This window comes from Lithobates pipiens, unplaced genomic scaffold (assembly GCF_037356315.1).
Source record: "Lithobates pipiens isolate NorthernLeopardFrog02 unplaced genomic scaffold, aLitPip1_a1.2 Scaffold_19, whole genome shotgun sequence".
In the NCBI taxonomy this organism is placed as follows: Eukaryota; Metazoa; Chordata; class Amphibia; order Anura; family Ranidae; genus Lithobates; species Lithobates pipiens.
Window position 1 is genome coordinate 189,028,434 of NW_027507764.1, and position 144,179 is coordinate 189,172,612.

General features: G+C 41.5%; 2 protein-coding genes and 1 pseudogene across 10 annotated transcripts in view; 2 read left to right on the plus strand and 1 right to left on the minus strand.

Moving 5' to 3' along the window:
• The first annotated feature begins 316 nt into the window (after positions 1-316).
• Positions 317-81,971, plus strand: EZH2 (enhancer of zeste 2 polycomb repressive complex 2 subunit). 7 transcript variants are annotated; one of them, XM_077491594.1, is made up of 20 exons: positions 317-536; positions 36,313-36,436; positions 40,383-40,511; positions 44,421-44,537; positions 47,434-47,554; positions 56,236-56,382; positions 56,466-56,568; positions 61,360-61,547; positions 61,798-61,889; positions 64,404-64,644; positions 64,750-64,916; positions 66,874-66,968; positions 68,489-68,529; positions 69,363-69,488; positions 69,649-69,827; positions 71,959-72,054; positions 75,789-75,870; positions 78,282-78,362; positions 79,614-79,698; positions 81,653-81,971. In XM_077491594.1, the coding sequence occupies exons 2-20, from the start codon at positions 36,320-36,322 to the stop codon at positions 81,711-81,713; spliced, it is 2,268 nt and encodes a 755-aa protein (XP_077347720.1). In that variant the 5' UTR covers positions 317-536; positions 36,313-36,319; the 3' UTR covers positions 81,714-81,971. The 7 variants fall into 7 exon arrangements, with proteins under 7 accessions (XP_077347720.1, XP_077347717.1, XP_077347721.1 ...); XM_077491591.1 differs by lacking the exon at positions 317-536 and adding an exon at positions 787-952; XM_077491595.1 differs by lacking the exon at positions 317-536 and adding an exon at positions 787-952 and having other exon boundaries at positions 61,384-61,547.
• On the plus strand, positions 18,640-19,365 carry LOC143996505 (ADP-ribosylation factor 1 pseudogene; annotated as a pseudogene).
• A 12,041-nt stretch (positions 81,972-94,012) lies between the features above and the next one.
• CUL1 (cullin 1) overlaps positions 94,013-144,179 on the minus strand; it is a 123,963-nt gene continuing 73,796 nt past the window's right edge. For all 3 annotated transcript variants that reach the window (XM_077491600.1, XM_077491598.1, XM_077491599.1), the window contains exons 6-22: positions 142,350-142,440; positions 136,915-137,078; positions 131,584-131,746; positions 128,663-128,793; positions 124,844-124,951; positions 124,649-124,755; positions 124,470-124,518; positions 123,991-124,122; positions 122,392-122,509; positions 111,657-111,733; positions 110,270-110,401; positions 109,436-109,528; positions 108,046-108,093; positions 106,555-106,637; positions 99,180-99,285; positions 98,322-98,435; positions 94,013-94,598 (exon numbers count right to left, since the gene is read on the minus strand). In XM_077491600.1, the coding sequence (XP_077347726.1) occupies positions 94,518-94,598; positions 98,322-98,435; positions 99,180-99,285; positions 106,555-106,637; positions 108,046-108,093; positions 109,436-109,528; positions 110,270-110,401; positions 111,657-111,733; positions 122,392-122,509; positions 123,991-124,122; positions 124,470-124,518; positions 124,649-124,755; positions 124,844-124,951; positions 128,663-128,793; positions 131,584-131,746; positions 136,915-137,078; positions 142,350-142,440 (1,797 nt within the window). In that variant the 3' untranslated portion in view covers positions 94,013-94,517. The remainder of the gene's footprint in view (positions 94,599-98,321; positions 98,436-99,179; positions 99,286-106,554; positions 106,638-108,045; positions 108,094-109,435; positions 109,529-110,269; positions 110,402-111,656; positions 111,734-122,391; positions 122,510-123,990; positions 124,123-124,469; positions 124,519-124,648; positions 124,756-124,843; positions 124,952-128,662; positions 128,794-131,583; positions 131,747-136,914; positions 137,079-142,349; positions 142,441-144,179) is intronic.

The window sequence follows — 144,179 nt, forward strand, 5'->3', positions numbered from 1 at the left end:
TTCGGTAAAGGTGAACTTGCCCTTTAAGTTTTCATACCTGACTAGATATTTTTTTTTTTTTCAATTAGTTTAGTATGACTGTAGCTTTCGCATTGTGTATAGAGGTCGCCGTTATGTGTCAGTGTATGGACGGCTCAGGACTTCACCTGGTAGAGCGGACTTGTGAATGAAGCGGAGCTCTCCACACACACAGGAAATCTATATTAACTCTCCCGCCTTCTCTATTGGCCGGCAGCGGCGGCGGGGACACGTCACGAACGCGTGCACGTCATGTGACCGCCAACAAGCCCGCCCACTCTACTACACATACCGACCGTTAACGCGGCCAACGTCCAGCGACAACTAAATTCAAATGAAAACCGCCCATTCCCTTCTCCCGCCTTTCCGGGAGACCGCGCGAAACGGCGTTTTACTGAGCGGACACGAGCTGTCCGTGAGCCTCCATAAGTGAGCCCCCCTCCGCCGGTGTCTCACTCATTGTATAGCGCTCAGTTCCGTGTCACGGTACTTCGCGGGCTTGTGAGGTTTATTGTGAGGTGAGCGGAGAGGGACGAGTAAAGTTTGAGGGAAAAAGCCGGGCGGACGGGAGGCGGTGCGCGCCCCCGACGTACCCGAGACAGGAAAAGCAGAACAAAGAAGCCGGAGAGTGCACGACTACATGAGGGGGGATCGCTGGCGCCGGCTTCATTTCCCTCTCTGCTCTGCCATTGGGCGCCGAGTCTTCGGGCACCGCCGGAGCCACCAATGAGACGCCAGAGCCGAGGCGCCGGTGTGGGCGTGGCTGTAGCCGGGGGGGAAAGGGGTGGGCGGGGAGAAGGAGGATCAGGGAGGTTAGTTTGGCGCCCGGGACCCGGCGCTGCTGAGTGAGCTCGGCCGGCATAGACATTCACTGGGGGAAAGGTGGAGAGCCCGGGGAACAGAAGCACCGGAGGAGGCGGGAACCGTACGTACGGTAATTGACGACTGACCCCCTTATCTGCTTGTTGTACTTGCTGTTGTATGGGCCCTGTGTGAGTGCAGGCGAGGACAAAGGGGCCGCCCCCAGCCAGGGAGGAGGAGGGGCTCCGGACACCAGAGGAGGGAGGGGGGCTCCGGGGATAGGGTCAGTCTGGGGACAGGTGAGTCCCACAGCACCCAACTTTCCGGGCTCCGGAGGGACACCTGGCCGGGACACATGGGTTCAGGGGGACAACTTCATTCATCCCTGGGACAGCTGTGCCGGGGACACGAGGGACATCCCCCAACCAGCCCCACTGACTGACCGGGTAACAGAGCTCCCCCTACCGGCCAACACCGGGAAGAGGCGCTTCTCTCTACAGGGAAAACTTTGTTTTTACTTTCTTTAGTTTTGGATAGAATGGAGAGGGGTTAGAACCACTGTCAGGGTTGTGTTGACTGTGTCCCCATTAGAGAGATTCACCCACCTTTTTCCTTTCCTCCTCACTGTGGTGGCATTTCCTCTTCCGGTTTTGACTGTAGGACAGGAAGTGAAGGGAAATCTCATGTGGGGGTGGGGGGCTGGTCATGACCTTAAAGCAGAATTCCACCCAATTTTGAGAGGTGGTCTTAAACAACGGAGTGCCTCTCCACCTCTCGTTTTTGGATATTAAAAAAAATATATATATAATTTACTTTCTAACTTAACTTTTTTGGAAGTCTTTCCGATCCAACCAGGCCACGGCCGAGGATGTCACATCCTCTTCTGCGGTGATGCCCCCCCCCCCCCATTGTCTTCTGGGACGTGTGTGTCCCAGAAGACAAGCTGACCATTCACAAAAGCACTGCAAATGCGGAAATCGGCAGTGAAGCCGCAAGGCTCCACTGCTGGGTTCCCTTAGTTGGAATGGCGTCGCCTGCGCCCGATCTGATGGATTTGGGGGGGGGGGGGGCATACAGTGTTTGCAGCTGCTGACTTAAAAAAAAAAATTATTTTGGCTGGAACACCACTTTAAAGAGGAAGTTAATACCTGATGGGTTTACTTCCTCTTTGTTTCCCTGCAATGGTAAAGTATCACATAGTAGCCCATTATGTGTCACTTACCTCACACAGGCGGCTGCGATGTCACCGCTGTCCCCTCTTCTAGGGAGCGTCTATCTTCTTTCTGGGTAGCGTGGCTCAGACACTGTGATTGGCCGGAGGTGTGATTAAGTCATTCCTGTGCATGTGAACCACCACTAACGGCATATTGCAGTTAGCAGCAGCATGCTCAGTGCACCTGCGCGTCGCTGCACAGTAGACCGCGTTGCCCGTCTCTTTGCAAATATCTCTTAAACTGTAGGTTTAGGAGATTTCCTGGACCTACAGGTAAGCCTTAATCTAGGTTTATATGTAGGTCAAAGTGGTCTGTAAGGGTTTACAACCACTTGAAGCTGGATACACACTATACAATTTTCTTTTAGACTATCGTTTTTTTTTTGTTTTGTTTTCCCTTTTTAGATTTACCAAAACCATGTGAGGCCAAACCTTCAGTTTGTATGCAATCAGGCAGGCCTTGCACTACGTGGTTTTGGTAAATCTAAAGGAAATCGGACAACAAAAGTTGTATAGTGTGTATCCAGCTTTACTCTAATGGTGGGGGAAAAAAACATGTTTTAACTTCTTTAGTTCTTCTTTAAAGTTTAAAACAGAAAATCATAACACAGGACTAAAACCCATAGATTTGGGCTCCATGTACTGGTAGTAGTGTTTTAAGAGCGTTACTGTTTTTATTGGCATTTTTGCAGTAAAAGATTTAAAAAAAAAAAGCTCCAACGCTATTAGGAGATTCTACAAAAACTTTTTTTTCTGTTTCTCTATGGTGACGCTCAAAAAATGCTAATAGCTTGAAGTATGTATGGATCCCTAGGATAACACTAGCTTCTAGAAGCTTAAAAAAACACCAATAACAGCTTTTAGAAGCTTAAATAAACAAAAAAAAACAAAAAACACGCAAGTGTGCTTGGCACTTTAGGTTTCAAAAAAAGTTAATTTGACTTGAAAGACATCTGTGTGGGTTCACGCACAGATGTCTGTCAAAATCGTCCCCCAAAAGTAGTGCAGAAACTACTTTTGGAAATTGGTGCTGCTGCTATAGGGGCGCTCATATTGGCAGCAGTAGGCTCCGGTTTGACCTGTCATATTGCGTGTAAAATCGCGCCGGTTTGCACAGGGGCTTAAGCACGGTTGCCAGTCAAATCTATTTAACTGCCTCCTGGCTCTTTAGGAGGCTCTAAATACCAACAAGCATTCTGATCATGTGATTGGCTGTCACAGCGGCCACTTGACCAGAAACCTCCAGATTGCAAGTATGCATCTGGAGCTTTTTGGTGCCTGTCAGTAACTGCTGGCAGTGCGTAGGGTGCATACTTTTGGCAAAGAGAGATTTTTACATAGGGCCGCATATGTGGCCTATTCTCTGCATTAAAGCCCACCTGCTGAGAGGCTGCATACATATGGCTGGCTGGTGGGAAGAGGCTAATGGTTCAAGTTACCTGTATTGGTTTAATGCACTTTTTATCAACCTTTTTAACAGAGGAACTTACTGAAAAAGTTTTACGCTCTTACTAAGGGTGAACTCGCTTAATAGTGCTGTGACATGTTTTATTGGTAAAACACCTGTCAACGCAAGGACACAGAAAACAATTGTCTTCTGTGTCTCATTCACACTGCAAGGCAGCATAAAGCTGCGCTAAAATGCAGACATGTTGCTTTTTATCGCATGGCACAGTGCATGCTCTGAGCTGTGATCTATTATATTATTTTTGTTGCTGATTAAAGTTGACGTGACCGCATATCCCTGTGTCTGAAAGCATGGGACGCAGACTTGTCTTACCAATCCAGAAGGCTAGTAAATGTAAAGATGATGGGTCGCCGCTATGCCAACCAGCCCAGGTGAGCAAACGATAAGGAGTAATTTCTCCCCACCCACCAGGGCTTGGTTATAGGCTAGGTTATGACAAAGGGGCACCCCCCCCCCCCCAGGGTGGGGCAAAATGCATCAGGTTGTGTGGTTTGCTGAAGACATGCAGACTGATGCCCCTCTATTGATTTTTTTTTTACCTGGGCTGCTCAGGAGTAGCAGCGAGTTTGCAGTGTTCTGAGCTATTTGTAGTTTATCTGATCGGATATTTTGTATACAGAATTAAATCCTTTTACCTGCAACCCTGTTTGACTTGCTTTGTGATTGTCTACAGATGCATTTTAATAAAGCTCTACTAAGTGGGCACATTCAGCATATTAATAGGACGTTTTTAAAGTTGCCCCTCAGGGAAATTTGATCTTACTTTGTACGGGCTTGATTCTTTAATCAGAAGATTTTCTTAAAGCGTAGTTCTGCCCGTCCCTTTAAAAATTAAGTCAACTGTAACTACTGACTTTTAATATTAGGATACTTGCCTGTCCTGGAGTCCGTTGATGTTTACATTGGGTGCTGCCGCAGCCATTGTGGGTAAAGGAACTTGGCAGTGTAGCCTATTCGGCTTCATGGTTGGGTCCCTACTGTGCATGTACGAAGTGTGCAGCTCTCACTGGCCCGGCAGAAGAATAGGAGGGGGGGTCGAGCTGCTGATGTAAGCTCCTGTGGGCCCGGTCTCCCGCAAGTGGACAGGGTACCTGTAAAAAAAAAAATAGGTAAGCGCTAACCCTCCCGAAGGTCCCAAATGTGGCCCCTGAGGGAGGAGGCATCGGCTAAGTGGAAGTTCCACTTTCAAGAAATTACTATAATTTTTTTTTTTGAGGGCTGTTTAAAAGCCGGCTATGGATGGATTAAACTTTAGCCAGTTCAACAGAAATGTAATTCGTCTATTTGCAGGCTTGATTTACTGAAGTCAATCTATTGAGCAGCTTGCTTTTTTTTTTTTTCTTTTTTTTTTTTTTGTACGATCACAGTCTCTGGCTATAGCCTGCAGCAGTGATCATTGTGTTCTGATGGCGGGGAGACCTGATGCTGTCGGAATACAATAGCTCAGTGGGAGGCATTTCCCCATCAACAGATCAGTGTTGATGGGGGAATTGAGTGAATTTCTTTCCTTCAACCTGTGGAAGAAGGAAAGAAAATGGTATGAGTTAGTTTACACAAGGCAGCAACTGATCATGCAGCTTTATGTGAAAGCGCTCCATATTTCAACACAGGTTACATTTTATTGACATTTGTTATGCAGATGGGAAAAGTGGCTTTATACTTTTAGATGTCAGGCTGATGAGAGATTCTTGTCCTTCAGCACTGAACAGGAAGTAAGTTGTATGTGGGAAATATTGCTCTGAAATATAACATGTGAATGTTATTAATAGTTCTGTATACTCCAATTTTTATGAATATTTTTGGTTTTCTGTCCCAAAAGTTGTCTGTGACCCTGTAAGTAGCCTTTCGTTTAAGTGGCAGTTTTCACTGAACATTTGTTATTCCAAAGGTAAACTCCATTTTGCACCCACATTTAGGCTGGGTTCACACTGCTGTGATGCGGAAACGCTGCAAATCTACTGCATCGCATGCCTCCTGGCGGCAGTTCACACTGCCCTATGCGAACTGCTGGGAGTGTCAGTGAAGAGTTAATGACGCCTCCAAATCAGTTCGCATATCGCAGTGGGATCTGCAAACTCGGACAGGAATCGGATCGCATGGTGTGAACACCCATGCGATCTGATTCTGCTGCGGACCAAAAAAGGGTCCTGTATGAGTTTGGGCCGGATGCAATGCAAATTCAGCCATACTATCTGTATGGCTGAAATTGCATCACACAGAGATTGCATGTGATTTGCAGTACGGTGCAAATCACATCCGATCTCGTACACCGCCGCAGTGTGAACCCAGCCTTGGGGTGTAATGTTTTACGAAGCACCTCACACCTGAGCCTGCCTCCCACCCACACCAGTGACTGTGTAAAGGTTCCTCTCCCTCCCCACAGCCACTGTCATTTTTTTAAATCGATGCAGTTCCCCAGCTGTGCCATTCATTCAGAGAGATGTCCAGCAGACAGACTTGTTATCAACTGAGTGCAGGTAATTGGGGCACTTGTAGTCCATTGATACTTCTCCCATCTCTCAAACTAAGATACATGCACAGTGTTGGTTTACACTTGTGCGATGCAGGAACCCTGCAAATACACTGCGGATTCCCACATCGCACCTGACTCACAAGGCAGTTCACACTGCCATATAGGGAAGGTCAATACACTGCAAACTGACAGTTCAGACATAAATTTGATTGCATGGATGTAAACACCCATGTGATCCAATTCCAGTGCGGACCAAAAAGTCCTGTGTGAGTTTGGTGCGAATTCAGCCAAACAATCTCTATGGCTGAAATTGCATTGCATGGGCATCGCATGTGTTATGCGGTGCAAATCGCATGCATTCTCGCACCATGCACTAGTGGGAACCGGTGTTCTGCCCAATTGAGTCCGACCATCGATATGTGTCCGTTCCGTACTGCGCATGCGCAGTACGGAGCAGACGAAGCTTCGGAAAATCTCCGAAGCTGAACGGCGCCTGCGCCGTGAGTGGAGGAGGTAGCCCCACTATCCAAGCGGACATAGGGTTTAGAATTTTAGAGGGCCCCTCGCGGGCGAGCTTCGCTCGCCACGCTTCGGGCTCGGCCTCGCTGCGCTCGGCTCTTTTTTATTCTAACTCTATGTCCACTTGGATAGTGGGGATAGAACCTGGACTCACGGCGCAGGCGCCGTTCGTCCTCGGCAATTTTCGGAATCTGTGCTCCTGTGTACTGCGCATGCGCAGTACGCAGAGGACAGCATCTGATGGAGGACCCTATTTTACAAGACACCGGCACAGAGAACTGTAGGAAGTTTGCTGGAACCTGAAATTGCACTCATGATCCACTGATTGTGCATGAAAAATAAATGCACGTTTCTTTTACCTGCAAAAATGTGTGTATTTTTTTTATTAAGGGTGAACTTGGCCTTAAACATAAACTGGTGTGTTTTTAGTGAGTAAATATTTTGAGTTGTTGCAGCGTTTTTTCCCCAAATTATTTCTGGATTTCTCCAAAGCATTTACCTGAAAGCCACTTATGATTTTTCCTCCTTGGCCAACTTTGTGTACCACAATATCATCGTTATATTATGTATGCACATTCTACCTCTTCTACCTTTTCCTTTGTTTAACACTTGCTTAGTTAAAAAAAAAAAACACTCACTTTCAGTAAATCTGAGCTGATTCATAGATTAGCACTGAGAGAGGAACAGTAAAGCACAGTCAATAGACAGGAAAGCACCCACTGTCATATGTAATGAGCAGGTATGATTAAACCATGCTGCTCATAGATATTCATTTTTTTTATTTGCAAAGACAGTATATTGATGGTATATGTTTCAATTGTGCTAATGTAATGGACAGTTCTCTCTGCGTTTCTCATAAATAAATTCAAATTCTTCAGGAGTATTTGGGGTTACTTCTACAACAAACATGAGAAGAAAACGAAGTTACTGCAAGGCTTTACATATACATGTTTCCCTGTTATTCTTCTGTGGCTATAAACTGTACTGGAGTATGGATAGTGAAAAATATACCCCGCATGGGGTTTGTAGAGGCACCAGCAGAAAGAGAAGTCGACAATTGGTTTTCCACAGATGCCAATGGGTTCTGGTCAAGGTGGATGCGATTTAAATCACTAGTAAAAAAGGCTTGCTTTAAATCATAATTTTTTTTATTTTTTTTGCAAATCTTTTTATTAAAGTTTATGCAGTAAACAACAGCAAGCAAACAAACAGAAAAGAACACATACATTGGTCACGACTACAGTTACCGGCGTGATGTATACAGATTTGTAATACAAGACAGTTAGGTACATACAGAATATGACGGAGAGTCTAAGGCACCTCAATGGCCACAGATAGCTGACTTCATGTGCAGCAGGACAACTTGGAGTTACAACACGCTACTCAGACATATGACATTTCCACTGGTGCAGTTACCTGTGTACTAGCAAAGGGTAACTTGTTAAGTAGGCTGCGGGTCAGAGGCTGTGGAGGCGTCAGCCAGCCAGCTGGACCAGACCTTGTCATATTTTTGCGGGCAACCCCTATCAGCATAGCAGTCTTTGTAAAGAGGCAGGCTGCCGTTGACCAATTTTTTCCACAGGGAGAGAGGAGGGGGAGTTGGCTTACGCCAGCTGAGGGCTATGGCCTTGCGGGCGTAAAAAAGGAGAAGCCCAACCAGGGTGCGTCGCGCCACAGTGGGAATAATATGATCTATCAGGCCCAGTATGCAAATGTCTATGGAGGGCTGGAGCGATATGGAGGTGACCTGTGTAATGACCCTCAGTATCTCCTTCCAATAGTCGACAATGGCCGAGCAGGACCAAAAAATATGAGTGAAGTCCCCCGGTATTGTCCCACAACGCCAACACCCCGGGGGGGAGGCGGGGTTCATTTTGTGCAATCTATATGGGGTGAAATATGCTCGGTGGACCATTTTAAACTGTATTAGCCGGTCTCTCAGGGAGACCAGGGATCTGAAAGGGAAGTCCCACATGTCATCCCAATCTTCATTATCGAAGGTGGGAATGTCGCGCACCCATTTGTCCCTGAGCTTTCCCAAGGTAGGGAGGGAGGTCGTTCTCAAATGGGAGTAAAGTTTCGAGGTGGGCTTATTTTCACATCTGGACGTGAGAAGGTCCTCCAGTGCGGACTGGACGACCTTGGGGGGAGACCCGGAGAACTGGCATCTGAAGGCATAGGAGAGTTGTAGATATCTAAAAAAATAGCTCTGCGGGATGTTGAAGTCAGAAATCAACTTGGGGAATGGGGCCAGCGATTGATCGGAGATTATTTGGTCCGCTGTTTTAACGTTAAACTTAGTCCAAGCATGGGGTTCGGGTAGTTTGTAAAACTGCTCCAGGGAGGGGTTCAACCACAAGGGGGCAGCTGGAGAAAGGGCATTGGCAGGGTATTTTTCAAGTTTAAGTCCTGCCCCCCATGCCCGCAACGTGGTTCGCATGGAGGGGGTAAATCATAATTTTTAAAGAGAAACTGTCATCTCTGTCCCAGCAGTGGCTCCTCCTCTAAGCTTAAATTCATTGAATGAGTTTACCAAAAATGTAAATATTGCAGAATAACCGCCTCATGCTGCATAACTAAGTTCCATTTCATGCTTAATAAACAATCATTAATGTATCTTAAATGGAAAACCATATTTAGATAGATTTTTACTCCAAAAGCATTTTATTAACCACTAGGGAGCCGTGCTATAGCCGAATGACTGCTACAGACGTCCCGTGCACGAGCGGCCTGCGCGCCCCCTGTGATCAGCGAGTCTCAGACTTGCTGGATCACAGATTGGAGTAAGGGGCCGATCCTGACCCCTTACCCTGTAATCGGCTGTCATCCAATGACAGCTGATCAGGCAATGTCAACACAGCCGGTAATCAGCATTTTTTTCTCCTCGTGCTGTCAAAAAAAATAAAAAAACATAAGCCGATCACCGGCGGCAGTGAGCGGGACATCAGTCCCAATCACTGCGATGTGCCACCTTATCTGTGCCGATCAGTGCCGCCTCATCAGCGCATATCAATGAAGCAGAAAAATTACCTGTTTGCAAAATTTTATAACAAACTATTAAACGTGATATATATATATATATATATTTTTTTTTTTCAAAATTTTTTTTTTTTTTTGTTTAGCAAAAAATAAAAAACCCCAGCTGTGATTAAATACCACCAAAAGAAAGCTCTATTTGTGGGGGAAAAAAGGATAAAAATTTCATTTGGGTACGGTGTTGTATGGCTGTGCAATTGTCATTCAAAGTGGGTCAGCGCCGAAAGCTGAAAATTGTGGGCAGGAGGGGGGTTTAAGTGCCCAGTAAGCTAGTTTAAATTAAAATAAATCTATATTTCATTGATTTTTATCCATCCTGGTTTTGGTTCAATAATTAATTGTGCAATCAATGTACGTTATATTAAATCTCACCTGGTTCTCATGGTTTCCTACATGCATATTCTGACCTCCAGTCACTGTAGCTGGAGACACCTGATCATTTAGGTAGTCAGTCCATTCATTCCCCCCCAAGGTTTGCCATTAAACGTGGTTCAGTTAACTACCCAGTGACTGCGGTATGCAACTAACAAAAAAGTTTAAAGAAAATACGTAAACTACATAATTGGTGTTTGTATCTCCTATAATACATCCTTAAATACAATGTAACGAATAATGTTATGGTAGTCTCTGTCCCACCTTCAGGTGAATAAATTATCTGAAAGGTGCCCTCCAGTCTTCATGTAAACTTGAAAGACCAAGTTATGTCAAATGCTTTTATAAGAATTAAAACTTAGTCATAGTCATTCTATAAATAGGCCCATATCAATTGAGAAAATACATAAGTTCCATAAAAGCTTCCATATTCTTTACGGTATAAAGTTCCACATTCTTTACAGCAAGGGATTACTTAACATCAGATTTTTCTTTGAAAGTAATCAAGTCTCACTGATTACCCCAATACATGACCCGCCTGTAATGTACTTATAACATGCCAGTCTCCCATATGGTGCCTAATATACTATTGCTGTAATTTGAATCATCTCCATTCAATTACCAGTAATACCAAAAGTGATATTTACATCTCATACAATTAGTGTGTTTTATATATTACCTTCTAGGGAAAGTGTAATATTGTTAATTAAACCCATGGACAAACAACCACCAGAGGATATAGGCCAAGCCTAAGTGTCTGCTTGGCATAATGTCATAAAAGGCACGAGGGAAAGTGGCCAGGGCATTACTCCAGGTTTCTTAGATTTTATACTAGATATTCACTTATATAGTACCAAGGTTGTAGCCAGTATCCCCATATTATCATGTATACCTTGAAGTAGAATGGAAGGTAAAAGTGTTTTTTTTTTTTTATTATTATTTTATTTTTTTGTATAGAGTATTGTAGGGTTATAACTCCTGTCCAGTTTATTTTTTACCATCTGTGTTCCATTTGTAGATTTTCCTTCACTTTCTGTCCCATAGCCAAACAGGAAGTAAGGAAATTGCTCTAAAGTGAGGGAATCCCTGGTTTTCACCAGAACAAGTGTCCCCATTAGAAGATATCTGCACTATTTCTGTTCTGAAGACAACTGAAAATGTGGGATTTTCTTTTTCTTACAGTGATGAGGGTAAACCAGAGGAGTAGAAAAGGTGAATCTCTCTAACATATACACTGAAGGCAATAAAAAAAAAAAAAAAAGCTTTTGCCTTTATCATAGTGGAACATTGAAAAATCAGCCTACTTACCTACACTATGATTATCAGCAGGGCTGTCCTCTGTCTCTAGACGATAAGGTGAATATAGAGAAGGGGGAGTGCAGGTTAACCCCCTTCCACACCTTGCGAGTCTGTCCCTGCATTCAGTCCCCCTCCTTTTATGTGCCACATCATGAGCACCACTCATTGTGGTGTGTGATGTACAGGTCCAATGGACCACATACTCCACAAGTCCTGTGAACTACCCCCCCCCCCCCACCTACAGCCCAATAGGGAGGGCCAGTACATTGTGTGATTTACCCAGCACACACAGCTTCTTACAGAGACTAGCTCTCAAACCGAAGAAAGGTAGGAGACACAAACTTCCAGGCAAACCATTATTTACATAACATGTTTATTTATATTGTTGCCATTTCATTTTAATTTTCATGGTACAAGCAGGCAAGTCGATTTTGTGTTGAATAAGTCACCACATTTAACATCATACTGGTTCTGAAGTTCATAAGACTATACTATGAATGCTGTGAGCCCGTCAATAGTGCCACATGTTGGAAGCGGTCCACTTTTTCCTTTTTAATACGGGAGCTCCACAGAGCTTACATCAGTGGACATTTTTACTCTGTTCACATCCAATGCATGCTATGAGTCCTGCATCAGTCTTGATGACTACAGGTGCATCTGACTGCTGGAAAAGAGGCTGCAAGGATTGATCTAGCAGTGCAGAAGATCTGGCAATTAGGGGTCCTTTCACATGGGTGGGTGTTCTGCCTGGAGCCATCTTTTTCACACTACAGTGTAAAAATGTAAATGGGAGCTTACGTCCAAGTATGTTCAAAGTGGGTGTAAACCAGATTCGTGAAATATGAGCTGGGAACATATCTACAGTGTTTGCTCCTCTCTCTTCAAAGCCCTACAGCTCTTGGCTTTCTCATTCTTCTGTTATCAGCATGTTAACTTTTGACAAGTTCTCCGTCAACTGTGATAATACCAGCCTGAATTTTGTGTCAGGGTGGCTGCTAAAAATAGATTGCCAGAGAGTTGGTTTATTCACAGCACAGCTCTGCAAGTTTCTGCCTATGGTGGGGGGGGGGGGGCGCGGTGCTTTCCAGGGGGCACTTGCTGAAGTGGAGGAGCCTGAAGGGCCAGCAGGGGACCCCAGAAGTAGAGGATTGGGCCTGTTCTGTGCAAAACCATTGCGCAGAACAGGTAAGTACAACGTAATTTTTTTTTTTTTCAATCAAAATAACAAACAAGGTTTAATGTCGTTTAAAACGGAGCTCCACCCTAAAGTGGAGCTTCCGCTCATTGGAACCCCACAGGTATCTGCACCCACTTCCGGCATAGATATCTGCAGAATCTACGCCCCTTTCCGCAGAATCTACGCCCCTTTCCGCAGGTCCCCCGCTGTCTGCTGGAAAACACGGATCCCAGAGACAGCGGGGACCATCCTTATTGCACAGCACGACTCACGCATGCGCAGTAGGGAACCGGGAAATGAAGCCGCAAGGCTCCACTTCCTGATTCCCATACCCAAGATGGTAGCGGCAGCACCCGAGAGACGATCGAGAGATCGGCTTCGGGTGCCGTCATCGCGGGCGCGCTGGGGGGGGGGGGGTAAGTGTCCTTATTTTAAAAGTCAGCAGCTGCAGTATTTGTAGCTGCTGGCTTTAAAAAAAAAAAAAACGGTGGAACTCCCGCTTTAAGTCTGCAGGGAAAAAAAATGGAAAAGGTTTGTGTCATTTCCTAGTTTTGCACATATAAACAAATGTGGTCTGTTTACAGGCATTATGTTTTTACATTTGTTTTTGAGGCCAGAAAGATTTTTTTGTTAGGGATGCACCGATTATATTGGCCCCTGAAAATAGGGTTACCGGTGCTTTGCTTTTCATGATATTGATTAAAATGTTGAATATAATACAATTTGTATATGAAATTATTTATATATGTTTGGTTTCGGGCAAGTGCATCCTGAATTTTTTGGTTTGAGTCCATAATTTTTATTTCGGTACACCACTAGTTTTTGTTTACACTTTTACACAGTATACAACATCACAACCTGTTGCACTTCTCCCTTCCATGTCTAAACCAGTGGCTGCAGTAGAGCAGGGTTTAAATCTTATTTTTAGATACTCAAGATGTTTCCTAGACCAACTCTCATCTGATTTTGTAGGTGTTAATATATAATTATATATTGCTTCTGGAACCCTGCATTTTTTTTTTGGTGCTGTCCGCTCACGCGAGCTGTGGAGCAGGATTAGGGCCTATATTGATGGGCCTTTGTTCACATTTGTATAGCATGTTATATGTTTTTTTCAGCATGCTCCCCTGTAGCGCAGTGCTGGGCCCAGAAGATGAAGTATGTTCCTGGCAGGATTGCTAGGTGGAAATAAAAGGAGGAAAAAGTCAAAAAAGGAATGTTGCTGGTAAACTATATAGTACAATACCTTTTTGTACTTGGGTTTAGATACAGCTGGACACACATGGAGAGTGGAATAGTGATTTTATACATAAGGTGGACCATTTTTGTTTTTCATGTAGTTGGTGCTGCACTAATAAAAAATACATGTAATGCTTTATTAAGGTAACAAAGAAGGTGTATAGTTTTCCACCAGACAAGTACTGGAGTTCCTCCAGCTTAATTAACTTAAAATAGGTGTGAACAGTAGTTTGTAAAGGTCACATTACAATGTCGGAAGCCAAGCGTGGCATATGAATGTAGCGATCCCTGCAGCAGTGGATGTATTCAGCAACAATCTTCAGCCCGGGAATTGGAAAGGACCATTCTGGACAGGATGTCGGACTAACTGGCCAATTGTCTCACTCTGTAAACAGCAACAGAAAAATCATGTGACCCTTATCGGAGCCCAGCGTTATATTGTGCTTACATTTGAATTTTCAGTGCATAATACATGATGGTGTTTGTTTATCCTGTAATGCTCTTTGTTCTAGTATTATGAAGTTAAAGCTTGCATGCTGAAAGAAAGACAAGAGCTTAATTCTTTAGATAAGTATGCTTAAATGATAAGTGCAGTAATCATCTATCAGCCATTCAGTTCACAGTCACTATTTGCTTAGGCACTGTTAATGCAAAGAGGCTTAAAGTATATTTAAATACAGAAACCAAAGAGATTCGTTGTTGTGTCTGCATTCATTTTCTTTAGGCCCCATTCACACGAGCGTTCCGATCTGATCTGCCTGTCCGTTTTTCAGGCGAACCCGATCTGACCCCACGTTCTTTTCTATGGCGCGGCGGATGTAAATGGACTTGTGTCTGTTTATACCTGCCTACCGTCAATCCGGCAAATACAAACAGAAGGGGATTCGTTCCTCTCCGTCTGGCTCTATCTGATTGGAGGGCGGTCAGGTGTAAATGGAGAGCTGGACCATTTACATCAGACTGCCCGTAGAGCATAGTGGGCCATGTCGACTCTGCATAAGCGGACAGATCCCCTGCTGAGAAAACCCGGTCCACCCCATGTGAAATGGTCTTTAGACTTTTTTTTCTGTTCTTTTTACCCAATACACCTGGGAAACATGACACTTTGCACTCTCCAATTTCAGTAAATCAACCTTTCTGTCTCTGGATAGTACTACACGGTCCTCCAGTATTTCTATGGAAGAGCTATGATAACCCCCCCCCCCCCCCATGTTTATTTACGTTTATTACAGGTACTTGTATAGCACCATCAATTTATGCAGTGCGTGAGATGTATATTGTACATTCGCATGGGTCCCTGCCCTCAAGGAGCTTACAATTTTGAAATGCTTTAAACTCATCTTAGTTTATCTGTTACATGGGGGAGGTGGGATTAGTAGCTACACAAGACAAGATTGCTTTTGCAAGATGAGCAGGAATTTTCTGTGCTTGCTAAAATGTTCTTGGCCTACAAGATGGAAATGAATGCAGCTGCCACCTCTAGGGACTGGCAAGCTGCACTATATTACATTCTTGTTCCTGGGTATAGTTTTTCTTTAAATTTACTTTGTTTCGGCAATATTTGGCCTGTCCTTTTACTTTTTTTTTATTTATTTTTTGTAATCCTGTGTGTTCCCCCTCGCCAAATGTTTGCTAACTGTAAACAATTTTTTAAGTAGAATTCCAGGTGAAACTTGACTAGTTTAAAAATAAATAAATAATAATGCTCATTCCCCACTCCTAAAGTCTATGCTGACTGACTTGAAGGAAAGCTGTATATACTTTTACCAGCCCGCTACAGCCATGTGTTCTCCCCTGTGTCAGTCAATAGTGGCTGTAGGGGAGAGGAGGGAGCACCAACAATGGATGGCCCATGTGAGCTTATGGGTGACATCACTGCACCCAGGCTTTCCCAGCTGTTGCTGAGCACTCTTCCCTCCCCTGCAGCTGCTGATGGCTAACAAGGGGAGATCATGTGACTGGAGTGGCCTAAAAAATACCTACTGTGTGTATATGTGTGTGCATATATATTATAATATATTTCTTTCACTGGTTGGTTAGTCAACATAGGGGTTAGGAGGGAGAATGGAACAGTTTTAAGACTAGTTAGGTTTCACCTCAAGTTCTACTTGAGGCTCCATGCGCACTGGGCTTAAAAGTCTGTTCTCTCGGGAGCAAAAAATGCTCGTAATAAAGCATTTTTTGTATAAAGTTTAGCAGAGCTTTTTTTTTTTTTTTTTTTTTTTTGGGCCTCCAAGCTCCAATCAGAAATGCAAACCAAAATATATATTTTTTTTTTCTGCCTCTAAATGTTTAACTCAAAATATGCCTCTTAACGTCCTAATGTGCACAGACACATAGGATAACATTGAGGTGCTTCTAGAGGCAGAACACAAAACTCCTGTAGAAGCAACATTTTTTTTAAGCCAGTGAGCATGAAGCCTTAATGTTTTACAGAGCCTTTTGTTTTAAGTTGAACCAGACCAGGTCCATAGACCTAGAATAAGAGGGGAGCAATAACATGGTCATAATGCAGTAGCACTAAGGAGGAAGTGGTACCTATTCAAATAATACATATGCCAATTCCCATGCACATAAAATTACAGGCTATACATAGAAACAAGGTGTATAACAACATTCATTGGTAAGATTATTTACTTTAATATGTAACTTCAGCAAAAACATTTTCTTTTCATACATCAGGGGACACTGAGCCATAGTAGTTACTATGTGGTGCAAAAACATTACTATGGCTCTGTGTCCCCTGATGTACATCAAAGAAAAGGATTTTACAGGTAAGCTGTTTTAAAAATCCGGTTTTTCTGGTTTTGATGAGAGTCTGGTTAAAGTCTCGTTTGTTAAAAATAACAAACGTGTCATACTTGCCTGCTCTGGGTAATGGGTTGCGCAGAGCACCCCGGATCCTCCTCAAGTCCCTCTTCGGCGCTCCTGGCCCCTCCCTCCTGTTGAGTGCCCTCACAGCAAGCAGCTTAATATGGGGGCATTCAAGACAAGCTGCAGCTCTGTCTGTCTATTCAGACATGGAGCCGTGGCCCGGCCCTCCCCCTCTCTCTCCTCATTAGCTCACTGACTTTGGCAGCAGCGGGAGCCAATGGCACTTTGCTGTCTCAGCCAATGAGGAGGGAGAGTCCTGGGCAGCCGAGTCTCTTGTGCAACATTGCTGGATCAAGATGGGGATCAGGTACGTATTAGGGGGGCTGCTGCAAACAGAATACTTTTTATCCTAATGCATAGAAAACTTCTGCCTTTACAACCACTTTAAGACCTCTGAGAGGTTTTTGATACTGTCTGTTTACCCTCTGGGAATAGTTACCCTTGCCTGTAGATATTTACCAGTATAATCATTTCAGTTGGAAGGATTTCACTCTACTCATGTGTTGGTGAAACTCCTGAATTTTAGATTGCTTCCCCCTGTCTGATCCAGTGACAGAGGCTACCAGGATAGAATTGAGAGTGAATCTCCGTGAAGTGACCCCGTATAAAAGGAAACCCTGTCACTTTGCTTCTCCTAGGATGCACCGAATATTTGATCCTTTGGGTGGGTTCAATACCCCCCTGGTTCCTCCCAATGACTTTCACATTCTGTAGTGACCTACAAGTTAGCGGGAGGAACTACAGCATGTGGCAGGGGAGCAGATATTCTACACACCCAGAATTGTAGAATATCTGCTGCAGTCTGAGGAAAAGTAAATTAGCCGTACTTCAACACATGGCCTACTGAAAAGGGAAGTGTATTGCCTGTACAAAAACACTAAAAACACCTGTAAATAGCAGCTCCTAGATTTGAACAAAGCCTTACTAAAGGAGCCACGCATGGTGAATGAATGTAAAAATCTAGGGCTTCATACTTCATACGCAGGCTGCACCCTATCTTTAATCCCCTAATAGTTTCTGTTTCCTTCTTGGGACAGTCCCATCACCATTTTCTGGAAACCAAGGTTTAATTTTTTTTATTTATTTTTTTCCTTCAGCACACCATGCAGTGCAAACTGCAAAAGCATGAAGTATAGTACTGAAGTGTTTACCACAACCTTTGCACTTCTTTAACATTCATTTAAATTGCTTCTGTCTGCATTGCATATTTCTCAAGCATAAATGTGCTGTTGCTAGGCAGTAGTACTATTGTGTTCAGTTGTTACAGATTCTGTAAATGAATTCTATTTTACTTTACCTAGTCCTGTTTTGTTTGAGGGGGAAAAAATAAATATATTATAGTCTGTGTGTCTCTCCTATCTATGAATATATATATATATATATATATATATAATCTCTATCTGTGTGTGTATAACTTTTATATTTCTAAAGAATGCATTTCCATGCAACCTACAAGTTACGACACATTTTCTTTTTTTTTGCTATTTAAAAAAATAAAAAATGTATGTAAAAATAATGTATTTGCCACTAAAATTCGCACCCAGCTATAATTTTCTAAACCTGCCAAAAGAATTTCAAATTTCAATCAGGTAGCACTTTTTTTAGTTTGTAGATAGAATTTCTGAGAACCACAGAAGTCCATACAGAGCATACAATTTCAGGTAGACCTTTGTATCCCTCTGTATTTCTATAAAAAGCGGAAGTAAACCCATCGATTTTTAAAGCGGGGTTCCACCCTAAAGTGGAACTTCTGCTGATCGGAACCCTCCCCCCCTCCAGTGTCACAATTGGCACCTTTCAGGGGGGAGGGGGGTGCAGATACCCGTCAAAGACAGGTATTTACACCCACTTCCGGGCATAGACTCCCGTGGGAGTCTGTCATTTCCTGTCCTGCCGCGCTGTCTGCGGGGACACATACTGGTCCCAGAGACAACGCGGAAAATTCCTATTGCGCTGCGCAACTCGCGTATGCACAGTAGGGAAACGGGAGGTGAAGCCGATTCGCTTCACTTCCTGATTCCCTCACCTAGAATGGTGACGGCAGCAGCCGAGAGCCGAGCGATCGATTGGCCTCGGCTGCCGGCATCGCTGGAACCCGGGACAGGTGAGTGTCCATTTATTAAAAGTCAGCAGCTGGAGTTTACGCAGTGCACTCTCTGTGCCAGTGATGTGGCCGCCGGGATCCGCCATCTTGTGCCGGACCAACCAACGCCTCAGAGGAGAACCGCTCCAGAGGGAACCGGCCGGGATACAGCGAGACAGGGGATTTTTTTTTTTTCCTTGCCATTCCTGACACTATCACATTTCCAACATGGGGAATATGTTTGCAAACCTCTTCAAGGGCCTTTTCGGCAAGAAAGAGATGCGTATTCTGATGGTGGGGTTGGATGCGGCCGGTAAAACCACTATTTTATACAAGCTGAAGCTAGGAGAAATCGTCACAACCATCCCCACAATAGGTTTTAACATGGAGACAGTGGAATATAAGAACATCAGTTTTACAGTGTGGGATGTGGGTGGTCAAGACAAGATTCGGCCTCTGTGGCGTCACTACTTCCAGAACACACAAGGTTTAATCTTCGTGGTGGACAGCAACGATCAGGAACGAGTGAACGAAGCACGAGAAGAGTTGATGAGGATGTTGGCGGAAGACGAGCTCAGAGACGCAGTATTGTTGGTGTTCGCTAACAAACAGGATCTGCCGAACGCTATGAACGCCGCGGAAATAACAGACAAGCTAGGACTGCACTCCCTTCGCCATAGAAACTGGTACATCCAGGCAACTTGTGCAACTAGCGGAGATGGTCTCTATGAAGGACTGGATTGGCTGTCCAATCAGCTCCGGAACCAGAAATAAAAACCACCAATCATAAAAAAAAAAAAAAAAAAAGTCAGCAGCTGTAGTATTTATAGCTGCTGGCTTTTAATATTTTTTTTGTAGGTGGAATCCCTCTTTAATAGTTTAAAAAAACAGTTACATTCCCGGCATGCCGGAAATGCTAACTGTCACATTGGTTGTGCTCTCAACCAAACTATCAAACCATCCAATGGCTGGCGTCATAACTGATCACATGTGCAGCATCATGACAGTTGAAGATTAAACAAAGGCCAAGATGGCAGCTTCCTTGGCTGAAAGCGATAGGAGGGTTTACTTCCACTTGAAGTCTAGAGTTTGTTTTTTGTTTTTTATAAATGACATACTTTGTGCAGCAGTTTGCTTACAAATGTAACCCCTTACTCAGGGTTGATTTGATTTCAATCACGATTTAAATCTCTAGTAAAAAGGCTTGATGTGAGTCATTTTTAAAGATGTTATGCTATGTTACATGCTGCTACATTGGAAGGGAAAATGCCTTTACTGTATTAGTCAAGTGAAAAGAACATTAACCTTTTCAGTATATTCGGTGAGCATACCATTCACCCCGCACCCATGGTATTCAAATATCAGGGACAAACTTAACTTTTTTAAATGGCCTTTTATGTATCCACCATTGTATGTATCATCTTGTGACTGTGTTGGTAGCTGTGCTGTAAAGTAGGAGTCTTGAGTTAGTGATGTGTTTGCTGCTATTGTGCTCATCCGTACCGGACCTTCCTGGTCCAGCACCCCATATCCTGAATTTGTGGTTGTGGAATTGCTTTTACATCGTTGCATATTTTATTAAATGTCTTCTACAGGAAAGTGGCAAAGCTTTATATCATGGTATTATCGTGCTCATCTCAATTACCATTGTTACTTAGGATACAAATTGCTGACAAAAGCAAGTTCTCATGGAGTGTTTTGTCTGCGCCCTTGGTGTATTGAGAGAGATGTGTGCATTGATGTCATCAATGAAGGTTATATTTTTGACAGATTATCAATTTTAGGCAGTGTAATACCTCATGGGTAATACGTGCGAGAGGCTGTTATGGTTGCTCCATTTCCAGAGACAATGTATTCACAACTGCTTGTAATGAATGTGTCTTTTGTGTATTTTTTATTTGTTTTATCTTTCTTAGGAAAACTGGTTTAAAATACAGCATTTAAAGCACAAAATTATTTTTTTTGCGGATTTATCATGTAGATTCCATTTTTTTTTTAAATGGGGAATGGTAACGCACCAACAAAAAAAATGCACTATCTAGAATAGCATCTAGTGCACTTTATAACATTATCAGGGCAGGATAAACAATTGGGCAAAATTTACATGTGCCTATGAGTAGCTTTTCCCTGTAGAATTGTTGACTATACTTTTATTTATCAGTAGGAGCATTTTTTTTAAGCCATGTTTGTGCTGGGAAAACAAGGAAACTGTTCTGTGTATAAAAAGTAAGCTGTGTTATTTGGATGGGATGCCTTCGGGCTCCAGCAATGGAGATTCAGCCCTGAACATTGTACAGATTTCACATTGTGAAACTTGTACAAAGCAAATAAACCTGAAATTCTACAACACACATCAGCTACATACTCCAAACTTCCACTGGAGCTCTGATTATTTAGGGGGGGGGGGGGGGGGACTGTTGTGTGTGGGGCATTCTCCTAATACATTGCTCTGTATCAAAGAGGCTGGTTTCCCAAGATTTGCCTAGTTTTGGGAGCTTGTGGCAGATTGGCAGGTGGGACCGAGAAGGTCAGAGTAAGCATTGTATGCCTATATTGCCTTTATCAAGAAAATGTGTTAGGGGAGTAACATGGTTGCTATGCATTAAGGTTTGCAAACCTATCTCAGTTGACATCGCAGACCATTTTTTTTGTTTTTCGAATTTTAGGTAGGCTCGAGGGATTAGAACAGCTTTCAGGTTTTTCCTTGCACACGGGGTGGGCTCTGTTGGAGTCTGCCTGCACAGCGGGGAATTTGTCCATTAATACCTGCTAAGCAGGCAAATGGATGGTCTGTGTCCACTCCGCTTATGCACAGTGGACACAGACACAGCCGTTCTCTTTGGGCGGTTGGATATAAATGAACTGTCTGTCCGTTTTATCTAATCTGCCAGACGGATGGGGAACGGATCCCCAGCCATCTGTTTTTGGACCAAAAGTATCGGTACTCCTGCAAATGCACCAATACCTGAAACCGATACTTTCAGGCTCCGTTCTTTGAGCTGTCAGTGGGTCTGCCCTGTTCACAGCTGAAGTGTTAAACAAGTCCGGTAATTGGAGCTGTCAAAAAAAAAAAAAAAAAAAGCAGCCCACAATGTTTATTAAAAACATTGCTCAGCTGCTGAAACACTAAAATAAAAAGAAACATTGTTTCTTTTTGAATCTTTCTGTTTCTTCATCTGCAGATCAAAGGGGTGGACAAATGTTCCTCTGTTTAACCCCTTATTAACCCTTAATTTACTCTAATCAGCCTTAATTAGCTCCCTAGTCTCTTCCATTTAATTTATTTTCCTTTTTTTTTTTTCCACGTCTTTTTATAAACAATAAAAACTTTTTTGTTCACTTTGTTAGTGAATATTTTACACACACACACACAAACACACTTCACATTGAAAGTGCAAAAAAAAAAAAAATCTATTTCATTTGTAAATAACTTTCCAATGCTTTGTACCATTGCTGACAGCTGAAGTGAAAACAAAAAAGTTGCAGTTGGTATCGGCAAGTACTAAAAAATAACTAAAAATTATCAGTATGTGTAATTGTAAAAAAATTGTAAAAAAAAAAAAAATTGTATTGGTGCATCCCTGGTGTCAACGAACACAATGCCCATTGACACCCACCACTCCAGACTAAAGGGTCCGGTCGGGTCTGCCTGAAAAATGCTGTACATCTAAAGGGGGACAATCAAAAAGAAAAATCATTTTTGCTTGTACATGATTGGATGATAAAATCAGCAGAGCGTCCCCTCATTTGAGATCTACCCCTCAGAACTACATTGACTGCACTTGTAGTGCAAAGTGGATTTGCCTTTACACCCCTTTCACACCAGGGCGTTTTGCAGGCGCTGTAGCGTTAGAAATAGCGCCTGCAATCCGCCCTAAAGAAGCTGCACCATTGTGTGTGGTGTGAAAGCTACAGCGGTGCGCTGGCAGGACGTCAGAAAAAAGTCCTGCCAGCAGCTTCTTTGGAGTGGTGAAGGAGCGGTGTGTTTACTGCTCCTCCACCGCTGCTCCCCATTGAAATCAATGGGGCAGCGCTGTAACACCGCCGGCAAAACGCCGCTATTGCGGCGTATTGCCGGCGGTTTTAACCCTTTCGCGGCCGCTAGCGGGGGTAAAAGCGCCCCGCTAGCGGCCGAAATGCGCCGCAAATCTGGAGGTAAAACGCTGCTAAAAATAGCAGCATTTTACCACCGACGCAATGGGCGGTGTGGTGTGAAAGGGGTCTTAGTAAATCGACCCCATTGTGTTCTTTTAGCTTTAGAGTTGTTGTCGGAGTAGGCAGTGAGGGAAAATTTCCCACGATTTCTCACTGTTCTGTTGACGGGGGTTAGATATGGGCCCCTTTCACATGGGCTGTGTCCGCTCTGCTATAAAAAAAAACGACAGGGAAGCAGTACCGCTCTCCTCCTATGGGGCAATCGGATGGAAATGGACCGTCTGTCCATTTCTATCTGGTCCATCGGGTGGATATGGAATAGGACCACTGTCCGTCTGTTTTTGGCACACAGGATCGAATCAGATGGCGGTGGGTGTCAGTGGACATGCGCCTGCTGATCCCCGCTGTTCCATAGAAGAGACTGGAGGGTCCGATCAGGTCCGCCTGAAAAACTGGCAGGCAGACCCGCTTGGACAGCCTGTGTGAAAGGGGCCATAAGCTGGCCATACACTGTGAGTGAATTTCAAGTGGTTACTAAGAAAATTGTTGGCTGAACAGCAACTGCGTTCCAGATACTGTTCAAGTATTCTGACAGCGGGCAGCACTGGCTGTCAGAATACAATAGGTAAAGAGCGAGATTCATCCATCTGTGCTGTTAGCATAAATGGAGTAATCTGTTAGAAAGCTACGGTTGTATGGCCAGCTTTATAATATATAAATGAAATGTGTTTTTAGGTAATTATAGCGGCTTCTGTTGTCTGACTCACTGAGCTGGAACACGTATGCAGATCACAAAATTCGAGGTCCTTTCTGCATGATTGTAGAATTAGATGGTTAGGAAGTCTGACAGTGGCGGCGTCCCTACTTCTCTGACACATTTTGTAATGTAAAATGTGGGGAAGGGTTAGATCATGTAAGGGTTTTTATTTTTTTTCACCACTGCTGTCTATTCCTAATTTGGTGGATTCCCCAGCATGCTTTGCAATACTTACAGTATTCCTGCCAGAGGGAACACTTCTCAGTATTATCATGGTACCATTTGACACGTAAGGCTCCATTCACACTAGCGTGGCTCCAAAGTCGCACAATTTCCAGTGCGACTTTAATTACGATGTTAAACTTGATAGTCCCATTAAAGGGTTGCAGCAAAATAGGGCAGACACTTTTTTTTCAAAATCGCCGGGACTTTAAGTTGCACCAATCTGAATGGGTGCCATTGAAAAGGATTGCTGCGACTTGTCATGTTCAAAGTTGCATGACAAATCGCACAAGTGTAAAAGGGAGCCTAAAATGCAGTGCAGAACCAGATCATTTTATGAGTATTTAAATATAATGCAGGTAGGGATGCAGAATGGATTGACAATTCTGTGGGGACCCCTGAATGAGAGGCAGGTGTTGGTTGTATTGAGGGGCCTAAAAATAGAGCCTGCATGGATACAATTACATGTAATTGGTCTCCTGTTAGTTAGACCCTCTAGAGCACTACAAAATAGATAATAAAATCGTTCTATACTGGAAGGTGTTTCTTTTACTGTGATATAACATTTTATTATATCCAAAAAGGAACATGCAATGAATATATTTTGTGCATTTTTTGCAGTTATACTGTGGAGTTTATAAAACTGGAGAGAGCAAAATCTGGTGCAGCTCTGTATAGAAATAATCAGCTGATTGGTTTCTGTGCAGGGCTGTACCAGATTTTGCGCACTCCAGTTTAAGTAAATCAACCTGTGTGTGTGTGTGTGTGTGTGTGTGTGTAAAGTTGTAAACTTTGTTCCAGGACGGCATACATGAGAGATGGCTCAGTCCGTCAGGAAACCGCTCCCAAAACACTTGGAACAGCTTCCTTTCCTAGGACAGCTGTAAAGCTGGTCCTTGCTCCCTGGTGGGGTTTGGGAGCGTGACTTCTGGCAGCTTCCACTCTTAAACTGGCTAGTGTAATGTGACTGGCCTCAGGTGATAAATGATGAACCAAATCCTCCCACATATGCTGTACCGGTTTATCTGCAACCCTCTTTCTCATACAGTATAGCATTGCAAAGTACAAAGATTAGATGATATTTGTTAGTGTTTAGGGCGGTGGATCTGACCCCACACACATTGCACAGCCCAGAGCAGAGAGTTGAGTGTAATCTGACACCTGAGTGGAGGGAATGGACACAGCCTCAGGTGTGCAGGTTTCCTTATGAGGCTGTGTAGATGGGGGTGTCAATCACCTGCTGTGTTCTAGAGGAGGGGGACAGGCCATGGATTGTCTGATGCCTGGGAAAACACTAGGTGTTACATAGTGAGGCAGTTACACGATACCTGAGGATATATTTTGTTCATTTTTAATTTTAGAGGTTTACAACCACTTTTAAAGTAGAATTCCAGGCTAAACCTAATTTTAAAAATGCCCCCCCCCCTCCCTCTTACCGCCTATGCTGACCAACCTGTGTAAGATATGAATAATTTACTTATTTTTAGGTAGGTCTGGTCTCATGATCTCCTGTGTTAGGCAGCGCGGCTGGCTAAGAGAGGAGAAAGTGCTCGGCAACGGCTGGGAGTGGTGACGTCACCCATAGATGGCTATGGCTCATTTGTTGTTGGCGCTCCCTCCTCTCCACTGCAGCTGCCATTGGCTGACGCAGGGAATCTGGATCACGTGATCAGACTGGAGTGGGATAAAAATAGGTAAGGCATTATCTTTGTTGCAAATGTTAGCATTTTCAAGAAAGATAAATGGGAGGGAGCATTCTCAAGATTAGTTGGCATATCCTTGAATTCTGCATTTAATCATCGTACATTGTTTGGTGTGCAGCCTATACTTCTCCTCACTACAGTTAGTAGATCATTCTGTTTGGATGCAGTTGCCTGGGGTCATAGAGTTGTTACAATTTACAGGCTCTCCAATTTATTTACATTCAAGTGCTATCATTTCTTTTTTTTTTTTTTTTTTTTTACATGCATTAGCCATGTGAAGCAATATTGGATATTTACTAGCAGAATTCTTTGCTTTTCCACAAATGATTGTATAGAATATATTGCATATATATCTGCAAACCTTTCGTATACAACTGCCGCACCTCACAATGCTTTCATCTTTTTAATGAAGGCTATACTGTGAGTTCATTTGCCTGGGGCAATTTAGATTGCATTGCAGAGTTCTATGAATTTACAGATGTACTTAGTACACGGAACAAAATATTGGTTGATGGGGAGGGAATAATGCAGCGATTGTGTCGTTCGGTATTCTAGGTTCTTCTACTAGATATTTTATTACGATCTGCAAAATTAGCACAGCAGAATGTGGCACAATATATGCTTGGCATTGGCACTTTTTTTTAGCTAAAATTGAATTCTTTTAGGCCTCATGCACACTGGACTCTTCTGAACGCATTTTCTCTTGGCACGAGAAAATCGCCCATGTGTGTATGGACACATTGGAAAACATGGGGGTGGTGGAATTTAGAGCTAGAAGGGGGAAAAAAAGTGAATTATTGTTATTATTATTATTATTAATAATATATATAAATTTGAGCTGCAGGGAGCATGAACCCCTAATAGTGAAAGTACAATTTGTATAATGCATAATCTCAAAGTGGTCACATTTCCTAGTCCTGAAATAAAACGATTACAAACCTGGACAATTGAAACCGAGCATATTAAAAAATAAATAAATAAGCAGAAGCTACCTTCAGTAAAAACTGCATGTTAACGTGATCAGCTTCAGATGTAGGCATCAGTTACATGCAAATATTCTAAAAATGATGTAAAAGTCAGCTGTTTATTTGCCTTCTGTTGGGCCACCAGCCCTAGCATATACGTGATAAGGTGTGCTTAAAGTAGCATTAAACCTTCATTATTTTTTTTTAATTCAAAAATTTTAACAAAATGGTGTACTTACCTGCTCTGTGCAATGGTTTTACACAGAGCAGCCACGATCCTCCTTTTCTGGGATCTCCAGCTGGCCCCTCCTCTTTGACAAGTGCCCCCATGGAAAGCGGCATTTCAAAGGGAGCACCCGTGCAGGCTCGCTCCTGAGCTGCCCTGTCTGCGTCTGTTGACACAAACCGGGCAACTTGATTGCAGCAACTGACAGCAATTTGACAGCAGCGGGAGTCATAGCTATCAAGCTGCCCAATGAGGAGGGAGACAGTGGCATGAGCCACTGCTCTCGTGCACATCCCTGGATCGGATCGGGTTCAGATAAGTATTGGGGGGGATCCTGCTGCAGAGAAGGTCTTTTTAATGCATAAAGGTAAAAAAAACCTTGATGCTTAAGAACCACTTTAAGCAGTTAGTCCTGACAGAAATTGCAAATGTTTCCAAAAGAGACCAGCGTGCATGTGGAGTAAATCGCATATCTATTTACATAATATGGTATTAATATTAATAAAAAGGTATAGGTTTTTCTACTACAAAAAATGCATAGGCATCACATATCTTTTAAAGGACATTGAAGAATAAAACTCACACAAACGTTTTATTGTGGAATTTCAAGGCTGGGAAAGGAGAAACGACATGGTTTTTGTGAGCGTTACCTTGATTTTATCTGAAAAGCTCATGGGAGTCTTATAATACATGCAAATAAAAGTTTTTACCCCTTAGTATCTGTATTAGTTTGGATTTTCTTGTTGCTGAACTGTGCTCTGAGCCATTTGGGTGTTTTTATTGGTTTCTGGGAAATATAGATTTATTGAGCTTTGATATGGGTAAATGCTTTATTTAGTCTGGGTTTCCCTCATCGCATAGATGTGAAAGCAGCGAATCCTGTGTGTTTACAGCACCACATCACAATTGCACTCTGTTCATGTGAACCGCTGCAGGTGTCATTGTTAAGACAACGGCAACCCGCAAAACACAGTACTGGATCCATGTCCAGTGCGGCAAAATAAAGGTGCATGTACCTTTTTAGTGCAGGTGCAGTGCGATTTGAGCCATACAAAATGAATAGGCTTAAATCACACTGCAAAAAATTGCATTTGATATGAACAGGAGAGCGGTGCGATTCATGCCCAAATTGCATGCGGTTCCCCGCACCACACTAGTGTGAACCTAGGCTGGAATTGGCTGTGCAGTGATGGTGTCATTTGAAAATTAAATGGTTAATTTGACTTGGAATTTACTTAAAATACCCCTTTCTTTTTGTTTAAATGCTGCTCCCTGCCTTCCAGTGCCTTATGCTTGAATAGTTGAGCAACAGCCATGCTGTTCATCACAAGACTGCAGTCAACAATTTCTTTATTTTTTCTTTTAAATTTGCACTTAGTTACATTTTCAAGACGGGCTTACAGTACTGTTCTAAGCGGTACTAATACACAAAGGTTTACCAAGATTTTAGAAGCAAAACTGCAAAGACAACAATCTCTAGGATTCCTCCAGATTGTTGTCTTTGCAGACTCTTTCTTAACGTTTTGCTAAGCCTTTGTGTATTGGATTTGCTTTGACTGAGAAAAATGGAACACCCAGAAAGCTTGTCCTGAAAATGTAACCGTTGGTGGAAATCTGAAAAAAGGATCACAGACTGTACTTAAACTGTGCCGTTTCAAGTGTACTAATATCTCTACAATCTCTGGATTGGGTTCCTTATTGGGTCCGGTTGGTTATAGGACAATGAGGTCAAAGTGCCTATTAAACCGAGCATTCATTTTTTGACACCCTACACCAGTGGTCCCCACACTGCAGCCCGAGGACCAAATTTGGCCCTTTGCTTGCTTTTTTTCCGACCCTTGAGGCGCTATTTCTTCTATTGACACCAGTGATGGAGCACTATTTCTTCCACTGACACCAACAATAGGCAATCATTCCTCCCACTGACCCCAATGATGGTGCACTGTTCTTGCCACTAATATCAATGATGGGGCACTATTCTTACTGACCACGCTTTTTAAATTCCACTGACCACCAAACCTGAGACATTGTAAAATCCCATTGATGCTGGGGCATTTTCTATTCTCACTGGCCACAGTCTGGTCAACCTAAAGTCTGAAAAGCAGTAAATTTGGCCCTTTGTTTAGGAAGTTTGGAGACCCCTGCCCTACAAAATCGCTGTAGTAGTATAGTGGATATATATATATATATATATATATATATATATATATATATATATATATATATATATATATATATATATATATATATATATATAAATAGCTATTAGCTACTGGCTATGAACTTCACTACGTCATCACGTTCGAATCTGCCAGACTTTTGGAGGGATTGTGTGTGGCTGAGGCCCCTTTCACACATGCTGATGGTATGTCCGTATTTCATCCATCCGTTTGCGGATGAAATACGGACATCCATTCATCCCTATGGGATAGCGGGTGTCTGCGGATGCTCATCCGCAGACACCCGATTTCGTCCGCCTCCGCAACAGTCCGATTCTGCAGACGGAGGAAAATCCTATTTTTCTATCCGTCTGCAGAGCGGATCGGACGAACACGGACACACAGTCCGTGCTCGTCCGATCCCCATAGAGGAGAGCGGAGAGCTGACAGGGCGGTCCCTGCACAGTGTGCGGAGACCGCCTTGTCCGCAGCCAGCTCAGCGGGGACAACGGAGCGATCCCCGCTGAGCGAGCGGATCTTCACGGGGCGGATCATTACTGATCCGCCCCGTGTGAAAGAGGCCTAAGTCCGTTCGCTTGAAACAGCTGAAAAGTCCCTTGGATAGTCCGATTTTTGTGGTGTGTGTGCATGCGGCATTAGGGCCGGTTTACACTGCGGGCGATGCGAGGCGACACGACTCGCCTCGCCGCAGTGTGACAAGTCGCCCCCGTTCTGTACAATGGAACCGTTCTGAGAGGAGCGACTCGAGTCGCTCCGACTCAGAAAAAAGGTTCCTGTACTACTTCTGGGCGACCTCGGGGCGACTTGCATTGACTTCTATACAGAAGTCATCTGCAAGTTGCCGCTGAGGTCGCGGCAGGTCGCGGCGAGGCAAGTCGGTGTCGCCTCGCCTCGCCTGCAGTGTGAACCGAGCCTTACTCTTCCTTCTTAGATCAAAGGGATAGAACTTCTGTGTAAACAAATAATCCAGGCAATCTGCCAAGTTTTCAACAACCTGTAAATGCAGGAAGTTTAACCACTTAAAGTCTAAATCTCTTTCTGACACTCCTTTCTTAAGTTAAAATCAATATTTTTTGCTAGAAAATTACTTGGAACCCCCAAACATTATATATATTAGCAGAGACCCTAGGGAATAAAATGGCAATTGCTGCAATATTTTATGTCACACTTTATTTCAAATGCAATGTTTTGTGAAAAAATACACTTCAATAAATAAAAATAAAAAACTAAACAGTAAAGTTAGCACTTTTTTTCTGTTTTAATGTGAAAGATGATGTTCCGCCACGAGAATCGTGAGAGAATCATGATCTATCCTCTAAGCAAAAAAAATTGTGATTCTCATTTTAGCTAGAATCGTGCAGCTCTAATGTGAACTGTGAAAGCTAATGTGAATACGCTCAAGGCAAATAACTAGTCCCCATTATTGCCTATAGGCTCCCAGCACCTGATCTTTTATGCACTACTGACTTGCCATGCTGTGTTCTGCATCTCTGAGTGGAGGTGGCCAGCTTGATTGAGGAGGGCTTGTGCTTGCCAATATACAATAAGTGCCCCCTTAAGGACAGGTGATCTTCTCTGATTGGTAGGGAATATGAAGAAAGCAGCAGGGGTGCAAAGGATCAAAAAACTCATGGATCGGATCGTTCTTCGGATGAGAGTCACGGATTGGATAATTTTTTGGATCAGCAAATAATAATTGAATTTGCAAAAACCTGTGAAAATTCCACCACCATATAGCCCCCACTGTGATATCCACAATCTCCCCTACAGTAATATCCATGTCATCTCCCCCACTGTAATATCCACATCATCTCCCCCACTGTAATGGCTGGGTATTGCAGAGTATTGGCAGGGTATTGCAGAGTATGGAGGGATGGCTGAGCATGGATGGATGTGACTGCAATTGTCACAGAGCAGCGCTATAGGCCATACAGATTCAGCCCACATTGCTGCTTCCATCTGATCTCTCCGCTCCACTGTACAGATCAGTACACAGAGGGGAGAGAGGAACTGGCGTCATGACATGACACTGGTTTGTTTACAAGCTCCATTATTTGATGGAGCGATCGCATTGTAAAAGCCCGCCAGGTGTTTCTAAGGCCAAGGCAGCGGATCGCGGGGTGTGCCAATCCGAACAGGTTGACCCGTTCGGATCATGGATCGGTGACGATCCGTTGCACCCCTAGAAAGCAGTAGTAGAGGTAGAGAAAGCATGGATGAAGCAGGGAGATTTTATACTGCAGGCCCTAAGGTACAGCTTCCTCTCCAGCAAGGAAACTGAGTAGCACAGTAGATATTTTCCCTAAGAGAGCACAAAACTTTTATTTTATTTATTTTTTTATTTCTGGTTCACTTTAAAGGTAAATGTTTATCTAAAATGATTTTATAATATTTTTGGTTTAAGGTAATGCTTTTAAAATGGGACACTGAGAACCAAAAATTATAGTAATGCCAAGGAATGTGTGCTGGAACATACGGTAGTTCCAAAAATAACCAGGACACACACTACTTGAGTGGGAAACAGAATAGCTATTTACATTTTTTTCTGTGAATCAAATAAGATGTACAAAAGATTAGAAGCTTTACATGATCCTTTTTTTTTTTTTTTTTTTTTTTTCTCTTGTGATTTCATGGCCTTTTAATTGGAGCTTAAAATTCTGAAAGCAATAATGTTGATTGGACCTTGCCATTTTGTATGGAAGAGATAGAACCATGTTTTGAGTTGAAGCTGTACATTGCTTTTCTCTAACTGAAGGATATTGCAGCACATTTGAGTGGGGTCTTTCGGCACCTGTAATCTTTCAAGCCCCAGAAACAAACCCTCCCCAGCACCTATTCTCGTTGTAGAATCTAAAGTCCAACCATTACAAAAATAAACACCCTAATTTAAATTGAAAAAAGTACATTTTATTATAATTTTTTTTTCACATTGGAGCCTAGAAAGCATTGCAACCACGATCAGCTCTGACTCCTGCAGACTTATTTTTGCAGCTGTTGGTCCTTACAAAAGTACATATCTTCAGTCAAAGGATGGGCAAAAAGTGTCAACGGACTGAAGTAGGTTGATGTCACTGTATTTAGATCCTCCTGAGTCTTTACCACAGTGGAAGATGGGACTTGCACTGGGTCTGCTGGGTTTTATTGCTATGGGTGATCCCACTGGAAGTAGAGTAGAGGAAACTCCACTTAAAAAAAGCACATTGATAGAGGCACTGACTGTATAGGGCACACGTCCCCAGCCTGGGAACTTTGATAAATGGCATCATTTTGGTAGCGGGATATTGTCCTCAATGTTATATTTTGAAAAGAAAAAGGTACAAAGCACGTGGCTTTGCTAGTACCAGCACGTGATTTGGCTGAGCAGGTTGGAAAGCAGGTGTGTCATTTTTGCTATACTTGCAAAGGTATCCATGAAAGAAATGTTTGAAACCCGTGTGTGTGTGTGTGTGTGTGTGTGTGTGTGTGTATGTGTGTGTGTGGTGTTTTTTTTTTTTTTTTAAATGATGGATAACATTTAATTATGAAATGGCTGTGAAATCCGTGCACTTTACTGTTGCTTGACAACAGCAAATTTTCCTGGTAACATGATAAAAAGTGCTCATTGTCGGAAACATAATTTTTAACTGTCGCATTTACTGTGTAAAAAAAAAAAAAAAAAATGTGTAATGAGAAGTGTTTTTGCTGAAGGTCATATGCACATAAGTGCCTTGGCTCTTCTCTCTACATTGTTTCATAATATAAAATAAGAACAACTTGTAAACAAAAAAAAAAAGAAGCTACTTTTTTACTGGATAAATGCCTATTTACTTTGTATCTTATTTTGGAAGGTCAGTTCACCGTAAACGACAATGTGGTGTTTTCAGGTGCTGAGAGCCTGGAGCAGGTAGCTTTTGATGCAGTGCTACTATTACAAAAGGGGACATCTCTCCCGAAGGCCCTCTTTGCATTAACTCTTCAACCCTCATGCTAACTGAATGTTCAGTTTCAATGAATGATCGATTAAAGTGGTTGTAAACCCTTACAAACCACTTTGGCCTACAGGTAAGCCTAGATTAAGGCTTACCTGTAGGTCCAAGAAATGTCTCCTAAACCTACACGGTTTAGGAGATATTTACCTGAAGACAGCCACCGCTGTCTACGGCGCATGCGCCGTAGACAGCGGCGCACTGGGTAAACCGCAGACCGCGGCAACATGCCGCGAGTGTCGGCTCCCGTGCACATGCGCGGGAGTGACGTCATCGCTGGTCCGGTGAATCACAGCGCCTCAGCAGCGAGACCCACCAAGAAGATGGACGCTCGGAACTACAGGGGACAGCGGTGACTTCGCTGGCTCCTGTGTCAGGTAAGGGACACATAATGGACTACTATGCGATGCATAGTAGTCCATTATGCTTTACCTTTGCAGGGAATCAAAGAGGAAGTAAACCCATCAGGGTTTACTTCCTCTTTAAACAAATTCTCGTCCATTGAGGTACACAGGAAGTCTTAAAGCGTATTTCCATTTTTGCAGTCACATTTGAGAAAACCCCACTATATGTTTGTGTTTTTATTTACACAGCATGCCTTCCCCCCCCCCCCCCCCCTCTCTTTTTAAATATATAACTTTTAGATGTTTCTTAGGTGGAGGTGACATGGCTGACTGCAAGTTTTTTTTTTTTTTTTTTTAACAATATTAAGATTGGCCATAGTCGTTGTGATTTTGCTTCCTGCCACAACGGGTTGATGTTGATTGGGGGGTTTCCTTTCCGGTGAGCTATTGTGTTCTCCCAGGGGGAAGCTGCTGGCAGTAATCTCATGAAAATCTAACAGGCTGAGTTGTACCCAAGTTGATTGCTCGATCATCTTGGGTACAATCAGCCTGCCCATATGTGGTTCGAATCACGATCAGTCCCTGTTGAACCGGCCAAGATTTGAACCATCTATTGCCGGCTTTAGAGTCTGTTCCAGGTCTGTCCCAATTAACCTACAACACAAAAAGCCCAGCCCCTAAACCCTAACCCTTTGTTAGGACAGACGGTTTAAATCTAGTTAAAATTTATAATGAATATCTGCCAGGGAATTACAGACAGGGTTATTTATGCCAATGCATGCTCGATGGGCACTTGCAGTTTGTCAGGATTTTGGATTTTAAGGACCAATTTCCATCCTGGTTCATAGTTGTGGGGTTTTGAAGCCCAGGTTTTGAGAAACGGGCATTTCTGAGTATGTGATTTCTATAATGCTAAAAACTAGTAACTTAAGGCTACTTCTCACTAGGCCTATTATCAGGTGTGGAAGGAATGCATAATTTGAGACAGCCATACTTGGTTCGAAATTTGCTCGATTTCAACAGGGACCAGCCAAATTTTGATACATATACGGGCAGTCTGGTTTTACAAAAATTGGTCAGGTTTTTCCCGATCAGTCAGTTCCGTGGGCTATAGCCCTGCAGCACTGATCAGTGTATTTTGATGGCAGGGAAGACTCTCCACTGTCCAAATAAAATGACTCAATGGGAAGAATTCCCCCATCCAGAGGTTTGGTTGCTGCAGAGTGGGCTTTCAGTCCAAATTCTCTTAAACGGCAAGAACTTGTATGACCACAGATCCTTACTCTGTTCAGCACGGAACTGGCAAGCAATAGCAGCTGCAGTGTTGAACTGATTACCCATTGAGCCTCTCGGCATTATCATGTCCTCTATTGCATTTGTCTTTTGTGGACGACCAGCCTTCTTGGCGGACTTGAATGAGTTTAATGTTTGTAAAGATGCAATATTCCAGAAATCATAGATTTGGAACGGCAAACTTCTCTTGCTATGGCTGAAAGGGTCATCCCTTTGGCCTTCGCCTGGACAAGCTGCTGCCAGTCATTTTAGAACGGCTCACCATCTTGCAAAGTCAGTGAAAACTGGAAAGTTAGGCTGCCAGTTAAATAGAGTTTGTGAGATAATTAAAGGAATTGGCACAAGGCGCCAGATGAACACCAATTTTTGAAAGTGTTCTCTAATTTTGATCAATGTTCTTTTTCAAATCTCATTGAAGTTTTTTATTCTGTGCTTCAAAATATAACTCGTGAAATATGCTTAACAAAGCTGTTCTTTTACTCCTGTTTAGATCATTTCAAATAGGACTTAACAGTGATCTTTCAAAAAAATTGTAGGTTCTCTAATCTTGAACAGTAGTGTGTGTGTGTGTGTGTGTGTGTGTGTGTGTGTGTGTGTGTGTGTGTGTATGTGTATAATTGAATTGGAAAGGTGATAGGGGTCTCTGAAAGAACTGAAGCTGTGCCGAATTGTGTATTGCTACCATTGTGTAGCTTGCAATGAGCAAATATGATTCAAAAGTTATAAATCAAAATTAACAAGATTTGAAGATGAACAATCCCTTCTGTACATTTATCTTGAAAATAAATTGTTATACATTTTGTTTTAAAGTTGGGATTAAATACAGGGAAGAGCTGGTTGATAACCACAGTATCTTGAGGCTTGTGTTATTACTGTTCCATTATAAAAGTAGAACTTTAGACAGAACCCCCCCCCCCCATTTTGGATACAGCAGTTTATCTGTCCCGTAGCCAAAACGGGGAGTAAGAGGGAATCCCTTGGGGACCCCCAGGTCACCAGAACTAGTGTCCTCTTTGGATGAATTCCCTTCTATTACTCATACAAATTGTCCCACGATTTAGGACTGGAAAGTAGCATGACAAGTCATTCCTCATGATTTCCAATGACAACCATTCATATTAGAACGACTTCAAGTCGATCCGACTTCAAAGTAGTCCCTGCACTACTTTGGTCTGACTTTGATGCCAGTTACACAGGCATTCTCTGAAATCGCAGCCGTGAATCACGTCAAAATCTTGCGACTTTGAAGTCACAGTAGTGTGAAAGGGGCCTTACTTGTACTTTAAGGTAACCCATTCATTTGAGTTGTCATATCACCAGAGAGGATCGAAAACGTACCTGTATTTTTTTCTTAATGTGGCAGATCACTGCGCACAATAGTGCGTTCCCATGTATTGGGGGGCAATTCAAAATGAATTGCAACACAGTGCAAGTGCACCAACACCCGTTTAGTGTATTACCGAAAAACACAGTAATGAAAAGAGACCCTAAAGGTAGAACAAATGAATGGGTCAGTCAGCAAAATGGCATATGCTAAATTGCTACCAATCCATAAGCCATTGGTTTGTGACTTCTGCAATGTGAATTTGGATTGGGTGCTGTGCAAAGTTGCATTTATAATTTGGAATTGAGAACATGATCAAAGTTAAACAAGGCTGTAGATGTAACTCCCAAATGATTAGGTCTGCATTACAATCTATTGCCAATCTGAATAAATATGTTTTGAGAACCCAGCCATCTACATGTGGCTTTGAGATGTGCTAAATGATATGGGCATCTGATATTGCGTCTAATGTTGTCATGGTTAGCATGTGTCCTTACTTAGTATAAAAATTGTTGTATAACTTTGGAAATCTGATGTCCTAAATATATAGTGTTTATCCTGCTTGAGTGTATGTATGTCATGAATGTTTTTTTTTTATCTCTGTAGGATAATCATGGGCCAGACGGGTAAGAAATCTGAGAAGGGACCAGTATGCTGGAGGAAGCGGGTGAAGTCGGAGTACATGCGCTTGCGGCAGCTCAAGCGGTTTAGACGAGCAGATGAAGTAAAGGTACATACATAAAAGTGGAATAGATACAGTGCTGGGAGATGTATAAAATTACATTACGACATTAGTGTTTATTGACCTCGTTATTGTAACCCACGTCAGAGGCAGTTTTTCTAAGCTCCTACGAATGCATTTAAACTGCAACTGTGATTAGATAAGAATTTGAGCCGTTTTTATAGTTTCGAGTTCCAGTGGGTTCATTTTCTGCCTGGCTTCGACTGTGCATTAAATTCACACCAATATTATTATTAATATTATTTTTACAGTGCCTTGAAGTATTCATACCTCATAAAATTTTCCTCATTTTGTCATGTTACAACCAAAAACATAAATGTATTTTATTGGGATTTTATGTGATAGACCAACACAAAGTGGCACATCATTTTGAAGTGGAAGAAAAATGATAAATGTTTTTCTTTTTTGTTTTTTTGTTTTTGTTTTTTATATATAAATCTGAAAAATGTGGTGTGCATTTGTATTCAGCCCCTCGAGTCAATACTTTGTAGAACCACCTTTTGCTGCAATTACAGCTACAAGTCTTTTTGAGTATGCCTCTACCAGCTTTGCACATCTAGCAGTAACATTTTTGCCCATTCTTATTTGCAAAATAGCTCAGGCTCTGTCAGATTGGATGGAAGAGTGTCTGTAAACAGCTATTTATAAGTCTTGTTACAATTTCTCGTTTGGATTTAGGTGTGGACTTTGACTGAGCCATTCTAACATATGAATATGCTTTGATTTAAACCATTCCATTGGAGCTCTGGCTGTATGTTTAGGGTCATTATCCTGCTACAAGGTGACCCCATGATGCTGCCACCACCATGATTCACGGTGGGAATGGTGTGTTCAATTTTCCACCACACATAGCATTTTGCTTTTAGACCAAAAAAGTAAAATTTTGGTCTCATCTGACCAGAGCACCTTCTTCCACGTGTTTGCTGTGTCCCCCCACATTGCTTCTTGGAAACTGCAAAAGGGCCTTTTTATGGCTTTCTTTTAACAATTGCTTTCTTCTTGCCACTCTTCCGTGAAGGCCAGATTTTTGCAGTGTAGGACTAATAGTTGTCCTGTGGACAGATTCTCCCACCTGAGCTGTAGATCTCTGCAGCTCCCCCCAGAATTACCATGGGCCTCTTGGCAGCTTCTCTGATTAATTCTCTCCTTGCTCGGCCTGTCAGTTTAGGTGGACAGCCGTGTCTTGGTAGGTTTGCAGTTGTGCCATACTCTTTCCATTTTTAGGATGATGGATTGAACAGTGCTCTGTGAGATGTTCAAAGCTTGGGATATCTTTTTTTTTTTTTTTTTTTTTTTTTTATAACCTAACCCTGCTTTAAACTTCTCCACAACTTTATCCCTAACCTGTCTGGTGTGTTCCTTGGCATGGTCATGGTGCTGTTTGTTCAAAGGTTCTCTAACAAACCTCCGAAGGCTTCACAGAACAGCTGTATTTATACGAAGATTAAATCACACATAGGTGGACTCTATTTACTAATTAGGTGATTTCTAAAGGCAATTGATTCCACTAGATTTTAGTTAGGGGTATCAGAGAAAAGGGGGCTGAATACAAATGCACACCACACTTTTCATATATTTATTTGTAAGAAAATCTGAAAAAAATGTATCGTTTTTCTTCCATTTCACAATTATGTGGCACTTTGTGTTGGTCTATCACATAAAATCCCAATAAAATACATTTACGTTTTTGGTTGCAACGTGACAAAATATGGAAAATTTCAAGGGGTATAAATACTTTTTCAAGGCACTGCATATAGCAATATGTTTGTAACCTTTTTGCTTTTACAAAATACAGATGTCTCTGATGAATGGGTCTTCACGGAGCTTCACTAGACTTTTGGACTGGCTTCACATCAGCTCCACCAAACCGTGGACCTAAATAGAGAATGACCTTACAATCCCTGTTCTCACAGCTTCCCCCTGTACACCTCCTTGCTTGGAGTATGTGGTTCTAGTATGGGACAGGTCTCATGCCAGAACTTTCCTTCCAGCCAAAAGGTTTCAGGTTCAAACTCTTCAGTTCAGAAGTTGTCTTACGCTTTGCTTCAACATTCTGACATTGTGGGACAAGAAAGTCATGTCTCTCTGGACAGCTCAAATAGCTTGACACCAAAGACCCTTGCTATTTCTGGCTTGGTGGCTCAGAATCTGGCTTTTTGACTTGGGAATTGCTTTCTTCCTATCATTTGGAATATTTTAGCACTATAGGCCAACCTGACAGGCTGAGGAGGAACCTTGTCAGTGCAGGAGGCTTAGTTATTGGAGTTACCTGGTTTCCTGATGAGCATCCCGAAACTTGGGTTAATTGGTTTACCTTGAGCATTGCACCAACTTGTTGGAGGGTCATCAAAATTATATCCGTTGCACAACACCACAGCGGTGGCATATATCAACCATTAGGGAGGAATCAGAAGTGTCACTGTGGCCAAAGAGGTAAACGGAACCCTGTCCCAGGCCGAAATTCATGTTCCAGCCTTGTCAGCTATGTACATTCCAGACCAGTTGGTAGGCATATTTCTTCAGCCAGCAGTGCCTTTATTTTGAGTGAGTGGTCCTTACACTTGAAGGTGTTCCAGGACCTGTGTTGCAGATGGGGAACCTTTATTGCTCCTGACCTGGCCCAGGTGAATGTTGTATGCTGACCTGGTAGAATTATTACAGATGCTTCTTGGGCACTGACAGATCTTCAGAATGTTCTGTCCCAAGGGCCAATTTACCATCCTGCATCTTGGTCGCTGACGTTACAAGCTTGGCTGTTGAAGCCCAGGTTTTAAGGCGCAGGGGCATTTGAGTTTGTGATTCCTATGATGCTTAATTTTGGCTCAAATTGTTTGGGGGGGGGGGCAAACAAACTGAAAAATTCAGGAAAAAAACCCCCTTATATTGCAGCCTCACTGTGCCCATCGAACAATGCCACTGGGCTCCCGCCTGCCTCTATGTCCTTGATGTCTTCTCCCATCCTCTCCTATGATTGGACGACTGATAGGCATCCAATCACAGCGCCTGTCATTTCAGCCAATCAGGTGACGGATAACAGACACGAGTACCTGATTGACAGAGAGGTTCATTGTTAGGAAAGCAAATATTTCTTCGCTTTTTCTAACACAGCTGGGTGAACTGCGAGTGCCAAGCATGGCGCTAGCTGTTTACCTTATTTGACGCCTATTGGAGCCTATGGCTCTAATCGGGTGCTTCAAAAACACCCCCCCCCCCCCCCCCCCCCCCTCAGCTGAATAGGAGGTGGCAGTGGCAACCATAAATTCATGCAATGCATGAATCTATCTGTTGGTGATAGAGGGGGTGGCTCCCGTGCGCCCTTACGGACGCACCGCCACTGTTTCAGAGCATTTTGGGTGTTCTATGATACCAGTGTCCTGGTATCATAGTTAAATAAAATTTCACTACCTGTTTACGTTACAGGCTTACCAGAACCTGTAAAATAATTTGATGTTTTGTAAACCTCTTGCATAAGTTAAGGGATGGTGGTGCTGTAGCTTATTACTGTCAATACACTGAGGTTTGGGTGATTATTGAACTCTTCAGGTTAGTAGTTCTAGCAAGGCTTGCATAATTTTCTTTGGAATAGAAAAAGTAGGAATCTGCAGTTTGTTTGCTTAAATTCTTTTTTCCTGATTTCACCCATTAGGTCTATTTAAAAGTTTTGGCAAAGTTGATGGGTTCTGTTTTTATTTAATTTTTTGTAGGTGTATGAAATGTGCATGTCTTATTAAATAAGGAAAGAGTCTAAACTCTTAGCAACCATTCAGAATTTCTTTCAGACTTCTAACAAACTGGCGGTTTGGTACTACACTTGCCCATCATCTTAGCTTTATGCATTTTCTTATAAAATAAGAGTTGTTCTGTAATGCTTAAAAAATCAAATGTTATTGCTATTTGGTGCTGCTTATTCATTTTCAACCACTCTGTTTTGCAGAGTATGTTTAATTCAAATCGGCAAAAAATTCTGGAGCGAACTGAAATTTTAAACCAGGAATGGAAGCAAAGAAGAATTCAGCCTGTGCACATTATGACCTCAGTCAGCTCTCTTCGAGGAACACGAGAGGTTTGTGTTTAGACTTTAATATTACTTACCCCCTATTGTGATACTTCTCACAATTGTAATTTTTTATGTTTTTAATCATTTTGGTCTTTGCCGCAATAGAGGTGGTTGTGCTGAATTAATTTACTGTTCAAATAGAATCTTGGGTTGTACTATGCAGTTATCAGAATTGCAACATAATAGATGCAAAACATCCTTTTCTGCAGTATGAGAATAGTCCATTTATTCACGCTCTTTTTTTCTTTTAAATAATAAGACTGTTATACTTACAAGCTCTGTGCAAGGGTTTTGCCCAGAGCAGCCCCCGATCCTTGTCTTCTAGGGTCCCCTGCCTGGCTTCTCCTCTTCTCAGTGTGCCACAAAGCCACTTCCTATGGTGAACACAAATTATGTAAACGTTGCATTGGAAAGAATTAGAGAAAAAAAATATTATTTTTTTTAAATTTAGTTTTAAAGCGGTAGTAAAGTCCACTTTACTTGATTTTTATATAAATATCTCCTACACGGGCACCTTTTTGGAGATATTCACATTCAATGCAGCCGGTGACATCACTGGCGCATGTGCTCCGAAGCCTCGGCATACTGTGCCAGATCTTCAGAGCACTGCATTGGAACCAAGGGCACATGTGCAGGAGTGACGTCATTGTGGCTCCGGCCACTCACACAGCAGAGTCTGAACCCGGAAGGAAGACTGGGGAAGTAGTGACAATGTGCCACGTACTAGTACATTATGCAATTGTTCTACAGGGGAAAGTTGTGTGTTTTTATTGTTGTTTTTTTTTTTTTTTAATGGTGCAGCGGTTTACAACTGTGAAATTCTGTGAAGAAAGGATGAATTTCGTGTTCGAGATCATTTTTATTACTGTTATTTGAATCCTCAAAATTTGACCTGTTTTTGCCTAAGTCATCTCTGATCTAACAGCATTGGATGTTTTAATGTCGTACATATCCTTTTTATTCTGCATACTTATTGATTATTGGTTTGTGATGGGTCACTCTGCAGTTGCTGTAAAAAATATACTATATGTCTCTGCTACCTAGCAGCTTTCCATGTTGATTGGCCAAGTTAGCTCCTGGTTTCTTAAAGTGGTTGTAAACCCTTTACAGCCACTTTTATACTACAGGCAAGCCTATAATTGGGCTTACCTGTAGCTACACTGGATGTCTCCTAAACCTACAGGGTTTAGGAGATATCCCTGTATTTGTATGTGCCGATGTCATCGGCACATGCACACTTAAGCAAACTGAAGCAATGGCACGTACGTGCCGTTGGTTCAGTTGTACTGTGCTGTCACCGGTGGCTCCCATGTGCAGGAGTGACATCATCGCGGCTCCGGCCAGTCATAGCCGGAAGTAATCCCCTGGGGAGATGTCGGCCGCCGGAGTGATGAACGAGGACCAGCTTTGATCTCAGGTAAGTAATTCATAATGAGCTAGTATGCTATGCAATCTTCCATATTCATATTGTAGCGTTACCAGTTTGGAATTTTTATAAGTTAGATGTGTTTGTGCCCTTAATGTGACAATGCCCTGTAAGTGCCAGGGATGACTACAGCTTTGACATAAATAAAGCCATGACTTCAATGTTAAATGGCAGTTTGACTGCACTTACTGCACAATTTTACCCAGTTTCACATTCGTTCTAAGGGAAAGTCTTGCCCAGATTATAGTTAGGGGGGCTGGTGTAATATCCACGAAGTAAATAATTTTTGTATGGCTGTGGATGTTGTAATAAAGAGAACTTCCTCATACACATGCTATTCATACATATTTTAGTGAGCAGAGATCATGTCATTAATTACTTATGCTCTTTTCTATATAGTATAAAAAAAGATATGTCACCTGCTATCCTTTTTTAGTGAGGTAGAATTTTCTTTAAAATGTTGAAATGTATGTATGTATTTACAGTGGATATAAAAAGTCTACATGCCCCTGTTAAATTGTGGGGTTTCTGTGATGTAAAAAAAAAAAATAAGACAAAGATTAATTTCAGAACTTTTTCCACCTTTTTAATGTGACTTCTAAACTAAAACTCTGTTTGAACAACAAACTGAAATCTTTTAGGTGGTGGGAAGTAAAACTAAAAAAACTAAAATAATATAGTTGCATAAGTGTGAACACCCTTAAACCAATACTTTGTTGAAGCGCCTTTTGATTTTATTACATCACTTTTTGGGTATGAATCCATCAGCATGGCACATCTTGACTTGGCAATATTTGCCCACTCTTCTTTGCAAAAACACTCCAAGTCTGTCAGATTGTGAGGGTATATCCTGTGCACAGTCCTCTTCAGATCACCCCACAGATTTTCAATTAGATTCAGGTCTGTTCATAATTCCCTCTACTTTGCCCAAGGCCCTATTTTGACTGAAGAAAAACAGCCCCAAAGCATGATGCTGCCACCACTATGCATCATTGTGGGTATGGTGTTCTTTTGGTGATGTGTAGTAGTGTTTGTGTGCCAAACATAGCTTGAAATTATGGCCAAAAAGTTCAACCTTGGTTTCAAAATCACATTTTCCCACATGCTTTTGTAAGACTTCAGATGTGTTTTTGCTAAATTTAGCCGGGCTTGGATATTGTTCTTTGTAAGAAAAGGCTTCCATCTTGCCCCTCTACCCCATAGCCCAGACATATGAAGAATATGGGAGATTGTTGTCACCTGTACCACACGGCCAGTACTTGCCAGATATTCCTGCAGCTCCTATAATGTTGTTATAGGCCTCTTCGCAGCCTCCCTGACCAGTTTTCTTCTCGTCTTTCATCAATTTTGGAGGGATGTCTAGTTCTTAGTAATGCAATTGTTGTGCCATATTTTCTCCACTTGATGATGACCGTCTTCACTGTGTTCCATGGTATATCTAATGCCTTGGAAATTCTTTTGTCCGATTCTCCTGACTGACACCTTTTAACAATGAGATCCCTCTGATGCTTTAGAAGCTCTCTACGGACCATGGCTTTTGCTTTAGGATGCGACTAAGAAAATGTCAGAAAAGACCTACTAGCACAGCTGAACTTTATTTGTGGTTAGTCAGAGGCAATTTAAGACCCCTTTCACACTGTGCCGCATTTTGCCGGCAGTATGACAGCGCTGCCCCATTGATTTCAATGGTAAGGAGTGGTGAGTTCACCGCTTCAAAGAAGCTGCTGGCAGGACTTTTTCTGGCGCCCCGCCAGCTCAACGCTCCAGTGTGAAAGCCCTCAGGCTTTCACACTGGAGTGGATGGAGCAGCTTAGGGCGGTTTGCTGGTGCTATTTTTAACGTTATAGCGCCTGCAAAACGCCCTAGTGTCAAAGGGGTCTAAATGATAGCAGGTGGGTACTGACTCCTATTTAACATGAGTTTGAATGTGTTTGCTTAATTCTGAGCACCGCTACAAATCAACACCAATTTTTATTTTTTTTCGACTCGTCTATGGCTTGCTTTACCGAACTGCAGCCCCATGTGTCTCTACCCCTTCCCTTCACCCTGCCAAACAGGGGTGGGTGGTTTGGCAGGGCTATGGAAATCTCAGAGCTGGATGGAGAAAAATTCTAATATTTTTTGGAAAATAAACGCTTCCACATATATTTCATCTGTATATTTGGCTGTTTGCAGTTTAGATTTCATTTATTGTCTCTTAACAGAGATCAGACCTTTTATCACAGCGGATATGAATATCTTTACTGATCATATCCTTCTAATGTGATGTGTGCTAATGTGGTCTTAGTGGGGGCTAATCCTTACCATTTTCTAATTACCTTAAAAGCTCAGCTCTGGCAATTTTTAATGATAGATGGAAAAAAGGCCAGAACTTGTCATGTTTTTGTTGCAGCATACTTGAAAAGATGTTTTTATTGATTCTCAGTTGGATAGACTTCCCCTCCCATAGATGCAGAATTTTTATCTATTTTCTTTTTTTCTTCTTTTAGTGCTCTGTGACTTGTGATTTTGACTTCCCTAAACAAGTTATCCCACTGAAAACCCTCAATGCTGTAGCCTCTGTGCCTATTATGTACTCCTGGTCTCCCCTTCAACAGAATTTTATGGTAAGTAATTCTGGATTGTGACTATATTGACAGTTCTTTAAAGTATAACTAAAGGCAAAACCTTTATTTTCGTTTTGAATAGAGTGGAAAGGGATTAAAACACCTGCCTGGGTTTTATTGTTGTCTGTGCCCCCCTTAAAAGAAGTTTGGCGGATCTAGACTTTGTCACAATGATGCAGTGCCTGGACAAAAATCTGTGATGTCAGCAGAGAGCGGATTTTAGCCAGCTCTCTGCTAAAAACGGGTCACAGGAGTGCAAAAGGAACCGCACTTCTGTGACCCATAGGAGACACCCAGCCAAACAAGCATTTACAGACCGGACCATTTTGCTGGTCAAAGACCAGACCACTTTTTGCGATTCGGCACTGCGTCGCTTTAACTGACAATTGCGCGGTCGTGCGACGTGGCTCCCAAACAAAATTGACGTCCTTTTTTCCCACAAATAGAGCTTTCTTTTCTGGTGGTATTTGATCACCCCTGCGGTTTTTATTTTTTGCGCTATAAACAAAAATAGAGCGTCAATTTTGAAAAAAACGCATTATTTTTTACTTTTTGTTATAATAAATATCCCCCAAAAATATATGAAAAAAAAACATTTTTTCCCTCAGTTTAGGCCGATACGTATTCTTCTACATATTTTTGGTAAAAAAAATCGCAATAAGCGATTATTGATTGGTTTGCGCAAAAGTTATAGCGTTTACAAAATAGGGATAGTTTTATGGCATTTTTATTATTTTTTTTTTACTATTAATGGCGGCGATCAGCGATTTTTATTGTGACTGCGACATTGTGGCAGACACATCGGACATTTTTGACACATTTTTGGGACCATTGTCATTTCTGCAGTAATCACTGCTATATAAATGCAGTGATTCCTGTGTAAATGACACTGGCAGTGAAGGGGTTAACCAGTGGGTGGCAGTGTAGGGGTTAAGTGTTCCTAGGGGTGTGTTACTAACTGTGGGGGGGTTGGGCTTTCATTTAGTGAACACTGATCTCTGCTCCAATCACATAGAGCAGAGATCAGCGTCACTAGTTGCTAGGCAGAATGGAGAAATGCTGTTTACACGGCATTTCCTCCATTCAGCCGTCCCGTGAGACGATCGCGGGTATGCCCGCGGCGATCGAGTCTGCGTGACCCGCGACCGGACTCACGGGGGTCCCGACCGGCACACGAGAGCGCCGCCGGCGGCGCGCTCGTGATGGCAGGGCGGCATTAAAGATTGGACGTACCTGTACGCCAATATGCCTGCCCGTGCCATTCTGCCGACGTACATCGGCGTGCGCTGGTCGGGAACCGGTTAAGGTTCACCCTCTCTATTGGTCTTGTTTACCATTATCATTGAAAGTATTTGATAATCACAAATTTTGGGTTGTCCCCAGAAAAGTAATAGAGGGGAAATCTTCCAAGTTCTGGTGGCATAGGAGTTCCCATGAATTCCCGTAATTTTCAGGAATTTCCCCTCAATTCCTGTTTTGCTATGGGATAGGAAGCGAAGGGAAATCTCCGTAATGGAACACAATTGGCAAAAAAAAAAAAATCTGACAGGTATACTATCACTATTTTTGATCAGCCGGCTTCTGTCGGACTGACTGCAGTACACGCAGGCCAAACGTAGGCTGGTCTCTATTGAACTGGCTGCTGCTGCCTGACATTCAGTCCGTGTGTCCGTGTGTACGGGCCTTAAAGAAGAGCAGTGTCCATCGGTAAACTTGTAAAGGGATTTTATGGTGAGTAACAAAAAATCTCATTATTGATTATTCTTATCTGTAAGTGAACAATTTTATTTTAATCTTGGTTGCAGTATACGTGCATTTAATGGCCTTTTCTTAATATTATGTTAATACTGTTGAAAATCTGAAATGAAAAAAGAACGGCCTGTTTGTTGAATAGATTTATACTGCAAGCCCAACACATTTCCTTACACTTGTATGCTAGGCACAAGGAAAATATAGTTTTAGATTGAGTTCACTTAAGCTTTTGAATACCTTTGTATGCAGCATGCTGTTTTTACCTTTTAAAACCAAGAATATCAAACCTGTGGCCTGTGGTAGCTGGAATGCGGCCCAGTACAAATTCTTAAACTTAAATATTTTTTTTATTTTTTTTTATAGAATTTTTTGTAAAAAGGCATTTACACTTAGTGAACACATGCAGCTGAAGAAAAATAGAATTGTGTCTCCTCTTTATTGTACTTTTCATAAGTTTTATCTTCCCAAAGAAAAATCTCCCACTCTGCACAATCGCGCCTTATTTATGTCATCAGTTTTTGGCAGCACCTATATTTGTGAGCAACTATTCTCAAGGATGAAGCACACGACAGCGAAATTAGAACCTAAATATCTGATGAGCACTTAGAGAATTCTTTGAGAATTGCTACTACATCCACCCAACCAGATACTGATGTGTTGGCTTATAAAAAAAAAAAGTGTCATATCACACTAGTTTTATGTTGCCCTCTTAATAGAAATTATTACAAAAAATGAAGTTTTATTCTTAGATATGTATATTATCTAGATCAGTGGTCCTTAACATGTGATCTGCCCGACCTTTTCTGCTTATCAGCTATCCTTATTGTTGGTGTATTTTATGTGTGGCCCAAGATAATTCAATTATCTTGGCTCAGGAAGGTCATAGGGTCGGACGCCCCGATTTAAACATATTGTTATGTAAGGTACATTATTGCAAGATTAGTGCCCTCTGACATACACAATGTCAGACCTGTTCATGATTGACTGATGTTGGTAGTTGAGACCTTCTAATAACTTCCTTCAAAGTTCAAGTTGGTAGATAACTGCTGTGTTCCAAGTACTTGCACTGTATTTAAATAGCAGATTTAAAACCAGCTTTATGTTTTTTCAGTTGTATGTTTGTGTTTTTTTTTTTCTATTCTAGGTAGAAGATGAAACTGTCCTACATAACATTCCTTACATGGGAGATGAGGTGCTGGACCAAGATGGGACATTTATAGAAGAATTGATCAAAAACTATGATGGAAAGGTCCATGGTGACAGGGGTATGATGAGAAGCTCCATTAACTTTAATCTTTGTGTTGCTACTCATTTCTATTCAGGGATGCATTGCTGGTATCCAGTGTTAGTTTGGACATCAAATTTCAATTTAGTTTTAGTCTGTTTTTTGACTAAAATGTCGTTTTAGTTGACTAAAATCTCTAGTACGTTATAGTTGACTAAGATCTTATGGGTTTAGATTTCTCTAGAACTTCTCATTTTCTCAAACTCATTATATACTAGTGGAGTCAGGGCTGGATTTCCCATTAGGCACTGTAGGGATGTGCCTACAGGAAGGAAAATAAATAAATAAAAGCGTGTAGAATGTAGAAAAAAAAAAACCTAGCTCAAGGTTTGACTTTAGGGTAAGTGATTGGGTCAGGGTCAGGATTTTTTTGACAGGATTTTTTTTTTTAAACTAGTATTGGTGTTCGTGTCGTTGTGTTTTTTAGGTAGGATTAAAAAAAAAGAAAAAAAAGTACAAATGTGCACTATTGTTTCTGGGCTGTACTACGCATACATACAACAACTAACATTCACATGTTGCATCACTGCGATCGTAAGGAGCAGGAGAATTTATTTTGGGTTGTCCTTTGGTAGGTTATGGTAGTAGCAGGAAATAATAATAAAAACTTTTTTTTTTTTAACTACTTTGGGCCAGTTTTTACTTTTTATAAAAAAAAAAAAACCCAGGAGATATCCATTACCATTTATCACCAAATGATAGCCCAATTTGTCCTGAAAAAAACAAGGTATAAATCCACCTGGATGAATAAAGTAGTTGTGATATGTATTTTTTTTACTAACACATGTCAAAGTTGGGCATGGGGTAATCTTCCCCTCTCCCTCATGGGGCGCATTAACCTTCTAAAAATGAAAGTCCTCCCCAAACTAATGTACATATTTAGGAATTCCCCACAATGGCTAAATAAAACTTTCTTTAATTCACTTAAACAACTCTTCCTTTCATTTATTTGGGGATCTGGAACGCCTAGATTCAAGTATACCACTCTGACCAGGCCGGTGGACGATGGGGGCTTGGCTCTCCCGGACTGCCACAAATACTTCTTGGCTACTCAGCTTGTGACTGTCCACTGGTGGTTGCTGCCAGATCTGACCAACTCTGCTACGGTGTTGGAGGCAGCTATAGTGGGGTCTCTGGAGGCCTTGAAAGGGTTGGTATTCAGGGGACCCAAAACACCTCATTGCCTCACCCCTTCCATGCGCACCACTATGAGGGCATGGAGGGTGGGGGAGGCGCTGAGAGAGTCCCCGCCGAACACCTGGTCTCCTCACACCCCCCTGTGGCTGAATCCCAACCTACCACAGTTCACCACTATCCCGGATCCTCAGGCCTGGGCCAGATACAAAATACTGACTCTGGAGCATGTTATCACCAATGGGGAGCTTGCTCCCTTTCATGTGTTGTGTACGAAGTTTAACGTGCCTGCACGGGCTCATTTCAGGTATCTCCAGATCGCCCATGCTCATAGATGTCAGTTCTTAGGTCAAGTGAAGGATTTGGGTGAAGGATTTGGAGAAACCCACTTCTCAGATTTATAGGTCCCTGTTGGTTGCTGCCATCCCCGAACTGTCCTCCCTACGCAGGAAGTGGGTGGGGGACATACCGGAACTGGACGATGATGATTGGGGGGAAATCTGGGTGTTCCCGTTCTCTCCACTGGTCTCGGCCAGGGACAAACTTGTTCAGTATAAAATTATACACAGAGCGCACTACACACCCCATAGACTGCACCAGATGTCGCCGACACATTCCCCGGCGTGCTGGAGATGCTCGTATCAGCCAGGGGAGTTTTTTCACATTTTCTGGGCTTGTCCAGCAATTGGGCATTACTGGAAGGAAGTTCTCCAGGTGATAGCTAACATTACTAAGATTAGTATTCCTTTTGATCCTAAATGTTGTCTGCTGGGGCTGGTGGAGCAGTTGATAATCCACAGAGCTAGGAAACTACTCATATCCTTACTACTATACTATGCACGTAAGGCCATCACGATGAATTGGAAGAAATCATCTCCCCCCTCTGTCACGTTCTGGAAGGGTCTAGTGAATGCTAGTTTGCCCCTTTATAGAGCCACCTACGAGGGTAGGGGATGCCCAAAAAAATTTGAAAAGGTGTGGACTTGTTGGTTAGCTGATAGCACTACGGCGACTGATGCAGTAACTAACCCTTAGACCACCATTAAGGTCCTGATATGGTAATAGACTGACCCAGGTATTACTTGTACGTCTATGCTTTGACATCGTGTACTTTTGCTTTTGAGCACGGATTCTCCTGCTGCTAACCCTCCCCTCCATGGGGGCTTAGATACGTTTAGTTTTGTTTTTTTATCGGTCTGCCTGGTTGAGGCCTGTTGTTGCCTCAGAGGCAGACCGATCATGTTGTGTTACCTGTTATGCCCTGCTGCGGTTGTAGCCGTAGTGGAGAGTTTGCCCCTGCGTGGGTACTGTTGGCCCAGGTGTGGGCAATTTTCTATGCTATTGAAAAACTCAATAAAAAAAGATTTTACAAAAAAAAAAAAAAACACATGTCAAAGTTGGGCTTAGGCATTTAATATTTGTTTTACCATTAGTCACAAAGGGTTTAAGCAAAAAGAAAAGAGAATTTGTTTTTAATTTTTTATTTTTTTTTGCAAAAAATAAAGTCACTTTTTACTGACATTTTGCATTCCCTAGACCTCTGCAGTAGTTTTATCAAGAAAAAATAAAGTGGGTCTTACTGGGTTTATTTTTTTTGGGGGGGGGGGGGGGGTCTGCGCTTCAGAATTCTCTGCCTATAGACTCCTGAGATGTAAATCTGGCCCTGCGTGGAGTAAAAATCTATTAACATGTTCTTATTCATGGTTTTCAGCTTTGAACATGCACTACAAACAGATTCATCTGTTGTGATAAATATATAGTGCAACTTTTAAAATATAAAAAAAAAAGTATACTCTATTGGTTGTAATACCTTTTGCACATGTTACCTGCATATATTACGAGCATTAAATATTAAGAAAAGAGAAGCCATTTTTCTTTTTCTTTCAGGGCTTAGTAGATAGATGCCCCCTACTTATTCTTATGTGGTAGTGCAGTGTTCATTTTGATGTCAAATTTAAATTTAGCTTTAGTCATAGTCTTTTGACCATTTTAGTTTTAGTCGTATTTCTGTCATCTGAATTGACTTAGTCGTATTATAGTTATAGTATGGAAACTGTCCGATGGAGCCTACGCATGGTCGGAATTTGCGACAACAAGCTCCGATCGCACATTTGCCGTTGGAAAGTCCGACCGTGTTTACGGGGCATAAGCGTTTAAATTTGTGCTCCCAATCTTGGTTTTATATTCCATCAGGTCTGAGCTAGAAGAAATGTCTTCCATTAGAGTATAGGGCAATGATGGTGAACCGTGGCACCCCAGATGTTTTGGAACTATATTTCCCATGATTCTCATGCAGTGTAGATGAGCATCATGGGAAATGTAGTTCCAAAACATCTGGGGTGCCATGGTTTGCCATCACTGGTATAGGGGCTTTCCCTGGTCTTTTCCTGCCTAAGCTGAGCTGTTCATTAGCTTGATTCAATCCGAGTACATGCATTCATAGTTGCTAGAACTTCTCTGCTTCTGTGATATTAGGTTAACTTATCGATTGGATTTTCTTAGTCATTTCAACACTGTTTGAAAACCATATCCTGCTTTCTAAAAAGTACCAAAGTTCTTAATTACTAGAAACTATTTCTCAGAGATATGTAAGCCGACCTCCTAAAAATGCAGGTTGTAACTGTCATTCTAATCTTCTGACTTCCTTTCTGATTTACTCACCCACTGTGAGAGAAGCCAGATCTCCCAAACTGCCTACTTGTTCTGGGTCAAAACCATCCCTTGCTGGCACTGACATCTTCTGTGTGTCTTTGGCCTTCTTCATTGGGTGGGCATGGGATAGCGGCACTGCTTTTGGCGATGCACGCTGAGCTGCGCATACGCATCTCATTTTACATGCTGGTGTGTTTTGTTGCAGAAGAGACAGGGAGATTGATTTATTAAAACTGGAGAGTGCAAAACCTGGTGCAGCTCTGCATAGAAACCAATCGGCTTCCAGTTTTTTTTTTTTGTCAAAGCTCAGTTGAACAAGCTGAAGTTAGAAACTGATTTCCTTAAAGCATGTTATACAGCACAGTGCATGTGTTGTTTAATTTGGCCCCTTCTATCGTCTAAAAAACCTGGCTCATCCTGCCTTCTTATACCCTCCCCTGTAAACTGACCACGGTTTATCATGGCTGCTGAGCCCGAACACCGTGGTCAGTTTACCTGCAATCATCCACAGCCCTGCTCTGTCCTCCTCTCCTTCCCTGCCTGTCTGCTCTGTGTCATTGTCTGCCCCCTCTCCACCAGCTGCTATCCTTACTAAAATAAAATTCTCCCATCCCTTCTGTAACATAACGACATGTGTCCCTGTGCTTGTATTATATAAAAAAAATCTGACCTGTACCTATATCAGGACGTCTCCTGGCGCTCAGGTGACTCCTCCACTGTCACTCCCCCCTTAGCTGACGTCAGCGGCAGTGCTTGGCACCGCCCACTATAGCTGTCAGCTGGGGAGAGAGTGGAGTCATGTCAGGGCTAGGAGACGCTCTGATATAGGTACAGATCAGCAGATTTTTTTATAGCACTGGGGCACATAACTAAGGCCAAAACAATCGATTTTGAAAATAGTTGTGAACTATTTTCATAATCGATTAATTGCCAGCCGATTAGTTGGCCTGCATACAGAATGTATTTGTTCACATATCAGGAAATACAGTGAAGCACACATACAGCTCAGTACACCATCCATACATGTTAGTAAGTGCCTGAGAACTTGTATATGTGTGAGGAGCAATGCTTCATGGGCCATGTAGTCCTGGGCAGAAAGTAAGTGGTTCTAAAGGCAGATTTTTTTTTACCTTTGCTATGGGGCATTCTCTACTATACTTTTTCAGCTTGCTATTGGGGCACTCTGAAGGCAGGAGGAGCCAGGCCTGTCGGTGAGGTGGGTTTGACCAAGCCAGAATCATCGGTTTGACTAAGAAGTTTTCTATTCTGCTCCTTCAAGTTTTCCTTTGCCTGTGGTCAAAAACAAACATTGATTTTGAAGGAAGACATTGTTTTTGTATGGCCAGCATAAACGACAGCAAGCAACGGTCGCATTTGTCAAGCCACCTGCCTATCACAAGGGAGTCTGTCATGCATAATATATTACAGTTCTGTCTTAAAATCCACAAAACAGTCTTTTTATTTAACCGCTTCCTGACAAGCGCAAGCCTGTACATGTCGGCAGAATGATGCTGGTGGGCAAAAGGGCGTACAGGTATGTCCCGTTTAAGAAGCTGTGACCGTGGACTCTATGTCCGCTGGGTGCCCGCGATCGTGTCATGGAGAGGTAGAATGGGGAGATGCTTTTGTAAACAAAGCATTACCCCATTCTGCCTAGTGACAGGACAGACATCACTGCTCTTTCATGTGTGTTGTAGCCCCCCCCCCCCCCCCCCCCCACAGTTAGAATCTAGGACACACTTAACCCCCCTTCGTCGCCCCTAGTGGTTAACCCCTTCACTGCCAGTGTCCTTTACACAGTAATCCATGCATTTTTCTAGCACTGATTGCTGTATAAATGACAGTGGTCCCAAAATGGTGTAAAAAATGTCCAATGTGTTCGCCATAATGTCGCAGTCCTGCTAAAAATCGCAGATCGCCTCCATTACTAATAAAAAAAAAAAAAAAATACCATAAAACTATCCCCTATTTTGTAGATGCTATAACTTGCGTGCAAACCAATCAATGTATGCTTATTGCGATTTTACCAAAAATATGTAGAAGAATACATATCTGCCTAAACTGAGGGGAAAAAATATTTTTTTATATATTTTTGGGGGATATTTATTATAGCAAAAAAGTCAAAAATTAATGCTTTTTTTTTATTTTATTGTTGCTCTATTTTCATAGCACAAAAAATAACCGCAGAGGTGATCAAATATCACCAAAAGAATACTCTATTTGTGGGGAAAAAAAAGGATGTCAATTTTGTTTGGGTATAAAGTTGCACGACCGCGCAATTGTCAGTTAAAGCAACGCAGCGTTGAATCGCAGTCAGGAAGGGGGTAAATCCTTCCGGGGCTGAAGTGGTTAAAGAAAAAAAAAATGAAAAAGTTGATCTGAGTCCGATACTGTTTACCAGATTCAACCTCTAAAGCCCCATACACACCAAATTTTCTGCTGATTTTTTTTTTTCCTTCAGATTTACCAAAACCATGTAGTGCAAGGGCCTGCCTGATTGCATACAAATTGAAACTCCTAAGGTTGGGCCTCATATTATATGGTTTTGGTAAATCTGAAGGAATAAAATCAGCAGAACATCTGATCGTGTGTATGGGGCTTAATAGTATATCTCTTCTGTCTGTTATTCTCAGAGTGGATTCGAGATTTTGCTCCTGAACCATATAGTTGGTTATTTACATTTACCACTGCAAATCGATATTTAAGAATGATTTGCCTTTTATTTTAAACTTTACATATTACCTTAAAAAAAGTGTGGTGTATAATTTTAGTTATGATCCGATTAATCAAAACAATAATCGGCCAACTAATCGCTCATGAAAATAATCGTTAGTTGCTAGCCTACAATGATATGTTATGAGGGGATGGGAGGTTTTTATGGTACGGAGGTAACAACCACTTTAAATCCTGACAATAAGAAGGAAACCCCGTACAAAAGCACGACATTTTCTTTTTATCTACATGGCATAATTTGCTATTAACACAGAAATCATGAAATAAGTTGGTATTATTGCTCAATAATTCTCCGGTCATTCAGCCATCTGGCCGATAAAACTACATACATACACTACAAAAGACTTTAGTTGGTAAAATGATTTAAAGTGCTGAACATGGCCCTATCTCACCAAACTACTGGTCAATTTATATGCGTCCTTGGTTAGGAAAGGGTAAATAGTTGTGCCTTTTTATCATGTTTGTGTCCTTGGTGGAAGCCTTTTGTCTAGCTGGCTGATAATTGCAGCTGTTAGCGGTCATGTTTTCTTCCAGCCAAATCTCTTGGCAGCTATGCAAAGCTCTTGTTCTATAGCGATCATGGGTCAGGCTGAGCTGGTGGGAACATTAGCAATGTAAAATGCTGAAATGCTTCTATTTTTGTGTTTTGTGAAATGCACACATGTGCAAGTCACAATTGTAGACAATCCTGGGAACGGGAACGATTCCAACTTGTATATCTGCCTGTTTTGCCACTATTTTGACGGATTCTTTAAACGTGAACTTGTATCCAGTTAAACTATGGTTTGATTTCAGGAAGCTTTCAGAAATATAGTTGGTTAAATGTAAACCTAGCTCTGATTTTGTTTTAGTACTGCAGAGCAAAATTTCACGTTGTCAGTTTTTCCTGTGTTTATTGCTGTACTTGGCCTAATAAATCATTGGTTATATATTCGTACCGTGTAGTGTAGACAAGGAGCTCTCATTAGGCTTTATTCACTAAAACCTTCTTTACACAGACAAGCCTGGTAAAGGGTGGGTGGTGGCTGCAAAAATACAGGCATACCCCACTTTTAAGTACAAAATGGGATTTATTTGCTAAAGCTGGAAAGTGTAAAATGAGGCTCACTTCTGCATAGAAACCAATGAGCTTCCAGGTTTTATTACAAAAGCTTAATTGAATAAGCTGGGGTTAGAAGCTCATTGGTTTCTATGCAGAAGTGAGCCTGATTTTTCACTTTTTAGCTTTAGTAAATAAACCCCATTGTGTACTTAAAAGTGGGGTATGCCTGTAGACTTGGTGATGGTTGCAGTGCACTCTTTAAAAGAAAATCCCCCTTTTTGATATAAAAAGCCGTTCAGGAAGCGGCAGTATCACCCCACCCTCTAAAAAGCGATCCACCAGGGATCAATCTTCAATAGGGGTGGTGTTAGGGCCGGTTCACACAGCGAGGCGATGCGAGGCGACACGACTCGCCTCGCCTCGCTCCCGCAAGTCGCCCCCGTTCTGTACAATGGAACCGTTCTGAGAGGAGCGACTCGAGTCGCTCCGACTCAGAAAAAAGGTTCCTGTACTACTTCTGGGCGACTTCGGGGGCGACTTGCATTGACTTCTATACAGAAGTCCTCTGCAAGTCGCCGCTGAGGTCCCCGCAGGTCGCGGCGAGGCAAGTCGGAGACGCCTCGCCGCGCCTCGCTGTGTGAACCGGCCCTTAATGTAAATAAGTCCTAAGATGGATGACTTATTTTGATTCTGTGTTTGTTTTTGTTTGTTTTTTTTTTTTTATTCCAGTCGTAAAAAGGGGATTTAAACATAGAGGTTCAGTGCTTATTGAGGCTCATAGTTATTCCAGTATGCTGGAAAGTGTCTTTGATCATAATAGATCTTTTCACCTAAAGCAAAAGGCGTGATCATGTAAATGTCTATTCAGTTATTTTCATTAGAAATTTTGGCGGCGTATTGTGTGGCACAAATAAATTTTTGCTGCATTCAAAGTAAACTTTGAAGCCATTGGCACTTGTATTGTCTAGGTAGTATCGTTTTTGTTGATTTGACACTGTGAAGTCCTGCCCAGTTATACCAAATTGATGTTTCTATTTGTATTGATGTTCCTGCAGTTTATTGGAGTAATTGATCTGTAGCGTTTTTTTTGTTTTTTGCAGAGTGCGGTTTTATTAATGATGAGATATTTGTGGAGTTGGTTAATGCCCTAAGCCAATACAGTGATTATGAAGATGATGAGGATGGTGATGACAATCAGGACGATGATAGAGAAGACAAAGAAAAGGATCAGGAGGACAGCATGGATGGTGAGTGGTCATCACTGTGTTTTCTTTTACCCTTGTTATCCCTGAATGTGTGCAATTAAACCTCACTTTACTTTCCCTACCAGACAAGGAGACCCAGCTGCCTCGGAAGTTTCCTTCTGATAAAATCTTCGAGGCAATATCTTCCATGTTTCCTGACAAGGGAACAACAGAAGAGCTTAAAGAGAAGTAAGACATGTTATGACCTTGTGTATATTGCTTCATAATTGTATCTCCATAGTCTGTCTACATAGAATGAATAGAAATCCTGAGGTTTATTATATATGCTTTTTTTTTGTGTTCTAAAACCTTGGCTTTTAGTTTATAAAAACCAGTGCAGAGGTGGAAAAAAGTTGCTGTAATAGTACCGAACAAATGCATGTTGAATTTAGGTAACTGCAAAGGAACTAGCAGTTACCTTTGAGGGACAATAAAACATGCTTCAATTGTATAACAACAACAACAAAAAATTAGTAGCATTGTTGCCACATTGGATCTCTGGCTCCTATATTTTTTTTTTTCAGCCAATCTATATATAGAAAGCAATCAAATTTGAAATCATGTGGTTTTCTTTTTTGGCTTTGAAAGTTATGTTCTTGACGGCCGCATAACGCACATATCTGGTGGTAAAAAATTTGGACTTAACATCCAGCTGCCTTTTACATATGCGTTCACGGCAGCAGGGAGTTGTGTGCTCAGAGCATGCTCACTGAGTCTCTGGCAGCTGTTGGTCTAGGCTTCTGATCTGGAGCCAGCGGGATTGTCCCCCGATCATGTGACTGTTGAGAGCCAGTTAACGTGGTCACATGATACAGAAGCCACACTTTTTCCTGGCTGTCTTTTGCAGCGTATCCCCTTTGTCTTGGTAGATGATTATAAATGGAATAAATATTCTGCAGTTCATAATGGGCTGCTTTAACCACTTCACGCAAAACACCATACCCGTACGTCGGTACTTTGACACTAAATACTGTTGTTATGGCAGCAGCGAGCTGCCATAAACCCCAGTATGTTTGGGAATGGCGTACGTTTTTCTTTAGGATAAAAGTGGACTCCATTGTGGATTCGCCGCAAGATCACTTTTATCAATGGTGGGAGAGGTGCCCAATCCCGCTGTGCTCCGTTCATCTCCGCCGCTAACCGGAGCCGTCTGTAGTGGTGGGGATCATCACATCCTGTCACCTCACTGCCTGGATGCTGAGTGAGGGGAAGATGGCCCCCGCTTGACTTCATAGTATTGGTGGGCAGAAGCATCGTTAATTGTCACTTCTGCCCCATGCTATCAACTCTTTCACTGCCAGGCCTTGTGCTCCATTTTTACCCTCAGGTGGCCAGACCATTTTTTCAGTTTTTCCTTTGCTCTATTATTTTTCATTTATAGCTTTCAAAGTTTGTAAAAGACCCCCCCTCCCCCCCAAACCATATATTTTCTGAAAGCACATGACCAGTAAACTAAAAAGAAGGTGCTACTGATTTCTAAGGTCCCACGATATTTGTGCAAATTTAGATTTACTAACAATCCACTAAAATCGTGATTAGCAGATAAATCCACAGCAAATTTTACAAATTTCCTACTAAATATAAAAGTTTAACCTGTATTGAGTTAATAAATAACAAATACATGTAATGTTTACATTGTGCCTTTTTGCAAAATGGTGAAAAATTGAACGTACGCAAAAATGTATATATACAAATTTCTCAAAAAATCTGAAGGTTTTAATTTTTCCCTTACAGCTTTAGGAATTTATGAAAGACCCCAAAACCATATATTTTCTGAAAGCATATGACCTCTAGAATAAAAGAATTGTTACTGAATTTTTAGACCCCTTGGTATTTGCGCAAATGTTTATCAAACCAATATCTTCGCAAAAAATACACTAAAACCATTATTGGGAGATAACAACACAGCTAACTTTACAAAATTCCTGCTAAATACCTACTAAATATAAAAGCTTAACCGGGAAAAAAATACCTGCGTAATTTATGCAATCTTTTTTTCCGGTTTACTCCTCATTTGTAGCAGCACTTAGAGATTCTCACTTTTATATGAAGATATAAATAAAGATATGTTATCTCCAAACTTTCAAGGCAAAGGGCCAGTTTACTATCATATAGGCTTTAAGGGGGCTGGACAGTGTCCAGTGGGAGTAGAAAATGCCCCGGCATCAGTGCCCCATCATTGGTTTTGATGGAAGGAATAGTGCCCCATTGTTGATATCAATGAGAATAGTGCCCCATTGATGGTGTCAGTAGGTGGAACAGTTGCTCCATCATTGGTGTCAGTTGGTAAAATAGTGTCCCAAGAGCCAGATAAAGACAAGCAGAGGGCCACATCCGGCCCCCGGGCCACAGTTTGGAGACCACTGCTTTAGAGTATTGTGTCTAAATATTAGGATAAACCTTGGGAACATATTATATACAAAATTATATAATGCAAGAATATGTTAAAGGACAACTCCACCAAAGTTGATCATTTCTATTCTGATTCTGTTTAAATGACTGATAATTTATCATGGGTGTGGGATGCTATCATTTGGTTTTGTAGTGGTCTCATCAGCTGGGCAGAGCTAGAAATTATGATAGGAGTCCCTGAGGGGATAGAAGAAGGCATGTGACTCATATTCACTTGTCTTTGCCTTGAATTTCATTGATTCATTGCAATCCAGACTTTTGACATTTATGAAGAATGAGTTAAGATGACATCTTTTGGCCATATTCTGATATTCTTATATTTCGATTGTGGATGTACTACTAATGATCATTCAGTGTGAATATACTGGAGGCTCTGCTGGCCCATTAGCCTACCTTATGTCTTGTCTATTTGCATCATCTGTCATCCACTGTGCTATGCTGACTGTGCTAGTCCTTTAGTGGACTTCACAACATGGCAGTAAAGGAAACATTGCAGTTTTATAAATAGTATTTATACTTCTTGCCAGGACTGCTGACATTAGCACATAAAGATCAGTAAAGTTCCAAATTCAATAGTAACAAAGTGCCTAAACTTTTAAATTTGCCTTTTTACACAGTTTACAGACAATGACAGATGCAAACACAGCGTATGCTTTAGAAATGACTAAGTTACCTTGAGAAAGGGTCCCTGTGAGGCACCGAAACATTAGTCTCTTATGCCTTATGTGGCACTATCTTCACAATAAACCTGTGAAAGGCACCTATTTGAAGTGCTGGCGATTTTGGATTTTATTTTTATTTTTTGGGGCATGGCACCATCTGTGGCATTCTCTTTGAGCGCCCATTGCTAAAAGGACAGTTAGGGCTTATTTAGACTTGCCTTGGTTTCAACACACATTAACGGCTAGTTTACACTTGCTTCAAAACAAGGCTTCGGACAGGCTTTGTTAAAGCCCTCTGAACGCTAGTTAAAGCCCCTGTCACTAAATAAAATGGTTAACTTACAGTCCTGTTCACACCTTGCTTTTGCTTTGCTTCAAAAATGATGTCCTGTGTAGCTTTAGTGGAGCATCAAAGAGTCTTCAAAGCCTCCATAGAAGTCTATGGCAAAGCTCGCTCCAAGCCTCATCGAAGCTTCACCAAAGCCTCATTGAAGCACCAAACTGTAAACAGGACTGTAAGCTAACCATTTTATTTAGTGACAGGGGCTTTGACTGGTGTTCAGAGAGCTTTAACAAAGCCTGTCCAAAGCTATGTTTTGAAGCAAGTGTAAACTAGCCCTTACTGTGAGGCGTTGTCAATCCACTAAATGAAAATTAAGTGAAAACCTATTCAGGACAGACCAACAATTTAAAGCCATATATGAAAAGCTCTCAGCAAGCTGCATAATTGGTGCCAAATAATTTTTGTCCTGGTCTATTGGCTATTTTAATTTAGCCAGTAGCTGGTAAACATGTGCTTGTGATTTTGTCATGTATTCTTGTCTCATGAAACCCTAGTGCGCTATGAATTCCACTGAAAATCAGGTGTTAATGGACTAAATAATTTGTACATATAATGGAAAGCACCACTCCCCTAGAACAAGAGGCGAGTGAACTCTTCCAATGGGGACACTTACTCCAGGGACAACTAAGAGAGAAATTCTCCCTTGTTTGAGAGATTTTCACTGACTGAATCTCTCCAGTGGTACACAGAGCTAAATTTAAAGTAGCATTAAGGGCATTTTTTTTATTTTTGATAGAGGAAGGGAGGTTTCTAACACTTGTCAATTTTTGGCCAACTGGTTCCTATTGGGGAGAAGAAACAAGGAAATCCCTCCAAAGTGAGGGAATCTTTGGTAGTCATCAGAATCACTGGAAAGCATGCCCACATTGGAAAATCTGACTTCCTATTTCTGTGCAGGCCTTTACATCACAGTCCACAGAGTTCCCCCTTTACATCTCGGTACACAAAAGTTCTCCGTTACATCGGGGTCTTCAGAGTTCCCCATTGCGCTGTAAGGGGGAGTCCTGAGGACACTGATTTAGGAGGGAATTCTGGGGGCTCTGATGGGGGGGGGGGGGGGGGCTGGTGACCAGAGACCACTATCTGCAGAGTGAATATGCCAAGTTGGGGGGGGTTGTCTATTTCAGCTGCCGGAGCCAATAATGTCTGGTCTGAGAAGAAATGTTCCTGTGCAGTCTGTTCAGAAACACACTTCTGGAAGTCTCAATCTCCTGTGTCCCCCTACTGTGCTCAGTGGTTCCTCTCCCTGACCTTGCATTGCTACTGTGCCCTTTAGTAACGTAGAGGTTGGTGAGCTGAGAGCTGCTGGGAACACAGAAGATTGTCACTCCTGGAGACAGACTTTGTTAGGTTGTTTCGCCTTCTCAGAGCTGTATTTAGTGGTGTTGGCTGCAGGAGAAAGGTATTTAGGGTCTACATTGCATGTAACGCTTTTGTTGGCACTTTTGCGTGACAGTCACTTTAACATAAGTCCTCAACCTAGATTATGGATACTGCTGTATATTAGAATTATAGTTTTTATGTTTTAGCATTGTTAATTCACTATCAACATCCTTATTTCAGATTTACCATGTATTCACTCTCCAGGTACAAAGAATTGACAGAGCAGCAGCTACCAGGGGCTCTTCCTCCAGAATGCACCCCAAACATTGATGGACCAAATGCAAAATCTGTGCAAAGGGAGCAGAGTCTTCATTCATTCCACACCTTGTTTTGTAGGAGATGTTTCAAGTATGATTGCTTCTTGCATCGTAAGTACCTCTTTATTTAAATATTTGTTAAAGGTGTCAGTTGTGATATTTAAGCTCTCGGGGTGTAATTCAGAAAAATACACTTTTGTACCTTTTCTGTAATGGTTATTTTGTCATGATGTAAGCTATAGTGCTGCAGTGCACCAAGTTTAGCACGCTTTCTTGAAGTAAGGCCACTTAATGCAAGTCTGTATTTGTAACACTCCTTAATTTAATCATGTAACAATTGTTTTTCACTTGTTTCCTTAAGCTTTTCACGCCACTCCAAACACATACAAAAGAAAAAATAATGAAGCTGCAAATGATGGAAAGCCCTGTGGACCCAACTGTTACCAGCTTTTGGTAAGATTGGTCCCATATGTTTTCTTTGAATTCTTTATTTTGGGGTGGTGATAATGGGCAGATGTCTAGGTGATAATGATGGGAGAGATAAGATATTTGCTCACCCTTAAACAATGCACTTGCTACCGAGGCCTCCCAGGATCATGCTGTTGCAAAAACATGGCGTGCACACACTGCTGCATTTCTTTTCACAAATAAAGATTTTGTTCTCTGTAGTGCTATTCAGTGCATGGCCCAATTGTGGCAAATTTATGTTTTAATTTGATTGCTTTGCTTGCTTATGACTATGGCTTTGTATAGTTAGCATAAGATGTGTGGTATTGCAGTCTCATGACAATCAGCATAGAAATTGTTGGGAAATGACTGAACCTACAGATAGATGGATCATTGTACAATTATATTGAAATTGAAAACTGAGTATCTGACAATGATTTTTAATGTTCAGTAGGCATTCATAATCCCCTATTATAATCACGTGTGTGTGTGTGTGTGTGTGTGTGTGTGTAGATTATAAAACTGAGCCAGAATAATGATTAAAATGGAATTCACTGCAAAACATAACTACTACAGTTTGTTCTCTGCATTCTAATGCTAACTTACCTGTGTAAGAAAGATTTATATACTCGAGTATTTTTTCAGTACGTTCGTTATGCTGAACCAGCCCCAACCCACCCCCCCCCCCCCCCGGCTTATACTCGGGTCAGGGCAGGGATACTGGGCATTAGGCTGCTTGTCCTGGGTTTTCATTGCACTGTGGCTGGAACGCTCCCCTCTCTCCCTCCCTTACACAGTGGGAAGCCGCTGTATCCCAGAGCTAACTCTGAAATTTTTGGCCGCACTGTGACATAAGTCCCACCCTCCTCCTAGATCAGCTCGTGTGATAGACTGAACACTGCGTCTATCACACAAGCTGATCTAGGAGGAGGGTGGCACTTTTGTCAAAGTGAGGCCAAACATTTCAGACTGAGCTCCGTCACGCAGCGGGAGATGCCCGCTGTGCAATACAAGTACTGACACACAGTCACTACTAGTGAGGCTGCAATGGCGAGCACATTGAGGCGTCAATGATGGGCCTGAGACTACAGTGATGGGCACGGTGAGGCTGCAGTGATGGGCACAGTGAGGCTAGAATGATGGGCACGGTAAGGCTGCAATGATGGGCAGGAGGCTGCATTGATGGGCACACTGCTGCTGGCAGCCTCAGTGTGGTCTGTCGCACCACATCCTTACCAGTAGCTGCTGTATTTCCCACCCATGGCTTATACTCAAGTCAAAAAGTTTACCCAGTTTTTTGTGGTAAAATTAGGTGCCTTGGCTTATATTCGGGTCAGCTTATACTTGAGTATATAAGTACTTCCTGTCTGGTCACGTGATCTCACCTGTGTCAGCCAGCTTTGGCTGCAGGGGAGAGGAGAATTCTGACAACAGCTGGTAATGCCTGGGAGTGTTGCATCACCTATAGGCTTCAATGGCACATCTGTTGTCAGTGCTTAATCCTTTCCCCTGCAGTGGCCACTGAATGACGGGTGAGCTGATCATTTGACCGGACTGGATACGTCTGGGGGGGGGGGGGGGGGGGGAAGACCGCTCTACAGACTTTTCTTACACAGGTTAGTCAGAATAGTTAAAAGAGAAACAAAAAACAGGCGTATGGACAACTGTCCATGAGATGAGATCTGTTTTCCTTGGGTAATAAAGCATACACGTTCCAAGAAGAGGCCAACCAAACAGCAGGACCATGGTAACTTAGATGGTGAAATACCTGAATCTGGAGACACATGGCGACTGGGGGTTCCAAAGCGGTGTCTACTGTGCAGCCTAATGAGCTGAGGGAAGCAAGGGTGGACACTTGTGGGGAGCCTGGGGACAAGTTGGTGACACCAGGTTGGATGGAGAGCGCCATTCATGGCCGGGACACCCGGAAGTGACAGCTGTATCCAGGGGAGGAACCACTCCAACAGCCAGCTGATGATGTCTGGTGGAAGTTGCAGTACTGCTCCATCATCTTAGGGCAAAAGCAGACACGGGCTGGTCCCGGAGTACTGTAGCCATGATAAGCTGTTGAAAAGTAAGCTGGCAGCAGGGGATAAGGCTACATATTTTCGGAGATTAACCCCTTCTTTAAGTCATAAAAATATGTGGAAAAATGTGCATTTTATTATTTTTTTAGAAAAGTAAACTTTTATCCTTTAAAACCCCCTACAGGTCATCATTTTAGAGTTAACCGTGAATAAATGGGCCTAGAATTTTTTGCTGTCACTTCAGTGTGCACTGCAATATGAAACGTGTAGTGCAATTAACTATTTTGCAGGTAGTTTCCCCTGACGCATCCCCCCCCCCCCCCCACATCACATGGGGACAAAAAATCCCCGGTATGATGCTTTATTGGTGAGAGGATCTAAAAGAGGGGTTATCCTTTTGAACTGGAGCTACTCTTAAAAACATCATCTCATGTGTAGCTTAATTTTTGTCAAGTGTCTTACAACCCCTCATGTAGCATGACTGTGTTTTTAGGAAGGTGCCAAGGAATATGCTGCAGCACTAACAGCGGAGAGGATAAAGACCCCACCAAAGCGCCCTGGCGGTCGCCGAAGAGGCAGACTTCCAAATAGCACCAGCAGACCTAGCACACCAACTGTCAATGTGTCAGAAGCCAAAGACACAGATAGCGATAGGGAAGCTGGCACAGAGACTGGTGGAGAAAGCAATGACAAGGAAGAGGAGGAAAAGAAAGATGAAACCTCTAGTTCTTCTGGTAAGTTTTTTTGCTTTTAAGGGACAGCTCATTTTAGGCATGTGCAAACAGCTGTGATTGGGTGTACGCATTCATTGATTCCAACAATGCATTTATTTTCTGTAGAAGCAAATTCTCGTTGCCAAACGCCTGTCAAGATGAAGCCAAATGAGCTCCCTGAGAATGTCGACTGGAGTGGAGCAGAAGCATCCCTGTTTAGAGTCCTCATAGGCACCTATTATGACAATTTCTGTGCTATTGCCAGGTTAATTGGCACAAAAACATGTCGACAGGTACTTTATTTTTTTTTTTTTATAAACATATGTACTGTTTAAAGTGGTTGTAAACACAGCATCTCTTTCTATAGTGTATACTTGTCTCGATCTACATGCATGAGTCACTTGTGACAGTTTATCTGATACCAGAAAATCTCAGACCACCCCCCTTTCCCCAGCACACAGAAGGTGATTGACAGCCTAAGTTGTGCATATCTCCCTATAAATTTGTGTGTGGGAGTGCTTTGGAAAAATATGTGTTTTAGAAGGCAGTAGGGAGGAGATGGCTGCAGATAAACTGGTGTGTTTATATCTCCTGTGTATCACCTGAGGCCAGCCACTTCACTGGGTATATGTAAGGGTTTAAAACTACTACTTAGAAAACTTTTATCAGAGTGTATCTATTCTGTTTCATTAATCTGCAGATTAGAAAAATTGAGCTTCAGTCTGTATATGATGTGTCAGTTAATTAAGGCTGTTTGACAAGTAAAAAGAAAAGTGCAGCTGAAGTGGTCAGTGTTTGCAAAGTCGCTATGAGGCAGGGAGAAGATCCATGCAGAGACAAAAGAGTGGCGGGCTGACCGAGGCACGTAAACTGACCAGGGTTATCATGGCTCAGCAGCCATAATTACCATGGTCAGCGGGGACACGGACAGGCAGGATCAACCAGGTATATTACACGATAGGAAGGGGAAGATTGCACAACAAAAGCTCTGTGCTATAGCTCATGCCTTAATGTAACATGATCTTCCTTTTTTATTCTTTTAGGGTTACAACTAGTTTAGGTATACCTAAAGTTTAGTTTATAATTTTAAAAGGCATACCCAAGTTTTTTTTTTATTATTATTATTATTATTATTATTATTATTTTATAGTTTGATTTGTAGATTGTAAGTTGTAAATATTTGTAAGATTGCAATTGTAAGGGTCACTGTTGCTGTCTACTTTGGAGAGACTTAATTTGACACCTAGTATTGAAGACCCAACAGGATGCTATAGAGGAGGTCTCTCCAAAGTGACCCAGCTCTGTGTGTAATTTGAACATCAGCCATAGACCTTTGCATTTCCCAAAAATATAGTTATTCCGCATACACACGACCAGACTTTCCTGGAAAAAAGTTCAGACGGAATCATTTCATCGGATATTTCGATCATGTGTGGGCTTCATCTGCCTTTTTTCAAAGTCTGACGGACCTAGAAATAGAACAAATCTTTAAATCTTTCCGATGGAATCAATTCCTATCAGGAAAACCGTTCGTCTGTATGCTAGCCCGATGGACCAAATACGACGCAAGGGCAGCTATTGGCTACTGGCTATTGAACTTCTTTTTCTAATCCCGTCGTACGTCATTGCGTTCAAAACGAACGGACTTGGGTGTGATCATGTGTAGGCAAGTCCGTTCGGTCAGTAAGACCGTCTGAGTTTATTCTGATGGAAAGTCCGGTCGCGTGGGCACGGCATTAGGTATTGCTTGGTATATTTGACCCTAGAGCTCCACACGTTGGCTGGGGATAGTAAATGTAATATATTCAATATAAAATATTTGCCAAACGAAAACAGATTATTATTTTTAAAGTATTTAATATAATAAAGGGAAACACATAAACTACCAAGCATTCTCTATAAGCTCAGTATACATTTTCATTGCTGTATTGAAAATTTGCTTGCTTAAGGATAAGGTCTAAATGACCCACTGCTTTTATTTCTGAGACCCTCAAAAATCGCATTCAACTTTGACTTTTGGTAATTAAGGTCGAAATTAAAACAAAATCAGCCTGCTAGTTTTCATTCAGTCTGGAGTCCTGTCACACTTCTCACAAAGTTCCCTGCTGCTGCTCTTCGAGTGTAGAAAATTATATGAATATTATGTGTAACAAAATCATGTGAATTATTATTACTTAGAAAAGCACACTTAAGAGAAGGATTAAAGTTTTATATTGGCATCGGTGGTTTACATTTTTAAATTTTTTACAGGTATACGAGTTTAGAGTAAAGGAGTCAAGTATCATAGCTCCGGTCCTTGCCGAGGATGTGGACACGCCACCCAGGAAGAAGAAGCGGAAGCACAGGTACGATTTATGATGTATGAATGGGATCTGCTTTGGTGTGTTCCTGTTCCGTGAGATGCTGCCAAACCACAATTGTTAATAAACTTAATTGATGTTGAGCAAGAAATGAGTGGTAAAAATATGTTTTTGTTAGTTTACCCCACCACCATTGATGTGGGTTAGGATTGCTCTTGGAGAGGACTTCTACTCCGTTTTCCGTAAAAGAAAATTGCTTGCAGTTAATAATATTCTTGCAGTTTGCGTAATATTTAAAATAAATTTTCCATCGTTATCAAAATGATCTCTAATGAAAGATATGTTACCTGCCCTGGAATTGGTAGATTCGATTAGTATCTTTTCTGCATGCTTCATTGTTTAATTGAAGAGATGGGGAAAAAAAAAAGCAGACATGTAATTAAAAAAAAAAAAAAAAAAAAACTATTATTTCAATTTTTCACTGTGCTTTTCACCAGATAATTACAAAAAGTTAACATTTTTGAAAGTGAGGCTGTGCTTCCTTTGCATTGTGCTCTGCAGCAAAAGGATTTAGCCAACCATAACCTCCAATACCAAAACTAGGGCATCAACTTTCACAACGACCCCCGCTGGTTTGGGCACACCAGGCCCGCCGAACAAATTGATACCTGTAAGACAAACGGACAGAAATATCAGAGCTGAGCTACCTTTGTCACTTGTTTTTGAGGGTACAAGTATGTAGGCCACACACCAGCTTCATGCATGTTCCCAGTCCTTGAATCAGTAATTAAGTAATTGGGATAGAATCTTAAAATGACAGTCTTAGAGCTTACACCTTTCCAAACGAGTCCATTCCTTTATCGCAACTATTGCAAATACTTAGTACCTCTGGGTGTGGGGAAGCATGTTACATCCTCCCTGGTTGCAGTGCTGGGCCTATTGCCAATCTCAAACACTCTAATCTAACAGGAAGATAACATTATTAACCTGCTTAAATATTCCACAGAGATTACCTGAAGCTATTAGTGCAGAGCAAAAAACATGTAATATAGGGAAGAGGAAGTGAGCAAAAGTGGGCTGGGGGGGGGGTTGATTCGCAAAGTATGAGCTATCTTCAATTGGGGAACAGAAAGAGGAGGGCACAGAAGAGATGATCATGGATTACATGCTTGAGGTTTACATCTCACAGATTATCTATGAATAGCTTTACATTTCCTAGGGATTTAAAAATGCTTAGAGGTAAACGCCACGTTTTGGTAAAAGTCGTTTAGTGTATATCCTTACTGCACAAGCCACATTTTACTTTTTTCAATAATTACCTTTCATTTCAGTTTGCTATAAATTCTTGTAATGTATTCCGTTCACTTGATGGGCTTAGTTTGTTTCTTCCTCAACAGAACTGTTGTTCTGTATGTTATTTTATGAAGTATGTATGTTTTTTATCATTTTATTGATGTGTGATGTATGTATTTATCCTGTATTTGCTGGCTTTTTTTGGTTACAGTTGTTGGGAAAAACAGTGCCCAGTTTACTTTTTATTTATTTATTTTTTTAATATTTTATAGACTGTGGGCTGCACACTGCAGGAAAATACAGCTAAAAAAAGGTATGTATATAGTATATCGGATTTTAATAATGTGATCAATCATAGAATTCTAAAGATATCTGTGAAATCTATGCAGAATCACATTAATTCTACATTCAGTTGACTGAAATGAAATTTAAACAAGTTTCTGCATCATGAGATGATTGACGTGCGAAATGGAAAGTCTTTTTTCATAACTTTTTCGGCTAATAGATATAAGTAGTCCTATATAAACTGATTGTTGTGTATATAATATCGTCTTACATAGTTGAAGAACATACAGGGGATCTGTTTTACCTGCCTAAGGATTTACATTACTTTTCATCCAGTATTAAGCTTAACATTGTCCTGCCAGACATCACAGCTAGGTTGGTGCCCTGACTCATCTTAATTGAAGTAAAAGTGACTCTGACATGAAAGGAGTATGGGATGTGCCATTCTCTTGATTTGTTTGTTATTTTTTTTTTTTTTTGGATTTGCCTTGAGTTCAGTTTTATTGGTGACACATGGGTTGGTTTACTAAAACCAGACAGTACAAAATCTGGTGGAGCTCTGCATAGAAACCAATCGGCTTCCAATTTTTTTTTTTTTTTTTTTTTGTCAAAGCTTAATTGAATAAGATGAAGTTAGAAGCTGACTTCCAAGCACATCTGCACCATATTTTGCACTCTCCAGTTTTAGTAAATCAACTCATTGTGACAATATGTCTGTTCCATTTCCTCCCCTTTCGTTATGTGTTTTTTTCATTTTTTTTTTTCAAACATACTCTTGATCATGACATGTAAAGTGGTATAGCTATGATTTGATTCAGGTCGTGTTGGCTTCAGCTCTCTGTTGGTTTTATGTTCTTTTAGATGGCTCCTCTAATCATGTTTACAATTACCAGCCTTGTGATCACCCTCGCCAGCCCTGTGATGGTTCCTGTCCCTGTGTGATTGCACAGAATTTCTGTGAGAAGTTCTGTCAGTGCAGCTCTGAGTGTAAGTTTACATAGAGGTGTAAATGGAACTATGGGATAGACCCAATGCCTGTATAGATCTTTACTAAAATATATAGGAAGAGTAAATAGAAAGTATATGGTATTGTAGTTTTGTGGCTTTTTTGCATCTTTCACCACACTAATGTACAACATTTATTAAGGCCAAAACAGGTTCCCTGGATGTCGCTGTAAGGCCCAGTGCAACACCAAGCAGTGTCCATGCTATCTTGCTGTGCGGGAGTGTGACCCAGACTTGTGTCTCACCTGTGGGGCTGCTGATCACTGGGATAGCAAAAATGTTTCATGCAAGAACTGCAGCATTCAGCGGGGATCCAAAAAGGTCAGTTGTTTTTCTGAGTTTCTGTAATGTTAAAGTGCAAGAACAATAAGTTACTACTCATCTGAAGCAAGCTTCACTTTATTATTTATATATTTTACATACTTGGATACTGATAAAGGTGATTTAAGGTATAATTGGACGCAAATTTGCACACTTACATTTTTTACCTTGATACTGATGTCCCCTGAGAGTTCCACTGATTCTTCACTGGTTCAGCTTGTTTACAAATCTAGTCCAATGCCGGTCATAGTCGCTTGTAGGTACCTTCATACATAGTTCTCTGAATGTGATGCTCTGGGTGTGCATGCTCCAAAGTCACTACTACAGGGAGGAGCATGTTTATTTAAATGAACGCGGTCACAGTTATTCAGGAAATACTATAACTAAAGCTCTACATGACCTAGCATTTTAACAAGCACTGATTTTAAATTGCAAACTTAATTCTGGTCAAACACCAGTTAGAATGGCTAACAATTATTTCATATCTTCTGCGAAATGAGCTAAAATGTATTTGGCATCTGTAACCAATCTCTTCTAGTATTGTGGTAAATGGTTCAAGTGAGAAATAAACCCAGAAATAAACCCTCAGCCCGTAATCCCTTGATGCCAGCTGTATGCACATATGCAGCTGCTCAGTGAGTGGGCCCTAAGGCCGAGCCTGTGTAAACTACTTGCCTTTCTGAGAGCGCGCTCCCAGCACGGTAGCCGCCGAGAATCGGTAAGCTACCGATGCATATTTGCAATCGGGTGCTTTCCAATGTTGTGACAGCCAATCACAATGGTCACATGACCTGAATGCTTGCCTCCCGGCCTTTAGAACTCAAAGGGATGGGAGTCAGTCGGCAAAAACAGGTTAAAGTACACCATCATGCAGGAGGTATGGGGGCTCCCATGGCTTGCCTCCTGAGAATGCTAGCTGGTTGACTACGTCTGACTTTAAAACTTCTGAATCAGAACAAATATGCTGTTAATGAGAGTAAAAGTGTGAGAATTCCTCTTCTGTTCTCCTGATGTGTGGAGGACAGGTACAAATCTGATCTGCCCTGCAGTTCATGAACACTCTCATATTATATTGGCTCCACATTGTCCATTTACTTTTACTTTTTCGAAAATAGTTTCATAATAACATGACCTTCCAAAACATTTGAATAACAAGCAGTACCACAACACATAGTGTCCCCCAAAGAGAACCCATCAGTAAAGAAATGCCACTTCTGTTCATGTTTTAGAATTGAGGTTCTGGGGTTAAAATGGTTATCCTTGCCACACTGCTTTGTACTGACCTGGGACATGCATCCTAGTTAAGTTGGGATATGTGACCTGCAGTCCTTTTCCAGGTCAGCCACTTTCTAAACAGTAAAACAAGTATAAAGATGGTAGACTGGGAGTTTGCACCTTCAAAAACCAATTCTGCAACACGCACACTTCTGTCCTGACAGATTTCCATTAAATGTTTCTGCAGCTCATGGATTGGGCTGACTAGATCCTGATTCTCCATTAGTTGGTCAAGGTTTGATTCCACAGATGATTGATGGTAATATTGCCTTGCTTGTGGGCTGGAGAAATGTAACAAATACCCTGTCTGTGTTTGCCTCCCCTCTTCTTCTAATAACACTTGGCCCTGAAGCCTTATTTCATCTGCATTTGGCAAAGGGACCCAGTGCTAGGTAAGGCCACTTGAATTCTTGCAATAGATGCACGTGATTGGGCGGTATGGCTGCCTTGGCGTTAGGAACATTGCAGAAAGGGAGCTGGCCATTTCAGAACATTTATTTTTTCAACTGTCTTGGGACATAACCATGTAAGAATAAGTCTCATTAACCTTTTATTCATGTACTCCATTATTTTCCTGGCTTAGAAAGAATGATAATACCATTGAATGTGTGCCTTGCAACAGGTGCAGTTTTGTGGTTCTGCTGCTTATGCTTGCCATTTTCATATATTTGATTGTCTGTCTTGCTGTTGCGAGCTGCTTTCCTTTATATGATGGTGACTCTGTGACCTGCAATGTATTGTGTTGCATTAGCATCTGTAATGTCCCATAGCGAATCTACTCTTTCGTGTACCTAAATATATCCACTAAAATGTAAACACTAACCCGTATAAACTAGAGACTTCTCTATTTTCTTAGCATTTGCTTCTGGCACCCTCTGATGTAGCTGGCTGGGGAATCTTCATCAAAGACCCTGTACAGAAGAACGAGTTCATCTCTGAATACTGTGGAGAGGTAAGCCAAGAAAATCCACAAATGCACAGCATTGTACTAGTTGTACACATATGGGATGTGCGTAAGTTGTCTAGGTTTTGTTGCACGTTTCTGTAATGAGAACTGCCTGTGTTACGCTTTAGCAGTCAGTTTAACCACTTCAGTACCCTGGCACTTTCACCCCCTTCCTGCCCAGGCCACTTTTCAGCTTTCAGTTCTGTCTCACTTTGAATAACAATTGCACAGCCATGCAACACTGTACTCATATTATTTTTTTATATCTTTTTTTGAGACAGACGGACAGCTTTCTTTTGGTGATATTTTATTACCAGAAAATTTTACCAAAAAGAAAAAGAAAAGTTTTTTTTTTTTGCAAATAAGTAATTTTTTTTCTTTGCTGATGAGGATGCACTGATGGGCTCTGATGAGGAGGCACTGATGTGCTTTGATGGGGAGGCACTGACGGGTGCTGATGGGCTTTGATGAGGAGGTACTGATGGGCTGTGACGAGGAGGCACTGATGGACACTGATGAGTCTGCACTGATGATCAGTGTAAACTGTGTGCTGACAGCCTTATTGGTTATTTGCTCAGACAGAGACAACATGTAAGGAAAGGACTGCCAATAACTGGCAAGTCTGTTTATATGTGATCAGCTATGATTGGACACAGCTGATCACATGGTAAAGGGCCGCTCTGATTGGCCCTTTACTCTAATCTGTGATCAGCTGTATCTGAAGGACACAGCAGCCACAGAGCATGCCGATGTGTGCACCAGGGGATGGAGTTGTGGGAGGACATCTATTGACACCCTGTCAGATATATAGCACCGCTCTCTAGCCGTCTTTTGGCTATAGTGCGGTACTCAACTGGTTAATAATTCCTTATGTCTAGTTGACTATCAGCTGCTCTGGGCAGGGCAGATGTTTGTATGCTACACAATGGCATAATCATCAGATGAATGGAAAGCATCAGGTAAATGAAAGTGACACTAAAGTTTAAAGCTTGTTTTGCACAGAGTGGCCCCAAACCTGCGGGGTCCCTCGGTGTCTTTCTCAGAGCTAATCCCCACATGAGATAACACCCTGGAATAAGTGCTCTCCCGTGAGGTTACCTTGTGGGCACGCTCCCGAGTCCAGCATTCGGCGTCCATAGGGCCCACCGTCATTGGATTTGATTGACAGCAGTGGGAGCCAATGGTTGCGCTGCTATCAATCTATCCTATCGAGCCGAGAACCCTGGGCAGAGAGAGAGAGAGAGTGTACTTCCCTGTGGGACAAGTTGGAGGGTTCAGGTAAGTAAAATGGGGGGAGCTGTCACTGACAGGTGTTTCTTCACCTTAATGCATATGGAGCGTCGGATGTCAGCGGTGACATGTCCGCTGACAACCAACCCGCTCCGATCCGAAAAAGTAGGATGGAGGAAAAACCTACTTTTCCATTCGTCATCGGACGAAAAGCGGCACTCTGACAGGTCCGTCCCTGCACAGTGTTCAAAGACGGACCTGTCATCTTCCTGGTCAGTGGGGATTGACGGAGCGATCCCCGCTGAGCAAGCGGATGTCCACGGGGCAGATGATCACGGATCCGTCCCTTGTGAAAGAGCCCTAACTGGTATTCTGAGACAGGCTTAATTAGGTACGGTATAGAGGTTCGACCCTAATTTGGGATAAATCTTTCTAGAGAATCTTTGTTTACAGCAGAAGCAGGGCTTTTATGATGTCGTGGTTAATCCAAACTTTTATAGTTAAAAGTACAATAATCCCTTTATTAAATTCATAGGTTCTAAAGAATCCATCCACCTTTATACGTTCGTAGATAAACTAGTTTTTTTTTCTAAGAGGTTACTTTGCCTGCTAAGCTTCCCTTTTGGCATCAAGGTGAAGCAGCTAAATCCAAAACTATAATTGTTTTTGTAAACTATTTTAATGTTTAAAAACGTATACAGATTGTTTTTATTTATTTTTAATAACTTGTACGAAATGTTAATTTTACACACAAGTAATAAGAACACTTAGGCTGCTGTATTTTTCAGAGATCTCACCTAAACCTACTTGGGGACATGGGATCAAATAGGGCTTCTTGTTAGGATCTCTACTAAAGCCAAGCATTACCTCTTCATTTGGCTGGAGCTTCTCACAAAAAACCCATACAGCTTTGTATAAGCAGGCAGGAAAGTGCGTCCACCTCTGACTTTTTCAGCTATGTGCATTGTAAATAGAGCTGAATAGCAGATTTATATTTTTTAGTCTTGGGCATAAATGAAGAAAATCTACACCAAATGCTATATATTCTCTTTGCTACAGCTACCTATTTCCATAATAGCTGTGGGTCAGGCTCTTGCTTCCCTTAGTGGAGTACATTCACACTGCTTTATTCATATATTAGATTCCTATATTGTATGAAATGAAGGTCGAAAAGAGCTTATAGTTCTTAGCAACAAATCACTTGTTCTGACATTTTCTACTAAGAAAGGTGAAAGTGAGAGCTCATTGGTTGCTAGGAGCTAAAGCTACTCAGTATTGGGCCCTTAATGAGTGCAATGTGCAGACTCAATGCTATTATATAAGTAGACAAAGTGAAAAAATGTAAAGCCAGCTGAGTAAGATTGAAATCCTTAGCTTTGCTTCTGCATGCAATACTTAAAGCTGACCTTCGCCCTAATTGAGAAGTTGTCCTGCCCTCCCCCTCCTCCTCCCTCTCTTAGCAATGGAAGGTCTTTTTTTTTTCTCCATAAGCATGTACTTGTGCTTCCAGGCAGCACGTCTTCTCTGCTCACCTAGGCAAGACTTTACCACCCCCGGCGTGTGCGCAGGTGATGTGCCACCGAGCTGTGATCCTGAGAGCCCTGGGGCACATATGCGCAAGTGCTGGGGTACCCAGTATCTGAGCACATGTAGGGTTTGGTAAGCACATGCAAAGACCACTAATAGGAAAGCTGGAGAATTTCCCAGTCTTCTGCCGTGCACAGCATTTTCATGGCATGTGTGCTGATGGGCTCTCCCAGGACCCGAAGGCTAAGTGATTAGAATACTGAGCTAAAAATATGGAAGAGATCACGGGCTATATGTATTATGTGAATTACTCTATTACCTTGTCAAACACGGGTTAGTGATAATTGGGATAATGCAGTGTATGGCTTTTCTGATCTTCAAGCAGACACTGGATTAAAGAAGTTGTAAAGTCAGAAGGTTTTTTATCTTCATGCATTCTATGCATGAAGATAAAAAGCCTTCTGAGTGTAGCAGCCTCCCCAGCACCCCCGAATACTTACCTAAGTTCCATCTCTGTCCAATGATGTCCACGAGTCCCTCGGCCATCTGAGACTCTCCCTCCTGATTGGTTGAGACACAGCAGTGGCGCTATTGGCTCCTGCGGCTGTCAAAGTCAGTTAGCCAATCAGAAGAGAGAGGGGGCGGGATGGTTAATGGCTGAATCTCGGCTCGGGTGCCCCTATAGCAAGCTGCTTGCTATGGGGGCACTCGACAGGACGGAGGAACCAGGAGAGTCGAAGATGGACTTGAGAAGAGGAGGATCAGTTACTTTAATGTTATATATCACAAATGGTGTACAAAGTGGAAAATTTTCCCTTTTTTTTTTTTTTTTTTTTTTTATAAACAGTATAATAAAAGTTGTCTTGGCACCATTTGGGTTAGTGAAGCACATCACTCTAACAGGATTAAACTAGAAATGTCTATATATAGCTGTACTGTATATTTTCAGTTAGGTGTTCATCTCTATATGCTGTATTCCATAGATCATATCTCAGGATGAAGCAGACCGAAGAGGCAAAGTGTATGACAAATACATGTGCAGCTTTCTCTTCAACTTGAATAATGGTAAGCTTAACAAGACCTTCTAAGTCACTAGGTTGTAGAATAATGCCTGCCACTGTTTTAGGATGTAGCTCGATTTTGTTCCCCTCCTAACTAGGAAACGTGTGACTGATTCAGAATATGACAGTATGGAGAATAACAATGAAAATGTAACAAAATGGAGAGGCCGATCGGAAGCTAATTCTGATATAAACCGTGCATTTAGCTTGGCAGGACAGCAGACTGTTAGAAATGATCTGCCTACAGTAGGGAATAATTGGAATAGTTCATTTTTCTTTAGAAAGAAGTGTGACTTGCACTTTCCTTTAACTAGTTAAAGACTTTGGACATGCTGCAGACGCCCCAAAAAACACCACAGCACACAGGATGTGTGTAGTACATTCAGTCTTTGTCCTGCTGCCAGGAGTCTCTCCCATTACACAGCAATTCTCAGCTCTGATTAATCAAAGCCAGAGTTGCTGTGTACCTACTGGTGCTGTTGGTTTAAAAAAAAAAAAAAAACTGTGCTCATGTCACATAACGTGTAAAAAATTAATGTTTCCTTATGAGAGCTGTCTTAACTGGTCCGACACAAGTCGGTCCAACTTTGAAAATGCTCCCTGCACTACTTTGGTCTGACATTAATCCTACTTCAACCCATTGAATATCACTTAAGTCGGAACAAAGTCTTAACTGTTCCAACTTTGGCATGCGACTTGTGCTCTGATGATCTTAAAGGGGAAATTAAAAAACAAAATGGCATGGGTTCCCCCCAAAATCCATACCAGGCCCTTATCCGAGCACTCAGGCCAGAAAAGTGGGGGGACGAGTGACACTTTGCACACCCCCATACCCCCCCCCCCCCCCCCCGAGCACCTCGTCCCAATGTTGATGAGGCCAAGGGCCTCTTCCCGACAACCCTTGTCGGTGGCTGGTGGGGTCTTCGGGCAAGGGGTCATATCGGAATCTGGAAGCCCCCTATAACAAGGGGGCCCGCAGATCCCGGCATCCCACCCTATGTGATTGAGTATGAGGTACTGCTGGGTCGCATCTCTCCGGGTGTCTTCTCTCTCTGCCAGGTCTTCTCCTTCTGTTCTTCTGATGTTGACTCCATGTAATCTCCCGGTGTAATGCTGGGTCCACGTGGGGCATGATTGGGCTATGATGTCACAATAGGGCGGGGCCTCCGTGAGACAGCGGGTGGCCCCGCCCCATGCCAATATAAGTCATTGTACACAGCGGACCCAGCATTACACCGGGAGATCGCGTTGACATCAGAAGAAGAACAGAGGGAGAAAGCGTGGTAAAATAGGGAGAAGACAGCGGAGAGAGGAGACCCGGTAGAAGAGGGAAAAGACGAGACGCCGGAGCTGTCTTAGTAAAATACTTTAAAAACCGGTGTACTGTGTTTTATTTTTGACCTTTTTTTTTTTTTTTTTTTTTTTAGGTGAATGGGTAGGGGTACGATATACCCCATACTCATTCACATAGGGCAGGGGGGCTGGGATCTGAGGCCCCCATGTTAAAGGGGGCTTCCAGATTCTGATAAGCCCCCCCCCCCCCCCCACACCTGCAGACCCTGACAACCACTGGCCAGGGTTGTTGGGAAGAGCCCCTTGTCCTCATCAACATGGGGACAAGGTGCTTTGGGGTGGGGGGGCGCAGGGCACCCACCCCCCATGTTAAGGGCATGTGGTATGGTTTGGGGGGGGGGGGGGTTGCTTGCTCATCCCCACCCCCTTTCCCGGGCTGCGTGCTCAGGTAAAGGGTCTGGTGTGGATTTTATGGGGACCCCACAGCATTTTTTGCAGCGTTGGGGGTTCCCCTTAACTCCTAATAACCTTTTAATTTACTCTAATCGGCTCTAAATACCTCTCTATTTTCCTGCTATTTTATTTGGTTTGTTTCTATTTTATTAACCATATTTATTTTATTTTTTTTTCACATTTTTACACATTTAACCTATATCCACACATTTTACATTTAAAACATTTGTAAATGACTTCCTCTTTCATCTCTGTCTTTCATTTCTATCTCACCTGAGATCCGCTATTTCAATGGGTGTAAGGGTTTCCAACTACTTTAGGTAATGACAAAGTTATTGCTGAATAAACCTGTCCATGGCAGAATTGTAAAAATGATTCTGGTTCATAGGTGGTGAACAGGTGAGAGGGGATGTGGTTAACTTGAATTCTGCTGAGTTGGAGGTGACTGGAATCTGCACAACATCTTCACCAAATGCTGAATACTGTTGTGCCGTAATTATGTAGAAATGAGCTACTCGCATGCTTCTCTGGGCCTCAGCAAATCTCTTGGAGATGTTGTAGTAAATTAGCCAGTGGGTCACAAAGCAACTTCTGTTTTATGTTTTCATGTTCTGTATGTTGAAATGTCAGTAACATACTTATACAATCTTCATTGTATTTCTCTTTTAGATTTTGTAGTTGATGCAACCCGCAAAGGAAACAAAATTCGCTTTGCAAACCATTCTGTGAATCCAAACTGCTATGCAAAAGGTATGTGGTGAAGCATGTTGGCCTTGAAGGGTCTGTTATGTGCACAGTGCTGAGATGTGTTTCCTATATCTGGGTAATGCAGGACAGTGTGGCTCCTCCGTACTCTGGTTTTCCATATACAAGCAAATTGTCTGCAGCGTTAAATGGAAATTGTTTATTCTTTTATAGTCCTAAGTGTGTCAAACTTAAAGTATATCTATGGCCAAAACATTTGTTTTATATGGATCAGGGAGGGGTAAAACCCCTTTTAAGTTGTATTACTGCCTGTTGGCTGCTGTTGGCTAGAGTCACCCTCTGATTCTCAGTGATAATTGTCATCAGAAAAAAGTGGTGGGAGCTCCTATTTAGATGATAACTGTCCAAGAGTAGAATTCCTATTGTTTTCTAGCGATTTCACAACACTTTTCCAGGACAGGAAGGGCTAAGAAAACAAAAACAAAGTGGCAGAGGTCTGAGCCATTCCAAACTCCAAAACTAAAAAAAAAAAAACTTTCTTACAAAATATATAATGTAAATGATCCTAATAATACGTATTGATGTTTTAGAAAAGTTTTTGCACTTTGTTTGTAGTTTTAGAAGTACACCTATTAGATTAGAAGCTCTCCCGAGCAAGGGCTCTCCTAACCCTCTTGTATTGTAACGGTACTGAATCCCTTTTCATTGTAAAATTTTTATTATTTTCTGGCAATAACATGGTGTGGGTGGATTTCTGCCAGTCACAGGCTGTGTCCCACCCTCCAGCCTGTGTCTTAGAATAACAGGGAGGTGAATCCTCCCTCAATCAAGATGTAATCTCTTGTCCCCCATTGTGTTTAGATAGGTTAGTGTGCATGGAGGAGGAGGATGGGAGTGGTCTGTCATTTATCACTGTGTATACACCCGCTTGTGACTCTATTGTCACATGATCTGTTCAGATGTGATAGGAAATGCTCAGGGTAGAAAATACACTGAAAACTGAGCATGTGCCAACACTGCTCTGCAAAAATCCCTAACTGTAGTGGGGACATGGACAGGAGGGGGGAGACAGAGAACAGCAGGATCAACCAGGTTATTTGCAGCATACAGAAAACTCATCTCATGCTTTGAGTGAGTATGAACAGCATTTAATTCAGCATGATAGTGATAGTATTTATTATTAATGATGTGGCTATAGTGACACTTTAACTCGGGTACACTGTAGAAGCATAGAAATATGTGCTGACAAATGCAAGTGGTTTACCTGATTGAAGCTCTTTTTTACTTCTGTTTCAGTAATGATGGTGAACGGTGACCACAGAATAGGAATTTTTGCAAAAAGAGCAATCCAGACAGGTGAAGAACTCTTCTTTGACTATAGGTATGTATGGCATTTGGAGAATAGTTAAAACGATTACCTTTTTGCAAGCAAAAAAGCAGTCTTGTAACTGCAGACACGTTGAAACTACTGTAAATGGAACACTGTACACCCTTAGGTCCCTTTCACACTGACAGACCGATCAGGTCCACCTGTCAGTTTTTCATGTAGACCTGATCAGACCACCAGACTCTCTATGGAGCAGCGGATCTCACTGAATATGTGTCCGTTGACATCTGATCCAATCCTGTCCGCTAAAACAGACAGATTCGGATCGGATGACAGTCAGTCAGGCGGACAGGCGGTCCGTTTCTATCCGACAGCGGTCTATGGAAACTGACCTGTAATCCATCTGCTCAGCGGAGAGATCCCCTGCTGAGTGGGTGGATCCGCTGGCAGACTCTGCCATTGTGAAAGGGGCCTTATGCTAATGCAAAACCCATCAACCAGTGATGATTGATGATGACTCACCTGTCTTTTGCTAATCTTTAAAGTGAGTCTGTGGTTTACCCATGCAGGAAAAGCATCATGTTTACCCTAATACAGAGCTCTACAGATGAATATAATTAACTTTTCTTCACACTTGCGCTGCATGGGTACACCCCTGACTGATGGCATGGTCAAAACTTGGATTGTGACCAGCTTAACACCCATAACTGATGCACTAGGGTGGGCTGTTGGTCTCCCATGAATATCCTAATTACCTGAGACTACAGACATTGTTTCTGCACATTGTGGTGCTATGTAGAAAAAAAAAATTAGCATACCGTGCCCATACATTTTTGAATCCCTGAAGGAAGAACATTATTGAGATTGTGGTTGTAAAAATTGGATTATAGTTGTTGCATTTTGTTCTTGCTGTTAACTAGACTAGTAACCTAGTAAATACCCTAAGGATAAAGGTTTCCTTGCTGAGACTGAGCATGTCTGTTTTCTTCTTATTCACTCTTTAGTGAAAAAAACAGGATGCAGGCCGGTAGGTCTAAAGCCTCATACACACGGTCGGACTTGTACAAACTTTTCCGTGGACTTTTGTACAAAGGGCGTGGTCCACAAGTTTGTATTGCATACACACGGTCGGACTTTTTGACAACAAACACGAACGTGGTGACGTCACAACGTACGGACGCCACTTGAAAAGAGGACGTTTAATGACTCCAGCGCCACCTTTGGTCAACTTCTGTATTGTAGTCTGATCGTTTGCATAGGTTCTGAGCATGCGTGTTTGTACCTTGTACAAAAGTCCGATGCTTTTGCGTACACACGGTCGGACTTTGCTCCATCGAACTTTTGTTGCCAGAAAGTTTGTCCGTTCGCACAGCCAACAAAAGTCAGATGAAAACAGAAAAAGTTTGTCCGATGGAGCGTACACACAGTCGGATGTTGCTCCAAAACAGCTAATTTGCATGTTTGTTGTCAAAAAGTCCGACCGTGTGTACGGGCCTTAAGGCTGTGTAAACACGGCCGGACTTTGACAGCAAAGGTCTGACGAAACTAATCCGTCGGACAATTCGACTGTGTGTGGGCTTTATTGGACCTTTTGCTGTCGAAAAATCAGATGGACTTTAGATTTAGACCATGTTTCAAATCTTTCCGATGGACTTGAGTCCGGTGGAAAAATCCCTTCGTCTGTATGCTAGTCCGAGGGATGAAAACCGACGCTAGGGCAGCTATTGGCTACTGGCTATGAACTTCCTTATTCTAGTCCGGTCGTACGTCATCACGTTCAAATCGGTCAGACTTTGGTGTGATTGTGTGTACACAAGTCCGAAGCGACGGAAGTCCGTCAAAGTCCAGACGTGTGTACACGGCGTTAGAAATCTTCCTGTTTTCTACATCGACTGTGGTGGGAATTCTGGAGTTACCTTGAGATTTATTCTTGTTTCAATTACAGAGTTTTTGCATGTCTGTTTTCTTTGAATTGGAAATTCAATTTGTCTTTTTGTTTTTGTTTTAGATATAGTCAAGCTGATGCTCTGAAATATGTGGGTATTGAGAGAGAAATGGAAATCCCTTGATTCACCAGCTACCTCCTCTTACAACCCATGCCTTACCTTCTTCAGGAATTTCTAATACTGGCTCAATTTTAGCTACAAGAAAAAAATGAGTTGAAGTTCTGAATTTACTGAGTACTGTACAAGTAATTTATAGTGAAATCAAAAGAAGATCCATTATGCTTTTTTTGCCAGCTGCAAAACATTTTGTACTGATGAACTTTTGGCAATAATGTATTGTGGTACATCTCCCACCTCAAATAAAATATACTTGAACTTCTTTATCTTTTGTGTGCCTGAATTAATCTATACTGTTTAATGAATGTGATCATTTTCTGATTGGCTGTTTGAAATGTAAAGTTTTAGAAACCATTGTACAAGCAGCCCTCCTTTCACATTAGAATGCAAAAGCTGCTAATTGACATAACAAAGAATCGCTGTATCCAAGTCACTTCATGTCGTACTGGGTGAATTATCCTGCTTGAAGTGACTTGAGGGATTTGTGCTAGCACTTCTTTACCGCTTGCCAACCCACTCACAATAACTATACTGCGAATTGGTGGCAGCTACGTATTGGTATGTTACTTTTTCTTTAACTTTTGTTATGGGATTTTTTTTTATTTTTCAACATTTTAGGGATTTTTTTCATTTAATCATCACTGAATTTTTATTTTATTTTTTTTGCTATATAAATACCTCCAAAAGAAAACAAATGATATCAATTAAATTTGTGTATTGTGTTGCATGACCACGCTATTACCATTTAAATTAGTGCAGTGCTCAATTGGAAAAAAAAATTCCATGGTAATAAAGGGGATAAAATCTTCCGGTGGTGAAAACCCAACTCCAGGCAAAACTGTGTGTAAGGCCGCGTACACACGGGCGGATTGTCTGTCCAACTTAGTCCGCTGAACCGTGTTTCAGCGGACAATCCGCTCGTGTGTGGGCTTCAGCGGACTTTTTCAGCGGACTGTCTGACGAACAAAGTCTTACGGAATTTCCGTAATTTTGTCCGTTCAAACTTGGTTTTGTCCGTCCAAAATTGGTTTCAGCGGACAGTCCGCTCGTGTGTAGGCAAGTTGGACGGACTAAGTATGGCGCATGCTCAGAAGGGATTTACACGGCCGAAGGTTGCATTGCAGTGTATAGGACGTCGTTTTTCTAGTCCCGTCGTACGTGCTGTACACGTCATTACGCACGCTTTCAGCGGACTGTCTGCTCATCGTGTGTGGTCAAGTCTATTCATTCAAATTTTGAACGGACTGTCTGTCGGATTGTCTGACGAACTTAGTTGGGCAGACAATCCGCCCGTGTGTACGCGGCCTAAGGCTTCATTCACACCAATGCATTTTTTTTGCAGAAACGCAAGGCATTTTTTTTTTTTTTTAAAACATGGGTTTCTATGGAATACATTTTACATCAAATGCAGTTTTGTGCCTCTACCTTTTTGGAAAGAGTCAGGGACTTTATTTATTTATTTATTTTTTTTTTTTCTGCAGCATTTTGCATGCAATATAGTGCAATGGACCTGCATCCAAAACGCAAGTACTGTTTTGTCGCGATTTGTGTTTTTTTTTTTTTTTTTTTGCTTTAGATTCATTGTATATAGAAAATGCTGGTTACTGAAATGTCATGCTGATTTCTTTGTTTCAATATTTTGCATTGTGCCCAATACCAACGTGCAGTTATTACATCACTGGATTTATGCTTTTGCTTTTTATCTTTGCCATTGAAGGACACAGGAATTTAGAAACTATTTGGGTATACTGCATGTACAGAATGATTGGACACTGTAAAGCAAAAATAATTGTGGGTTAGCCGAGTATGAACTGGTCTTACTCCCACCATGCCTCTATGCTACTTTTTAATTCAAGATACCTCCTAAAATGGTTTCTATATGCAGCTATCTGGATCAGCCTGGTTTTGGAGGCCAGACCCCACTGGACTGGATGTAACGGGGCTAGCCTGAAATGCGAACTTCAAACATTAGGCTCAGTATTGTACAAGTGTAAGCAGAGTGCTTTTCAGGTCTACAGCCATGGCATCAACCTCATCTCTGAAGACAATTGGGAGTAGGCTGGACAGGCCAAGCATTGGGAGCTAATTACTAATACTGTTGGTTGCAAAAATCTGAGTTGCTGGTTAGTATTTTAAACACATAAAATGTTATTTTGAAAGTAGTTACAATTCCAATCTGGGAGCTAGAATTTTTTTTACTTGTATACACATGCACGTAAATACGCACAAATTGGCAAGTAATTTTAGCCAGGATTATTGATGTTCAAACACCATATACAAGTAACCTACACTGTTATAGCCCGTACGAGTATGTGGCCTAGACATAGCAGAGACATCAACCTCAGACAGAATTAAAGGGAGCAAGCCCTGTGCTTACTATGGCAAAAAAAAATCTTTTCACTCCAGGAAGGAAGGGATTAGATAAACACACAGGATAGGGCTACACAACTGGTAGACCACAGCCATGTAGCACCTTGCAGCTAACAACGTAATGTGCCAAGGTGAGAGCCCTTGGAGGATCCAGTGCCTGAAGTTACATACAGGTTGGCCCCTCATCTTCATCCAAATGGGGTCTGGGCATGATCCCAGAAGACTCAGTTGAGTTGACTAATCCAGAAAATGTAGTTAGTGGCTATAATGCAGCCAGGAATTTTGAAAGAAAAAATCTACTTAGAGAGCATATCTTCGCAGAAAGAGGTAATCTTCTCTCAGTAGACCTAACCTAAAGACAATAGCAAAAAAAACTTAGTGGGAATGGTTATATAGGGGATACCCTACAGTCACCTGAAGGTACTGTAGTTGCGTATAACCCAGGATTAAAGACTAATGCCGCGTACATGTGGTTGGATTTTCCAACGAGAAATGTTGGATGCGAGCTTGTTGTTGGAAAGTCCGACTGTGTGTATGCTCCATCGAACATTTGCTGTCGGACTTTCTGCCAACAAATGTTTGCTAGCAGGTTCTCAAATTTTCCACCAACAAAACTTTGTTGTCGGAAAGTCCAATCGTGTGTACACAAGTCCGTCGCACAAAAGTTCACGCATGCTCGGAATCAAACAGAAGGAGCCACGCTGGCTCTTGAACGTCCTCTTTCTGAGCTCGTCGTACGTCACCACGTTCCCACGTTCATGAATTGTTGGCCAACATTTGTGTGACCGTGTGTATGCAAGACAAGTTTGAGCCAACAACCATCCACAGTGTTGTTGGCAGAAAGTCTGATCGTGTGTATGGGGCATAATGATCCTGTGTCCTGCAGGACTACAAAATTAGGCCAACGATCAACTTGGGTAGAACCAGCTTTCCAGATTTTCTTGCGATTTTTGCTAGAGGCTGCTATCGCAAGGACAGCTTTCCCTGCCAGGAGAAGACAAATGCTTGTCGGGGGGGATTCCCTTCAGCACTATCTTTTGATGGGGGAAAGAAATTCCCACTGTAGGGCCAGCCTTATAGACACATGCTGGGTGGGAGGAAAGGTTATATAGGGGCTAGCTTACAAGTTTTCTCTTTGCAGGGTGGATCAGGACCGTGTTCCTGTGCAACTCAGTCTAGTGCAATTTTCAGCCCATTCATTTGAATTGCACCAGTATCCAAACATCCTGTAAATGGCAGTATAACCCAACTGCGTCTGAATGTGTCCCTTGATGGACACAAAAACATAAAATGGTTTCACAAATTTACTTTAAAGGACAGCTATCACAAATAAAATATAAGGGAGGTACACACCAAGTAAATGCACTGCATTTTACTGAAAATTCACTATTTTTTTTCTGCACCCTCTGTATAGCCAGGTAGATGATTTTTTTTTTTTTCAGGATCAGGTCAACAGCTTCCTGCATCATCTGCCTGGACAATCACCAGGGTGACAATGTGAATTCACTTGTCAGTGAACAGGTAGGAGACCCAGGAAATTGAATAGCTGATACATTGGCTACAACTATACAATTGCAAATATTTTGTCCAATGGTTCTTATATATATTTTCCAGTGGAAATGGAGATCCACACCAGTATACTTCCCCAGACAGCTGCCTATGAACACCATAGAGATTAGACATCTCCACAATGCTCCGGATGCTTTAATCCAGACTCAACAAAAAATATATCGCCTAAGTTAGGTAGCAGTGGCAAGCCCAAGGGCTTTTTAAAGGCAACATATTCCAATTAACGCAAACTCTGGCAATTTAAACTGAGTAGGTGAAAATACATAAGCAATGAAATCTGCATTTGACAAAATATCAACTGTAAAAAAAAAAAAAAAAAAAAAAAAAAAAAGAGTTGAACTTGGCGCCTCCCCTGCTTTCTCTTAAACTTCCCTATAGTTATACATTACCATAAAAGGTCTACAGCAGGGGTCTCAAGACCGGTTACAAATGGCCCGCAGGCAGGGCCGATCCTAGGCGGGTGTGACAGTACACAACGGCTCTCTCCGTCTCCTCTCCCCCGCATGGTGCTGAAGCCCAGCACGCACAACACAGGAAAGCTGAGGGAGGATCCGCCCATCACCTCGCCCAGCTAGTTCTATGGAGAAGTGACACTATCGAATAGTGTGTACGTAATACCACAACAACTGATTTTACGATCAGCTGGTGTGTCAGCGAGATGGCACCTGCGCACAATAGCCGACTGATGATATTTTTCAGTCAGATTGTGCCGAGGCATGCTCATTTAGGTGAGGAGCGGAATTTAACATGAAGTGGGGCAGGTGATTTCAAGGATGGCCACTGCTGCAAAGTTGGGGGCAGAATTTTAAACGTTTAGCTAGCTAAAAAGGGCCCTTCAAGAAGAACAGCAGATAAAGATTTTCTAAGCATATTTGTTTGGGCATCGTTAAAAATTCAGCCCTCATCTTTGCAGCACTGGCCATCATTGAAAACATCCACGCCCTTCATGTTAAATTCCGCCCCTCACCTACATGAACACTCCTCGACAGGGCGATTGTGCGTCGTCACAACAGCTGCTTGTAAAATAAGCTATTGTGCCATTACGTACAGCGCAAGCGCAGTTCGTCCCGGGCACCTCGACAGAACACTGGCCCTGGATCCAGGGTCCTGCTGCCACCTCACGGTGCCCTACCACTAGGCCTGTGAAGCCAGGACCTGACAGGGGGAGAGGTAAGAGCCATCACACAGAGGCTGAGCAAAGTCCTTAGTTGCGCGACTGGGGTTGAAATTTGTGAAGGTGGGGGTGGTATTTGTGGAGGGTGTGTGGGTGTATTTGTGGAGTGTAGGGGTAATGCTGCGTTTTAATAGTGCGTTCGCTGACACCAATGCTGGGGGAAAGGAAAGTTTGCATGCAGCCCCCATTGGATGTGAAAACATGTCCTGTGGCCCTCAGGTAATTTGAGTTGGAGACCCCTGGTCTACAGGATGGCTCAGCAAGCCAGATGATTAGGACAAAGCTGGACTTTTACAGAAACAGTCATGATTTGCCTGTGCTATTTTTTTCCGTCGGGGACAGACCCCTCCCCACCAGAGCACTCTCAGCCAGTAGCTGGCAGACCTTTTTCAGCCATGACCTTTCAACAGAAGCCAGTCGTTCAGTCTGTTGGACCAGCTGCCGTACCCACAGGCCGAATGTCGGCCAGTTTATGTTGAACCAGCTGATGCTGCCCGATATTCGGCCCACGTGTACTAGGCTTTACACTCTAGGATCCTTAATTCATGTGCTGCACGTGGGTTCGTGAATCGGTCATACACACTATGGGGGAGATTTACTATACCTGGTGCACACAAAATTTGGTGCAATTGCACAGCTCCCAACTGCACTAGATGGGCTTATGGAGACTTTTAGATGTACAAAGTTATCGAATATTAATATTTACTTCATTCCATTTTCATCTTTGCTGCCCAATTTTCTGGTGTTTTGAGTTCAAACCAACTAGCCATTTCCATGATCAGCTTGTTCTTGGATGTCATGCATTTGTCCCTTTGTTCCTCTTTCCCCCTCATTTTGGTCTGTTCTATACAGTTATATATAAAATGCACTTTTTATCTTTCAAAAAGAATTTCCCCGTGATAAACCTTTCATCCAAATTCTAAATTGCTGCATTTATAAATGTTAAAAGCCAATATAAAGGAATAGTAGTGGTTAAAAAAAAAGCCCTTATGGATTTAATTAACTATTTTTTGGGTTAATTCTCCTTTAAGGGGGTGTGGTAGGGGCGTGTCCTATGCCTACATACATTTGCTAGTAGGTGTCCCTCATTCCGATCTCAAAATGTTGGGAGGTATGCAGTTTTGCATGGTAGCCAATCGGCTTCCAACTTCAGCTTGTTTAATTAAGTTTTGACAATAAAACCTGGAAGCTGATTGGTTTCTATGCACAGCTAGTCAGCTACACCAGTTTTAGGCTGGATTCACACCTATGCATTTTTTTTGTGCTTTTTGCAGATTTGCGCTACAGAGCGTCTTCCATAGGAAACCATGTTAAATGGACTGTAGTGCAAATCTGCAAAAAGCACTAAAAATGCATAGGTGTGAATCCAGCCTTAGTAAATCATCCCCATAACTGAAAGACATAGCACACAAGAATACCTTAAAAACAACCCTCTACTTAAAGAGTGAACATTACATATTTGAAAAAAAAAAAATCTTAGCAATTTAGTAAGCATAATAATACACGACAAAAACATTTCTATTTAAACCAATCCATAAGAGACATGGATCCTGCCATTGTCACGCCTCCTGATGCTAGTTGTCTGCTTAGTACATCAACTAGTGTATCTTTACAGGGGTAGAAGACTCTTTAAAACTTAAAAAAAAAAAAAAAATTGCTGACAGGCAGGGTTTTTCTTTTCAGTCTCTTCTGTAATAAATGCTCCCCGGCCCATTTATGTGTCCAGAGAAAGCGAACCCGGAAGACAGGGCAAAGATGGAAGCGCCTGTGACGAGCGGGAGCAGGGTCTTTACGAGGATAAATTACTGCACAGTACATACAGCTAGAGAGCGTTTATGATTTTTTTTTTTTTTAAAGTGGTGTTCCGATGTTTTTATATATATTACCCCGGTGACAGTCACTGCTCTGTCTTCACAATTCGGCCATCCTCAAAAGTGTACCCTTTGTTATTTCTGCAGCATTGTTGACCAGCTTTGATCTCCTGATACACAGCACAGCCATCCCGACTGTGGGCATCTAAAGTCCGCTGGGACTCTTTCGGGATTAGGTGCATGCTGGCTACCCAGCATGCACCTCCTGATCTCGCACATGTGCAGTGGGACTGAAGCGTGCCCCACTGTATGCTGGCCAGGATTCCATAGACTGCCAAAATACTAAATTTCCATTTGAAAAAATGGCACCTATTGCCGCCAAGCATCATGTCATTTCTGGTTTTGAAATAAGGTGATGCTAGCTGCAGAGGATGCCCACTGACAACTAGGACTGATGGCACAGCAATTCCAGGAACCAATGGGAAAGGGGAAATGACATACCTTGCTGCAGTGAGGTAGGATGGAAGTACAGCTTCAAGACATCAGAAAATGAGAAAAAAATAAATAAAATTATATATATCTCCAAAATGAGTGGGGGCGGGGACATCCATTAATCAAGCCATAGTTGCTACTTAGGCTGGAACTCCGATTTAATAATATACCTTAATGTCCATAGTCTGGGCACAGGTGCCCTTTTAAGTCAGACATGAAGCAGTAGTGTAAACTTGAGAGAAAACAAGTAAATTGCAAAAGTAATCAAACAATGGCAGCCCCAAGGCTCTCTCAGGAATAGCTTCCTTCAAAGGCTTCTAAACAGTCATATCAGTTACCTATAATAACACCAATACTAAAGTCACATCAGGTACTTAGATTAAAGAAGAGCGCCACCAAAAAAAAAAAATATATATATATATATATATATATATATTAAAAGTCAGCAGCTACAAATACTGCAGCTGCTAAATTTTAATAAATGGACACTTGCCTGTTCCAGGGTCCAGCAATGTCGGCAGCAGATGACGAACAATCGCTCGTCTCTCGGCTGTCCCCGCCTCCATCCTGTCAGGGAATCAGGAAGTGAAGCGTTGCGGCTTCACTGCCCAGTTCCCTACTGCGCATGCGCGGGTCGCGTCTTCACTGGTCCCCATTGGGAACTGTGCGTTTCCTGCCCAGAGGATCCAGTGCTCATCCCCCTCTCGCCACTGCTATCCAACAACACTGGACGGAGACTGCAACTGAGCGCGGAGGAGAGAGGGCGCGACAGGCAGTGTACACCGAGCCCGCACAACCCCCACCCTCCTCCATCTGTTCAAAGCAAATGCTTTATATTTTTTCTTGATGCCTCCACTCACTATAATACAATCCCTTCAGTCACGGCTTCAGTTTCATCTCAGAAGATATTTTGATTAGTGGTGGCATGTACTGCAGGAAAAATTATCATTTAGATGTTGACCTATACAGCTGTGATTGAAGGGATTTCTTTATTAGGCAGTAAGTGGAGACATCAAGAGAAATTTAAAGCAGTTGTTGTGAATGGATGGGCATTTGTGAGACATCTGAAGCACTTACTTGTCATATGAGGCTCAGTCTTTGTTTCTTGTTACTACAAAACAGAGAGCTGAGATGAGATTAGGAGGCACGGGCCTACAGAATGAAGAGGGGTTGGGGCTCAGTTCTGGCAGTAACTCCCCCATGAGAACGCCTATATTTAGGCTTCAGAAAGAAGTGCTAATATGCCCATATTTAGGCTACAGGCAGCAATGAAAAATAAAAATGTAATTTTATTTAAAAACCCTTGCACAGATTTTAATGACTATAAGTGCAATGTGCACTGGATTCCCTGGTTGGGGGTGTGGGGTAAACAAGCTTCATCTTCTGGGGAGACTTCTTTAAGCAATGCCAGTTTTGTGCTACAATGAAAAAACCTGAAAGCAAAAAAAAAAATGAAATAGATTGCCTTTTGTTATTTCAAAAACATCCAGTAGGTGGCACCATTACACTGAAAAGGAGCAGTAGGACTTCCAACAGCCACATAATACAAGGCAAAATATTTGTGGACAGCCCTCCTAAATATTAAAGTGGTTGTAAAATCTTACATACCCAGTGAACTGACTGGCCTCAGGTGACACAGATTAAACAAATCCTTCTACATAAGTTGTATATGTTTATCTACAGCATCTTTCCCCTACATCCAAAGTGCAGGATCTCTCAGCTCTGAAAAGTAGGGGGTGGAGAGCCAAACTTAAATCAGTGAGAGCTCTAAAAGCCAATTGGAGGAAAAAGAACACACCCCCCTTCACACAGCAAACAAGAAAGTCAGTCAGCTGGAGCTCCCTTCCCCTTTCACCATTTTTTTTCTTGGTGTCAGGAAAACTCATTAGATGTTATTCATGCTAATAGAAGAGAAACAAGGCATCAGCCAGAAATGGCAGTTAGCGCACTGGATTGAGACAAGTACACACTATAGAGGGATAGGTTTAGGTCATATTTCATGTCTAAGGCTTACAACCACTAAGTTTCCAAAAATGTCAGCTGTTATGGCTACAGCACAAGAAAGACATGTTAATTGTTTGCCTCCAAGCTTATGTCAACAGTTTGGGGAAGATACTTTTCTGTTCCAGCAGTACTGTGCCTGTTTGCACAATGCCAGCTCCATGAAGATGGTTTGAGACGTTTGGTGTGGAGGAACTCGAGGGTCCTGCACAAAGCCTTGACATCATTAAACACTGTAGAGAATGTTCAATCCGAGCCAGGTCTCCTTGTCCAACATCAGCACCTGACCTCACAAATGTTCTATTGACTGAATGGGTACAAATTACCCACAGACATGCCCCCACTTCTTATACAGTGGGGAAAATTATTTGAGCCGCTGCAGATTTTACGAGTTTGTCAACTTACAAAGAAATGAAGGGTCTATAATTTTTATTATAGGTGTATATTAAATGATAGAGACAAAATTTCAACGAAAAATCCAGAAAAAAAACACGATACAAATGATATAAATTGCAGTTCAGTGAGTAAAATAAGTATTTGATCGCCTACCAACCAACAATAATTCTGGCTCCTACAGACCTGCCTACAGTATGTGCTCATGTGGTACACAGATTAGTCCTGTCAATTTAAGAAGGTGCTCTTAAAGACAACTTGTTATGTGTATTAAAAAAAATAAAAAATAAAAAAAGACACCTGTACACAGAATCTTTCTTCCATTCAAACCCACCAATATGGGCAAGACCAAAGAGCTGTCAAAGGATGTCAGGGACAAGATTGTAGACCTACACAAGGCTTGAATGGGCTACAAGACCATCAGCAAGACGTTTGGTGAGGAGACAACTGTTGGAGCGATTATTCGCAAATGGAAGAAATACAAAATAACCAATCACCCTCGGTTTGGAGCTCCATGCAAGATTTCACCTCATGGGGTTAGGACGATAATGAGAACAGTGAGGGATCAGTCCAGAACTACACAGAATGAGCTTGTGAATGATCTCAAGGCAGTTGGGTACACAGTCACCAAACCATTGGTAATACAATACACCACCATGGATTGAAATTTTGCAGCGCCTGCAAAGTCCCCCTCCTCAAGAAAGCACATGTACAGGCCAGTCTGAAGTTTGCCAGTGAACATCTAAATGATTCCAATAAGGATTGGGAGAAAGTGCTGTGGTCAAATGAGACAAATTGAGCTCTTTGGCATTAACTGGACTTGCAGCGTTTGGAGGAAGAAAAATGTTGACTATGACCCTAAGAACACCAACCCTACAGTCACACACGGAGGTGGAAAAATGATGGTTTGGGGCGGTTTTTCTGCTAAAAGGTACAGGCTGACTTTGCTGCATTGAAGGGCCAATGTATTGTAAAATCTTGGATGAGAACCTTCTTCCCTGTAGAACACTGAAGAAGAGTCTTCCAGGATGACAATGACCCAAAAAAAACCAAGACAACAAAGGAGTGGCTCAAGAAGCAGCACATTAGGGTCATGGAGTGGACTAGCCCATCTCCAGACCCTAATCCTATAGAAAATGTATGGAGGGAGCAGAAACTTTGAGTTGCCAAGCGACAACCAAGAAACCTTAAAGTGGATGTAAACCCACTCTCATAATTTCTAAAAGGACTTCCATAGTCCTTATCTATAAAAATAAACTTGCCTCCAGCATGTATCCTTACCTGTGAAATATCTCCCCTTTAGCCGTTTAGAGCCCTGCAATACTCCGGATTCTGTGGGCGGGTAAGTTGTCCAGGGCTTGGTGGGTGGAATCGTGATGTCAGTAGACTCCCCGCCCACCTCTATACTCCCCTTGGCCAGGCATCAATATTTTTTACACTGAACTACTGCTAATCTCATTGATTATGCCCTATGATCACTAACATCCAGTCAAAACCCAGTAAAGTCACAACATGACTTCAGCATGCCCAATCATGCTGAGGTGTGGAGTAGCCAATCTTGGGAGAGCTGGAGAAGAAAGGAGGGGGGATGTGAAGTACACAGAATGCCTCTCTCTCAGGCTCCTGCCTGAGATAAGGAAATCACCCATCAGTCACAGCAAGAGGAAGAGACACCTGTTTCTCTGTGTCTGTTTTTATCTTACTGAAGAAAGATGAGAGGATTGCTTAGAGCTTGATTAACGCTTTGTGGCAAGACTGGGCACAGATGAAATGACATCCTCTGCTGTAACAGATATGAGTCTTAAAACATTTTTTGGGGGGTTTATATCCACTTTAAGGATTTAGAGAAGATCTGTAGAGTGGACCTAAATTTCTCCTGATATGTGTGCAAACCTGGTTACCAACTACAAGAAACGTCTTACCTCTGTGCTTGCCAACAAGGGTTTCTCCACCAAGGACCAAGTCATGTTTTGCTTGGGGATCAAATACTTAACTCACTGAACTGCAACTCAACTTCTAACATTTGTATCGTGTTTCCAGATTTTTGGTTTATATTCTGTCTCTATCATTTAAAATACACCTACGATAGAAATTATAGGCCCTTCAGTTCTTTGTAAGTGGGCAAACTTACAAAATCTGCAGGGGATCAAATACTTATTTTCCCCACTGTAGAAAGCCTTCCAGAAGAGTGGAAGCTGTTATAGCTGCAAAGGAGGAGGCAGACTCCATATTCATGCCCATAGTTTAGAAAAGTCTAAAATCTCATAGAAATGCGATGGGCAGATGTCCACAAACATTTGCCAATATACTGCATCTCTACCCATCCATTGATATCCCACACAGGTGAAGACTTGCACATCTTGCCATTGTGAAACAATGTAATAAAGCATTTTATACTTCCTTACCAAAAGATGGTCTCTATATGACGATTTTAGCTTGTGATCGCGTTTCAGAGGGGTTAACATCTGAACACAACTCATACAGAAATGTTTGAATTCTTTTTTTTTTTTCGGTTTTATTTTCACACATTAAAAAAATGAAACACACTATACAAATGGGATTTCATAGCAGATTACATTAGGTCCATTCCATACTCTAGGTCATTGTGCTGCCAATATAATTAGAACTAGCTTCATTGACATCTGGTGCCTGTACAGCAAAATTGGACTGATTTAAAAGGAGGGAGGTGGTAGCATGCAAACATCAGTTTGGGTACAGGCTCCCCTCAGTTCCTAAATTAAAAGGGCTTAGGTGTCCATATATCCATATTTACATGCTTGAAATGGTGGCAGTCCCCAGGCTGGCATTTGGGAGTCCTGTTTCTGGGTTGTTAAAAAGAGTCGGACCAAGTGGCAGCAATTCAGCTCCTATGAAGTTCCTCTGTGTCACCATTCTTTCCATCATACCACTTTCACTATCTGCTGAGTGTCACACAAATGACATTTATCCAATCAGGCAATTTCTAAATAATAAGTATAAAATTTTCTCTTTTTTTCTTATTCAAGCCAGATAACTGTATGTGTCCTTTTCTCCATCCACGCGTTCCAAGTACTCCTTTTCTATAAGGATGTCGATACATTTCTGGGAAGAAAGAAAAAATAAAACAGTTGTGAGAGGTCATTTTAATACAATCATCATAGACAATCAATTCTGAGGACATGTTAGTGGACAATACGAGGAAATTACATTATTGTGTGCAGAGTGACCAATCTCTAAAGTGAAGTTGTAGCCCTGGAGAAGGTAGTACAGAAGGTATGCATAGCCTTTATTAATTTAGGTTTAAGGGTATTCCATAGAGGCGAGATTAAGCACTACCTACCATATTACTATCCCACTAATGAGGTGACTTAACATTTGTATGATATCAAATTATTGGTAGGGGATAAACTTTATGTTGTGGAAGGGATTGGTGTCACAGTGGGATAAGCATGTCATATCTTACTGCTCCCTCCACTCAATTTACCATTGGTAATACTATTCAACCATAACAAAGTATAGGATCTGCTTCCCCCACTCTCCACCTTCACGGCACTATGTTATTACAACAGTATATGTGCCCTTTTAGAGTCTTAAAAGGCGTTTTAATGGCTAAAAGTCAGCAACGTCCACTAGCCAGCAGGTGGCACCATTTCAACTATTATGTATAGTAACAAAAACACAATCTAGGAGTAGCAGTTGCCAACCAACCAGTGGTCCGTGGGCCATCAAATCTGCAGAAAATCAACACTGTGGCAGAAGTATACCGACCAATGTTGTTTCCAGTGTTCTCAATGGCGCCGACAGTCAATAGTCAATACTGTCAGCTCACATTGATACTCAATGCCTCCTCTGTAGCTCCAGCTCCTATGAACTCAGAGGGAGGTGCCAGGAGTAGAGTAGAAAGCAGGAGGTGAAGGAGGGGACTTCCAATGGCAGCGCTGATCATAGACTGTGGCGAGGAGCAAGGAGCTCAAGCCCATGGCTAGATAAGGTGGTGAGCTCCAATGAGGAGTTGGGGGTGGGGGCTGCAGCATTGTGTGTATAAGGCAGCAGTGTGATCCAGGTTGAGGGGGAGACAGAGCATTGTGTATACAAGGTATGTAAAATTAAGGTTAGTAGTCCGCGGGATTCAAAATTGTGAGCTCAGTGGTCCGTGAGGTCCAAAAGGTTGGCGACCACTGCTCTAGAGCAGGCATGTTAATATTGTATTTGTTATGCCACATGCAACATCTCACTTCTTCCTTGTAATCTGGAAGCCAATTTTATAATTTAACATGAATGCGGTCCCCAGCAGTTGTACAGTGGCTAAAGGTTACAATAACTTGCATAAATCTGCAGCCTAATACTTGAAATTTTTATGGACCCTTTGTCGGGGGCAACATATATTGGCTACAGCAGTTACTGTAATGAAAATAAAGTGCAATCATGATTTTTCTGGAGTTAAAGTACATTGAATATAAATTCAGGGAGGTCCAATCAGTAAAATCATCTTCTAGCAGATGTCAGAATCGCATGTCTGTGCGAGGACGGAGATCCTTCACATCACAGCCCCTCAGCCTCTTATATCACAATAGCGTTCTTACATCAGTCTCCCCCTTTACATCACAGCCCCCAACTTCGTTTCAGTTTTCCCTTCACAGGAGCGTCCTCAGCCCCTTTCACACAACCCCTAACCAGTGTTATGAACCCCCCCCCCCCCCCCCTCACAATACCCCCATTACAGCTGTGTCACTTCACCTGACCCCTCCATCAACAGCCATTTTTTATGCCCCCCTCACTCGCCTACTCTACACAGTTATCCATGATGGAGGGCAGGAGGCACAGCAGTAACTGACGGAGGGGGGGGCTGCCGGACTAAACTTTTTACAATAACAAGCTAGCGGTTGGTTGCCAAGACGCACCTGCTGATTAATTTGTAAAGTTAACTCTGGCAGCTCCCGTTCCCGCCCTCCATCCATTTGCTCCTGCCCCTCCCCCACCCTCCATTCAGAATTGTCCTGCCTCCCACTTTCCGCAAGAATGACAGTGGCAGAGGCTGGGGGTGGGGGAAGCAGCTCCTAAGTAGCATAACCAGCGGTCCGGCTGTGACAGTGACTCGGTCTGGGCTCATGTCTGCCATTTAGTGATGGCCGATTCATACTGTGGCTTTCAGTATACCTTACAGATTTGACCCATTCGGTTTCAGTCTAGAGTTTTTTAATTCTGATGTAGTGTAGAAAAAAGTAGTTCCAGTACATTCTACAGACAGAGGAGCTCTAAGGCTCCATTCACACTCGCACAGCAGAACGCAGATTCAAATTTTTTTGTTTTTGTTTGTATGTGCGTGTTTTTTGCATATCTCTGCATGTCGTGTATAGGGCAGCCCATTCCCTTGAATGGGCTGCTCTATTTTCGACAAACGTACCAAAGAATCTCCAGAACCTCTTCGGCCATGGAGTGGTGTGCGAAGGCAGCAAAATCGCACAGTGTTTGGGGTGCCATTAGGAAATAATTTGTTGCACCTTTTACCATATTTCTGTAAATGCTGGTAGCAACATGTGATTCTGCCCATATTTTTAGAGCTGTCAAGAGTGAATGGGGCCCTCTAGATTGTTTAAAGCTGAACTCCAGCTAAACCGCTAAACATACAGATCAAATACATAACTGGAAGCCCTTGTCTGCCATCGATGTATATTTTTCTGCATTCAGCTTTCTCATGTTCCACGGCTCTGACTAGCAGGATAGGAAACATAATATTTTTTTCTCTGCTGCAATTACCTAACACTTGCCCATCTTTTCCCTTTCCCAACCCGTGATTGGACAGCAAGGCCAGGTTCACACTTGTTTGTTATGGTTACACACTCACGTTATTGTGCATTGCATTAAAAGAAAAGTATGGGAAAAAAGTTTTTCCCATAATCATACTTACCTAGGTGCAAGATATAGATCAGTCCAATGCTGCATCTGTCCCCCTGCAGCCTCTGCACTGAGAATCAAGCCACTGAACACTGTCGATGGCTTAGTTCTCACTGCTCCCTGAGTAGAAAGCTGCTGCTGCTGCCTGTCAGTAGCTCTCCTCCTCCATGCTCTTTGGAGCGCTGAGCTGTGGAGGGGAGTGGCTGTCTCAGCGGCTCGCTGAGAGGCTGAGACGGCCATCAATCCAGGCACCTGGAGGATCCAGACTTAATTGTGATGTCGCGGTGCTTGGACTGATTCCAGGGACGTCAGCAGAAAGCAGTCTACAAACCACACTCTGCTGAAAACGGGTTACAGGAGTGCAAAACGAATTGCACTCCTGTGACCCTTAGGAGACGTCCAGCTAAACAAGTTCAAGCTGGACTTCTCTTTTAAAGACAGACCATTCATTCTGAATGGGGTACTCACACACCTAATTTATAGGCTAAAAACTGCACCTGACTCTTGGGGCGAGATGCAGGGTGGATGTGATGGCTTGCTGCAAAGGGGTGCTATTCATGTCTAGGTTTTTCATCTTTAAACGGAGCATGTAATATTCCATGGGAATAACAGATGTAGTGTCAGTCATTCTACATCCATGTCAAGTTCCTAAACCTCCATTCCAGGGCTGCCAAATTGTTATCACTACAGTCGAGGTTGAAGGCAGAATAGAAATTGTTGCAACAGGGGTTTGCCTTCTTACACTAAATTTATTTCAGACAAAAAGGACATAAACCTGGTGAGCAGAAAAAAACGTCAATCCAGGGTCTATTTTCCCATGTTTCAAATAGAAGGCATTCACAGAGAAGTGTTTTTTAGTGGGTTACACAAGTAGGAACAAGGACCATATGACCCAGACATTCCACAGAAATCTGAATCAATTTTACATACTTTGATTACAGGAACACGTGGCTTGAATCTTGATGATAGCTGGGTCAAGACTTCTCCAAGAAGTTGCTGGTGTTTCAAAACCTTTCTCATTTTCATAATTCGTACAATGGCAGCCTAAAAATCACAAGAAAATGTACACGCAATATTACAGAGCTTTCAATAATCATTCTAAAATATAGCACAAAATATTCAAATTTAAAAAAAATAAAAAAAATAAAGATAGAGAGATTGTATGTATACACACACGGTATACAACAGAATCAGCCCCCCCCCCCTCTCTTTTAAAATAACCACATTTTGTTGCTTTGAGAACGGACTTCTTTCTTGCAACCCTCCCGTACAAGGCACATTTGTGTGATATTGTTGTCACATGCACACAGTGACCACTCTTTGTCATAAATTCCTGCAAATGCTTCAGAGTTGCTGTAGGGCCTCTTGGTGCCCTCTGACCACTTTCCTCCTGGTTATTTTATTCAGCTGGAGCGACGTGGGATCTGTGTTGTACCAAATACCTTTCACTTCTTAATATAAAAAAAAATCACTTCATTTTTTCCAGCTGTATTTGTAACCAAGTGAAAGATAGAACACCAACATGTCAGAAAAAAATTAAATAAAATTCAAAAACAAATACTGGAGTTGGAAAAAGGATCACTCCCTCCTAAAAATAAACTCAATCAAGTGTAGCTAATCTCCTTCTCAATGGCACACAAAACAGTCAGATGTATACAAAAAAATAAAATTCAAAGGCTTCATCAATGCCTAGAAGCACACTGAAGTCTATTAGGAAGTGGGATATAGGTGTCTCATTTGGAACATAAAAAACAAAAAAAACCTAAAACACAGAGTTCAGGGTATTACCTGAATGAGAAGTTTTCGGTCTTCCTCAATGTTTTTGTGCGTCGTCTCCTGTTCCTGTTTCTGCTCGGTTTTCATGGGGACGTTAATGTTAACTCTAAGCTTCTTACTGCCAAAGCAGACATAGAAAAAAAAAAATTCTAATTATTGTGCAAAGTTTTTTTTTTTTTTTTTTTTTAAAGGCAATTATAGTTTTAATTTATAAAAATAAACAAATGCCATCAAAAAGTACAGATCAGGATAATACATACTAGACCATTTTTTGGAATAGCATTGCCATTGGTAAAAATAGTTCAAGTGATTTTTACAACAAACCTGGGCCTGCCATAGCAGCTAGAAAAAAAAAAAGAACAAAACAGCTACACAAACACACACACACACACACACACACACACACACAACCACCCACTACACCATACACACACACATACAGTGTTTTTTCCAAATTCAAATAAAAGATTTACAGCAGACCAGTTAAAGAGATAATTTATCCGCCACCTGAAAAGCGCCTGGTTTATCAGACGGCAGACATATGGCAGGGTGGGCGGAGCTGGATCCTTCCAATGCAGCAGTATAGCCCCTTTTTTTGCATAGAAAAATATCAGATGCAACATAATACACTTGCAAATAAGTGGGACATAATTATCTTTAACACCAAGTAGACAAACTTCTGGAGATTAGGGAGCTTGTAGATCAAAAATGAGTTGCTGTCAAACAATTTAGCCTGAAACATGTGCAAAGCATTAGGGGAGTCTTCCCCACACCTAGGGCAGCAAGCTTGCTCCGTTAACCCCATATGATTCAATTTAGCAGGAGTGTAATGCAATTGGTGAATAAATGTAAAATTTGTAAGTTTATTAGTTGTGCTAACAACATCTTGCATGAAAGTTTCGGTGACCTCCTCCCAATCTTCCTCTGTAAGGTCAGGAAGGCATGCCTGCCATTTCCCACAAGAGGAAGCAAAGGTGTGGGGACCCGAAGGTTGTAAGGCATTGTAAAATATAGTTACCAATTTATCAGTATAAGGGTCTGACATAAGATGCTCTAAAAGGAGATATGGTCAAGTCTACACCCAGCAGTCCAAACTGTGCTTGCACAGCATGATGTAGTAAGATGTACTAGCAAAAAGAATTTATTAGACACATCAGCCCGTTCCTTTAGAACAGTGGTCATCGACCTTGTCCTCAGGACCCACTAACAGTCCAGGTTTTATGCATTACCTTGGGGAGATGCAGACTAGAATACTGCAACCACTGAGCAGCAAATAATATCGCGTATTTCAGTTATCTTGCAAACCTGGCCTGTTAGTGGGCACTGAGGACAGGGTTGATGACCACTGCTTTAGATCAAAGGAGATAAAAGGGTTCCCTTCACATACAATTGAGATAATTAAATAATCTCTTTACCCATCCAAGATGTATCTGGGTTGTTGTAAAGTTCCTTGAAATTAGAGTTGTGCCACAATGGTGCATTCGATGTAAGTAGATCCTTACCCCCAGAGAGGCGCTTCCCTGCTGTGGACCACGTTAAAAAACAAATATCCATCATGGAAAATTTCTCACACAATAATGGCATCCGTCAGTGAACCTCAGCTCTTCAGGGTGCCTCCCAGGGGGCTCAAAAATAAGAGTGATGGAGGGGTCAGGAGCATTCGGATGGAACCAATTGTACACATACAGTGGTGTGAAAAAGTGTCTGCCCCCTTCCTCATTTCCTGTTCCTTTGCATGTTTGTCACACTTAAGTGTTTCGGAACATCAAGCCAATTTAAACAATAGTCAAGGACAACACAAGTAAACACAAAATGCAATTTGTAAATGAAGGTGTTTATTATTAAAGGTGAAAAAAAATCCAAACCATCATGGCCCTGTGTGAAAAAGTGATTGCCCCCTTGTTAAAACATACTATAACTGTGGTTGTCCACACCTGAGTTCAATTTCTATAGCCACACCCAGGCCTGATTATTGCCACACCTGTTCACAATCAAGGCATCACTTAAATAGGAGCTGCTTGACACAGTAAGGTCCACCAGAAGATCCTTAAAAGCTACACATCATGCCGAGACCCAAAGAAATTCAGGAACAATTGAGAAAGAAAGTAATTGAGATCTATCAGTCTGGAAAGGGTTATAAAGCCATTTCCAAAGCTTTGGGAATCCAGCGAACCACAGTGAGAGCCATTATCCACAAATGGCGAAGACATGGAACAGTGGTGAACCTTCCCAGGAGTGGCCGGCCGCCCAAAATTACCCCAAGAGAGCAGCGACGACTCATCCAAGAGGTCACAAAAGACCCCACAACAACGTCCAAGGAACTGCAGGCCTCACTTGCCTCAGTTAAGGTCAGCGTTCATGCCTCCACCATCAGGAAAAGACTGGGCAAAAATGGCCTGCATGGCAGAGTTCCAAGGAGAAAACCACTGCTGAGCAAAAAGAACATCAAAGCTCGTCTCAATTTCTCCACAACACATCTTGATGATCCCCAAGACTTTTGGGACAACATTCTGTGGACCGATGAGACAAAAGTGGAACTCTTTGGAAGGTGTGTGTCCAAGTATATCTGGCGTAGAAGGAACACTGCATTTCATAAAAAGAACATTATACCAACAGTAAAATATGGTGGTGGTAGTGTGATGGTCTGGGGCTGTTTTGCTGCTTCAGGACCTGGAAGACTTGCCGTGATAAAAGGAACTATGAATTCTGCTGTCTACCAAGAGATCCTGAAGGAGAATGTCCGACCATCTGCTCGTGTACTCAAGCTGAAACGAACTTGGGTTCTGCAGCAGAACAATGATCCTAAACACACCAGCAAGTCCACCACCGAATGGCTGAAGAAAAACAAAATGAAGACTTTGGAGTGGCCTAGCCAAAGTCCTGACCTGAATCCTATTGAGATGTTGTGGTATGACCTTAAAAAGGCCGTTCATGCTCGAAAACCCTCTAATGTAACTGAATTAGGACAATTCTGCAAAGATGAGTGGGCCAAAATTCCTCCAGGACGCTGTAAAAGCCTCATTGCACGTTATCGCAAACGCTTGGTTGCAGTTGTTGCTGCTAAGGGTGGCCCAACCAGTTATTAGGTTTAGGGGGCAATCACTTTTTCACACAGGGCCATGATGGTTTGGATTTTTTTTCACCTTTAATAATAAACACCGTCATTTACAAATTGCATTTTGTGTTACTTGTGTTGTCCTTGACTATTGTTTAAATTGGTTTGATGTTCCGAAACACTTAAGTGTGACAAACATGCAAAGGAACAGGAAATGAGGAAGGGGGCAAACACTTTTTCACACCACTGTAGGGCTGCTGGGAGGCTAGAAAATTGTAAAAATGAGGGCAAGCTAGGCTGTTCCTCAAAGTAGATGCTTGAAGGGAGGCCCTAGCAATCATTGGATGCGATTTTCTCCATATAAAGGAAGACATAAGAGAATCTATATGTTGGAATAATCGCTTTAGGAGAAAAATCAAGGAGGCTTGTAGAAGATAAAGAAGCTAAAGGAGAAAATTTTTCACTATATTTATAGATCCAAGGAGGTTGAAAGGTAAAGATGCCCACACATGAAATCTCGTTTCCATATTAGCCATAACTGGGGAGATATTGAGGGATTCATATTGCATAAAATTAGCATTAATATTATTTCCCAAATATTAAAACGTAGGGGAGTTCTGCAACTCAGATGTATGTAAATATTCATATGTTGTGGAAAAGGAAATGCAACAGATTTGTCCCAGTCAACTTTAAAACCCAAGAATACTCCAAAACCCTCCACCACCTGCATGAGCCCACGGAAAGAAAGCCTCAGTGCCAAAAGTGAGATTTTCCTCCTCCAGCGGGCCCAAACAGATACCTCCAACCTCAGGGGTCTGTCTAACATATCTCATTAGTCTTTTGATGGCCGAATTTACCATCGTGTGTATACACATAAAAAAAAATAAAAAAAAAAAATAAAAGGTTTTTTTAGCACTGAAAGCACAGACCACAATCTTACTAATTTAAACCTATACCACCCAAAATTTCTAGAACGTAAGCCCCTCTTCTGTCCAAATCTCACCCCAGGCTTTGTTTGTGTACCATTGAGATTTTGAAATGTAGGCCTATACTGTAAATTTTATTTTTTTAATACAGTCACTCTTCTAAAGTATCTGGAAAACATTGACTGGAACCACCTGCAAACTTAATGCAGAGCTCCAGGTGAACAGCTATACATATCTCAACTATATAGACATGGTACAATACATTTTAACCTGCCAAACTGTTTGCAATTCCCTAGATCTTAGACCTCTCTGCAGACTACAATGCAGTAATGCAATACAACTTGGTCTGGGAGCCAACCTAGCCTATTATCGAACAAAGAAGAAGCACTGGTGAGGTCATCCATGTACTGACCTCTGACCTGTTTAGGGCGATAGCACCATACAAAGTGCTGCCACCCTCTCTCTCGCAGTCTCAGTTCTGCGGAGGAATTCGGGGGTATATTGCGAGTTAGGTTTAGGTACCCAATTTAATTCTATATAGAAATATTAAAAACATAATTGGATTACTTTGGGATTACTTTAGCTTACTGAGCTTAGACCATTGTGATTATGCATTTTGCATAAAGTTCTTTAACCATTATATGGCACTGTGCTACTTTTAAACCACTTCAGCCCCAGAAGGTTTTACTGCATTACTTTAACTGACAATTGCGTGGTGGCGCAACGCTGTACCCAAATAGAATTGATTTCCTTTATTCCCCCCGCAAATAGAGCTTTTTTTGGTGGTATTTGATCACCTCAGCGGTTTGTTTTGCGCTATAAAAAAAAAAAAAAAAAACGTCAATTTTGGAAAAAAAAAAAACGTCAATTTTGGAAAAAAAAAAAAACGTCAATTTTGGAAAAAAAAAACGTCAATTTTGGAAGAAAAAAAACGAATTTCTTCATCAATTTAGGCTAATATGTATTCAGATAGATATTTTGGGGGAAAAAAAATCCCAATAAATGTTTGGTCTGCGCAAAAGTTATAGGATCTACAAACAATGGGATATTTTTTATGGAATTTTTATTAGTTTTTTTTCTTCTTACTAATAATGGCGGTGATCAGTGATTTTTAGCGGGACTGCGACAGACAAATCAGACACCTGACACTTTTTTGGGGACCAGTGACACTAATACAGTGATCAGTAATAAAAATATGCAGTTACTTTAACGACACTGGCAGGAAAGGGGTTAACATCAGGGGCAATCAAAGGGTCCCTTAGGGGGTGCTTGCTAACTGTGTGGGGGCTGCTCTGACTGGGTGAAGACAGAAATCCGTGTTTCTGCTTAGCAGGAACACAAGATCTCTATCTTCTCCAATGTCAGAACGGTGATCAGCCTTGTATACATAGGCAGTTCGCTGTTCTGCCTCTCCCGGGAATGGTCGTGGGTGGCAGGCGGACATTGGGCCCACCAGACCCCAATTGGCATGCCCTGTGTCCAATCAGCACGCAATTGCACCTCCCAGTGGCTAAAAGACGTATGTTGTTACAGGTATGTTTTGCGGAATAGAGCCGACCTGCCAAAGTACATCTGCGGTAGGCAAGTGGTTAAATGACAATTGCGCGGTCATGCAATGCTGCACACAAACGAAATTTATATAATTTTTTTTCCCCACATACGAAGCTTTCCTTTGGTGCTATTTGATCATCACTATGTTTTTTTTTTTTTATTATTATTATATAAAAAAAGGCCGTACATAAAAAAAAAAAAAATTACTTTCTGCTATAAAAACATAAAAAAAATATAAAGTTTCTTCATAAATTTAGACCAAAATGTATTCTGCTACATATTTTTGGTTTGCATGAAAGCTATAGCGTCTACAAACTAGGTTATATACTGGAATTTGTATTTATTTATATTCTAGTAATGGTGGGACTGTGACAGTGTCAGGCAATCTGACACCAACATCACCAGTGACACGAATACAGTGATCAGTGCTAAAAATACACTTTCACTGTACTAATGACACTGGCTGGAAAGGGCTAACATCTAGGTTGATCAAGGGGTTAATTGTGTGTCTAGCAAGTGTTAATGTGTTTAGTGTGTATTAAAAATCGCTTTCCCCTGCCTAGCAAAGAAAAGAAAAAGCGATGACTCCTTCCGTATAGATCTGTGTTGTTTACCAACACAGAGCTCTAGCCTGTGATTTGGACAGAGCTGATCAGCAGTTCCCTGCCATTAATCATTGGCCAGGATCTGTTGATGAACTCTGACTGTGTCAAATTACAGGGAAGCAGGTGGGGGAGGGCACGTGCCCCAAACCTCCGAACAGGCAGGAAAGTTCCAGTATGTCGCGGTGCCTGTAGCTGCCACCCCACCGCAGTAAAAGTACTGTGGTGGGTCGGCAAGTAGTTACATTTATGTAAAAGTGATCATCTTGATGCAAATAAATTTCAGTACGTTAGGATCCTTTCCACACATAAATGTCAGTTTTTGACAAACTCTGTTTGCTCAGGGGGATTGCTCTGTTGATCCCCACTGAGCCGGCGGATGACAGACCTGTCCCAGTGCAGGACCCTGCGGGAACCTGTCAGAGCCCCCGTTCTCCTCTATGGGGGGGGGGATCGGATGAAAACGGACCGCCTGTTCGCTTTTATCCGATCGACGGATGGAAAATAGGGTTTTCATCTGTCTGAATTAAGTGGATTGGATGTCAGCAGACACGTTACCGGACATGTCACAGCTGACATTGGTCACTCTATAGACCTGCATGGAGCATCCGTTTAGGTCTGCCTAAAAAACGGACAGGCAGACCTAGATGGTCTGCCCGTGTGAAATGGGGTTTTAGAAACCTGGTTTTAAAGTATAATTTGTAAAGATGTGCGACTATGGGGCCAGGCATATTATATATGCAGGCACAGCTTCCTGCTTTGTACTGTAACTATGCTTTACTTGTCCGTAAATCTGATCCGATTGATGGAAGAATTTCCTCTTCTTGTTCAGGGATCATAACTGCCTGATAGATAGCAACTACATTCTACAAATCTGTATAGAAAACACAAGAACTGAAACATGGAACATCAAGCTAGTAAAAGTCCCAGTCTTTATAAAAAGTGTACTCACTGACCAGATACTATGGTTTCTCTATATTACAAATCTATCCGAATAAAATATAGGAGCCGACTATACTACTTTTGAAATATTTTGACTTTGAAACGGTCGTAGAGATCCCTGGAACATCTAACATGTCTGAATACCCATCCTATTTTACACATACTTACAAGATAGCAATATTCCAATCTATTCAAAGGAAAAAAATAAAATAAAAATGTATTATATATATATATATATATATATATATATATATATATATCGAAATGATCCAGGAGGACACAAAATCTGTTAGGAATTTACATCTACATACTTTTTATAGCCCAAATACAGCTTTATTAAGATATCCGGCCTCAGCTCCACTTCATCAACATTTGCATTTTCATCTTCTAATACCTGTGGTAAAGAAAGAAAAGAAAAAAAATTGTAATTCAATAATTTCTGAATCATAACATTTTTAAGTTTACAGCAAATCTAGCATACTATTATAGAAATATTTAGAGGCAAGCAGAACTTTAAATTTCAAGGAGGGGGTATATAAAAAATAAAAATCTATAGACTAAGCTTTTTACATTTTTAATAATGCGAGAAGACCTGTCCAGTGTTTTTTCCACTCTCCCTGTCCATATTGCAGAGATTTCACTCATTTCCTGTCTTGATGAGCATAAAGGAATTAAGGGAAAACCTTTCCATCAGGGACATAGATGGCAATAATAAATAAAAAAATATGACAGAGGTTTTAATCCACCCCCATGCAACAAAATCCAAGAGTTTATTGCTGTACATTGGAGATTCAGTTTTACTTGCTTTGGCTATAGATCCACTTTGAGACATAGGGCCCATTCTTAAACATAACACATTTAAGTAAAATACTCATAAAAATAAATCAGTGAAAATACATAGAAATACTCTATCTAAATTGTTGTCATTTAAAGCTGAACCCCAGGCAAATACGATTTCATGCAGTTGCGTATTTTATTTTTAAAGACCATCTATGGTCAAACATTTAAAATTCAAATAATTTCCACATTGTATTTCAATTATTCCTAGACTAGTCCTATAAATCTGAAGGAGGTTTGCAAATGTATTTTGTTTTGTATTTTGTGAAGATCCACACACATTTACTTCCTTGGATTCGGTGACACTATGACCTGTGATTAGGCACTGCTGTGTCACACATTTCACAGAGCTCGCCTTCTGATCTACAGAGGTGCTGAGGAGGAGGGGTTTCAGGAGGTGGGGTCCACACAGAAATTACTGTTTGCAAGTAGCAAGGTACCATGGGATATGTAGTCATTGAAATTGAAAGTAAACAGCAGAGGAGAAGCTGTAAAGCATACAAGGAATCCAGGAAGTCATGAAAAGAGATGACCAACACACAGGAAGAATTTACAACATGACCAGAGATTTTTAAAGTAAGTTTATATTGGAATCTCAAAAATAACAGTTTTCTTTGCGATTACCATGCTGATGTCAGAAAATGAATGTGTATGCTGTGGCCATAGAACGCCTTTAAAAGTAGCAAGTCTAAACACCTGAGAATTTGATTTGGTATCAGTCTTTTGTAATCTCCTGAACAGTAGACAGAGAGAGCAGAAGGGTAAACTCAGCAGTCTGCTGCTCCTCCATTCACAGGGTGGGGGCTGGGCATTAATTATTTCAGGGAAGCATACAGCTGTCTGGCTGGGCTGTATAAATCTCAGGACTGGATGACCAGAAACACAAATTCTTTGCCGTCTGGCATTCAGCTTTAGGAACCAACAATTTTTATCATAATAAAAACAAACCGTGACAAAATACTCACCAATAACTTTGATTTAAGCAAAATTTGTAGAACTTGTACCAGGATGTCCTGTAACCGAAAAAAAATAAAACCCTTAACATCTTTGTGATTTGTTGCTATTGTATCCAATATCAAGTTATCTATTAAATTGTATAATATTGTGTTATCTGGACAGTTTTCCAAAAAATGTGCGGCTCAGTGTTTCCTCTCATTTCTCTCCACGTTTCCAATACTAACAGATTTTCTAGCAGAATTGTGGTAGAAGTAAGGTAATGCACAAATACGCAGTGCAACGTCTTCCCAGTAATCAGAATCTGATCGCCCCCCTTAGACAACGTTGGATTCAGTGCCCTTTCCCTTCCACACGGGTAGCCTGGCCACAGTTGTCAGAAGTTGAAAAAACTCCACATAGGAGCATTGCAGCAGATGAAAGCCAATAAATAGTGTATTGGTTCCACATTGCAGCACTGACAACAGCGTGCACACTTTTTTGTTACCACGACAAACTAATACACATACATAGGTAACACAATCTGATGTGCTCAATCATACAGTTTTATGGTCCTCTTAGCCACCTATGACAGATCTTTTTCGTGCCTATGCAAAGTGATTGGAGATCTCAATATAGCAGTGCACATGACTGCGTAAGATCAGGGTAATTGCAAATTAAGCTCTGGATGATGCTGTATTGATTGCCTACATCACAAAATTATTCAGAGATCCTGAGTTGCCAGAAAGATGTGCAGTTGTGTGCATGCATGCCATTTGGGAAAAAGAAATTCAGGACATGGGGCAAACACAACTTGTATGTTTGCAAATAAGACAAAGACACCACTTTAGGCTAGGGACACAATGTTGGAGGGGTGTGAGACGGCATGTAATTCGCACCTATTGCAGCACCCGCAGTGACATCGCACTAACGCAATTTCACAGACGTGCAGAGCTACTAATCGTGCTTAATGGCACCCCCTTGCATCTAAAAATGCAATGCGTTCAGGTGCGAGAGATCACAGGGTGCAAAAGCACCACAAATTCTCTGTAGCTGAGCTTTTAAAAAGGTGCAGGGACCCTTTTCCTGTGCTTCCCACAAGTACAGTAACCCATTTAAATAAATGAGCCGCTGTGCACGCACAAACACGAGAAACAGCAAATGCATATATGTGAACCTAGTGTTAACCGGCACTAGGAATAAAACTCTATTAGATCTAATTTGCTCACATGATTTGATGAGTGCATTGCTCAGTTCAGAGCCTTGTTACAAAACAATGTTAACATACCCCAGCCAAACTAGTGCCTTATACAGTATATTTATTGACAAAAGGGCACTTGGTGGGCTTACGGTGCTATTAGAGCAATAATAAAATTAGTTTATTTTATGCACAGACATAAATACACGCGGAACATAGCATACCATTTTGATCTGCGTACTATCTGTCAGTTGCTGTACTGTGTATATATCTTCTGTGTTGTATTGTAGCAGGATTGCCATCTGGAATGTGGACGCCTAATTGGCAGAAAAATATCAGATATCATTGCACACTGCACCATATGTATTTTTTTTATTTTTTATGCATTGATCCATCAACACCACTTCAGCAAAGCTTTAACAGAGAACATTAAAAACTTCTGCACTGGTCCCAACAATAGGGTATAATTGTGACGCATGTAACAAGGTCATTGCATGGGTAGAGAGATGCGAGCTGTCTGGCAGGTTACAATAGCTCAAAGCGTCACTACTTTTCCCACCTCCTTCCCCTTGTCTCTAACTCTTCACCGCTACATGGAATTAGGCCGCTAAATTCATTACATTTGAGAAGACGGATTAAGAGATTGGTTATGTCTGAAGTGAACCTTCCACAACTAATGCATGGCAATCATCTCTTTAGAATAACATACTGCGGGATCGACAAAAAGTCCATAGTAATCTACTTGCCAATCAGTGTCATGAGCGGTAAATCACAACCTGCCATGCCGCCCTACTGTAAGAAGTGGTCACCTCCTCTTAGACCTCAGATTGAAGCACCAATCAGCATTGCAGAGCCATAGAAAGTCCTAGGCTTGTTACTAGCTCTAATGTATCATATGAAACAGCCAAGGGAAGACCTGGAAGGATTTCTCCCAATCTGCTGGTGCCACTGCATCTGAGGTCTGGCGAGTCAATTTTACAGAAAAGGGAAGAATTCTGGCTGATCCTAGCTTTAGGGGGGCAATATTTGTACTGGAAGCTCCCAACAATGTTACCAACCTGCAAGGTATATCGGTTTTTAAAGCAATTAGTAACCAATTCTCCTTTGGACAATTGATATAACCAAGTTAGTTTCCTTCCACTGTGACGGCTGGCATAGAAAGCTGTAAATCTCTGGTAACTGCGCTCCAACTAAAAGAGGAAAAAATAAAAATAAAAAAAACAGTTATAGTTGGGGGCTAAAAAAAATAAAATAAAAAATAAAATAAAGGTTTCATTCATACAATGTATGTGGTAAGATGGAAAGAATGGCACTCCACGTCAACATGCTGTGATTGACATTTGGGTTTTGAAGTATAACTGTACTTTCCTTAAGAATTGTATTTGTGCACACCTCTGCAGCAAATTAAAAAAATGCCAAATGAATAGAATACCTTTCCTGAAGATAAAGGCCAATTCCAGCCGCATGGGCGGGTTCTAGGTTTATGGTCTACACTGCTGATAAGCTGTTCCAGGTCACATCTGGGCAGTACTAGATTGGAGCCGCATTGGGCTAAAAGCACCTAATTTCAGAGCACAGCAAGATGTGTATGTCAAGCTGCTAAAAACAGGATTTATCTTCAGGGAAAGCATCTATTTTTTTTCTTTGCAGGGAAAGGTACAAACGTATAACCTTTAGCCCTTTGTTCACGCTGGTGCAATTTATAATGCGATTTGAAAGTTCCAAATCACATAAGTTGCCCTATTGTCAACAATGGAACCGTTCAAATTGCTGCAACTCAGAAAAAAAGTTCCTGCACTACTTTTTTTCCTTAATTTTGTTGCGACTTGCATAAACTTCTGTTAAACAATGTTTAATGTGCCGCAATGAAATCAGAGGTGCATATCGCATTGATCGGTGGCTTTGAAAATCCCAAACTGGAAATTTTTGTAACAAAGAGGTTTTTCTTCTACGACAACACAGGCTTAGGAATTCAGAGCCATGTTGTCATGCCAAAAAGAAAGGTAGGAGCACACTATACTTCTTGCACATCAACATTTATTTTTATGTACTTGCAGCATGTTTAAAAGCATGCTAAAATGTGCAATTTATCGCAGTGATGTACTAAATGTGTTTTTTGATAGATTTTAAGTTGACAAGTAACAGACAACCAATAGGAGTTTCAGTTCGCCAATCACAACTATGAGAATGTGGCGACATCAGACTATGGCGTCATCAGAAAATCTGGAAATGTTTTTTTACACTGCCATGTCTGACAGACATAGCATCATTGAGTCATCTCCCAAATGTATAGTAACATGTCTTTAACTAATGTTATAAAAAAAAAAAGAAAAAAAAAAAAGAAAAAAAAAAAAAAAGAAACCCACAGCTCTCAAAAGACTGTCTATTCTCCATAAAGGAAATGAGTAAATCCTTATTATTGAGGCGAATGTATCCATATCATACCTCAGAGGGTAATGCAAATGTGCAGAACTGTTGAAAAGGCCATGATCCAGAGCTGAGGACTTGTATGCTGAAATCCACTGCAAAGATAAAAAAACACAACAAGGTTAAATGCTTGTTACATATGAAACCAGACAATGTCCATATAGTAGTAGCCCCCACATGGAAACAGCATTATTGTGTGATAAACTCTATCCAAATGGGAAATCTGTACCAAGATGAAGGAGATGCCTAGCAAAGGCAAGAGAACATAAAATGGAATGGTACCCTTAAAGCATTAGTACCTCGTCAAATTTACTTGCCGACAAGAGAGGGCCAACAAGTTTTTTTTTTTTTGTGAGGGAATATATACAGATTTTAATAAAATACTACTGAAATGTTGTTTTAAGTTGAATAAAATGACATACTGGCAAAAAGCTGCAGCATCAAGGATCCAACGCAGCTGCAGCATCAAGGATCCAAAGCTTACAATGTTGAAGGCAACAACATAAGGACATAAATCAAACAAATCAGTACATTAAAAATACTAAGGCCAGAATATTCAAGAAACAAAAATGATTGTACTAACCCCTTGATAGTGAAAATGAATGTTTATTTTCAACATTAAAAAGGTGTCCTTAAATAGGTTTATCACCATCGTACATATCACTTTCAATATGTCTCTACAAAAAGGTGGTTCTCTAATTTATGGTGTTTGGGATAACAATATAATAAGAAAGAGGAGGAACTCTTATAGTGTCAATGAAAAAGAATAGGAAAGGTTGGCACAAAACTTTGAGACAACCTTCTTGGGTCTGCAGACGCCCCCCTCTTTTTCTCTGTATTTCTTCAAAGCCGATTGATAATCGTGTGTGCGTAAATATTTTAAGGAAGTTTCTAAGGGAGATTTCCAGCCAATAGTTATTCAGGGAATGTTCTGGAAAGCTACAGGGGCTATATAAAGAGCAGGAAATCACCCTTTTTTAACACTATTCCAGTCAGCTCCCACAGGAGAACTTCCTGCTGTTGGAATGAAGACACTCCTCAGGCAGGTGCTTTAGAGGGCTGAAGGCAGTGCTGGTGAAGCCTGGCTTAGGATGTGTCTGGCATTAGCTGGAAGATGCATTAGCAAAAAGATGTCCATTTAGGAGGCGGGAGTGGAGAGGCGGCCGGTCAGAAAGCTAAAAGTGGGAAGGAGTGGAGAGTCGGGGAGCTATCGTCGCCAAGAGAGACACTGCGCTCTGGAGAGAGGACAGATGGAAGAAGCGAGCTGTGAGGGGGAGCCGCACAATGTCAGTGGCGCGGCCCGAAGACTTACCGACAGAAACTGCCACAAGGAGAAGGAGAAAGAGGCAGGTCTTCTCCATCTCCTGACAGAAGAACCACCAGAGGCAGAAGAGATTGGTCTGGAGAAGTTGCCAGGGAGCTGAGAGTGATGCCTCCTAACACTTCCTGCAGCTGTCAGACCTCGGGAGAGAAGTGTATCGGTCAGTACAGCTGCTCAGGAGAACTACGAGTGGAATTTACAGGAAGAAAAGTCTGCTGGGGAGTGTAGTGCTATACAGGCTCCAGTTGCAATGAATTCCGTTTCCCAGGGTAAGTTTATTCAGCTGTAAATCCTGTCTGAAGTGGAGGGCTTTTTAACAAAAGTGTTGGTACTTTCATTACAATGGAGAGTGGCAATTTTAAGGTGCTTTTTTTAAGTCCTCCAAACATGCTCCAAAGATGCCGCTTGCAGGAGGTTTTTCCCCACCCCACCAAGCACTGCCCCAGTGTGAAAGCATTCATTGATTTTAATAGAAACAGGCTTTCGGGAGCTTTTCAGGTGCTTTTTTTTTAGCGCCTGAGACATGCCTTAAAGAGGTCCTGCAATGTTGCAATGCTTCCCCTCTGGGATTTCATTTATCGGCTATAATAAAAGGGAAAAATTAGGAGGAAATTCATGGACATGTCTCTTCTCCCTCCAGCAAAAGAATCTGCACCTTCTAAAAAAATCAGAGGACAAATAAGATGAAAGACGTAGACCTATTTCTAGATCCTTTTTCAACTGATTGCAAGCTTTTTGCATATTTTTCAGTGTGATGGCAGACATCCTGAATTATGTGCTGGCCTTTTTCAGCATGTTGATCATGTACTGGAAGCATACAGGAACTTTGGCAGATTTGGATGGTTCAATTATGACAAATCATTTTGCCAACAATTAGCTGTTCAGCCATAAAACTTAAACGGGGGATGAAAGACATTAGGCTGTGGCTAAAGTTAATCTTGTCACAAGAACAGCCGGTTAACAGATTACGCCCAATTTAACCATCACATTTGTATAATCGGAAAAGGCGCCTGCTTTGCCCATAATAAAATCGCAGTGTAAGTGGAACACTGCTTGTAGATAAAGACACGATTGTTCTTTTTGTGCAGCACTCATCCGGTGGCTAAACATTACAAGATAATAAATAGCACAGCTCAAAGTTCACATGACATTTTTCAGAAAAGTCTGCATGCCAGTGAAGCTTCAAAGAATGCGTCCATTTTTGGACATATACCCAGACAGGGAGAAGGCCCCATTCCTAAGCAGTGGCTTCAGTTATGGATTCCTACTCCCTTCACGTGCTAGGCCAGGTTATGAGGTGGTTCCCAATTTCAAAATCGGTGGCGAGTTTTCCCCAGGTTGTAAGGGAAAAGATATTTAAGAAAATTTCAGAAGACCAGGTAGCAGACCCTTTTGGAAACTCTAGGATTTCCCTACTACAGCATTTTCTTGGAAAAAAAGACCTATCATGATTTTCTAGGATGGTTGCAATATAAGCCCTACCCCCAAAAAAAAGCCCCAATTAAGGTCTATGTAAAATCACGTAATCTGCTCTGTAAAAAGATTATATCATTTGCAGTGTGTGTCTTTATGTTACATTATTGCAGAAAATACCTTATTTACAGGACCACTGGGCGCTCACGTAACCCGCCAGAGCTCTCCTCCCAGCTGACATCAGCGGCTCCTCCCTCTGCAGTGCTTGGAGCGGGACTGACGTCAGCAGGGATCTCGGCCCCCTTCCTCTGCAGTGCTCGTAGCGGGAAAGAAGACCTCCGACGGCTCATGTGAGCGCCCAGCGGCACTGTAAATAAGGTATTTCCACAATAATGTAACAAAAAGACACACACACACACACACACACACATAACATATTATCCTTTTAAGGACTTTACAAGGACTTAAACTAGGGTTTATTTATGGGATTACAGGATTTGTATAATGTTGCCTCTTGAGCTGACAGGGAGGGGGGAGGAGGAGGAGGAGAGAGGGGTAGGAAAGGCAAGGACACAGGAATAAAAAAAAAAAAAAAAAAAAAAAACTTTTTTTAATTTTGTTTTTTTATTCTTGTAAAATAAAAAAATAAAGGGAAGAGCATATGCGCAAAACAGATTTCCTTTCAACGCAAAATTTGGCAATAATTTAATAATTCTAGTTTGTAATTCTAAAGTGACCATATTTTAGTGTTGTTATTCTGAGACTCAGGTCTGCTACTTTTTTTTTTTTTTTGTTATCCAAGGGCAAAAAAAACTTGCATGCTACTTACAGAGAAAGATGGGCCACGTGCAGGAACTGGCAGGATCAACCAGGTTTTTTAGAACATAGAGAGGGGGGTTACATGATACAGCACAAGCACTGTCTATCATGCTTTAAAAAATTTTTTTTTTTAGGGTTACAGCCACTTGAAGATCGTCAGCCAGATGGATTTGAGACTTCTTGCACACTTGATGCGTATATTAATATTTTGATCTCCAGACAAGTTAAGTGCAAAAAGAAAGATATCCCATCGAGTACAAGAAAGGAATCACAAAGGACTCCCAAGGCAAGAATCTTAGTTTTCTACAAAGAGATGAAGGTAGATCTCCAAATGGTCCAAAAATGGCAAGCAGAGTATGGTAACCTCAGTCAAAAAGTGGACGAAGGAAATGCCAAGAAGTGCAAGTTTGGAACATGTCGTCGTCAGCCATTATTTCTTGAGCTGGAAGACATCATCTGTGAATGGATTACTGACAAGAGAGCAAAGGCTTTAGTTGTGCAGAGGGCCGATATTAATGCATTCAGCCTTGCAATGGCACCAAAGTTTGAACTATCTCCAGAAGAATTCAAAGCATCACAACACTTGCTGGATGGCTTCCTTCAGTGATATGAACTGTCACTAAGAAGGACAACACTGTTCAAACTTGAAGACACTGAAGTTGTTAAACGTGCACTTGCATTCAAGTTCTTTGTTGATGGCATCCACTTGTCTAAATACCAAATTTCCAAACTGATTGCTATAGATGAAACTTCAGTGTTTATGGGCTAAGGATCTCAAACAATTGATCAGGGGGGTGCCTTGTCAATCTACATTCCCTCTACTGGTTATGAAAGTGCAAGTGTTACCTGTATTTTGGCAATTGGTCTGGATGGAAAGAAAGCCACAACTCTAATCACAAAGGGCAAGAAAAATAAGATTTAACGTGTTTTAGGCATGTTCTTGAAACCGAAAGCCTGGTGCACACAAGCAGTTAAATGCAAGTGGGTCGATTTAATACTGCCACTTGTTTTGAGAGGTGGCTAGTCTGGGATTCGGCCAGCCAACGCCACGCAAAAGACATGAAGAAATTCCTTGCAGAGAGAATAGTAATGATTCCCGCAAGAACGAATGCTCATCTCCAGACTCTTGATATTGCAAGCCATTCAAGGATCATTTGCTCACGGAATACACTGAAAATCGATTAGAGAGAAATCAGCGCGGAAATGCCATGAAGCCTAGCCCGCAAGAGTTTGTGACATGGGGGAAGAATCCATGAAATAAAATCACTGACAGCTGTGTTGCCAATGCACTGAGCAGGCTACATGGACAAGAAGTACTCGTTTAAGGAGAGTTCTATTGCTGTACATGAGAGATTAGGCCCAATGGTTTAAAAGGCAATAGTGATGCAATAAATTCAGGCCGGAATTGGGGGTTTGGAGAGTTATGACGATGTTTTAGAAGATGACATGACTATTTGAATAAGTGTAGATTATTTTACAACTAAATAGTGTAAATAAATAAGACATCCCCTGAAAATAAGCCCAAATGTGTTTTTTAGCCAAAATTAATATAAGACCTGGTCTTATTTTTGGTAAAACACGGTAGGGTGTTGTTCCCAAAAAGGAACTCAACTCCTTCCAATGAATATATCACCTTTCTTTCCCCAAAGGAACCTACATGAATGAGACCATTGACACATCTTTATGCCCTGTCTCATATTGCACATTTCATTGATTATATCTTACGGCAAAGGTTCCTTGTTGGTGAAAGCTGAAATTAACACTGATGGCATTCCGATTAACTCTACAGAAAATTGACAGAATTCAACTTTTGATTGCTGTCATCTTGAGAAGAAAGAAGGAACAGCTGAGGGAGATCCAATCCCTTCTGGGCCTGTTAGCATTCACATGTAGAATTAGCCCTGTTAGAAGTGTGCAATCTCAAAAAAATTCTATTACTGGTTTAAAATCTCAGAATTCTTACAGAGGATTGATTTGTTGGTATAGGCCAATTTTCCAGAAAATTTTAATGGTAGGTCTTTCTTTCAGGAACCTTTCATAGATTCTGATGCTTTACATCTGGCACCAAAAGGTTTTGTAACCTGGGTACTCAAGAAAGCTACAGAAAGTATAGTCCTTCCCAACAGTCCTTTTCACGGGTGTTGTGGCTTTGGAGTTATGGGGTCCTCGCCTTGCTAATAGGTGTATTTTGAGCCACGCTGATATCAAAGGAGTACTATTTGCAATTGTCCGTCATCCAAGTCTTTAGTGGTCATACCCTTTAAGGCATTTGATTATTTATTTTTTGCTTAAAATATAATGTCTGTCTGAAAGCAAAATTCACTTTTGGAAAATCTTCTTGCTGATTCACTCTCGTTTCCAGATGACCAATTTCGGCAACTTCTTCCATCGGCAGACAAAGGTGGTCGTGTATGCCCAGATTATTTATGGAACACGATTTGAAAGTGGCCTTGCTGGCTATTGAGAATTCTGTATCTCCACATACGTGGGCAGAATATTCTGCTTCCTGGGGAAAATGGGAAGCCTTTGCTAAATCAACGATTCTCTGCAGAATAATCCTCATAATGTAATGTTTTTGCCTTTTTTAGCCTCAATGAAAATGCAATTGTCATATAGCCATATAGGTAAATATTGGCAAGAATTTCATTTTTCTTTTTCTTATAGAAACTCCCAGCCTGCCCCAGTTTGTTTACTGTTACACAGGCATTAAAGGGCTATAAGAAAACTCATTTTGTTAAGGATAACAGAAGACCCACATCTAAAAAGATTTTGCTTCAATTATGCTCTGCCACTTTCCAAAATTGCTCCTCTACTTATGAGACTTTGTTGTTCAAACTAGCTTTTGAGGGGTCCTTTCGGAGCTTTAAGGATCTCTGAAATGATTCCACCCAACAAAAAAGTCCACAGACCAATGGGCCCACAGGGTCCCTAGGTCCTGCTTCACTAGGCAGAAAAAAAAACTGAGGCTGCAGGCTGGGGGGTTGTTACTGAACGGATCGCCCCTTGGACGGAACTAGAAAGTTCTGTTTTTTTTTGTACAAGTTAACATGGTTATGCCTAGTTCTCTCCTGAAGGTGGCGTAACAACTCGATGGTCTAAGTAAAGGAGCTGTGTCAGTCAGTGAACATAAGAGAAAAATGTTTATCTGGTTTAATGTACGAACGGGTTATATTGGATGATGCAGTGGTTAAAATTCTTATTGCAATATACAAGACTGATCAGATGGGTAAAGGTAGGTGGACTATTCCAGCAGATGTCAAGATTTGTCCAGTTCGGGTGGTTCGTCAATTGTTTTGGGCTCAACCGCCATGCCTGGGACAATTTTTTGTTTTCAAAAAAATGCTCATCACATTTGGGTTTGTAGCAATATACGTTTACATCCCATTCATTCTGGATTGGAGCCGCCTCTGAAGCCGCCAGGTCGGGTGCATTGGAAAAATACATATAAAAAAAAAAAATCTGGGTAGGTGGGAGTCCAATAGCTTAAAAGTGCATTTCCACCCTGACTTATTTAATTTTCTTTAGGTATTACATGCACTGTGTGGATTCATTGGGCACTCATATTTTGGACAAAAAAAAAAAAAAAAAAGAAAGTGTCTCAAAGGATTTACTTGGAGAATTAACTATGCCTTTAGAGCATTTCAAGGTTCTATGGAAGGGTATAAAAGGATTAAATTGGGGTCAACTTTAGGATACGTTAGCCAAATTGTCCCACTATTGGCCCCCTCCATCCATTTAATTATCCATTTAGGGGAAAATGATTTAGCTACGATCAGAACATTAGATTATTTATAAGACGCGACTTGCATAGATTTAAGTTGTCTTCTCCCAATACGACAGTGATTTTTTCTGAGATTGTTTCTAGGTTATCCTGGTTGTTTTCCCCACAACGCAGGGCTATGGAAAAAATTAGAAGAAGAATAAACAGAGCAATGGAAAAATACTTACCCTCTTTGGAAGGATTCTCCTACAGACACATTGAGTTAATATGAGGGCATCAGGGCCTATATCGTCAACATGGAATTCACCTTTCTGATATAGGCTTAGACATTTTTAATTTAGGCCTACATAGTTGTATTGACATGGCCGCAGGTATGGGTTAGGCTGGGGGTTTTCTTAAAAAAAAAAAATCCGGCTGGTAGGGACATTTTGGTAAATTCTGTGAAATATGCTCTAGTTCTAACAACTGAGCAACACAGTTAATGTTATTTGTTGTTATAATTTAATACATTGAGAATTTTGGTGAGATAAGATAAATGTTATTTATGGTAAACCAACAAAAGTGATGCAGCCATTTTCAAGTCAATTCTGTGTTGTTTACTATTTTATTAAGGTATAAGATATGGGGTTGTGGCCCAAAGAATTTTACTGAGAGAAAGCAACATCATGCGCCTCAGAAGCCCCCTGTTATGGTATGAAGGTGGACACTTAGTTATAAAAAAAATGGACACACAGCCAGCATTATATAACATATGAAAATACTGTTATTCAAACTAAAGAGGATCTCTGATCTCTCTGCTAGAAGTGGTAGGCATATTGTTTGTTAGAAAAAAAGCAAAGAAAAAAAAAGCAAAAAACACTACCGCTGACAAAGCAGCAGAAAGGTGGCACCAGTCACCCACAAGGCTTATGTGTGATTTTTCCCACACCTGTATGACTGACAGAAAGGACCAGAACCACTATTCTTCTGAAACGGCATTGGGGTTTTATAGTATATTTATGGGATCAAGCTAGCAGCCGTAACTAGCTAGGGCTCTTCAACCAGCATTTAGGAAAATGTATTTAACTGGCTACTAGAGTAGACAGTGACCAGTATAAGAACAGCATGTCGCCCATCCACAGAGTGATACCAAGCACCCAGATCAGCCATATAAACGACATAATTGCATCCAAAATTGGAACTCTAACAACTTTTTTAAATAGGCTTGGATAGAGTTGAAACCTCTAAAGATTTTATGGCTGTCTGTATCCACCTTCATCGTTTGTCCTGGTAACTACTGTCAAGGGGAAATGCAAAAATTATCACCAAAACAGGAGTAGAGCGGGTACCTATTAATGAGCACATTTATTCCACTGACCACTGTCAAGGGTGGGAGTTCCCATTATTCTAAGGGGATTTCCACTCTCCCTATACAGTGAGGGAAAAGTATTTGACCCCCTGCTGATTTTGTACGTTTGCGCACGGACAAAGAAATGATCAGTCTATAATTTTAATGGTAGGTTTATTATAACAGTGAGACAGAAAAACAAAAATATCCAGAAAAAAACACATTTAAAAAAGTTATAAATGGATTTGCATTTTGATGAGGGAATTAAATATTTGACCCCTTCGCAAAACATGACTTAGTACTTGGTGGGCAAAACCTTTGCTGGCAATCACAGAGGTCAGATGTTTCTTGTAGTTGGCCACCAGGTTTGCACACATCTCAGGAGGGATGTTGTCCCACTCCTCTTTGTAGATCCTCTCCAAGTCATTAAGGTTTTGGAGGCTGACGTTTGGCAACTTGAACCTTCAGCTCCCGCCACATATTTTCTATGGGATTGCGGTCTGGAGACAGGGCTAGGCCACTCCAGGACTCTAATATGCTTCCTTTTGAGTCACTCTATTATCATGCTGGAATACTCATCCATAACCCATTTTCAATGCCCTGGCTGATGGAAGGCGATTCTCACCCAAGATTTAACAGTACATGGCATCCTCCCTTTGTTGCAGTTAAGTTGTCCTGCCCCCTTAGCAGAAAAACACCCCCAAAGCATAATGTTTCCACCTTGGGGTCATAGGCAGCATTTCTCCTCCTCCAAACATGGAGAGTTGAGTTAATGCCAAAGAGCTTGATTTTGGTCTCATCTGAGCACAATACTTTCAACATCAGATGTTCATTAGCATACGTCAGATGGACCTGTACATGTGCTTTCTAGAGGAGGGGACCTTGCGGGTGCTGCAGGATTTCAGTCCCTCACGGCGTAGTGTGTTACCAATTGTTTTCTTGGCGACTATGGTCCCAGTTGCCTTGAGATCATGGACAAGATTCTCCAGTGTAGTTCTAGGCTGATTTCTCACCGTTCTCATGATCATTGAAACACCACAAGATGAGATCTTGCATGGAGCCCCAGACAGAGGGAGATTGATAGTAATTTTGTGTTTCCTCCATTTGCGAATAATCGCATCAACTGTTGTCACCCTCTCGCCAAGCAGGTTGGCAATGGTCTTGTAGCCCATACCAGCCTTGTGTAGGTCTACAATCTTGTACCTGACCATCTTTGGCCATAGTGGAAAGATTGGAATCTGATTGCTTCTGTGGACAGGTGTCTCTTATACAGGCAACAAGCTGAGATTAGGAGCACTCCCTTTAAGAGTGCTTCTAATCTCAGCTCGCTACCTATATAGAAGATACCTGGGAGCCAGAAATCTTGCCGATTGATAGGGCATCAAATACTTATTTCACTCATTAAAATGCAAATCAATTTAAAATATTTTTGAAATGCGTTTTTCTGGATATTTTTGTTATTCTGTCTGTCTTTCACTGGTAAAATATCCCTACCATTAAAATATTATAGACAGATTTGTCAGTGGGCAAACTCATACAAAATCAGCAGGGGATCAAATACTTTTTTCCCCTCACTGTAACAGTAAAAGATGGGACGCAATACCCAATAGTTTCTAACCCTTGCCCACTTTATTCAAGGCAAAAATAAATAGTTGCCTGGACTCAGACTTTAAGGTCTGGGGGGTTGGCACAAACTATTTTCAATATTATGGAAATTTAGTCCAATGATTTTTTTATTCTTAAGAGTGCTGGAAAGCAACATCAAGTCTACGGGCCCATTCACACCAAAACCTGCACATAACTGCGCATTTTTTACTGTATTTTTACATGCATTTGAAGCACGCTTGAATGCATTTTGCATGCGTTTTGCGCTGCATTTAGTACTACATTTGCAGTGCATTTTGCTATATGCACAGCTTTCATGGCTTAAAGGGGTGCGATGCAGTGCATTTCTTGCATTTGCGATGCAGAAAAATGCAGCATGCTCTTTTTTTTTATATGCCCATAGGATTACATTGATTGTAGGCTGTCTATGCAGTTGGAGTGCAGTTCAAAGTGCATCCAACTGCGTTCGGTGTGAAAGGGCCCCAAGTGAAAGACTGCGCTTTAATTAAATACTCCGGCGATAAATGTCTTAGTATAAGGTACTCACAGTCAAGAGGTTCTGAATTTGTCAGGTGCTTTTTAAACTGTTCATTTAAGTCTTTGCTGACACCAATGTCTTGGAACATCCTTTGCAGCTTTGAGGTATATTCAAAACCACAGGCTTGCTGTAAAGATACGAGTGATAAAGCAGTACAATTAGCTCTCCACCCTGACCTCAAATACCAAAACAGTGGATGTGGAGGTGTGACATAGTGACATATTTTAATTATGATTCAGTTAAGCAGTATAAAAAAGCAAATACATTTCATTCATGTAAATTAGTTTCTTCAAAGCTTGCTGAACCCTGCCCATACAGTATGACTTTTACAAGCAGGAACTTTTCTTTAGAGCAAAATACCAAGCTGGATTAATGCGTAAAAGAGCAAAGATACTCTCATGCGCAGGTCCATGGTTGATATGTCCCATCTCATTAGCTTAACTGTTCCTTCAAAGTAGAATATAGTACACGCCAATAAAGTCAGTGCAGCACTGTAATAATATGGGTTCAGCAGGCTATACTACTTTTGTGACCAACATTATTTTGAAGATTAGATGCCCATACCAAGTTTAGCTCAGCAGTCAACTTGACACTAGGGATGATTAAAGGGATTGTAAAAAGGCTTGTTCTTTTTATCATTAACAAATTTGTCATACGTACCTCCACTGTGCAGTTTGTTTTTCATAGAGTGGCCCCGATCATCCTCTTCTGGGGTCCCCTGGCGGTGCCATCAGCTCCTCCCCACATCGTATAATCCCCTAGGAGAAACACTCTCCGGGTTGGGGGGGGGGAGCTGGTCACCATCAGAAGTTTTTTTTAACCTTAACGCATAGGATGCATTAAGGTGCAAAAAACACAAGGGTTTACAACCCCTTTAACTAAAACTGAAGCACTCAACTCGGTGCAGCTGTGTATAGTAGCTAATCAGCTTCTAACTTCAGCTTGTTCAATCGAGCTTTGACAATAAAAACCCAGAAGCTGATTGGTTTCTATGCAGAGCTGCACCAGATTTTGCACTCTCCAATCAACCCCTAGGACCGATTTTACTGACCATGGGTCTGAGAACTAGAAACACACAATTACACATTTCTAGTTCTCCACTCAAGGTTATTTAAACGTTCTCTGAGCAAGTTGTATTTTACACTTGGATGTTGTATTGCAGAAAAATACACAAAAAAAAAACGCAAAGAATTTAAGTGGGCTTATTATCAGTGTCTTATTAGGCATCTTTAATAAGATATTCTGTATTGCTTCAAGGTAACCAATTACATTTGTGTATAGCATGCAAAACAGGAGGACCATTAAAATACAGATGGGAAAATACTGATCTTTTCAAGGGGCAAAAATACTAAAAATGTATGTTCACCTTTTATAATTATAGGTTTGAAAATGCAGCCAAAAATCTTTTTAAAAGCCCCACTATACAGTAAAGATGAAAAGAACCAGAAAGAAAATCAATTTACCGCTATACAATCTACACAGCACCGCAAAACATTTTTACTGCTATTATACCCAAGAGAGGAGTTACATCTAAAAAAAAAAAAAAAAAAGTCTTCCTACCTAGGTTACTGATCAGCTAAACAAAAGATATACTCTCAAATCACTTACCTTAAGTTTGGATATCATACTTGCTTCTGCATCATCGCTGGCACTGTTTTGATGCACTAAACGTTTTGCAAGCATTTTTGCATAGAATTTCTGAAATACATCCTTATCTTCTATGTATTTAAATACCACCATCTGCAGAAGGAAATTTTCAGAGTTCATAACAATCCCTTTGCCTTTATCAATTAAAAGGGTAAAATGAAAAAACACAAAGAACATGCCAAATACATTAAATAGCCATCTAAAAGGAGCAATAGCAGGTCTTTGCACTAGTACATATCGGTATATTTAAGTACAATAGGAATTGGAAGAAGTGAGTTTAAAACAAACACATTCAGAAAAAAAAAAAAGTTTTAATGCAATTTGCACAATTGATGCATTTTAATTAAAAAAAATATGGCTACACGCGGTTTTTAAATTGTACTTTAAACTTGTAATAGATTCTTTCAATATAGAGCAATGATAAAAATGTTGATTCTTACAACTTGATTAAGTGTGTCTTCCAATTCTGCCTCTTCTGGATTCTTGGAGCTATGATTAAAAAAAACAGAATAGAGTATGAACATAAAGTGCATACAAAGCCAAGAAGAAAATGTGAATACTCACAGATAGAGGAAGGATGAGAGTGTAAATTGTTTTTAGAATGCTAAAAGAGGCTTACCTCTTCTTTAGTAGAGAGTCACAATAGCGGGCAAGTAGCTCTGGAGATTTGCTGGAAGACTGGGCCATTTTCGTCACTGCATTGTTATTTATAAATCGGCCACAAGCCTGTAGTGAAAAGCAGACTTGTATGTGGAAATTGTTCTGAATTAGTGGGTAAAACAGTGATTAGAACACAATATATAAAAATACATACCTTGTCCAAAGCAGCCACAAACCCTGCATCATTGTTGAATGCTGACATTACTAGTGCATTATATTTCTTGTGGACATCCAAGACTGTCTGTACATACATTTTTGGATCCTGGGAAAACATCAAAACAGTTTGTGTAATAAAATAATACAAATACATGCACACATTTACATACATACATCTATCTCTATTTATATCTTTCTCAACATGATGTCACACCACTTCCTCAGACTCAACCTTTCTGAAACAGAGCTTATAATTTTTCCTCCAGCCCCGACTTCTCCATCAAGATCAATACTACAACCATCAGTCCCTCCCCACATGCCAAAGTACTAGGTATAATCCTAGACTCGGACCATTCCTTTCAGCCCCAAATCCAATCACTAACCAAATCATCCAGACTTCACCTCCGAAACATCTCCAAATAAGCCCCTCCACAAAGCAACTTATTCACTCCCTTGTTATCTCTCGCCTTAACTATTGTAACTCCCTCCTCATTGGCCTTCCTCTCCGCAAGCTATCATGAATGCTGCTGCCAGAATCATCCACCTTACCGACCATTCGCAGTGTCCACCATTCCTCTCTGCCAAACCTTCCACTGGCTTCTCATTGCCAAACGAATACAGTTCAACACACTAACAATAACATACAAAGCCATTCACAATTCTGCCCCAACCTACATCACCAATCTTATCTCCAAATATCACCCAAACCATCCCTTCCGCTCCTCCCAAGACCTTCTGCTCTCTAGCTCCCTTGTCTCTTCCTCCCTTGCTCATCTCCAGGACTTCTCCAGAGCCTCTCCCATCCTTTGGGACTCGCTGCCCCAATTTGCCCAGTTATCTCCTACTCTGTGCACTTTTAGGCGATCCCTGAAAATTCATCTCTTCAGGGAGGCCTATCCTGCCTCCAGCTAACAACCGAATCTTCTACTTCCCTCATCAGTTCATCCCTCACAATCCCTAAGTTTTGTTTCACCAGCCCCTCCCTCATATATTGTTAGCTTGCAGGAGCAGGACTCTTCTAACCCTCTTGTACTGAATTGTACTGTTGGTAGTGTCTCCCTTTACATTGTAAATCACTGCACATGCTGTTGGCGCTCTATAAATCCAGTAAAATAATATCTATTACACCGATATAAACACACAGTTGTGCTCAAAAGTCTGCATACCCTGGCAGAAATGACATTTTGGCATGGATATTGAAAATATGACTGATCATGCCAAAAGACCATCTTATTTAATGATCATGACCATGTAGTCATTTATTATAACAGCTGTTTGGCTCCTTTTAAAATCACAACAGAAATCACCCACAGAGCCCTGATTAAAAGTTTACATACCCTGGAATGTTTGGTCTTGGTACAGACACACACACACACACACACACGTACGTAAAAAAGGCAATTAAAAGTTAATTTCACACATCTGTCGCTTTTTAATCTGCATTAGTGTCTGTGTATTGAGTTTGTTGCCAATGAGTTTGTTAGCTCTCACATGGATGAGCAGGATAGATATTGAGCCATAGGGGGCAGAAAAGAATTGTCAAAATACCTGCGCAACAAGGTAATGGAACTTTATAAAGATGGAAAAGGACGTGAAAAGATATTCAAAGCCTTGAATGTGCCTTTCTGTACTGTTCAATCACTAATTAGGAAGTGGAAGATTTGGGGATCTCTTGATGCCAAGCCAAGGTCAGGTAGACCAAGAAAGCTTGTAGCCACAACTGCCAGAATAGTTTGGGATACAAAGAGAAACCCACAGACAACAGGCTGCTCTGGAAAAAGACAGTGTGGTTATTTCAAGGAGCACAATACGCTGACACTTAAACAAAAGCGAGCTGCATGGTTGAGTTTTCATAAATAAGCCTTAATGAGATAAGTAATGCTGCAAAAAAGTCTGATTACAATATGCCCAACACCCTGACGTGCCACTCAGCTTCTGGCACACTGTAATCTGGAGTGATGGGACCAAAATAGAGCTTTATGGTCACAACCATAAGTGTTGTGTTTGAAGAGGGGTCAGCAAGACCTACAATGACTAGAACACCATCCCCACTGTGAAGCATGGTGGAGGCATTTTGCCAAGGCGAATTGGCAGCTATGCCACTTTCAAGAATTCGGGATCTCAGATAACTATTACAAAAGACTGCACGCCGTCACTGATGCTAAGGAGGCCATACACAGTATTAAGATCTAAGGGAATGCAGACTTTTGAACAGGGGTCATTTAATTTGTTTACTTGTTGCAATGAATACAAATTCCATAAGAAAAAAGAAAATGTGTTTTGCCTGCTCACTCATGTTTTCTTTAAAAATGGTACATAAATGTATATTACCAATTCTCCAAAAGGTATACAAACTTTTGAACACAAATACACACAAAATATATATTTATTTTTTGCTATTGCCTTAACTATTAGATAAATATTTATAACTTACATGAAATTGTAAAAATTGTACGTTCCCCGATACCTTGCCCTCTAAAATCAAACGTTGTGTTTTTAAATGCCAAGAAGGAATTCCACTGACAATAACTTATTTATTTGTCTGGCCCCAATCTATATGGGCTGTCTCGCAAGAATCAGTGGTGCTCATATATGAAGCCACTGAATATTGCAAAAATGACACAGGTTACAACAAAGCTGAAGAAGCAATAAAAGCATCTGCCCATCTTACCCATGGAGTGTCCCCACTCTCCCACTTCCAGTCAGAGCGCGGTGATCTGAGAGGAAGTTCGGCCCCCTCCTTGTCCCATAGCCTTCTGGAACCCATCACAGGTCCCCGAAGACTGTAGGGCCATTCACAAAGCACAGCGTGGCACATGCATGCAGTCGGAAGCTTGTTGTGAAGCTGCAAAACTTTACTGCCGGTTTCCCTTAGTGAAGATGCCGGCTCCTGCACCTGAAGCCAATCGAAGAATTGGCTTGGATAAGGACAGCGCTGGATCCAGGGGGAGGGAAGTGTCCTTATATCAAAGTCAGAAACGACAGTATTTGTAGCTGCTGAGTAAATTTTTTTTTGGGGGGTGGGGGGAGTTGGGACGGACTAGAGCTCCTTTTTAAAGTGCTTGTAAACCCCATGAAATCTGAACAAAGCAGATATCTGTAGTGTTTACACGTCCCTGCCCAAAACTCTGAGTGACGTTTTTCTCTGATGCTTGTCTATTTAGAATATAGCTCTGCATGTGCCTTCATTCCTTTGCCCATGGGGGGGGGGGGGGGGGGGGGAATGTCCCTTTCCTCCAATCAGCTCTCTCACAGTGTATAAGAGCTGTAACTGCAGCTCTCCACCCCCACCTCACAGATGATCTCACAGATCATTTCATCTCTGTATCACCTAAAGCTATTCACTTCATTAGCTATTTGAGGGGGTTTACAACCACTTTAATTTACCTTTAGCCTTTCTTCATACCCAATCTGGTGCGTTACTACATGCATGTTAATAAGTAGTATTTTGCACATTAACATGAGCTGCATTAAAGCAGCCCATTACCTTTAAATGGGCTGTCACACGCTTAAAACCAGGCATGCACTGTTAGTTAATGCACAGCATCCCCTGCGCAATGTAATGTGCTGAAACACATGCATGTTTAGGTGTACAGGCAAGGTGCATTGGGGAGGCAATAAAAATAAATGGCACTCCATATCCGATGCTACCATGTATTGCAGTTATGCAAGTTTTTTCACACATTGCCACAATGCATAAATGTAAGCCTGCCTAAATGTCAACACAAATCAGAAGATGAAGAAAAGTCGATGAGGCTTCCAAGCTATGTGTACAAGTTTCAGCCCTATTCTTAGTGGTGTAACAAACATTACTTACATTCTGTGCTGCTTCCCCACATTTTTCTATAGCAGCAAGTCCTTGATTGTGGATATGCGTTTCTAAAAGTTTTTTCAGCTCTCCCAGACCATCCTGTATTCGCGATACAAGATTGTACATTCGCCCCAGATCTGAAAAACGAAAATGAAAATGCCATATGGTTCAACAAGCAGTATGTAGAGCCTGAACACTAAATTTCATTTTTTTTTTAAAAAGGGAGTAAACTAAAATGTTTTACTATGTTATGTTTGCATTGTTAGTCTGGATGAAAAGAGACACAAGACCATCTAGTTTAACAAATAAATGTACAATAACTTAAAGCAGAACTAAAGTCTCAGTTTAAAAAACTGAGCAGACAGGCGCTCTATTGCAAAAGAGACATACAATGTCTCTTCTGCAATATAAAGCACCTGCCTGCTCCCAGTCTTCCTTAGAATGTACATTGAGCTGCACAAGCGCAGGTAAATTTACATTCCAACACAGATCATGTGTGCCAGAAAGACTGAAGTTCTGCGCATGCACAGAAGTGAAGTCATCCTGCACTGGCCAATGAAGACGGCCACAATCAGCACCTGGAAGAAGCAGTGTAGAATATGCCAGTGCTTGTGAGAGACGACAGACTGTTGTAGGAGAGTAAGTATTGTGGACTTTATTTACACTTTAAAAGGGAAATTATGGAGCGTTTATTCAGTGAGTACACACACTTCAAGATCTTAAGGTGGTGTTAAACTCAGCAAACATGTTTTTTTCTAAAACAAACCCTCTGCAGGTTTATGCCATGATGTGCTAGTAAGCAAACATATTGTGCTAGTTAACACATTATGACAGACCTGTCAAAGATGGCTTCAAGCTCTGTGCCGTCAGTGCTCGAGCGCTTCCATCTTCTCCCGGACTTTTTTCCAGGTTCGCTCCATTCTGCAACTAGAATGCTTGGGCCGTAATGACGTCACTCCCATGCATGTGCACTGGAGCATGTGAAGGTCAGTGTACATATACTGATGACAGGCACAGAAAAGAGAGACCACTAGGAACTTTTCTGTCATTAAAAACCCTGCTTGTCAGTGATTTTTTTTTTTTGTTTAAAGGCAGGTTTTTTATCTTCATGCATTCTATGCATGAAGATAAAAAGCCTTCTGTGTGGAGCAGCCCCCCCCCCCCTTACCCCACCTAATTACTTACCTGAGCTCCATCTCTCTCCAGCAACGTCCACAAATGTCTAAGCTGTCCGGGACACTCCTGATTGGCTGAGACACAGCAGCAGCGCCACTGGCTCCCCCAGCTTTCAAAGTCAGTCAGCCAGCCAATCAGGGGAGAGGGGGCAAGGCCAGATCGGGGCTCCGTGTTTGAATGGACACGCAGAGCTGTGACTCGGCTCCAGTGCCTCCATAGGAAGCAGCTGACTATGGGGGCATTCGACAGGAGGGAGGGGCCAGAAGCATCAAAGAGGGACCAGGCTCTCTGAGAAAAAAAAATTCAGACTTAGGCAGAATCAGTCCCAGAAAACACTTGCCATCACTTTACCTGCAGATGTAATTGTTTGAAATTTGTTTGGTGGTGGCGACTCCAAATGCTTCCACTGCTCTAACACTGTTGTCTGCCATCTTGATTAACGGTCTCTGGACTGGCCCATGACATGTGTGCCGCCTATCCGTAATAGGACACATTTGCCACTTACTACTGCATGTAGTATCGCTGCATCAGTATCCCTTTTTTATACCTGTAAAATTCAAAGTCCCAGTTTGACCTTTATTTTCCCCCCCCCCATATGTTGTAAAAAAAAAACTATGTGGCTTCCATGAGCACATATATAATTACAAGCTGTATAGAGTAATAGGGTTTTCAAAACATTAAAAATAACCTGTCAGAAAAGCAATGTGGGAGATGCCATTGGTGAGATATTCAGAGTCCGGGGGTCTCTTGAAATGTGGCCTGTTAACTGTCTGACCTCACACACAGAGGATGGCAAAGAAGATGATAATCATCACTGCTAAGGGCTCAGGGAACACCTGCTTAAAATAAATGTAATTTTTACAGGTGTTCAGGTTTATTTTTCTTAATTTTTTTTATTTATGCCTGTAAACACAGTTATATGTAAAGCCTCATACACACGATCGGACTTTGTACAAACTTTCCTGTGGATTTTTGTACAAAGGGCGTCGGCCGAGAACTTGTATTGCATATACACGGCAGGACTTTTTCAGCCAACTTTCACCAAATCACATGTTTTTTCTGCTCTTTACTGCAACCTTTGGTAAACTTCTGTATTGTTGTCTGATCTTTTGCATTGGTTCTGAGCATGTGTGTTTGTACTTTGTACAAAAGTCCTATGGTTTTCTGTACACACGATCAGACTTTGCTCCATCGGACTTTTGTTCCCAGAAAGTTTGTCCGTTCGCACAGCCAACAAAAGTCCGATGAAAACCGAAAAAGTTTGTCTGATGGAGCGTACACACGGTAGGATGTTGCTCCAAAACAGCTAATTTGCATGTTTGTTGTCAAAAAGTCTGATCGTGTGTACGGGCCTTTAGATTATGTGGCCATGCACATCAGGCATTTAGATCTCGATTGAAAAAACAGCAGTTAAAAAAAAAAAATGCACCAAAGCTGCATTCTGAGAGGAGCTCATAAGCATAATTTAGGTGTGCATAAGCGTACGAGGGCAATTGTATTTCAAAAACGCAAAATATTTTCATATTCCGGCTAGTACAATGCATTTACACTCAACGCCATAGGCGAATGAGCCATTTTCTCTCTCAAGTATTGGCCGAAAAAATCCGGCATGTTTCGAGCATAAATTCATAAGCCTGTGTGTGCGTGAGACCTAACTTGAAACTGAAGAGAAAGAAAGAAAGCCATTTCTTAATATTTCTACAATTAATAAATCCAAATATATGACACTGATCCAAGAGCTACCACGTCACCTTCATTCTTGTCTGCATCAAGTAAATTCTGGAACTCTGTATGGAAAATCTCCAGGTGTTTTTCTATGAGGACCTGTTCACATTTCCTCGCTAGCTCATCCTGAGTGCTCTCATGAAGGTATACCTGTACTCGTCTCTGCTCTTCTAAAAGTCGAGCTTCAGCCTAAAAAAAAATAAAAAAAGGAGCAAATAATAAAACTATATTATACAACAATGACTGCTACATAACAAATCGCTCATTGGTAAGCCATATTCTTGATGGCCAAAAGGTTTGACCAATAACCTAATTGTTCAGCTAAAGCAATCCTTATGTAGAAACCTCTGGGTTGGTCTGTGATGAAGCCTGCATTGTTTGCATTCCCCAAACTGCAGGTATGTTCAATGCAGCCACACGCCTGATTTCAATGTGGAAACCTAATGCCCTGTACACACGGTCAGACATTCCGACAACAAAATACATCGGATTTTTTCAGACGGATTTTGTGCCAAACTTGTCTTGCATACACACGGTCGGACAAAGTGGTCAGAAAATCCGTTCGTTCTTAACGAGGTGACGTACAACACGTACGTCGGGACTATAAAAACGGGCCAATAGCCAGTAGCTGTGGTCTCTTAATTTATTCTGAGCATGCGTGGCGCTTTGTCCGTCGGAATTGTCTACACAAGATCGGAATTTAAACGATCGGATTTTGTTGTCGGAAAATTTTGGATCCTGCTCTCAAACTTTCTGTGTCGGAAATGGCAACGGAAAAAGTCTGATAGAGCCCACACACGATCGGATTTTCCGACAACACGATCCGATCGCACATTTTCCGTCAAAAAGTCTGACTGTGTGTACAGGGCATAAAACAGGGACCAATACAGCATTCTCTGGGTGCTAGAGACGCATTTTCTTTTGCAGGAGAGGCGGTGGGCATTTTTTAGATTAATGCCTAGTACACACGGGCCGAATGTCGGGAGACATCGGCTGTCTTTTACTGACATTTGGGAGACATTCAGGCCCATATATATGTCAGCCGGTCTGACAGAAGCCAGGCGCTTGGCTGGCTTCTGTCGGACGAGCATGCTGGAAAAATCAGCAGCTGACCGCCTCCCAATCAGCGCTCTCCGCCAATGGTTGAGAGCACAGACTGGAGTGCACTCAGAACACAACAGCTCAGCGGCGAAAATCACTGTACTAACGTCAGACTGTTAGTACAGCGGCTCCGGCAGACTGGGTTGAAGGAAACTTAGTGTGTACCAGGCTTTAGGCTGTTCCTAACTAATGGTAAATAAAAGCTGTAGGCCGATAATCACTTGACAGCGGTTATATGCAAAATATATGTATCTTTTATATTTAAAAAGAAGCACAAGGCCTCTCAAAGCATCAATGTAGCCATTTTTCTGTTGTTTAATACAAGGATATTACATTCTAAAAATGCACTACTTTATGTATTCTTCAATGTTATATTACAGTTAAAATTATTCTGAAAAGTCTCTACCCTATTTTTTCGTCTCCATCCCGAAAACTTTATGACATGAAATTCTAAATCATAACCGAATTATAAAGCAATATTCTCAATCTGCAGCACACTGTCAACCTGGTCCTGAAGGCTGGATTAATAACCATGGCCATGCTAATATGCTTTAAACAGTCAAGTGCCTTTTCTTCTTGTCAAAAATGCTCCCTCTCCCCATACATGCAAAAAAATAAAAAAATAAAAAAAAGGGCGAAGCTTAATGCAGCTTAGGAGATCAAAAAAGGTCAGAAGGTCAACTGCAGATCAAATGCACTCATCAGTGCAATGCAATTGATCTCAGAAGTGTCTCAAATCAATATTAAATGCAAACAGAATGCAACTGAAAGAAAGATGCTTTTTTCTTCTTCGATACAAGCCCAGAGTCTACTGATATAGGCCCCTAGAGTTCCTGTAAGCCTGTGGAGTGGGGATGCACAGATATATAGGCCAAAAATAGGGTTATCTGCATTTCGCAAATAGAAAAAAGGTCACCAAAAAACACACGATTTTGTCGCCATTTTTATAGGTCATGTGACTCAAACATGCATCAAAAAGGTAACCAGATCTCAATCCAATGGAGCACCTTTGGTATGTGGTGGAACGGGAGATTCACATACCAAAGGTGCTCCATTGGATTGAGATCTGGTGACTGTGGAGGCCATTGGAGTACAGTGTCCTCATTGTCATGTTCAAGAAACCAGTTTGAGAGGATTTGAGCTTTGTGACATTATCCTGCTGGAAGTAGCCATCAGAAGATGGGTACATTGTGGTCATAAAGGAATGGGCATGGTCAGCAACAATACTCAGGTAGGCCATGGCATTGTTTAAACAATGCTTTAACCTTGTTTAAACGATGCTTAACCACTTAAGGACCAGGCCTCTTTTTCAGATTTGGTGTTTACATGTTTAAAACAGTTTTCTTTTGCTAGAAAATTACTTAGAACCCCCAAACATTTTATATTGTTTTTTTTCTAACACCCTAGAGAATAAAATGGCGGTCATTGAAATACTTTTTTTCACACCGTATTTGCGCAGCGGTCTTACAAGCGCACTTTTTTTTTGGAAAAAATTCAAGGTTCAATGTGTTGTGTGTTCGGAGATGGTATTCTGCATACCTTGGTTGTAATGTGATGTTATTTGACTTACTGATGCTTTTCTATCATCTTCATCTTCATCTTCATTTTCATTCACCCAAGTGCAGCTCATGGGATATTTTCTCTTTTTCTGACCATTCACTGTAAACCCTAGAGATGGTTGTGTGTGAAAATTCCAGCAGATCAGCAGTTTTTGAAATACTCAGACCAGCCCGTCTGACACCAACAACCATGCCACGTTCAAAGTCACTTAATTATTTTCTTCCCCCTTTCTGATGCTCGGTTTTAACTTCAGCAAGTCGTCTTCACCACATCTAGATGCCTAAATGCATTAAGTTGCTGCCATGTAATTGGCTGATTAGCAATTTGTGTTACCAAGCTATTGAACAGGCGTACCCAATAAAGTGGCAGAGTGTATATATTTTTTTTAAAACTGTCCATTTTGGTTTTCGACCAAGCGCATCCTGAATTTTCGGTTTCAGTCTAGAAATGTCATTTCTGTGCACCACTACTGTGGAGATCTAGCAATGTACTGTTACCATAGAATCTCTATGCATATGCAACAAGGAAATACAGCTCACAAAGACTTTGCTGACATGGTAGGAGTATTTTAAAAAGACCAATGAAGGGCTCATACATATAGCAAGCAACTTTTGCTGTGTTTCCAAAATAGTTTTACTATTGTTACCACTGATTCTCCTGGCTTGGTATGGAGAGGAGTGAGGGGGAAATGGCCCCCCATCATCTCCAGATCATTGCAGGGAGGAAAAAAATGTCACTTCCGCCCATAGCCATAGGGACATTTAAAAAAAAAAAAAAAAAAAATGTATCGCATTTTAGTGTAAATATGAGATCTGAGGTCTTTTTGATCCCAGATCTCATATTTAATAGTTCCTGTCATGCTCGTTTTCTATTACAAGGGGTGTTTACATTCCTTGTAATAGGAATAAAAGTGACTTTTTTTATTTTATTTTTAAAAGAACAGTGTAAAAATTATAAAAAAAATAAAATAAAAATAATAATAATAATAATAAAAAAAAGTTAAATAAAAGAAAAAAAAAATGTTTTAAATCCACCCAGTCCCACCGAACTTTTCACTGCCAGTGATCACCAATTTGGGGAATATGGTTAATTGTACTGACACCAATGCTGGGAGCTATTAGTGTCCACTCACATGAATGTTAAAGAGGAGTTCCCCTTAAAAAAAAAAAAAAACTTTTTGACTTTTAATAATCAGACACTTTACTGTCCCAGGGTCCAGCGATGCGGGGGAACGAAGCCCCGCTTGTCCCCCCCCCTCCGCTCGGCGGCGCCAGCATTGCAACTGTGGGAACCCAGCTGTCGCTTCACAGTCGGGGCACCCACTGCGCATGCGCACGCCGCGCAGTCATCTGGGACCTGTCACGTGTCTCAGATGACTGACCAGAGGGAGGGGGCAGAGAGGAGCACTTCCTGTGCCGAGGGGAAGTGATGTCACCAGCCCAGGCACTGAAGGAGGCAGACTACAAGGGACCCCCTAGCAAAAGGCATTTAGAGGTGAGTCAAAAAAAAAAAAAAATCAAAATAATTTTTTTTTTTTTTAAGGAATTGAAAAAAAAATTTTTTTGTGTGGAACACCACTTTAAGGATTATTATTGCACTGATTGACACCAATGTTGGGAATCATCATCGCTTCCGCTGGGGTTTATTATCGCACTCAGCGACACCAATGCTGAGGGTTATTATTAATGACACCAATGCTGAGGGTTATTGTACTCCAACTTCTTTATTGTGCATTGGGATACGATGCAAAAAATGAAGCAGGGTCAAAAATTTTGGTCGCCGAGGTGCGTTAAGGCAACCCATGCAAAATAAATGCCCTTTAACTTGACACAAAGCACCTGAAAATCAGCTGCTATTGTGTAGTCATCTGGAAGTGTCAGGGACTGCCCTCTATAAAATAAAGTGGACCACCACTGCTCTAAACCGTTGTGTATTGAGCCAAGTACTTGTAGTATCACTCACCGAGGTGAGTTATGAGTAGCATATTGCTGTCCAATGTTACGGCTTAATGTCCATGCAACTCCACTCCAATAACATCAAACAAATGTTTACTTTAGCCGTGTGTGTAGATTACAACCTTTTCATTCTTAAATTTTAAGCCTTAAAAGTTGTAGTAAAAGGCATGTTTTTTTATCTTAATGCATGGAGATAAAAAGCCTTGTGTTTAGCAGCCTCCCCAGCACCCCCTAATACTTACCTGAGCTTTTTCTCTGTCCAGTGATGTGCACAAGTGCCTTGGCCATCCTCCTGATTTCCTGCGACACAGCAGCGGTGCCATTGGCTCCTGTGGCTGTCAAAGTCAGTTAGCCAATCAGGAAAGAGAAGGAGCAGGGCCGAATGGCGGCTCCTGAATGGACACACGGAGCTGCAACTCGGCTCAGGTGCCCCCATAGCAAGCTGCTTGCTGTGGGGGCACCTAACAGAAGGGAGGAGCTAGGAGCAGCGAAGAGGGACCTGAGAAGAGGGGGATCCAAGCTGCCCTGTGTAAAACCACTGCATATGGCAGGCAAGTATAATTTTTTTGTTCTAAATTTTAAACAAGACTTTACAATCACTTTAACCAGCAATTGTACTGAAATATCAAATCCACAGTTTTTCTTTCACAACAGCATGCAGTAGTTAGATGATTTTACTTGAGATTTAAACTCAATAAATGAGAAAACAGTCAAGGTCACATTGCCATGAACTGAAATCACCTTCTTCATGTATTCAGTGACGGGGTTCTGCTGTAAAAACTCTGTGCTCTCTCTTGTGTAGAAGCGCTCTGTGTCAGCCAAAAACTGAGATTCAAAAGATTCTTTGTACACGGTCAACGTGGGGCCTTTGGCAAACGCATCATCTTCATTCAAGCCCAGCTCGACTGCAAATAGAAAAGAATACTGTCAGGCTATGGTTTCAAGAGAGCATTGTGTTAGCAGTTCTCAGACCCAATATTCCCATTCTCCAATGACTGTAAATAGGACACACATGTCAAATCCCATTTTCCCCTATGCTTGTTCAATCTAAATGGGGTGCGTTTACTTTCAATTACCACGGGACCTTTTATTTCAAAGTGCCCTGATTACATAAGGCTGAGAATCACTGGTGACACAATTCTTATATTTCATCAGCAACAGGACATTTTTTGCCAAGATACGTACTCAGGTTAATACAAACTATTTAATGACAGTGAAGAGAAATTGATTGTCAACAGTCATGTGCTTGCCTAAACTAATAAAGTATTTCTTTAATACTGAGATCTCTAAAAACATTTAACAGCGATCAGCCTGTAAGGACAGCATTTTTGTAAACACGCACAAGCAAACTAACCGACCTAGTCACTGCAGCCAATTATTACTATGACACTTTATATGATGTGTAACAAACTATTTAGGCCTTATGCTTCATTCAGTGTGTAAAATAAAATGTGAATCTTACCGGCTATTATGGGGGGGTGGGGGGCACACAAGAAACCCAACAGTCCTTTGGAGAAATGTTTATTTAACCACTATACCCCCCTTTGTGACCAGGCGATTTTTTGAGATACAGCACTGCATTACTTTAACTGACAATTGTGCAACACTGTACCCAAATAAAATGTATGCCCTTTTTCCCCACAAATAGAGCTTTCGTTTGGTGGTATTTGATCAGCTCTACATTTTTTTTTTTTTTTTTTAATAGTGCAAAAAATGGAGACAACTTTGAAAAAAAAAAAAAAAAAAAAAAACTTTAATTTCTGCTATAAAATCTATCCAATAAAAAATATTATATCAAATTTCTTTATAAAGTTAGACCAAAATGTATACTGCTACATATTTGATTAAAAAGAAAATCCCAATAAGCGTATATTGATTTGTTTGCACAAAATTTATAGTGTCTACAAACTGTGGGATATTTTTATCTATTTAATGGTGGCAATCAGCGACTTATAGTGGGACTGCGATATTGCAGCAGACATTGACAATTTGGGGAAACTAGTGACACTAATGCCGCGTACACACGATTGAATTGTCCGGCGGACAATTCGATCGTGTGTGGGCTCCAGCGGACCTTTTCATCGTAAAGTCCGGCGGACTTAGAAAGTAGTTTTGACTCAAAATTTGCGAAAAAAGGGGGAAAAAAAACTGCGCTACGGAATAAAAATGGTATTGGACGGAAGCTGCAATTCAAATGTACACCAAGAATACACCAAACAGAAATAAAAAAGAGAGAACTGCGCTAACCACAAATGCCCCAAGTGAGTAGGATTTGTATATGTGCCAGACCCACAATATGGGTCTTAGTATCTTAGTGTCTCTGGGACCACCTTCAAAATATAGTGCATACCGATATGTATACAAATAAATACAATTAAATAAAAGAACAGAACATAAATGCGTGTCAATGATGTGAATTCCCCAAACACAATATAAATATATAAAACTCTGTGCACATACCCCTAAAAAGTAAAAAATAGAAAATAGTGTGTTTGCAATTTTTACATGGACTGAACTATCAAAAAATATTTAGAGACACTCTATATAATGTCCATATGATCATATACCAAAAAATAATAATAAAATGTCCATATGATAAATGAACACCGGTGAAGAAAAACTTCAAAGAGCTGAGTTAAGAGTGCACAAATTAAAATATAGAGTCCACCACAAGAAAAGTTGTTGCTCAGAAGTGGGGTACAACGGCCTTGGCAGACATGTAGAGCACCAGGGGTAGTGTGTCCTCCACCCAAGATGAGGGGTATGTACTCTTACCGGAAAGGAGTGGACTCGAGTGTCAGCGACAACGAGTCAATCATGCAAGAATGGCCTAATCAGTGGACTTCCAGAGACGATAAATGGGAATCCAGTGAACTCCAAGAAAGGATCCACGTGCAGATAAACGTGAAGCTGGAACGATGTTAAACAGAGTGGAAAGCCAAAACGCTCTCATCGGAAAGCCAGCAACCTCCTTTCCCTTACTCAAGTCACAAAGCAGTTGGTTGGATCTCTGATCCTCTGAAAAAGAAATCCAAGCTTCTCTCCCCAGCAGTCTTGGATAGAATGCACCAGGAGGATGAGAGCGTTTTGGCTTTCCACTCTGTTTAACATCGTTCCAGCTTCACGTTTATCTGCACGTGGATCCTTTCTTGGAGTTCGCTGGATTCCCATTTATCGTCTCTGGAAGTCCACTGATTAGGCCATTCTTGCATGATTGACTCGTTGTCGCTGACACTCGAGTCCACTCCTTTCCGGTAAGAGTACATACCCCTCATCTTGGGTGGAGGACACACTACCCCTGGTGCTCTACATGTCTGCCAAGGCCGTTGTACCCCACTTCTGAGCAACAACTTTTCTTGTGGTGGACTCTATATTTTAATTTGTGCACTCTTAACTCAGCTCTTTGAAGTTTTTCTTCACCGGTGTTCATTTATCATATGGACATTTTATTATTATTTTTTGGTATATGATCATATGGACATTATATAGAGTGTCTCTAAATATTTTTTGATAGTTCAGTCTATGTAAAAATTGCAAACACACTATTTTCTATTTTTTACTTTTTAGGGGTATGTGCACAGAGTTTTATATATTTATATTGTGTTTGGGGAATTCACATCATTGACACGCATTTATGTTCTGTTCTTTTATTTAATTGTATTTATTTGTATACATATCGGTATGCACTATATTTTGAAGGTGGTCCCAGAGACACTAAGATACTAAGACCCATATTGTGGGTCTGGCACATATACAAATCCTACTCACTTGGGGCATTTGTGGTTAGCGCAGTTCTCTCTTTTTTATTGACTCAAAATTTGTCAGCCGGACTTGGCTTTCAGCGGACAATACGTTCGTCAGTGTGCTAGTCCGGCGGACTAAGAATGCAGCATGCTATGAAACAAGTACGAGAAGGAAGCTATTGGCTACTGGCTATTGAACTTCCTTTTTCTAGTCCCGTCGTACATGCTATACGTCATCGCAGTAGAAATCCCCGGACTTTCGGAGTGTCCGTTGTGGCAAAGTCCGTTCGTTATAAAGTCCGGCGGATTGTTTGCCGGACCAAGTCCGCCTGACAATTCCATCGTGTGTACGCGGCATTATACAGTGATCAGTGCTAAAAAAAAAAAAAAAATGCACCGTCACTGTACTAATGACACTGGCTGGGAAGGGGTTAACATTAGGGGTGATCAAAGGGTTAACAGCCTAACCAGCATTTATGTAAACTGTATAGGGTACTTTTACTAATATATATATATATATATATATATATATATATATATATATATAAAATAACACAGGGAAAAGGTATTGAACACATGAAGAAAGGGAGGTGCAAAAAGGCATAGAAAGCCAAGACACCAGCTAAAACCCATCTGTAATTATAAAGCAACCCTGCTCCTTGTCAGTGCAAGTGAATTTCGGCTGGCTCAGTATCAACTGATGGTCTATTAAAAGGTGTCTTATTACAAAGGTGTCAGACAAGACACATCTCATGATGGGTAAAAGCAAAGAGCTCTCTCAAGACCTTTGCAACCTTATTGTTGCAAAACATACTGATGGCATTGGTTACAGAAGGATTTCTAAACTTCTGAATGTTCTGAATGTTCCAGTGAACACTGTTGGGGTCATAATCTGGAAGTAGAAAGACCATTTCACCATAAAATAGGCCACAACCAGGTGCTCCTCGCAAGATTTCTGACAGAGGAGTGAAAGGAATTATCAGAAGAGTTGTCCAAGAGCCACGGACCACTTGCGGAGAGCTTCAGATAGGTTAGCAGGTACAATTGTTTCAAAGAAAACATTAAGTAATGCACTCAAAACGCCATGGCCTGTATGCACGCTCACCACGCAAGACTCCATTGCTGAAGAAAAAGCATGTTGAAGCTCATGTAAAGGTTGCTGCACAACATTTAGACAAGCCTGTGAAATACTGGGAGAATATAGTGTGGTCAGATGAGACCAAAATTTAACTCTTTGGATGTCATAATGCACACCATGTTTGGAGGTCAAATCGTGGGTGCATGTTATACACCTATCCTCCACCACCATTTTGGAGCCTCTGGGCGGCTTTGAGCCGCCTTCGGGCCTTCTCGGGAGCGGCCGAAAGCTGACAAGAAGGGCCGAAGGTGGCCAAAAGCCGATGAGAACGGCCGAAGGTGGCTGAAAGCTAACGAGAACGGCCAAAGGCGGCCGAAAACCAACGAGCGCAGCCGAGATAAACAGGACATTTCGTGGCGCCATTTTTAAAAATTAAAGCTGAAAATGACACTGACAAGGGACAAGGCTGCAACGATGGACAAGGCTGCATGACAAGGCTGCAAATGACCCTGACAGGGCTTCAGATGGCCACTGATAAGGCTGCATTGATGGGCATTTAAATGTAATTTTTTTTCCCTTAAAATTCCCTCCTAAACTTGGGGTGCGTGTTATATGCCGATAAATACGGTACATCCTCACAAAAGTGAGCAAAAGTACCCTCCAATTTGCCACTGGAACAAGTATCCGATTGAAAGGTTTCTCCTTGGTTCCTGTTCCAGTTACAACTGTGAAATAAGAAACCTGTATTTTTTTACCAGTACCCTAATCTACAGACAAAAAAAATAAAATAAAAGATTTTGGCCATAGATACACTTCAAATGGGAAAACAGAACATGTCTACCTATAAATAAACAAAACAAAAACAAACATATACACACACACACACACACACACGGTAGGACACCTCTGCCGTATCTTCCTCTTTTCTAAAGAGATTCACATCTGATGTGGTACTCCTGCTTCCACCAGATATATAACAAAAAATTGCAGATGCAATCTCAGTTTCAAAAGCGTTTTACTCCAATCTTCATGCATATACTTGTTCTTCATACATGAACTTGATGAAGGATGGAGTTCCTGTCCGAAACTGTGCAGTCGTTACTTGTATATGCATGAAGATTGAAGTAAAACTCTTTTGAAATGCGAGATTTCATCTACAAATTTTTTTTATATATCGATTATACATATTCTAGTTAACATTAAAATGTTTTGTGGCATGCATAAGAAAACACAGTAAATCAAAACAGCCCAAAAAAAGAGACCACGGTTTCTAATGTTTAATGCAAAACCACACCATCTAGTGAGCTATGTAGGTCCTTTTGGTATTCAGTGTAAACATGTCTATGGGATCTTACCATAAGACTGTACAACTCCACTGATGAGCCTTGTGTTTATGGTTTCTCCATTTCGCTCTTTTTCAATCAATTTGAGAACTGCATTTGTTACCTAAGAAAATAGAGGCCACAAATGAATGTTATATATTATAATAATTTCATATGAAAAAAAAAAAAAAAAAAAAACACAATACTGTATATAAAGTTTGCATACCCATGGAGAATTGGTAACATATACATGTATCATTTTAAAGAAAACATGAGTAAGCAGGCAAAGCACATTTAGTTCTCATGGGATTCATATTCAACTTTAGGTCCTAGCAGAATGGCACATTTATAAAACAAAACATAAGTAGTAAACAAATAAAATGGCCCCCTTCTGGCAGTTGTGACTACAATCTTTCTTGGGCTACCTGACCCTGGGTTCAAGCGATCCCTGAAATTTCCACTTTGTAAAAAGTGAATGAACTGTACTGACTGGAATATTCAAGGCGTTGGATATCTTTTTATATATCCATCATTATAAAAGTTCCATTACGTTGTTACGCAGGTCTTTTGACAGTTTATCTGCTCCCCAAGGCTCAGTATCTAGACTGCTCAGTGCTTTCACATGAGCGCCAACAAACTCATTGACTATTTATACAAAGCCACAGACATGGGAAATTACCCTTCAATTACCATTTCAATCTGTGTGTTTGGCCTTGGTACAAACCTTTCAGGGTATGTCAAATTTTGATAAGGGCAATTTGGACATTTCTGTTATTAGGATTGAAAAAGGAGCCAAACAACTATGCGATAATAAACGGCTTCATATGATCATGAGCATTAAATAAAAGACAATCTTTTGGCATGATCAGTCATATTTTCAGTATCAATGCCACAATTTCTGACAGGGTATGCAAACTTCTGAGCACAACTGTATTTCTGCCTACGGAACTGATTAACAACAAAAAATCACAAGACCCGTCTATCACAGTGGCTGCAAGTCAGTGTCACTCTAAACTCCATGCTGCCTGAAGCAACCTTCCGCTTAGCCAGGTTTTACCACTGAATTACCTTCCTAAGGGACACTTGCACATCTCATAATGTTGAAGCCAAAAGGCTAGATAAACCTTTAGCACTGTATTTCTTTAATCTTTCTTTTAACTTGGTCCATAATCATGTGTCAGTGAGCAGTGGTTGCAGGGAAGAGAAGGGAGCGCTTGACAATGGCAGGGAGCTGTGAGCTATAAGCTCCCATATCTCAGCTGTTGTCATTGCACCCTCCTCTCCCCTGCAGCTGCCACTCAATGACAGAAGGGAGATGGCAATGCGAGATCATGTGACTGGTCCAGAGTGGACCAAAAATAGGCAATTGAAAACATTTTTTTTTTACACAGGTTAAGCTGGATAGGTAGCAGGAAGGGGGAGGGATCATTTTTAGGCATAGTTAGTGTTAAACTGGAATTCCATTGTGACATTTTACTAATTTCCTATTTGCTACTTTTCATATTTAATATTGCCCACGGTCACTTATTCTAAAATGTGGCACATAAATAGATTTGATTCATTGTGGAACAATGTTGTTCACAAAAATTAAATAGAAAAATGTGGCGCTACCTGCACAGTGCTAACTAGAATGTTATGTGAACACAGCAAAATTTTTCTTTAAAAATGATTTTAAAAAATCAAAATAAAATTGGTGCAAATCAACTTAAAGTGGTTGTTAACCCACTTTCCGTGATTTACATACTTAGTTGTGTATCCTAATACAGTGATCCCGTCTTTTTTTTTTTTTTTTTTTTTTTTTATGAAACACAAACACACAATCCCATGTGATGAAGTGTATTGAACCAAAATAGATAATGAGAT

Bases quoted from the DNA above. Each gene is read 5' to 3' on its own strand.
- EZH2 (XM_077491594.1), top strand. From the start codon at position 36,320: ATGGGCCAGACGGGTAAGAAATCTGAGAAGGGACCAGTATGCTGGAGG. The intron at 36,437-40,382 runs GTACATACATAA...TCTGTTTTGCAG, and splicing joins GACGAGCAGATGAAGTAAAG to AGTATGTTTAATTCAAATCG. The intron at 64,645-64,749 runs GTAAGTTTTTTT...TATTTTCTGTAG, and splicing joins TGAAACCTCTAGTTCTTCTG to AAGCAAATTCTCGTTGCCAA.